The 128,001-nt window shown below is 42.6% G+C and overlaps 8 protein-coding genes across 10 annotated transcripts; 6 read left to right on the top strand and 2 right to left on the bottom strand.

The window, feature by feature from the left end:
- The first annotated feature begins 7,153 nt into the window (after window positions 1-7,153).
- LOC121626098 lies at window positions 7,154-12,832 on the top strand. Its single transcript, XM_041964459.1, has 6 exons — window positions 7,154-7,272; window positions 7,404-7,596; window positions 9,621-9,683; window positions 10,817-10,957; window positions 11,889-11,954; window positions 12,743-12,832. Exons 1-6 carry the CDS (start codon window positions 7,154-7,156, stop codon window positions 12,830-12,832), a joined length of 672 nt encoding a protein of 223 aa, XP_041820393.1.
- Window positions 12,833-20,341: 7,509 nt separating this feature from the next.
- LOC121625985 (interferon gamma 1-like) lies at window positions 20,342-23,915 on the top strand. Its single transcript, XM_041964323.1, has 4 exons — window positions 20,342-20,545; window positions 21,489-21,563; window positions 21,980-22,225; window positions 23,525-23,915. Exons 1-4 carry the CDS (start codon window positions 20,420-20,422, stop codon window positions 23,639-23,641), a joined length of 564 nt encoding a protein of 187 aa, XP_041820257.1. The 5' UTR covers window positions 20,342-20,419; the 3' UTR covers window positions 23,642-23,915.
- Window positions 23,916-31,665: 7,750 nt separating this feature from the next.
- Window positions 31,666-36,510, top strand: LOC121625682 (interferon gamma-like). The gene is made up of 4 exons (XM_041963878.1): window positions 31,666-31,988; window positions 32,632-32,703; window positions 34,386-34,673; window positions 35,493-36,510. The coding sequence occupies exons 1-4, from the start codon at window positions 31,869-31,871 to the stop codon at window positions 35,640-35,642; spliced, it is 630 nt and encodes a 209-aa protein (XP_041819812.1). The 5' UTR covers window positions 31,666-31,868; the 3' UTR covers window positions 35,643-36,510.
- Window positions 36,511-54,864: 18,354 nt separating this feature from the next.
- Window positions 54,865-71,749, bottom strand: dyrk2 (dual-specificity tyrosine-(Y)-phosphorylation regulated kinase 2). Its single transcript, XM_041963903.1, is given in 8 exon segments — window positions 54,865-58,175; window positions 58,759-58,849; window positions 58,957-59,346; window positions 59,818-59,981; window positions 60,142-60,484; window positions 63,624-63,727; window positions 71,631-71,689; window positions 71,691-71,749. Coding segments are annotated over 8 exon segments (1,857 nt in total). The 3' UTR covers window positions 54,865-57,528.
- Window positions 71,750-74,919: 3,170 nt separating this feature from the next.
- LOC121625989 (F-box only protein 15-like) lies at window positions 74,920-82,310 on the top strand. Its single transcript, XM_041964327.1, has 10 exons — window positions 74,920-75,098; window positions 75,222-75,302; window positions 76,192-76,296; window positions 76,968-77,204; window positions 77,850-78,038; window positions 78,117-78,246; window positions 79,075-79,151; window positions 79,840-79,985; window positions 80,642-80,766; window positions 82,044-82,310. The coding sequence occupies exons 1-10, from the start codon at window positions 74,920-74,922 to the stop codon at window positions 82,308-82,310; spliced, it is 1,536 nt and encodes a 511-aa protein (XP_041820261.1).
- Window positions 82,311-83,861: 1,551 nt separating this feature from the next.
- Window positions 83,862-88,207, bottom strand: LOC121625524 (E3 ubiquitin-protein ligase TRIM39-like). Of its 3 annotated transcripts, none has more exons than XM_041963633.1 (5): window positions 87,892-88,207; window positions 87,036-87,750; window positions 86,835-86,899; window positions 86,391-86,676; window positions 83,862-85,118 (listed from the first exon to the last, which is right to left on the bottom strand). In XM_041963633.1, the coding sequence occupies exons 4-5, from the start codon at window positions 86,662-86,664 to the stop codon at window positions 84,034-84,036; spliced, it is 1,359 nt and encodes a 452-aa protein (XP_041819567.1). In that variant the 5' UTR covers window positions 86,665-86,676; window positions 86,835-86,899; window positions 87,036-87,750; window positions 87,892-88,207; the 3' UTR covers window positions 83,862-84,033. The 3 variants fall into 3 exon arrangements, with proteins under 3 accessions (XP_041819567.1, XP_041819568.1, XP_041819569.1); XM_041963634.1 differs by having other exon boundaries at window positions 87,036-87,194; XM_041963635.1 differs by having other exon boundaries at window positions 86,391-86,673; window positions 87,036-88,207.
- Window positions 88,208-89,307: 1,100 nt separating this feature from the next.
- Window positions 89,308-103,229, top strand: LOC121625525 (tetraspanin-8-like). The gene is made up of 9 exons (XM_041963637.1): window positions 89,308-89,439; window positions 89,912-90,040; window positions 98,427-98,489; window positions 98,657-98,776; window positions 99,127-99,201; window positions 99,358-99,453; window positions 100,536-100,643; window positions 100,980-101,063; window positions 102,278-103,229. Exons 2-9 carry the CDS (start codon window positions 89,984-89,986, stop codon window positions 102,347-102,349), a joined length of 675 nt encoding a protein of 224 aa, XP_041819571.1. The 5' UTR covers window positions 89,308-89,439; window positions 89,912-89,983; the 3' UTR covers window positions 102,350-103,229.
- A 4,160-nt stretch (window positions 103,230-107,389) lies between these two features.
- On the top strand, window positions 107,390-114,745 carry LOC121625731 (23 kDa integral membrane protein-like). Its single transcript, XM_041963964.1, has 10 exons — window positions 107,390-107,441; window positions 107,553-107,635; window positions 109,776-109,841; window positions 110,024-110,149; window positions 110,292-110,366; window positions 111,643-111,738; window positions 112,103-112,209; window positions 112,550-112,655; window positions 112,758-112,841; window positions 113,070-114,745. The coding sequence occupies exons 2-10, from the start codon at window positions 107,576-107,578 to the stop codon at window positions 113,190-113,192; spliced, it is 843 nt and encodes a 280-aa protein (XP_041819898.1). The 5' UTR covers window positions 107,390-107,441; window positions 107,553-107,575; the 3' UTR covers window positions 113,193-114,745.
- The last annotated feature ends 13,256 nt before the right edge of the window (window positions 114,746-128,001 follow it).

Below are 128,001 nucleotides of genomic sequence, written 5' to 3'. Positions count from 1 at the left end.
GACAAGGTCCAATCTGCATGATGAGTACTTCAACTTCTGATACTTTAAGTACATTTTACAGATTATATTTACAGACTTTCACACTTTTTACTTTGTAGTTTTAATTACTTTAGTTAAGCATTTAAATACTTCCTCTGCCACTCTTAATCCCGCCTACAATGCCCTGATTGGACGAGGTGATGGTGATGATGCCTCAACTCTCAGCACCAGCCAGCAGGAGAAACCTTAACTTTCACACATCCTTGTGTTCGAGTATGAATTTGATTTTCTACTGAGAGTGTCATCACTAAAAGGATGTGAGTATAATGATGAAAATGTTACTTCAGGTATTGCAGTAAAAGTACTGAGTGCAGTAAAATGTCCCTGTGACTGTTCTCCTGTTCACCTATTCACCTGTTCCTCTGTTCTCTCTGATCTCATCAGATTACTGTGACTCAGTCGTTCATGTCAAAGCAGGATTTTACTGTTGGAGCTGGTTGAGCTTCATTTGAACTAATGATTCTTTTCATTCTGGATCAATCTGCTGATTATTTCCTCCATTAATCGATCGATCGTTCAGTTCGGAAACATTGTGAAAATCGTGAGAAATGTGGTGACGACGAGGCCAAAGTGACGCCTTCACAGTGTTTGTTTAGTCGGACCAACAGTCCAAAGCTCCACATTATTACAAACACATTCAGATCAATCAGATCATTCAGAGGAAAAGCAGCAAATCAAACATCTGAAGCTGAAACATCAAATGATTTTACAGCTGAAACATCATCAGAAGAGTTCATCATTCATTTCCAGAAAAGTGCAGCGTTTCCCCCTGAAGTGGTGCAGCTGAACATCTCTGATGTTCACGAGCTGAAGCTGCAGGTTCGCGTGTGTTGAAGTGCTGATGCTGGAAATAGGACAGCGTGTTTCAAGATGCTCCCAGTGTGCATCTGAACACAGAGAACAAAGTGTGGGTGTTTCCAGGTGAGTCACACTCCACCAGTGTGTTTGGCCCCTTTAGGGTCACTCGGTTAGTGACATCCAAAGACTCAGTGTGACATTTTACCCTGTTAGCCGGGATTAGCATTTATATAACAGTGTAAGAAGCCAAAACATTTGATAATATACATACAATACAATAACAGCTGATAATACTACTACCACTACTACTACTAATAACAATAATGATAAGAAGAAGAAGAAGAAGAACAATGTCTAACTTTTCAAAAGTTTGCTTTATGGTTGAATGAGAGTTAAAACAAGTCAATGCAGCAAATAAAAAGAAACAATCTGAATTAAAACAGATTCGACATGTTGGAAATTAAACGTGTGCCAGAATCAATGCAAAGCCTTTTAAAAAGAGAAGGTCTGACAAAGTTTACATCAAAGCTTTTTTTGTGATTTTTCATAAATTCACAACAACGTAAACTCAAAACTCGTGAGAACAAACTCGACTTCGTCTCCTCCACAGAAACACACATCCTGAAATTCAGCCTCATTCATTTAGAAACAAATCTAGAAATAAACAACGTAAATAAGTCAGATGATAATACCGACGACGTACCAACAGAACCAGAACTGAATCTGGCTGCGATTTATTCTGCACACGACACAAAAAAACACCACAGACCAAACTTTCTGAGGTTTTTGTGCAGTTTTATTGAAAGATTTAGAAGAAAAAAAAAATCATGCTGTTAATTATATATATATATATATATATATATATATATATATATATAAACAAATATATCAAGTAGTCTAATATCTATTGTTGTCGATTGATTTTATCTGATTAGATTAAATCTTATCTGATAAAACACACACACACACACACACACACACGTCATCTGGTTTCCATCATTTTTGGGGACATTACATAGACTTAACCCGAACCTTAACCTAACCCTGACCCTATCCCTGACCTTAACCCAAGTCTTCATTTTAAAATGGAATGATTTACATAATGAGGACCTGCATTTTGTCCCCATAAGGAAGGCGAGTCCCCACAATGTGACGGTGCAAACCTTTTTATTAAACTGGTGCAGGAATCTGCAGAAACCACAAGTAGATGAGACCTACTTACCTACTTTCAGTGGTGTAGGCTTCAGCTCAAAGAGTGTGTATATATATACAATATGAGTGTATCTGTGTGTGTGTGTGTGTGTGTGTGTGTGTTGGGGGGGCACTCAACTACAGTCACACAACACAGCAAATAAAAACTTTTTTATACGTATTTTCACTTGTAAACTAAAATTATAGGATTTTGTTTTTAAATGACACATTTAGAGCTGAAATTATGCAAAAAATCTGGTTGGTGGACAGACAGAAAATGATTGATGATGCTGCTGATGATGCTGAGTTGTTTTTCTTTAGTTAAAAGCAGTTGTTCAATGTGTAGATTTGCTGCCGTTTTCAGTTTCATATCTAATGAATGATATGAAGATGGCGCCGGACGAGTGGCAGCCAATCACAGCAGCTCCGACCGCTTTTCTCTGTTAAAGTGTTTTCTTGCGTGTTTCTCATCTTTTTTCCGTCACTAGTCTCGGTCAGTCGTGCGTTCCTACAGATGTAGAACTGGTGAGACCAGTGATTTAATTTTTACTCTTTTGTGGACTTTTAAAAACGACATCAGGTGACCCCTTCAGCCACGGCGCCATTCTTTACACTCACTTATTTTGTATTTTGTTTTTTGAATTTCTCTATCTCTGTTGCTTTTTCTTTCCAACTGCTATTACCTGCTGCTGTAATACCCAAACTTCCCAGCTGGGGATTAATAAAGTTTATCTTTATCTTTATGGAGATTTTGTTTATTTTGGCCATTTCCGCGACTCAAAGATGCATCATGATCAACAGAGGGGACAGAGGTCACCTTCATGTCCAAATTCAGAAACAGTAGACAGACAGTATGAAATGAAAGACCTTTATCTGCTCCCAAAACCAGACCAGAAGACCCAAAGTGACTCAATGTGGCAGAATCTGAAGAAAAACATTTGGTTCAGACATCTGTGATCATTAGAGGGGAGTCCTGACAGCTCTGGTGATCCTCTCGCTCTTCCTGTAGCGCCACACTGATGAAAAACCTTCAGTTTCACTGTTTGGTCCCCATAAGTAGGCGAGTCCCCACAATGTCAGTAATACACGATACAAACACACACACACACACCTGTCTGTCTGAACACTCGCCAGTCATTCACCTTTCAGTGTGGGGGGCGGGGTCAGCAGGGCTCTACCTGTGTGATGTCACCACAGGGGATTTCCCACACAGGTGACACCAGGAAGAGCAGAAACAACAGCAAACTTCCCGCTGTGTGTGTGTGTGTGTGTGTGATAAGGATCTATATTTAGCTGAGCTCTTTGTGTTGAGCAGACAGCAGCAGGTTGAAATAGATCACATGACGTGCTGCATTCAGGGGGCTTCAAACACCTGAACCACCTGGTCTGAGATGAACCGCCGCCTCAAACGCAGCTTCAAGACACGTGTGAATTTTCCTTTTTCTGCCTAAACTCTCGTTTCTGTGCTGCTGCATTGAAACTGTTTCAGTTTCTGCATGTTTGTTGGTTTTCAGCACAAATATCTGCACATGAATCGTGCTGATGGGACTTTCTGAGCTGTAATAATGTCCACAAATATACCGACACTGGCACAGGAAAAATCTCTTTTCTTAATAATATGTTATCTTTTAGTTTTATATAAATGTATAGAAATAAATAACATTCCTCTGTTCAGGTGAACTGCTTCATATTCACCTGTAAACTCAAACAAATGTAACATGAGCTCCAGTTCACAGCCTGCAGAGGCGTCCCAGTTAAGTTCTGTTCAGCCCAGTATTTAGTCAGCTGAAGAAACATGGCGACGTGCTGAACATCGGACGTGCTAAACATTAGCACGTTAGCATTTTTAACTGCCAACATGTTAGCATTGAACTCAAAGCACCACAGTGCTAAATACAGCCGAAGACACCAACGACACCACCACAGAAGAAGAAAGCCCTCCCCGTGGAACCGTCCTGCTGTGACGTGACCGTGCGTGTTGGTTTGCCGGTTTAAACTTAAACTCTGGACGCAGCCGAGGAAACCAGCGGTCGACCCCGAGAAATCAATTATTCTGTTAAATGTGTCAAACAGTAAATCATTGTTCTCTGAAAACTGCTCTGTGGAAAACAAACCTGCACAGTCACTGTTTCGGAGTCAAAAAGCCACAACCTACTTTTATCTGAACACAGGTGAACACGAAAACCTGCTTACCAAAATTAACTTAACAGACGCCACCAACTCAATTTATCACGAGAGAGAAAATCCTGACAAAGCTGAAACCAGAGAAGCTTCAGTGTTTTTCACTGATTCACTGCTGATGATAATAAGAATAAAAAAAATACTACTACTACTACTACTATTATAAGCAAAAGTCATGCATCCACTATAATAGTTAATAGTACAAAAGTATTAGCATCAAAAGTAGTATTAGTACTGAAAATAAAAGTACTCATTCTGCAGAATGGCCTATTTCAGAATAACGTTTAATTTATATTATTGAATAATGATCTTCTTTATTGTTGCAGCTGCTAAAGGTGGAGAATTTCTCTCTGGATTCATCTGGACCAATAAAGTTTATTAAGTTTATAAAGCTTATTTATTTTCTATTTATTATCTTAAAGGTCCAGTGTGCAGGATTTAGTGGACTCTAGCTGTTAGGTCATAATTGTGATATTACGTTTAAGTCCTCTAAATCCAACACACCGTCCCTTTAACTGATAATTATACATCATGATTTATTTTTAATCATATTTGTATTAATAATCTGCTCAGAAACCAAAGACAGACAGACAGACAGACAGGCAGGCAGGCAGGCAGGCAGACAGCAGACAGACAGACAGGCAGGCAGGCAGGCAGGCAGACAGCAGACAGACAGGCAGGCAGGCAGGCAGACAGGCAGGCAGGCAGGCAGACAGCAGACAGACAGGCAGGCAGGCAGGCAGACAGGCAGGCAGGCAGGCAGGCAGACAGGCAGGCAGGCAGGCAGACAGCAGACAGACAGGCAGGCAGGCAGGCAGACAGGCAGGCAGGCAGACAGCAGACAGACAGGCAGGCAGGCAGGCAGGCAGGCAGGCAGACAGCAGACAGACAGGCAGGCAGGCAGGCAGACAGCAGACAGACAGGCAGGCAGGCAGGCAGACAGGCAGGCAGGCAGGCAGGCAGGCAGACAGGCAGGCAGACAGACAGACAGACAGTAGGTGTACTGAGTTGTGTTGCGGCTGCTTGACCTGGTTACTGTTCTGACTTCCAGGAAATACTGCCAGCACTCTCTCTCTCTCACGCACACACACACACACACACACACACACACACACACACACACACGCAAACACACACACACACACACACAGTAGAAGAATCTATCACCTGAGCTTTTCTTTGTTTCTTTAGCAGCTGCATGTATTCTTCTTCTTCTTCTTCTTCTTCTTCTTCTTCTTCTTTGGTGCCAGCCTGCTGTCAGCTTTAATCTGGGTTGGACAACGACTCAGCTCTTTCTGACATCAAGGTGGAAAACAAATGTGCAGAGTCACCGTTTCCTCGGCTGCATCGTTCGAAGCCGCAACCTAGTTTACTGTGACTGCACATCAACCAAAACAACCAAATGAAGCTGCTAAAACTGACAGGAAGTGACATCCTCGCCACCAGGGTGAGGAGAAAGAGCGAGAGACAATGAGAGAGGAGATGAAGAGGAAGAGGAAGAGAGGAAAGATAAGAAGTCGGAGGGAAGACGATAAGAGTAGAGAGAGGACAAGAAGGAAAAAAGGAAAAGCTCATGAGGAGGAAGTGCAGGTGGAAAAGGTATAAAGAAGAAAGGGGGAAGACAAAAGAGGAGAGAGAGGGAAAAACAGAAAAGAATGGAAGGAATAAAGAGGAGATAAAGAAAGAGGAGGGGAAGGACGCTAGGAAAAGGGGGAAACCAAAGGAAGGAAAGAAAGTAATGGGGAGACAATACAGAAGAAATAGGAGAAAAGATCAAAAGAAAGATGAAAAAGAGGAGAGGAAGAAGGAGAAAGAACAAAAAGAGAAAAAGCCCACAACAAGAGGAGAGAATGAGAAAAGAAAAGAGGAAGAGAAAATAATGGAAGGTAAACACAGGAAGTGAAGAGAGAATGAAAGGAGAAGAGGAGGGAAAGAAAAGAAGAGAACAGACGATAATAGGAGAAAATGAAGAAAACAAGGAGAAAGTACATGAGAGGAAAAGAGGAGAGATGGAGGAAAGATTGCAAAGGAGGTGGGAAGAGGAGGAGGAGAAAGAAGACCAAGAGGAGAGAAAAAAGGAGCAATGACAGGAGAAAATTAGGAAGTTAGGCCAGGAGAAGAGAAAAAGAGGAGGAGAAAATAACAGAGGAAAAAAGGATATCGAGAAAAGAGGGTAGGTGGAACAGAGGAGAGAAAGAAGAGGAGGAGGAACAAAAACAACAAGAGGAAAAAGGGAAAGGATGAGAGGAAGAGAAAAGAAAGGAGGGGAAGTAAAGGAAAAGATGAGAGAAAAATGGAGACGGATAGGAGAGAAAGGAGGAAACTAAGGAGGAAAGGATAAAGAAATGAGGTCAGGAGGAGAGGAGTAAGATAGAAAGGAGGACAAAAAGGCAAAAGAGGAACATGAGAAAATCTGACAAAAGGAGGAATAATAAAAAAGAGGAGGTAAGAAAGTGAAATGAGAAAATGAAGGACATGGGGGAGACAGAGAAGGAGAAAATAAAGGTGGGAAGACATCACAGATAAAGAATGGAGGCTGGGGAAGACAGGGATGAAGAGGAGGGAAGGAAAGGAGAGAAAGAATAGATGACAGTGAAAACAGGAGGAAATTTAAGGAGAAGAAGTGGAGAACATAAAAAAACAAGAAAGCAAAAGAAAGTAGGAGATAGGAGATAAAAGGAGAGACGGCAAGGGAAGGAAGGAGGAAGAATGGGAGGAAAGAAAGCAAAGGCTACAGGTGATGGGAAGGAGAAGGAAATGAGAGGAGAGAAGAGGAGGAGCAAATGAAGAAAAAGAATAAGAAAGAGGGAAAGAGAACAAAAGTGAGTGGAGGAGAAAACTGATGATGAAGAAAAGGACAAGAGTGGAAAGTTGAATAAAGGAGACGAAGAGGAGAAAGGAAGCAAAAACAGAGAAAAGGGGAGAAGGCAAAAGAAGAGGAGACATGAAGAAAGGAGGAAGGATGGACAGAGATCGAAGACTACAGGAGGAGAGGAGGAGGAACGTGGAGAAGAGGAGCCAAAGAGGAGGTGACATCAGCATGGAGACTCCTTGGAAACTTCAGTGAGTCAGCGACATCAGGAAATTTCTGAAACAGGAGAGGAGGAACACAAAGAAGAGGGGGGAGTGCCAACAGAGGGGTGATGGGGGGAGGAGAGGAAGAAAGAGGGGGAGGTATAAAGGCGGCAGAGGAGAGCGAACCTGCTGCACTTCAAGATGTTTCTCCTCCTCGTCAGGACGTCTGCTCTCGCTCTGATGATCACTGTCACCGCCGGGCTCGTTACCACGGCGACGGACGAGCAAGGCCTCACCTGCCGACAGGAGATCCCCACCGAGCTGATCCGAGACCTGTGGAGCCGGACCAGACAACTGATCAACAAACTGCCAGTAAGATCAATAACTGCTGATTAATAGCTCTGATTACCTGTTTGTACGACTGATGATCAACTAAAGATAAAAAAACATCAATTTCAGGTCAATAACTAATGAATAAATAATATCTCATATATCAGTACACAAAATTCTTATTGATTAGTCTATCAATATCTCAGTTAACTACTTTTAAAGTCTTATAAGAAAAAAGTTTTAAAGTTCAAACAATACTTATTAATTAGCCTGTAATCAATATATCAGTTTATCCTCAATGAAGATCAAGTCACGTTTACGGATTTGTCTGATAATCAGTTTACAATCAACCAACAATACAATAATCAATACAATCAATACCACCTATTAATTTATCTGGTTAATAATAACTTCTGTTGATTACCCTAATCAATAAACAGTTTGGTTTGCCACAAATTATTTAAGATAAATATTTTTTATTAATTTGCCTGTCAATCAATATGTCAGTTAACCATTAAATATCAATCAATAATAATTATTACTGATGTCTGCCAATCAGTACTTCAGTTTACAAACTTTACATTTCAGTAACTTCTATTGATCAGTGTTCCGATCAATATTTTTAATTTAGGTTCATAATAACCTCTATTGATTAGGCTGTCAATAAATATTTCTGTTTGATTAATGATCAATAACTTTCACAGATTCATCTGCCAACCACTTTATCTGTTTAAAAACTGCCAGTAGTTACTCTTATTGATTAGTCTGCCAATCAGTGTCAGTTCAATAAATGTCAATAATCAGTCTTATTGATTTGTCTGCTAATCAATATATACATTTTCTATCAATTAAATGTCAGCGATGGCTCTTACCAATTAGTGTGCCATTAGTTTACTATCAATCTAACCCAAAATAATAATACTTATTGATGTAGTTTATTGATGAGTATTCTTGATGAATTATCAGTTAATCAGTTTACTGTAAACTGAAAATAATCAATGACATTATTATTGTTATCACTGGTCATCATTGTTTATTGTTCAGTGTTATTGGTTCATTAAGATTGCTGAACAAAAGGATCAATAAATAATTCTTATATAGTGCCATATCGATCAATGTCATCAGATGTCAAGGTAAAGGTGTAAAACTAATATGAATCAAAAGCTGATTGACAAGCTAATCAATACTAATGTTGATGATTAGTTCATTGAGCATTTTTGCTCTATCGATCAGCGGTGGCTACAGATCAATAACTTTACATTGTTATCAGTTAAACACAGGGATGATAAAAATAATGTGAACACACAACAAAGAACTTTCCGACCAGGATAACTAGCTGAAAGCTCATCAATCAGCAATAATCAAAACCAGAGGATTGGTTCTTTCAAAATAAAAGCTCCTGTCATTATTAAGCGTGTGTTCGTATTGATGAGTAATTTTCTCCGCTGATGTTCGGTGTCAGACAGGAAGTGAAAGTGTGAAAAGTTGCAGTTTTTAAACCAGATCAAAGCTGTTGATCAGATCAAAGACGCTGCCTGAAAACTGTGAGCACAGAGCATGAAGAGACGCCAGCAAACAGCCTTTACACACTGCCACCAGTACTACTAGTTGCAGTATTACTACTGATTTGAGGTACTTTACTTGTGTATTCTCATTTTCTGCTACTTTATACTTCGACTGGGCGGGAAGTATTGTATTTTTTTACTCTTCTAATATGACACTCAGGCTATTCTGCATAATGAGTGCTTTCCTCCGCTTTACTCAGTTGTCATGGAGATGGAGAGCATGTCATTTTAAACATTTGGAGGAACGTAATTTTATTTTATTTTACCACTTTGTAGTATTTGTGCATTTTGTGGATGAAAGTGTATCTTAATTTAAATATTCTTATTCTGCCGCCTCATGTTGCGCTAATGGCTGATTAGCGAGGCGATGGCGAGTGTTAACGAGGCGTGTGTGTAAAGTCATTTTCATTTTGTTTCTTCTAATGAAGCGTGCTTGAAACGTGCTACACATATGAAAGCACTGCCATTAAAATAAAATGAGTTTGATATTTTCGTCTGCAGAAAGAAGATAAATTCTCCAGGCGACTGAGGCTGCTGCCCAAGTTTTGCACCAAATGTCCTGAGGTCAGTTAACCTGTCTGTCTGTCGACCTGTCTGTCACATCAGCCGATGAGCCCATCAAACATGTTGTAGAGCTGTCTTTGCATCTCGAGTGAAAATTGATCACTTTTTGAATGGAATCTGGTGCTGGAGAGCCAAAGTGGAAGTGAATCTTTTACTGAGGTTTCAGCCTGCAGCCATAATGGTGTTCGCTTGGTTTACCTCAACCACAACCACATGTGATCCTTCGCCATCATCGCCAAAACTAAACCTGTACAGAACCACATACTACACCTCTACATCCACCTCTACACACCTTCTGGAACTTCTTCCCACATACAGATCAAACCACGACAGGTATTTAACAAACCTGTCACACCTGTCCAGTCGAGCGAACATTTTGGATTTGAAGAAGGAAGTATTTTAGTTGTTTCAGTCTCACCTGCTGCTGAGCCGGCGTCTGTAGCTCAGTGGGGTTTCTCATATTCGCTCTCTGTCCATATTCTACCACTGTGCTGGAAGGTTCAGATGTTAACACCATGTCATTTTACCAGCAAGTTCATCTTTTATGTATTCAACAAACAACAGTGTACCAGTGGTCAGAATTCACAGATTGTTCCTGAATGTGGTAAAAATGGTTTATCTTGGTTTATCACCTGGTACAGTAGGTGATTACTGCACTGTAATACTTTTCAGCTTTCCTGAAAGACTAAAGAAACAACAACTAGTGGCATCAGGACAGGAGTTACTGCTGGTTGATGCAAAGCATCGAGATTCACTCCCGTCTTATTTCTGAATAAGACATGTATCAGCTCTCCAGAAAAAGGGCCTGCCCACTACAGCGCCTTGAATATTCTGTATGAAACATCTGGTGTTTCATGCTTCAGTTGCCCTATTTCAGCATGGCGTCATGAAGTAAACAGCATGTTGAGTTCTGACATTGTCTCAGCAGCCAAATTACAGCTGTAAGACCGAGGAAGTGTTTGACTGGCTCACGTCCACATAAATCAGCAGTCTACGTTAGCTTAACAGAACATGTGAAGCTGCAGCACTTGATTCTCTCAGTGTCTCCTGCACTGCGGGATGAAACTGATGATTAGTGACAGAATTCATCCTGAGGTGGGCGGGACTGGAGTGCATCTGATCTCTCTTCTCAGCGTGCGATTGGCTGGCTGGAGATGAGGCAAATGATCGATGTGTTCCAGAGGAGTGTGTTCAGTAAAGAGGTTGTCCAGAAGCTCCTCCCCCTCCACTACAACGAACTGCTGTACAGGCTGCAACACACACTGCAACACTGTGTGAGTACAAAACACACACTGCAACACTGTGTGTGTACAAAACACACACCGCAACACACACTGCAACACACACCGCAACACTGTGTGAGTACAAAACACACACTGCAACACACACTGCAACACACACTGCAACACACACCGCAACACTGTGTGAGTACAAAACACACACTGCAACACACACTGCAACACACACCGCAACACACACTGCAACACTGTGTGAGTACAAAACACACACTGCAACACACACTGCAACACACACTGCAACACTGTGTGAGTACAAAACACACACCGCAACACACACTGCAACACACACCGCAACACACACTGCAACACTGTGTGAGTACAAAACACACACTGCAACACACACTGCAGCACTGTGTGAGTACAAAACACACACTGCAACACACACTGCAACACGGTGTGAGTACAAAACACACACAGCAACACACACTGCAACACACACTGCAACACTGTGTGAGTACAAAACACACACTGCAACACACACTGCAACACACACCGCAACACTGTGTGTGTACAAAACACACACAGCAACACACACTGCAACACTGTGTGTGTACAAAACACACACAGCAACACACACTGCAACACTGTGTGTGTACAAAACACACACCGCAACACACACTGCAACACACACTGCAACACTGTGTGAGTACAAAACCCACACTGCAACACACACTGCAACACACACTGCAGCACTGTGTGAGTACAAAACACACACTGCAACACTGTGTGTGTACAAAACACACACTGCAACACACACTGCAACACTGTGTGTGTACAAAACACACACTGCAACACACACTGCAGCACTGTGGGAGTACAAAACACACACCGCAACACACACTGCAACACACACTGCAACACTGTGACTACACACTAACTGAGCTGTTTTTGTGTATTTTGTGTTCAGGTTTCTTCCTCAAAACCTTCAAAATGGTTCAAAATCATCAAAAAACTGGAAAGAAAAATTAAAAAGGTAAATACTTACAGACTGTACAACAACAGCTGTTTATATTACTACTACTGCTGCCACTACAACTGCTGCTACTGTTTATGTTACTTAAACTACTACTGTTCCTACAACTGCTGCTGATGCTTTTTGTGTTGACACCACTATTACTGCTACTTGTACTGTTACTACTATGCCTACCAGTACTACTACTGCTGCCATTACTGCTACTGTGGTTACTGATAATAATTACATTTAATCCAGTGACCGTCACTAATACTGCTGCAGCTGCTACGATTACTACTGCTAATGCTGCTAAGATGTGTGCTTCTTACTTGTACTGCTACTACTGTTACTCTTGCTTCTGCTAGCGTTTCTGTCTGCTGTCGCTACTTTGGTTACTATTACTGGTACTACTACATTTATTGACACTACTACTTCTACTGCTCATACCAAAACAACAACTACTAGTACTCCTACTGCTGCTACTACTTCTAATAATATGACTATACTAGTTATCCCATTACTACCACACTGCATAATACTACTCCTAATACTACTACTCATACTGCAACTACTGGGCCTACTGCTACCACTGCTATGACAACTATTTCCATTTATCTGCTGCTTATAGTAACACTGCTTGGCAACTTAGCAATAAAATATCATAACTCATCCATACATCAGATGTTTTATCCAGTTCTTGATCAAATAATACTTTAATACTTTATTTATGTATTATTATTGATATAGTGACCTGTCACATTATACCTATAAATATATTAAAAATACTGACTGTACCTGCCTGTCTGCAGAGGAGAGACGAAGGAGCACTAAAGGCTGTTGGAGAGTTCACCTTCATCCTCAGGTGGATTGATGAACTGGTACAGCACCACATCCTGTAGATCATCATCATCAACAAGGTCGTCTTCATCATCAGTATTGTCATCATCACCTCTTTCATCATCATCACCATCATTAGAGCTCATTATTTCCAGATTTTATGTTAAAAATCCTTTAAAAAAAGAATGAGTTGAAATTCGATTTTTGCAGCACAAACATTTAATACTTTTATTATTTTGTTCATTTCTGTGAAGGAAAATTAGCATCTTAACAGAATTCTTTCTTAGTTTTCTTCACACCGACTGAGCTCTGACTTCTGAAAAGTTCTGGAAACCTTTATAAAAAGTATTAATTAGTGTTTTGAATGTTTTAAACAATGTAGCTTTATTTACAAAATAAGTTATTTGTCAGAAAATATTTATTGTATTTGAGTACTTGAAACTTTAAAATATTGATTTTCTAATAATATGAAGGAAGATATTTTTATATGAATGATTTCAGTTATATTTATGTAAATTTGTCAGATCTATGAGATTGTTACTGAAATAAACCAGATTTCTATCTTATCACTGTTGACTGATGTTGGTTTAACTGAGAGTTTAGAGTGCTGTCTCCCTCTGTTGGCCAAGGTTCAGTACTACAACACGTGAATATTCATACTGTATGCGAGTGCTGGATCTCCTCATTTCTTAACAGAGAGAGGAAAGAAAGGAAATAAAGGGAACAGTGAGGAAAGGAAAGAAAGGAAATGAAGGGAACAGAGAGGAAAGGAAATGAATGGGAAGAAAAGAAAGGAAAGAAAGGAAAGAGAGGAAAGAAAAGAAAAGAGCAGAGGAAAATTAAAGCAGACTGACAGGAACAAATAAAGCAGGCCAGAAATACAGAAGAGAAAAGAAAGGAGAAGGTGATAAGTGGAAAGAAAAGAAAAAGACATTTTATAAGTGTAGAGGAGACGAAATGGCAGGAAATGAAAATTAGAGGAGAGGCGAAGGCAAAGAAACGAAAGGAGAGAAAAGGAAACAAGGAAATCGGCAATGTGGAAACAGAGAGTTGAGGAAAGGAAAGAAGGACGAAAGGAAACATCTCGTCTCTTGAACTGAGGGATTTGGAGTTTGAGGTGTCAGAGTTTGAGTTAATGGAAGGATTAAAGGAACAGTTCAGCCAAAAGCAGAACTGAGTCACGCTAACCCGTTCCCTCACCTGTCAGTGGAAACTCCCGCCGATACCCATAACGAGATCCCCGCCCCCGTGGCTCCGCCCCCACGCGCTGACACAACACTGAACTGAACGCATCACCTCCGTGCTGAGTCAGCCCCACGGCAGAGTTCATGTCCAGGCTTAGAAAAATCGTAAAGCGACGAAAACGATCACCTTTTTAGCCGCTTTTGGGTCCTAGCTTTCGCTTTGCAGTTCAGTTCCTGTCTGGTTCAGTCTGAGCTGGTTTCATCAAACAAGCTCTGATAAAGCTAAAGTACCTGCACCAAACAGCAGACGGACACGCTCAGAGGCTACCTGGTGAACATGGAGTATTTAGCTACGAAAGAGCCGGATGTTCCCCTCAGAAGTTGGTATTGACCAAAAACAGAGTTAGAAGAGAGAGAATATGGGACTTAACTGACATCAGGTGACACAGACACGACTCCAACGGCTGATCATGTTTCTCTGGAACTGCTGGATGTGGAAATTTAGGTTTAGATGAGAAGATGGCTCATAGTTTCATCTCTAAGTTTCAGGTTTAGCCTAGCTCAGGCGGCTAGCCTTGCAGTTTGCAGTCCAATGAAGCAAAGTCTGTCTGGTTTACACTGTATCTCGTTAGTGTTTGTTAAAAAGGGGGCAAACAAAAGATTTTTTTTGTCAAGTTTGGTCCATAAAGGATCTGCCCTGGTACATGCTGTTTCTGGGACTCTTGATGGATCGCTGTCATCCAGGGGTCATGTGACAGATGACGGCTAACCAGCTAGCTGGCAAAAAAAATGTTCCGTTTTGTAGCAACACTTTCACCTCAGGAGTCTGATAGTATAGCTCAGGCCTCCATTCGGTCCTGGTCTGGCGGTGTTTTGAGGTCTGGACTCAGCATACGCCAAAGAAACTAAGATTCAAAGCAACTGGCACCAGTTCGCTACCAGACCGGTCACCAGTTCATGCAAGACTCTGTTCGTTTAGTTGACAGCAGAGTTAGGACTAAGGTTAATCCACGATTATGACTTTAATAAACCTTTAGAGAAGCTATGTGAAGTCACTGCGCCCAGCAGTTGTTCAAGCAGCAGTTAGCTTCAACACTAACTGCTGCTTAAACCACAATGTCTCTGCAGGTTCAAATGTGTATACTTCTTTACACACCTGTCCAGAATCATCCAGAGGACCAGGCGGCGGCGTGTCACCTCAACATGCTCAGAGGTCATGGGTCAGTGAGGCTGATGAGGTCATCCAATCAGTGAAGTGTGTTTGTAGGAAATTCAACCCACCACCACACAGGAGAGGATGTGGCATGTGTGTGTGTGTGTGTGTGTGTGTGTGTGTGTGGTGTTTATATTGACGGTTTGCCCGCAGGGAAAAAAAATGTCTGTCTTAGACTTCCAGGAAACACACAGACTGTTTTAAATGTTGGAGACGAGCAGTTAATTCCAGTTAATTAACATTTACCTAGAAAGTCAAGAACCAGTGTGTGTGTGTGTGTGTGTGTGTGTGTGTGTGTGTGTGTGTGTGTGTGTGTGTCAGACTGACAGGAATTATACTTCTGGTGTACTAAAGGAAAAAGAAACTACTGGAGCATTTTAGTTTTTCTTCATAAAATATTTTTTGCATCAACATCACAGGTTTTTAATTCATGCTATGAACACAGTTTTTGACTTTGTCTAAAGATATTTCACATCTTCTTCTACATTAACGTGAATATCTCAGCCCTGAACCCGGCACAATATGAACTGAGCTGCTTGTGTGATTGAAGGATTTAGTAAATGGTTTGTTGAAGTATTTTGGTTTATTAATTTTTACAGAACATCTGTTGGAAATCTGCCGTTTGAAGCCTGAACTTTGATTACAGAAAGGCCAGACTCAGCAGACCTCTCTGTCTTGGTTTTTGGTTTGTGACTCTGTCACTATGGTTTGGATTTTTCAGAAATGCTGTCCAGCGATAGTCTGAGTGCGACACATCTGCTACCAAACAATGTTTAAATCACATTGTTGTACCAATACACTCATATCAGCAATATGTCACTGGGCACAGTAAGTAATGTACGTATACTGCAGATTTTACACCTGTTCTATGGCGGCGCTCACGTTAACCCCATGTATAAATCTGCTGTTGTCGTGTTCTTTGCAACATGAACCTCAGGGGTGTAATGTGATCTGAGATCATGGAGGAACACAATCATTCCACTTCACAGGAAGCTTAAAAAACACCAAAACTTTTTATTTCAAACTGTGAGCAATATCCCCGTTAGCACCAAAATCTTTGAATGAGGTGTCAATGAAGTGTTCCAGCTGCAGGTTCACAGACCTGAACCTTCAGTCCGGGCTCACGATGCTGAACCACTTTCTGTAGCTGGCGGTGTCCTTATGTCCAGAACTAAGATAGTTAGCTAGCTGTTTGCAACCTCGCTCACTGACACGACACACATGACAGCAACCCCTCATGACCACGTTAGGACCCACAGATCGCCACATGTTCCAGCGGTACAACGGTGCTCCGTTGATTTGCCTGTCAGTCAGAGAGTCTGAGGGGAAATCACACAAAGCTGAAGCTACGTTAAAAACCTGAAAGATTCGGGGCTTCTGGGTAAACATTCGGGGCTGGAGCCCAAGAAGCTTCACTGGGGTGATTTTAAGGGGTGTAATAAAACCTTTTTAAAAATATACAGTAGGCCAATATCTCAGCATTTCACCATTACTGAGAACAAAACTAACTGAAATTGTTATTTTCAAAGTTTAGATTATTATTTAAGATGTAAACTTGAAACAAACCTCACAAGAAACTGGGAAGACCTGAATTCAAACGACATTCAGAGACCTGCCTCATCCTGCATTAGAAAAGTACACAGTTAAAACCACCAAGAGCTAAATGCTAGCGGAACAAAGGCTGAGCGTCCAGGAGGAGAACACGGGAAGGCTTCTGACAAGCCCGGAGGCACGAGGTTTCTGGACTCAAGAATGCAGACCCACACAACAGCGAGGTTTTCAAAATAAGAATAAATTTATTAACAGAAGTCGCTCAGGATGTAATACAAACTAAATTTGGCAAGTTAATCAAAGTACAACAAAAAGCGCTAAGGATAATGAAGACTGGTGAATAACTAACTATGGCTCAAAAGGCTGGGAGGAAGCAACAAACAAAAGGCGCAAGGCAAAACTAAGCACTATGGCTGGATAACAAAGTTCAAACAAAAGATATAACTCTCTACTTATGACAAGACTTAAAAGGTAATCAGGAGACAAGGATCATGAAAGCTAGACAGCAAGGCAGCACAAGACATGGCACGAGACAAACTGGCACAGGACAAAGGGAGATGCGGACTATATATACACGAGGTAACAATGAACAGGTGGAGACAATTAGGGTGGGGTAGACAATCAGACAGGCGGGAAACACACCGGGAAGTCAAGGGCCTGAAACGAGAGGAGAGTTAGGTTTCACAATAAAACAGGAAGTGCAAGACAAGACATGACGCTCGTGAACAAAACACATTAACACATCTGACGAGACATGACAGCTTCACTGCATGTAAGATTGTTAAAATAAATAATAAAATACAGACAGAAATGAAGAAAAAGTTCCTTAAACTGTCAGCAAAACTAATTACTGATGAATATTCACAGGAAATAATCGGCTCAAAATTCACTCATTCTGTTCACTGTTTGGGTTAATTGTAAAGTTTATTAGTGGGTCTGTGATGTATTGTTATGCTTTGAATATAATGTAAAATATCCATAAATTATATCAGTCAGGGGTCGTCAGGCTAAAAACTGAAAGTTGTAAGGATGCCAAATGGTGCTGGGATCCCAAATTCTCTTAACTAACAGACTGCCTGGGTGAAGTCTCACTCTGCCCACCTCAGATTATTAAAGATGAGTAATAATTAGAAATCCAACATGTTTACATTTTTACCTCACTGAAAATAAAACCGCGATTATATCATGTCTATTTTTTTGAACCAGTCTTTTTCACCAGGAACATCTGTTGGGCCAAATTGAACGTTATGGCGGCCCAACTTTGTGGAGCCCTGCTCTAAAGGTTAAGTGGGTGTTGCTAATGGGTGAGTGGATGGACACTTAAAATGAGGTTTAGCTATGAGCAGACGCAGGACTGCTCGCCCTCGTGGCACAAACTGTACAATGCAACAGCAAAGCTGCAGCTTTTCGAACTGACTTCTTGGTACGTTGGTGAAGACGCGTCTTGCAATTCAGGGAAATGTGAAACCAGAAACAGAAACACGGGCGACCTCCATTGTAGTCTTCCTGTTGTTGCCATGGTCACTCAGTAACAGTGGTGAGCTTGGAAAGTTCAAGAACTGTCAGCCGAAGGTTGCAGCAAACTTCAATGCATGGTATCTGTGCGTGAACTGTGTGCAGCTGTATTACACAGAAACATATCGATAATAAAATATAACTCATATTGAGTTTGATTTGGATTAAAGGCCAAATTAATCTTATCGAGGAATCCCTAGAAATGATTTGTCGACAGAGGGTTACGGCGTTTCCCTGGGCACCAGCAGTGATGATTCAGGTTTCGCTGTACGCATTGTGGTGGCATTTTCCACCAGCGCCGATGATGCAGGGACGGTTCTCCTTCCTGCTGCAGTGACACTGTGGCATCTCTGCCCACAATGATGACTGCATGTCTTCCAGCTGTGCTGGGCCTGCCACATTTCTACACCGGATGGCCAAAAGTATGTGGACGCACTAATGTTACACCTGTATGTGCAAGCTGAATGAATAATTCTGACACCGCGTTCATTACTGTGCTGCTCTAACAGCTCATGTTGAAGCTGCTGCAGGGATTCACTCCCATTCAGACTGAGGTCAGGGCTCTGTGCAGGCCTGTCAAGCTCTGTGTGGAGCTGGGTTTGTGAGAAAGCCCCGTCCTCAAACTGTTGCACTGTTCACTGCACTTTTTGGCTTGTGAAATGCGACTTACTTGCAGCCTCGTCACAGGTTGCACAGACTTTTACTGTGCAGTTCAACCGAAAATGTCATTTTACTCCTGCGATTGTGTTGCTTGAATGTTAATGAAGAGGTCACACCTTCCAGTATCCCGCAAGAGCAAAGTAAAACACACAATCTACAAACAGAAACAACTGGCACGGCGATGTGAAACAGATTAAACAAATTATTTGTTTTCTCTTGAGGTTCCATGTATTGATCGATGAAGCCGTCGAAATAGCAGTGCTACAATTTTAATTAACAGAAGAGAGCCATTCAAGCAAAGTCAGTCCCAGTTTCATCTTTGTGCATCCACTACAAAGTCCAAGACAAGCTAGCCAGTGTTTAGCCCAGCTTAGCACAAAGCCTGGAAGCAGGGGGGAAGCAACTGTTAGCTTAGCTGCATCAAAACAGGAAAAAACATCAACAAGTCCATATCAGGCTGATTGACTTAGTGCTGACACGTCGCTGGGGCTTTTAATGCCTCTGCTAATGCAACATGTAAAGATCAGAGTGAAAGTCAGCAGCGGCCTCCTTGACCTTTTCACTACTTCCTCAGGCCGCGCTGTGTCTTTCCCTTCGTGCTGCATTTGTTATGCAGAGATGACTGTCGGAATAACGTCTTCGTTTGATGTTGCGACACGCTTTACTCAACATGAACGGTCGATATTTTAGTTATTTCTGATGAATTTCTGCTTCAGACGGTGTGAGGAGGTTTCTGCAGCTTAACGAGGCTTAAAAAAAGCCACAGCTGGTCCAGCTACAGCGTTCGAATGGTGCACACACATTAATACATGTGTGATAACAAAGCTATAACATCATACATAATAATAATGACAGTAATAATGCAGGAACCATTGTGGTGCATAATGAGCTTGTTTGATTGTTGAATACATGGTGCTGATAAAGCAGACACCCTATACATGCAAACATTACATGCACGAGAGCTTGCAAACAGCTTACATGAGGCTTTTTGCACTTTTGGAACCACTATCACACACACACACACACACACACACACATCAGTGACGTTACTGGCAGGACTGGTTAACCTTGGGTTTGCTTGATGTGCAACGCTACACACACAGGTTTCAACGTAAATTTTCATGAACTGGTCTTCCTCCAGTTAAACCACTCTGACCAGGGGGTGTCCTCACTCTGTGCATGTGTATGTGTTCAGAGGATGGAAGTGAATGGAAACCTGGCCAGGGAGTCTCCTGTGTGTGCGTCTTTAGCAGCAGCAGAGTGACTTTTAGAGGAAAACTGTTGTCGATGCTGCTGTTTCTGGTGCTGCTGCTGAAAGCCCACAGACCACAGAGATGCACAACCACACGCTCATATAGACACACAATGAGGCAGACACACACACAGGTACACACAGCCATATATATAGACCCACAGGTCAGCACAGAGCATCAGTGATTAGACAACACACCACTCTCTCAGCCTTTCTCCGAGGTGCAGTCTTTTTACGCTACAGCCTAAGGTAGTTTATACTGAAGTGGTCCAATATGTCTTCGTTCCGTGGTTCAGTGTGTCTACTGGTCTTACTGGGAGCTGTGTTTGCATCTGGGAGTCCTGCTCAGTTCATCCCTGACCAACTGAAACAAACCCACAAGTCCATCGCAGATGTGCTGGTGAGTAACGCTGTGGCGTCCCACAGGGTTCAATTTCAGATCCTCTGCTTTTATTTGCAGTTTAGCCTCTGCTTGTGTTTAACAGCTAAATGAGTGAGGAAGCTGTATTTCAGGATTACACAGGAGCTGAAATCTGAGTTCAGAGGAACGGATGTTTACACTGATGAAGAGGTGATTAAAGTACGATGATGTCTGCATTACTTACTGAAAGGCCTCTACGATCTTTCAAATGACAGACTGGATTAAAATCAGACAGTGATGCATGTTTTCATTGTCATAGCTACAGTTACATCATAACATCATTAGCTGAGTGAAACAAATCTACTTGATCATAGTAGATCACAGCTTCATATGTTTTCATCTAGTGATTGCAGGAAAGCAGGGCTGGTTACTGTATGTCATGTTCATTTGAAGTATCACAAGAAAACAGCAAATCATACCAATAATTACAAACTGTGGCCTCCTCATTCGTCCTTACTCTGATATTTAATCCTGTAATAACTCGACAAACACTTCCATGTTTAAGTCAAAGCTCTTATCTGATGATATTAGTCTCATGTGAGTGAATCAGTATTATTTTCTCACTTGTATTTTCTGTTTTTTTCCGATACAGTGAAAGTGACTCTTCACTCTCATTAACATTTCCAACACTGTGAACTCAGCTTGTTTTAGCATGTTTCTGGCAGAAGTTCCACCTTTTTACAGACAAACGAAGGTTTTCTTGTTTGAGAAGATATTAGAAGTTTTACAAGTTTTCCTGCTGCAGTGTGACCTGCTGTAGTTTTCTTGCTATAAAAGTGAAAATGGGGAGAACTTTGAGAAGTAGAGCTGCGATCTGCTTTGTTCTGGCTCTTTTAAAGATACTGACACTCATTTCTAGGAAATGTAACTAGAGAATAACTGGACTCATCTCAGCCTGTTGGTGTGTTTTTGTGTGTTTAAGGAGTTGACGCGGTCGGACATCGTCGTTAATCCTCTCTTCAGCTCCGTCATCAGGAGCATCAACACCTCACTCCAGGTACACAAATCTCAAATGAAAAAATATCTAGTAACACCAAGATGTCAAATAAAGTCGCAACAAAGCCATAAAATGGACCCAGAAGTCAGCCTTGGTCTCACTGTCAAACGTTCAGTTGTCAAAATATGGTGTTAATTCATAATGTCAGTTTGTCCTGATCAGTTATCAATATATGTACATATTGATATTATTTCTGCAAAATCAGTTGAGAAACTGTTTATTAATAAAAATAATGAAGCAGGAATAGAAATACCTGAAAAATCTACGTTGTCTCATCACAATGACACAAAAACACAACATGATGATAGTTAAGTGGGTTTAAAAGCTGCTGGTTCAGAATCAGGCTGAACCAGCTCAGTCCTGACGTCGTGAACCCTGCGCACTGACTCCCAGGCACTCCCTCCTCTCCTCCACAGAGAAAAGAAGCACAGCTCATGAATGTCACTCTGGACGTCTACATGCAAATCTTCTCCAGCATCCTGCAGCAGCACCACGACAACACCGGGACCCCGACTCTCCTGAGCCACCTGACCGAGGCCGAGAGGTCTAAGGTGGAGTCGGCTCTGAAGTTCTTCCAGCAGAAGATCAAGGTGCTGAAGAGACGCCTGAGCCAACAGGCCAATGACAGAGAGGACGTCATCAGCGAGCTGAACAAAATACAGGTGAGTGACGTCTGTCTGTCTGTCTGACTGTAGCTGTCTGTCTGTCTGTCTGTCTGTCTGTCTGTCTGTCTGTCTGTCTGTCTGTCTCACTGTCTGACTGTCTGTCTGTCTGTCTGACTGACTGTCTGTCTGTAGCTGACTGTCTGTCTGTCTGTCTGTCTGTCTGACTGACTGTAGCTGACTGTCTGTCTGTCTGTCTGTCTGACTGTCTGTCTGACTGTCTGTCTGTCTGACTGACTGTCTGTAGCTGACTGTCTGACTGTCTGTCTGTCTGACTGTCTGTCTGACTGTCTGTCTGTCTGACTGACTGTCTGTAGCTGACTGTCTGACTGTCTGTCTGTCTGTCTGTCTGACTGTAGCTGACTGTCTGTCTGTCTGTCTGACTGTAGCTGACTGTCTGTCTGACTGTCTGTCTGTCTGTCTGACTGTAGCTGACTGTCTGTCTGACTGTCTGTCTTTAGCTGACTGTCTGTCTGACTGTCTGTCTGTCTGTCTGACTGTAGCTGACTGTCTGTCTGTCTGTCTGTCTGTCTGACTGTAGCTGACTGTCTGTCTGTCTGTCTGTCTGACTGTCTGTCTGACTGTCTGTCTGTCTGTCTTTAGCTGTCTGTCTGACTGTCTGACTGACTGTCTCACTGTCTTTCAGACTGTCTGTCTGTAGCTGACTGACTGTCTCTCTGTCTGTCTGTCTTTAGCTGACTGTCTGACTGTCTGTCTGTCTGTCTGACTGTAGCTGACTGTCTGTCTGTCAGACTGTCTGTCTGTCAGACTGTCTGTCTGTCTGTCACTCTGTTTTTAAAGCCAGATTCATTGGAAACTTGTCCTCGCTGTGTTCTCAGCAGCTGCAGCTCTGATTGGAGCAGCCAGCTGTGACTCTGACTAACGACTGATTTGATCGATCAATAAATCAAACTGATTGATCTGCTTCTGATCAGAGTTCAGCCTCTTTCGGTCTGACTGATCAGAGCTCAGCTTTTGTTTCTGTTGTCTTTTCTGAAGAAGTGGAAGCTCTTGCACAAACTTTGTTTTCCCCTCTTGAGTAGGTGTGGTGTTAAAGTCTGTGTTTCCATTACATTTGCTCCTTTTTCTCAGACATGTCAGAGTTTGAGCAGCGTAGGAAGTAAAGAAGTAAATCTCTGAGTCAGTGTTCAGTCAATGGTCTACAGATCAGAGGCTAAAGCACAGGGATCAGGCTTGTGTTAAACCCCCATCCAGAGACTGCCCCCTCTGGTCTCTGGTCTCTGGTTCTGGGGTTCTGAAGGTGCTGTGAATGACTTGACCTCGCTCTCTCTCTCTCAGGTGGACGACCCCGAGGCTCAGAGGAAAGCTCTGGCTCAGTTCCTGGAGATCTACCAGGAGGCTTCTGTGATTTGCAGCCGCATGTGGAGACCCGCCCACTCCTCCTCTGCTGAGTGACGCCGTGACCAAACCGTTCACTTATCTTCGTTTTCAAGCAGCTTCTTTGCTCGTAGTTTCTGTTTTTATTTGTAACTGAGTTAAGTTTTGTGAGGTTTCCATGGCGACATCTTCCATGTTCAGACACACTTTGACAGCTCCACGTATTTATTTAGTTATTTAAAAGGTCACTTTAGGTCATTTCTCAATCCAGTCACTTAACTGAGTTATATTTATTTTTCTGGTAATTTAATGTATTTTATTTATGGTTAATTTAATTTAATTTATCTTTGTGTTGGGTTTTAAAACTTCTTGTTGATTTGAATAAAAACATAAATCAGCACCTTTAAGTTGCTTCTGTTTTTTAAACAGAAGAATATTAGAGTAACCGCTGCCAGCTTTCACTGCTGAACAGGATTTCCATGAAGGTCGTCACGTTTTCACACCAAATCAGGTTTCGTGTCGTTTACTGGTTTCGATTCTAAAATAGTAACAGATATGAAAATGTTAATGATGTCGGTGAACTGAGAAAGATGCAGTCGAACTAAACTGAAATGAAAGAAAACAAGAGACACGTGTGAAATGTTGCCGGGAGAGAGAGAGACTCTACATCAGAATTATACACAATGTGGCCAAAAGTATATGGACAGGTGAACATCCCATAGTTAAAACCACGAGAGCATTTCAGTGAGTCAGCTCACATGGAATTTATTATTAAGTTATTCAGAATATGAAGAGTGTTGGTGTTTGGTGTCTGGGCTCTGACCTCATCACCCCCCCATAACGACTCCTGTTATGTGGAAGAACACACGTCCCACTTCAACTTGTAACACTCCCACACTTCTAACTTCAAAATGCAGCAGAAAGTAACCTAAGTAACCAATCAAACGGAGCCCAGTAAAAGGTACAATATTTGCCTCTGAGATGAGGATTAGAAGTACAAAGTAGTAAAGAATGGAAAAACTCAAGAAAAGAACTACAGTACTGCCAAAATTGTACTACCCTTGAGTAAATGTACATTTTCACACCCCTATCAATGGAGTGTGAATCCTTCTTCTCAGACTGCGTTATTTGAATATTTGAATATTGAATGGAGGAGTTGGAAATATGCAGTATTTCAACAGCAAAGGTTTTGAAAAATAATCCAAACTTTGCCGGCCCTCATATTCACCCCCCCAAATCACTGGTCTAAAATACGACTGTAACCCAGAACAAAAGCACACAAGGTTTCATACATGTGAAGTGTCTGCAACATATCAAACAGATGAATAAAGGTAGAAGACAGGTGATGAAGGCTAGAGACGGAACGATGGAAAGAAGGAACGATGGAAAGAAAGAAAGAAAGAAAGAAAGAAAGAAAGAAAGAAAAAACAAAGAAAGGAAGAAAAAACGAAAGAAAGGAAGACAAAACGAAAGAAAGAAAGAATGACAGAAGGAAAGACAGAAAAAAGAAAGAAAGACAGAAGGAAAGAAAGATGAAAAGAAAGAAGGAAAGATGGAATGACAGAAAGAAAGAAAGAGAAAGAAAAAATAAACGAACGACAGAAAAAGACGTGTGTGTGGTGGAATTACTGCGTGTCATTCCTCTGACATCACTCTGACATCACCGTGTTCTCCGGCTCCTGCACCAATCGTACGGCGGGGCTTCCCCTCCCCTCGTGATGTAATGAAACAGTGCAGGAAAACGCTCACAGGACGGATCAGTGGTTACAGCTCTGGTTTTGAGTAATGAGTCAGTGCCCCCCCCACCCCCACCCCACCCCACCCCCCCCCGACCTGCTCGTTAACCAACCTCGTTAATTCATCAATTAATTCTCTTCAGATTAATGTTCTCACTCTGACTACATATTTCATATTTATTATTCATTCATCATTATTCTCTATAATTAAAACCTTTGGAATCTAAAGTAATACAATATAATTTAATCAAATCTATTTGAATGAAGTGACTCATGTTTTTTTATGATTTTTGGATTTCTTTTATAAAACGTGTCCCAATATAAAAACTGGAAAACAATTTGCCATCTTTTGTTTCCAGTTTTCCCCTTTTAATTGTCCTCATGTAGCTTTACGGTTGAGATATGACGACACAAACAGGACTGCAGGGCAGCTCGTTTCAGAGGAACGATGAAATCAGCCCCGTGGAGACGACTGTGCTGTTGCTGTTATTGGGATCAATAAAGTATTTTGTATAGTTGTATTATATTGTCTTTTATTATGTTGCATATTGACCCGGAGAATACGAACCGATTCTTCCAAACCTCACTCTGTCCACACCGATGATTCAGTTTTTCTAAACTTTGGAGCTACCTGGACCTTTTCCTCCAGCTTGCGTCACCTGTGAGTGTGAAAAGTCCCGTCTTCTGATTCGCTGAGGGGAAACCCCTCCACACATCACACATGACACCTGTGGTTTAAGATACAGTTCAGATCTATTCAGTACAGTCCAGGTAAAGAAGAGTGTCACAAGTCTTCATCAAAACTGAATGTTTTTAAGGTGCCTCTAAGATTAAAGTTCACTTCTGAGGCTGCTGATCACCAGAGATAGAAAGGAACTACATTCATTATTCAAGTACTATACTTGCATACTTGTACTTCACTAAAGCATTCTGTTTTCATGCAACTTTATACTTCTACTCCACAACATTTCAGAGAGAAATATTTCTGTTTCACTGCTTTTATCTGACAGCTTTATTTACTAGTGGAAGCCCTGTGGAAACCTCCCTGTGTGGTTCCAGTTCCAGCCATCAGCCATCACTGGATGTGTATCACAGGGGAACGAACTGGAACACAGGGAAGTCATCACCAACTATGTCAACTGGTGTGGACTGAACCACCTTCACATCAACGCCAGCAAGACCAAAGAGATGGTGGTAGACTTCCATAGGAGTGTGTCACAGATTATACCAGTGAGCATCCTGGGTTTGGACTTTGAGAGCGTGGGGGAGTATAAAGACCTGAGTGTTCACCTCAACAATAAACTGGACTGGTCCACCAACACAGATGCCCTGTCCAAAGTCATCTCCATCTGCTGAGAAGACTGAGGTCCTTTGGAGTATGTAGGACACTGTTAAAAACATTTTATGACTCTGTGGTTACAGCTGCAGTCTTTTACGCAGTGGTCTGCTGGGGCTGTGGAAGCTCTGAGAGGGACAGGAAGGGACTCACTAAACTGGTCAGGAGAGCTGGCTCTGTCCTGGACTGCCCTCTGGAAGGGTGGGGGACGCATTTCACATAATATTGAACATAATATTGTTCTGTTCATAAGTTAGTGAAACAACTACACACTGATCGGTCGTCTGCCTCCCTGACGGATATCTGCTGTGACTCTCTTTTTTGGCCCCCCGCTGTGCTGGACCAGCTGGAGGAGGATCCACTTTGGAGACCCGTGGACAGACTGTGGACTCTCTTTTGAAGGCCGACCCCCCGGAGTATCTTTTAGCAATATTATTTCTACTGTGACACATATTTATCTACTGCGCAATAGAGCAAACACTGTACTTACACAAACCATGTACAATTTTTCAATATTTCTCAATAATTCTCATTGACAATATATTTTTATAGTGTTTTGTATAAAATGTACATATAGAGTCAACTTCTTATTTTGAATTTTGTATTTTCCATTGCCTTGTTATTGCTATTTCTCAGAGACTTAGTGGAACTTCAGCAGAAATTCAGAGGAAGATCATTAAAGTTCAGACTGATATTTGAACTGAAACGGCTGTGAATTCCTCCAAACAGACAAACTTACACCTGTGAAACCTCTTCCTGTGTGTGTGTGTGTGTGTGTGTGTGTGTGTGTGTGTGTGTGTATGGGTAGGGGATGCCCATGTGCTGTATACACACCTGAATGTCAACACCAAAAGCTACCTGTCTGCTTCCTGTTTGTCTTTCTGTTTCCTGCATTTCTTTGGCTCCTTCATGCTGAGTTCAGCACTAAATTCAGCTTCCATTTCAAGCCGAACCACGACATGCAGCATAAGGAGGTCAAAGGTCAGAAAACAGTGGCTCCTTCAGCAACTAGCCAGTCCGAGAAAAATCTAAGGAGTCACAGGATCATTAAAGAAAGAAAAAAACATTTATGTTACACAACATAATGTTTCATTTGTTGCTTTTTCATCGAAAATCCAGAACAACTCATCAGGCCTGTATGTGTGCCTCAAACCATAACTGTAACAATAGATACTACTGATATTTTATTTTGTAGTTTGGGTGGACTGAGCCTTTAAGCTGTGTGTTCCATATGGCGACTGTCACATCAGAAACTTGCACAGTGAAATTTACATGCGCTTCTTTGGGAAATTGACGATGGGTGACTGCTAGCCATGCTAATGAACAGATAGCCAGCTGGGAAAACGCTGGTGCTGCTCAGTCACAATAGCTCGTTCTTTGTCTTTGTACAGTGTCATGATTTCAGCTTGTGTTTTGTTCCTAGGATTGTGTATAGTTAAATTCAGAAAAATAGTTAAAAGAAGAAAATAGAAACTTTTCAAGCTAGCTAGCTTACTTGCTAACTGAAAGCGGGTAAGCTCATTAGCTAGCTCATTCCTACGTCTTTTTGTTAGGTCAAAGGTTTGCGCTGAGGGGCCTTGTAATTGGTCAGTGAAGTTAAAGTTGATGCACAAAAATTTGACGTTGAGTAAATTCACGATTGCAGGACTTTCTTATGCAGGTGTGACCATCAGCACACCTCAACCATGCTGAAGTTGTGATGTGTGAATATTGCTGGAATAATATGATGACAGTGAATGTTTAAAAATGTCAAATGGCCAATAAAACATTCCCTTAACGTCGAATGAGCTTTGTCCAGGTGACTTTTCCATGAAGCTCCTGAGCATCACTACAGCTTCCTCTCATTTACAATAAAACATTTTCTCTGAAGGACCGGCCCTCCTCTGGTTTCACTTACCTTTTTGTTTCCCTTGATGCAGCAATTGCAGCAGGTTTTTTCCCACCTGCACTGATATTTACAGTGTATGGTCCAGGAGGTGTGTGTTTATGAATAAATAGGTGTGTGCAGTTGACAAGAAAAGCCTCATATTTTGTCTGTTTCCTCTAAGCTAAATGAGGGACCGCTCACTCTGTGCATTACTCACTAGAAACACTTCACACCCAGCCAGGGTGGCTGCTTCATCACTTCCTGTCCTTGTTTGGCCTGTCAGTCTCTGCTATGCTATTTGTACATGACATCATATAATACGATGTTATCTACAATATTGCAGGTTTTAGCATCTTATCTTGTTAAATGCACTTTATTTTTGTCTGAACACATAGCCACATCAGATATGCTCATACACTGTCATCTGCATCAATCAAATAAGCTATGCTCTTACGAATGGATTACTGGTCATCAACACTGTTCACTAAAAAATGGTATGGTTGCACCGTTATTTCAAACAACCAACAGCTACGTTTATCCAAGCTAACTTCTAGTTAACTATTACAACTGTTTATTACGTTTAACTTCAACTTAACTTCAGCTATTCTTCCATCATTTTCAGGAAATTCTAGCTAGTTATTTCATAGCTTCGGCTAACTTTTAGCTAGCTATTTCAACTGCCCATTCATTACTTATAGCAAACTTTTTCCATTAACTATTTCAACTGTTTTTTCACCACTTTAAGCTAACTGTAAACCTTTGTCCATATCTTGTGGCTAGTTTATGTGTTCATCCGAACTTACTCATTACTTTTATTTCAACCGCTTATCTACTTTTAGCTAATAATTACTTTTGGCTAACTATTTCAGCTTCTGACTTATGAACTAGTTTGTGCACACTCAATTGCAACACATGGCGTTAATGTGTTACAGCTGACCCTGATAGGCATCTTACAGGTTATTGTAAATTAAGTGACTCCATTGTTATCCTATTTGGCTGTTTAGGTGCTCGCTATGGTAGGTAGGCCGACCCATGCATGCAAATCACTGTGCCATATCTTTATCGCGCTCTACTGAGCACAGCTTTCAGGTGATGCAGAGCTGGCAACAATGATGAAAGTCACCAGGCAACCAAAGTCACCTCGGCTTAGCTGACTAACCACAGTAACCAATATTGTTTTTATTATGAACACATGTGATTAGCACACCCGTAACCAAGTTTGTGGCCCACTTCTGGGCCCACTTCTTGACCTTTACTCTACAGAGTTTCTTGTTAAACCCCTGCAGTTTACATCACAGTTTTCTGACAGCTGCCATTCTGGTGTACAGAGAATAAGCCCCTCTTGGTCCAGCTAGCATGTAGATGTGTTAAAGTATAAGTCTGGTGATACTCTTATTTTTTTTTACTGTTTGCATCCCATGAACAATCTCAACTGAGACACACCGAATCCCACAAACACTGCCCTGATGTGTATTCTGTGTATTAATCCACCACTGAAAATAGTCCCCATCACCATTGTCTCCTGTTTAACCTTTGATAAAAACTACAGTGAGCAACTGATTTAGGAAATTACTGAACTTGTTAAAAGAAAAATGGTAATGAGATTTATGTATGGAGTTGGAACCAATAGGCTTCGGGCTGAGAGCCACAAGGAAGTCAGACAGTATTGAGAGACGGACCAACACACTCTTGGTTTTAGTCTTTTAGTGGGACTTGACCGGTACGTTCCCATGGCAGCATGACTGAAGGGACCAGCCACCGCAGCGTTCGTCAAACGTGCTGTGTTTTCATATAAAGTGGACTGAAAAAACAAAAGATGCATCCAAAACAATTCCCACATTCACTCCAATCACAACTGACCACTTACGCTGTAAGCATTTTGTTGAAGTACTTTTGAATATTTACTTTTTATTCCATGATCATCTTTAATGCTTAGTTAAAAAAAACAAAACAATTGTCTTCAATTTAAAGAGTTATAGTCAGTGGCACTTCCATAATTAAGGCAAAAGGAACAAATATTCATATACAGGCCTAATTTTAGTAACTGCAGATACCTCATTATTTTCCAGGTAATTTACACGCATACACATCTCCTGCTTTCCTACATAGCATGATAACTTTTTATAAAACACTGAATCGCCTTGGTAAAGGTGCAGCTGTGACGTGACTTTCTCGGAGCTCAGGAAGTGTTTGCATGCTTTGTCTTTTTTTAAATCCCTCGCTCATGAAGATATCTGTAATTTCACGTTTTGTGACACTTTGGGGTTTGTCTCTTTTTCCTGTGATCCGTCTCAGCTCTAGCTTTTGCCTTCCCATTTTTTCTCCACGCTGCTCGGCCGCTCACACTCCAGGCACTGACTGAACGCTGTGTTGATGTGGATGTGGACCAATCACGTCTACAGTTCTGTGTTGTTTCCTCTTTGATTTGTTCGATTTATTTAACATTTTCAACCCCGGCTTGACTAATAGGTCTGCATTACATTAATGGCCTTTGTAGTTTATTTAGCCCCAATCCCTCAGAAATACTCTCTACAGCACCAATTGTGTATCAATCCGCCACTGAAAATAGTTCCCTACATATGCAGTATTTCCTCCTGTTTGTTTGATAAAAAGTACAGCGACCAGCTGTTTTAGAAAATTACTGAACCTTCTTAAAAAATGAGCCAAAGATTTACATATTCGGTAGGAACCAATGTGCTGATGTGTACATACGCTTCAGTGCAAACCAGCACCGTCAACTTTAGAGTTCCGAATAACGCCACCGATACGGCAGATTACGCAGGATTTGTAATGGTTTCCATTCCATTCTGATGCAGGCTGCAGCCTAACCGTGCTTTTCAATGACTTCGAACCTCGATACACCGAGTTGCATGCAGTACAAGCCTTTATCAGAGACCACTCCCAGTGTAGGACCAGTAAAACCATTACGCACATTAAAACCATTGGGTCATTTGCATTTATTCAGTGAGTTTTTAGTAGCATTTGTTTGGCATGCACGAGTGGGAGACCCCTCACCCACTTCTATGAAGTTTGGTGATTTAAAGGAAACTGCACAACCACATTTTCACACTTAGATCATCGCTGCATCACACTCTCTCTCTCCCCTGTGTGTGTCTATGCCTCTCTGCCCCTTTGCCTCGCTCTCTCGCTGTGTTATAAATAAAAGCTTTCATGACAAGTCAAACAGTTTGAGCCAACTTCAGGGCAGAAGACACACATCTGTCAGACAGACAATCAGGCCGTCAGACAGGTCTTTGTCCTCTGCATCGCTCCTACAGACACCGAAGGAACAGTCACACCGGGCCGGGACAGGCTTGGGAATCGAACCAGCGACCAACCGGCAGGCGCATAACAAGTAGTGATACGATGGCTGTCACGGCGAGGGCAGTGGTCTTTCTGTCTCTCTGGTTGGCTGTGTGTCAGGTCAGAGGCTCCCACGTCCCTCTGAAGATGAACAGAACCATCCAGAACCTCCTGCAGCACTATGTGAGTATCGCCAGTACTGCGAGTATGACGACTGTTGGTGCTACTGATGCTGTCGTGAGTTGTACTTGCACTACTACAGGCATAGTTCTGGTACAAGCCCTGCATTTCCTTGTTATTCTTTCTCACACTGATGCTCTCACCACACACACACACACACACACACACACGCTGTGCAGTCACTATGTGTAGTTCAAAGGACTATTCTGGTATTTTATTCATGTTTTTAGTCCATTAACAACAAGTATTGTCCATCATAATCAGCATTACTATTAACAGCCTTATCTCAGTCACCTTTATGTAAATTATTTTATGGTCACGTGGTAATGCAGTGTGTGAGTGCACGGATACTGTCCTGATGGTGCATTCAAGGGCACTCTGACTTCTGAGGTTTAAGAGGTACTCGAACCTCAGATGTCCAGGGACGCACTTATGTTAAAGCCTAGGAAAACTATAAATGCAGTCTAAGAAATGACCAAAGTCTTTTCAAAATGTGTTTGATTATTATGTGTCTTTTGTTGATTATCTGATAACAGAGCTCATCAACAATCATTGATGAGCTCTATTTTAGTGCATCGATTAAATGCTTTGCAACAGACGGCTCTGAAATCTGTAATGATAATGTTTCATCGTCTTTTTTTTGCAGAGGATTGCACCTAAGGACAGATTTAATGGGAAGCCTGTCTTCTCCAGAGAGCCACTGGCTGGAAAAATGGAGGTAAATAATAGCTTCTATACATCTACAAAGGGGAGCATGAAGTCTCTGTGGTTAGTGTCTGCTGCTGTTATTAACATGATTGACGCGTTCACTGCCTTTAACCTCACACACTCTTATCAATTAATATTACACTATTAGCATAACAGATAGTGGATATGGGTCATAGAACGTGGCAGTAAAGTTTCCGTTGGGATCTGTGGATGTTTGCCCTGAACTAAATCTCTCAGGCGCACCGTTGTCTCAGGATCCAAACTCCAAACATGCTCGCAACCATAAACTTAAAGGAATAGTTCAACATATTTACCCACACTGGCACCAAACCTGGCAACCTCAGTGTGATGACACACATTCACTGCTCTGATATTGTTCATCAAAACATGCTCATTTTGAGGCTGTTTCTCCCTGCATCCAGTCATCATGCTAAGCTAGGCCTCTTGACTCCAATGACTTCATGACTTAGTGCAAAGTCACGATATTGCTCTTGATTTTTCGCACCTCATCAGCTCTCATTGTGCATTAAGGTGATTCAGGATGCTTTCATTTCTATTCGAGAGTTTCAGTGTGCAGTAAGTTTCGCAGTGAGGGAGTGTTAGCATACTTCAAAGCTTTAAGCTGCTCTCCATGTTCTCCTGTTGATGTTTAGCTGACATTCACTGAGTCAGCAGTGCGTGTTCTCCTCAGGTTTCTGTCCCTCGCGCTGCAGTCTGACTCTGTCGACAGTTTCTTTATTGCACTGGAGTTTGTGTCGAGGTTTTTGTGGTTATCCTGCTGTTGCTCTGCACTGTGCAACCTTTGTGCAACTTTTCTCAAGCTCCAAATCAAACTTTCACTCTTCACCAACAACTATGTAAAGCCACTTCATGGTTGGTTTCGCCAAACCAGCAGACGAAGATTCTTTACATGTTACAGTCTGCAGCGCTAACATGTCGTATTTAGCGTCGACTTAAAGGCCACCCATCCCACATAACACCCTGGGCTTTCCCATTTTGTTTTTCCCTCCGTGCAACAACGCAGGTGTTCCACCAGCTTTGAATTTGTTCCAGTCTAATGTCCTCATACGACTCATCTGAGGTGAAACACTGTTTTAAGCAACAATTAACCTGTGAAGCAAAAATCTCACATGTGCATTTCGCCTCCATTTACTGCAGACTGAAGAGACTCTCCAAAGACTTTACTCGTCGTTAAACTTCTCTGTTTAAACCCTCTGAAAAAAACGACTTGGAAGGTGAACCAGGGTCATCGGGTTCATCGAGTCTCTCACAAATACAGTTTTACAGAATTTAACATCAGACTTTTAGCATGTTTAGACCTTTAACCAGCACAGGTCGGACATTTAGTCAGTCTTAGAATTGTGTCTTCACTGATTAATAAAATGTGAGACGTTGTTGACATGTGAGCTCTTTGGGTCCAAATCAGTTTCAAACCTGTGAGTAATGTTGGACTCTGACATTAGTTTTTACCTGTCAATGAGTGAAATTCCCCTTTAAGACCTACTCTATGCTTAATTTATCTCCTGTGTGGGAAACCACAAAGTTTTTCCACTGTGTAACGCTGGTACACACTTGCCAATGAGAGGAGATGTGTACTTTCAAATGTTTCACAATCAGATTGAGTTGCTGCTTTTCTTAAACCAGCTAAACCAGAAACATTAATTGTATTGACCTCATCTGTTTCTCTCTCAGGCTAAGAAGGTGTTTATGGGTGGCGTTTTGGACAAGTACGAAAAGCTGATTGACCAGATGTTGAAGCAGCTGCCCACCCAGAGTCCCCAGACCGCCAGGAGCAATGAGGATCCGGCCTCTGCGGTCATCCCCACTGCCGGCACCGCCGGTGGAGCTAAGACGGGAGCTGGTGGAAATGTCAGGAGGGGGCTGGAGGACATCCTGGATATGGTCCAGAAGCTGAGGAAACGCTATTACCAGGAGCAGGAGAAGCTTCTGCAGGGACTGCAGTCTCTCAACGACATCCAGGTAGAGAGACATAGACTCACACTGAGAGAGTCTGACTGTTGGCCTCCTGACCTGAGTAGAATAATACTATACGAGGCTTGAGGAGGGCCTTATGTGGGCTTAAAGTAAGGCTTATCAAGGTCTCTGTAGCAGCTTTGTGTTGGGTTTAAGCTTTTGGAAAGGTTGTTGGAGGTTTACAGATTTCTAAGAAGGTTTAAATCAGGGTTTCAGGACATGTAGGCCTTAAAAGTAGGGCTCTCAGAAGGTTTACGTAGGGCTTCAGTAAGGCTGAATGAAAAGCTTATCAAAGGTTCATGTAGGACTTCTGGGGGGGCTATGTAGTGCTTAACCAAAGGCTTATTAAAGCTTTGTATTGGGCCTATGGCCATGTTATGCAGAGCTTAAAGTAAGAGGTTAAAGGTTTAAGAGGTTTATGTAGGACATTATAGAGGACTTAAAGTAAAGCCTGTGGAAGAATTTTATAGGGCATACAGAGGGCTTATGTGGGGCTTGAAGTAAATCCCTTGAGGGTTAATTCAGGGGTGTACGGAGGGTTTAAAATAAGACTTACAGAAGGTTTATGTATGGTTTTATGTGGGGCTTATGACTGTGTGTGGGGCTTAAAGTAAAGCTATTAAATGGTTGTTGTATGGGGTAGCTCCATCAGCTTTACTTTCAGTCTTTCATAAATCTACATAAACCCTCCATTAGCCGTATTTGGAAGCTTCACTAAAGGTTTCATGTGATATGCTGTCGTGGGAACCGTGTTGTTGCTGTATCGCAAACAAATTCCAACATTTGACTGGAACACATGAACGTCAATTTCTCTCCCTCCTCTAGATTGATAACTTTGTCATCCAGAGCAAAGCATTGTGGGAGCTGCCGTGGCTCTACGAGGAGGCGAGCTTACTGTCCGAAAACACTGAGATGCAGCGGAGGCAACGGCGGCGGCGGCAAGCACGGAGGGTCAAAACTCACCTGAGAGCCTGAAACGCGAACAGGCACAACAAAGACGGCAACAGTGACGGCAACGGAACTAAAACGTAATAACGTTAAAGCACAGACGCGGGAATGATGACGAGGTCTGAAACAGTTAAAATAACATGAGAAATATTACACAACCAAAAAATTTACACCAGTGTGCCAATTTTTTACTTATTTCTGTTTTTAGAGGTTATTAAAGAGATGATTTCATAGATATTTATTACAATGATTGTGAACCAGCAGCCTAAGCCTAAGAAATCTCATAATTTTGTAAAATTTTAAGATATTTTTAAGAAAGTTTGGTGTTCGATACTTGAAAGCAGTGTGGCGGTTTGATCCTATGAAATATTCACTTTATCCATCACCGTATTTATCACCTGGAAATACTTGATTTTTTCCTGTTTAGAAACTACTTATGATTTAATGCTCAGAAAATCAGGCAGATAGAATAATAACATTTTAAGCTTTGTGATTGGATGCCTCTCCAGCAACCCCCCCACCAACCCCCCCACTCTACTGCGTAAAAGAACTGATGATGATGATGATGATGATGATGTTTACAGTAGAAAGTACATCATAGTTTTATGCTGACGTACTTAAATGTACTACAGGTACTCTGAACATTCTGGTACAGCACTGGAGTACTTCACTGCAGCACAGCTACTCTGCAGCTGTAGTAGAAGTACGATACTCTTCAGGGATTTTTGTATTTTCTTAACGTAATTAATGTTGTAATTTTCTATATTTATTTTATATTTAAAGTGTCTATTTAATGGTTAATCACACTGCTGTGACTGATTGTTGATTATTTATTGTGTATTTATTGATTGGCACATGCAGACAAATGCAGCTGAATAAAACTGGATCAACTTCATTTTCTGATTCTTGCCATGATTTTTTGATTTTATGGATGATAAGATAAACTTTGTTATTGATTTGATGTGGCTATTAAGGTTTAGCTCTGAGTCCATGATAGCACCAAGATTTCTTTTATTTTTGTTTTTTTACGACAGAGAGTCTTTTTTCTTGCAGCAAAGACAGTTTTTTCAGTTTTATCTGTATTTGGCAGAAGGAAGTTCGGACTCAACCGCGCAGTGATTTGACAAAACTCTCTCATCTCAAGGCACTTTGATGACATCTTATGGTTGAAGTCAGAATTGATAAGAGGTCAGGAAATGTCATAAAAGGCCTGTAAAGTGTGGGAATTTGAACATCTATATATCCGTGACAATGGGCCAAAACGGACATGAAAAAAGCTCCATAACAGCTGCCTGGACCGTCAGTTGAGATTATTTTGTCAACTGTTATGTACAAAGCCAAGAATCAACCTTGAAACTCCATCATTAAGTTTTCACAGGACTGTAGTCAGTTGGATACACTTTTAGGTACAATTGGGTGTCATCTGCATAAAAACGTAGACGAGGCCCAGTGATTGAGCCTTGAGCAACAGATGCCATTTTGGTCTGCTTGGATGTCAAATGAGACAAAATAGCTCATTTGATAAACACATGCATATGTTCCACTTACTGCAAACCTTCAGAAGCTTTCAGCATCACCTTATATCTATTATATCGCAGTGTTGGTGGAGCTAATTTGAACTATTTTATATACAGCTAACTAGTTCAGTCCAATGACGGGGTTGGGCCCCTCTAAACTTTTCTGATTATTGCACAATATTAGATAATTTCACCTCTGTGGGCTTCAGACGTCCTCATACCTAAACAACTGAATAGGTTGAGTGTCAATGACTTCCAAAAAGGCATATTAGACCTGACCCGCCAACAGAAGAAGAAGAAGAAGGATGAAGGTGAGAGGGATGGAATACCTGCACAAAAGCCTGAAGGTTTGTGTTTACTGGAGGAGGCTTATCTTACTTAATGAACAGCAACGTTGGTTGAAGTCTTGCTTTTTGAAAAATATGTAACAGAAGACTTTCTTATACACCTGACTTCCTCCTTAGCTTCCATCATAATTACCACAGCCGCTAACTAACAATAGCTCAACAGTAATCTGAATGAAACCATGTGGGAAGATTAGAGTGGAAACGTCTCTTTGATGGAACTCTAACAACTTGTAGACATCTGAAATGTGACAAGGAGGCAGTTTTAAGCAGTTTGTAACAGGCCACAAAGCAAAACGACTGGAAACCACTGATTTATTGTGTGTGTTTTATGTACAATATCAATCTGCAAAGTAACTAGTAACTATAGCCGTCAAACAAGTACCTCACAACTGTGCTTAAACACAAAACTTAATTAATTGACTTAATAACTATTATAATAAAAATTAATAATTAACTTAATAAATGTGGCAGGAAATGATATGTACTGTTAAGAAAAGTAATGATTATATTAATTATTATTATTATTAAATTATTAGTAATGAAATTAATTAGAACATATTAATAGTTAGGTTATAGGGGTAGGATTAGATATTATATATATATTATACTTCTTCCTACTCCCTTTCGCTCATGTAAACTATGTTGCTTATAAGATGTGACTGTTTTCTGGATTATTTTTTGTTTTTGTTTTTGTTTTTTGTTTTTTTTAATGTGCACTTATTTCCTTATGATTCCTTATGATCATTATTAGTTATATAGGTACTATGTATATATTGCTATGTATGTATGCATGTATACATGTATGCTTTTATTTTTATTTTTATTGTTGTTTACGTGATCGAAATAAAGTTATACTGCTACTAATTGGACATGGTGTTCTTCAGTATTGTTGAAAGGTCATAAAAATTAGAACATTTATTATTCTTAATTATGATAAAAGATAAATGAATACATGAATCCATGCTGACTGTGGTGACAGAAACAGTGGACAGGCCCTGTTGTTTGACGGTTTTATGCAACACAGCCGCGATCTTGTATTTACTTGATATTCACACTTCAAACACGAGAACAACATACTGAACAAAACTCAGACTAGCTGTTCCTCTGAAGACCATAATCCTCTGCAGACACGCCGGTGGGTCGGGGTATGCCTGCAGCCACAAGAACTCAGACCCCTTCTGCCTCCGACACACAGCCACGACGTCACTTCCTGTGACATCACTTCTGGTAAATGGAAGGTAGCCCTCTTTTACTGTAACTGCAGCCCTTACCCACAATGCACCCTGAATGCTCTGTGTATTTGTGAGGTTGTGATTTCTAAGAACCGGAGCTGTGCTTCCCCACAGCGCTGGAGAGCAGAGCTGTGTGTTTGTGTGTGGTCAATAAACAGCCTCAAAACTGTTAAACTCATTATACAAGATAGATAGATAGATATACTTTATTTATCCCAAGCTGGGAAATTGCAGAAATTACAAGACACACAAACTGACAGATGAATAATTTTCAACCATTTCTTTAAAGGAACTTTTGTTTTGTTACATTTGTGATGGCGACAGTCAGTTAAAAATTAGACCCAGCATTCACAGAGCGAGTAAACAAAAATATTTCCATTTTATTTTTTCATCAGGTTTCTAGCTAACTGAACTCAGTCTGTTTTGTTGTTCTTGAACTTGAACTAGGTCTGGTGTTATTCTATATTATTCATATTGTTAATGAATCCCATGAAAAGACTCAAATTAACAACATGCTACTGTCTGACTTCCTGTCTGTGGCTCTCAGCTTCAAGCCCATTGGTTTCTACTGAAGACATAAATCTTTAAAGGAAGCAAATAAATAGTTTCATGTTTAAAAGGTTCAATATTTTCCTCAAACAGCTGCTCACTGTAGTTTTTATCGGACAAACTGGAGGAAATAGAGCGTCTGTTGGGACTATTTTCAGCGGCGGATGAATCCACATTTGGTGCTGTAGTGAGTGTTTGTGGCAGCAGGACGGTGTGTGTGTGTTCATGGTGATGAAGGAACATGTGTGAGGCTCACTGATGTTGAATCTTTGAATGATGAATGATGATCTTTGATTTGATTTGTTGACAAGATGAAAAATATAGACTATGGCCAGTCTTTAAGAGCCAACTTGATGAATAAGTAACAGGCTGGGGGGGAAAATGAGGTGGCTGGCATTTACAAATGAGATACTGGCTGTCAGTCCAAACTGCTGCTGTCATCTGGAGGGTGGAGGGGGCACAGAGGGGGCGGACTTCAGCAGGACAGCGATGGAAACCATGAAGACATTGAGAGAGACACCGAGAGTCAACTTTTACCCCCCGCCTCTGTCTGTGGTCGCTCTCTGAGTGTGCATTTATGTGTGTGGGTTTCAGTGTTAGTCAGCATCTTGCAGATGCTATTGCAGGAGAAAGGAAGTTAGTTTTTGCATGTCTATAAATGACACACAACACTCTGCACTGCTGCTGCTGCTGCTGCAAAACAGCAACTGCCTCACATCAGTTTCTTCAGGTTTATGTTTCATCCTCACACTGCCTGCTGAAAGAGCCATTCCTGTGCTCCCAGGGTTGGGGTTTGGGGTTTGACCTGAGCGCAGCAGAGGGATTATTGTGTTTTAACTGAATATTGTTCAGGAGAACATAAAACCCTTTGAACTATGATCCTGTCAAAAAGTTTGAATTTTAGAGGCTACAACTTCGCTAGCGACTCTGCTAGGCTGTGCTTTGGCATAGTGACAGTTTAAGCATTTGTGCTAATGTCAGCACGCTAACATGCGCACGTGACATTGCTAACATGCTCATGTTTAGCAGGTATAATTCTCACCATAATCACCATCTTAGTTTAGCATTGTTAGCATGCTAACATTTACCGATTAGCACTAAACACAAAGTGATGAAATGAATCATCTCTGGGTACCATGAATGCATCTGCATCGAATGTTGTGGCAATCCGTCCAATAGTTGAAGAGATATTTCAGCCTGCATCCACAGAGCTTCGCCTCCATCGTGGCTAAAAATCATCAACTCCCATAGCAAACTGCATGCAGAGGAGCTTTCATCAGAAAGACCCACAGACGGACGCCTCAGATCACAACCACTGACTGTCTATCAGCTATCACACACAAACAGCTGTGCTACTATATACTGTATATTCTGCATATGAGACATGGAAAACACCCTCTGATCTGTGTTTTCCCCTCTACTATACTGTAGACAGTATATGGTGCATGGAACCGTCGGTCTATATGAATTTTACTAAGTATGGAATCATTAATGAAGCGATCGACAATGTTCAGAACTGTCAGTTTTGGTCACGTTTTAGTTTTATTGAAAAGGAACAAGGAGGCAGAAAAAAAAACCACAGAATGAGAATTAATCTGACTGAATCACGACAGCTTCACTTCAGCAAGTGTTTCTGTTTTATGCTTCATATCAGCGGCAGGAAACACTCGTCCGCCTCACACACAGATCACATCTAACCACTGAAAGGAGGTTAAACGATGAAGAGGAGATAAATGCTTTAGAAATTTCTCGGGAAAGGAAAGAGGTAGTTGAGCCTGATGTGTCTGTCGTCTGTCTGTGACTGTCTTTGACCTCTTCAGAGCCAGCCACTGAGGACAGAGGAAGCGGAATCAATCAGACAAATGATTTATAATCTCATTCATAAACTCAGTCTGCTTTAAAGGGAAATGAGGACTAAGGCGTGAGAAGGTCAAAGACATCCACCACATGCAGCAGGTCCAAACACAGGCAGCAGATCGCAGGTCCAGAGTCAGGAACAGGTGGCTGGACTGCGAGGATGCAGCACCTGATCACATGACAAAGGGCTGGCGACCTGGTTAGATCCACCCACAGACTGATGACTTAATGAGAGGCAGGTGTGTCAGCAGGTGTTGGTGCTTTAGGAATGTCAACAGGTGAGCAGGATTGGTGGGAAAGCTTGATCCGGTGGACAAGTGGATAATGGCAGGTGTGGAAAGTTCCTGTATGGTGGGTCGGGGGGGAGGGGGGAGGTGCAAACTCACCAAAGTAAAAGCATCTAAGTGAGCCGACGTGATGATAAGATTTCAACCAAATTAATAGCCTTAACCTATTTATCTGCAAAACTTCAGATCATGAAACTAAGATTATCTGCTGGGTTGAATAAGACAACAGTTGATGAGCAAACATTAAAACACTGTGTGTTAGAAATGAACCGGCCTTTTATTGAGCTCATGTGTGGATGAAAAGGTGATTCGTGCATATGATGAGATGCTGTTTGTCCCTCAGTGTGTCATAGTTTCAAAGGTAAAGTGAATGTGCTGACTGTAATAGAAAAACTCATGTCATGAAACACACACACATACAAACACACACACGCACACATGCACGCACACGCACGCACACACACACACACACACACACACACGCACACACACACACGCACACACACACACACACACACACACACACACGCACACACACACACACACAGCTCATTAACATATCTGACAGATATGCTCTGTGGCATTTCCATGAAGTTATGTGTTAGTTCCTGTTGCAAAGGAAGCTTTGAGTTCATAGCAACCACACACACACACACACAAACACACACACACACAGACTCTATATTTATATACAATATTAACATACAAGATAATTAATGCATGTTTAAAAACTGAAAAAACTACTTTATTAATATTGATGGATTATATTTCTATTAAATTTATTCTTTCTTTCAGATAAGTAACAGACACTCAGAAGCTAATCACAAATCAACATTTTTTATATGTTAAGTTTTCACTTTGTTCAGCTTCGTTGCCTAAATAAATCAAGTTTATCTCTCAGCTGAAACAGTTTCACTGATGCAAAGGAAAATTGAATGAACGTGGATGAGCTTCAAGCCTTACTGTAAGTATAGCTGTCTGCTTTTAATTTGAAAAGCCTGCACAGGAAGAGTCGTGTGCAGAATCAACTTGCTCAAAAAACAGCTGCTGTCAGTCACTGTGCTAAGGAAGATAAAATAAGATTAACTTTATTAGTCCCCAGCTGGGAAAATTTGGTGTTACAGGAGCATCAACAAAAATAGTAAATAGCTAAAGGCTAACAATGACTGTTGCTGTTGTTGTGCTTTAATCTGATTGGATAGCAGAGAAGCAACTGTGTTACTCTGCTCTGGGTTGAAGATTTTCTAATTTTGAGCATTCAGGATGTTTAGCTAATAAAATAGAAGAAGCATCCAATCAGCATCCACCGCAGTGTGAAGCCTGAGCTGCAGTTCTGCTAATGGCCACCAGATGTTGCTCCAGGACACTCTGACTGTATTGAAGTAAATGGGAAACGCCTAAAATGTTCAACTCTCAGCGGTTATAAAAACGATGCGCTGAGAACATGCTAAAGCTTAGAAAGAGGAATTTTTAGGAAGTGACTGTTTTGATTGACAGGAGCTTCAGCCTTTTTAATTGCAGTTTGCTGTTGTCACGGTAACTTCATATCTTGATTTTCTGGCTCGAGTTACTGACAAAGACGGCGGCGAGTGGCATCAAAACCTCCCTTGTCACAGACGGTAGGAGCATCAGGTGGATCAGAGAACAAGAAAGCAGCGTCTTCATGTTGTCGGAGTGTGAGGACTCAGTGCTGCACCTGCAGGGTCCACAGTGTGGCGTCAGGGACGTGTCTGAACACCAGAAACCTGACCCACAGAGTCGAGTTTCTGCTTAAAACACTCGTCAGAGAGGTCACACAATGATGAGAATGACTGTTCAGCATGGCGGGAAACTCATTTCCAGCAAGACATTCAGTCTCTGCTGACATCTAGTGGACAAAGGGTGCAACTGCAACCAAACACAGAGGCTGAATCCCCAGGTGTATTGGCAGACTACTACTACTACTACTACTTACATTAATTTTGTCCTTTTCAATCCACAATTGCTGTCAGAAAGCTTTACATTATGAACACATATTCCATCCTCACCGTACAGCTCTTTTAATTTTGAATCAGATATTTTATTGAAGACTTATCCTGGTTTTATATTTAAATACTATAAAATACATGTAATATATATATATATATATTCTTTTCTCTAACTTTGTCCATTGTGACAGTATTACACCACGACACCAAGGCAAAGTCCTTGCATGTGAAAATCTACTTGGAAATAAACCTAACAGTGAGTTCTGGTCCCCACTGAGGGCCTCGCTGGGTGTAATGATGCCTGTCGCTCGTTAGGTGGCAGCAGAGCATCCAGATAAACTGAATTTCTGCTCTGAGGTGTTTCGAGTTCAGATGCTGAATTTTACTTTACTTAAGCAGCCATTAGGCATCATCTTCTACATTATCTGATGATTATTATTATAACAACACTTTTACTGATGTAGCTGTTTGAGGAGGAGCTAATTTTGGTTTCTGTCACTATTTGGTAGTTTAACCTTAAACAACATATAAGTTTAACAAACAACACGTTTTCTGTGTATAATTCTAATCTTAAAAGAAACTAAAGGTACTAAAAAGTACAATATTTGCAAATTGAAATGCTGGTGAGTGTTAATTGGCTGAAAGTGGAAATACTATTAAATTGGAACTACACCAAAATTGTCCTGAAGTACAGTCACTGCGTAAATCTACTTCATTGTATAAAAAAGTACATTTAGTCAAGAACAGTACTTAAGCAAGGTTTTGAGATACTTTTATTTTATGCTAAACTTCTTCTGAACTAGATTTAACTACTGCTTCAGAATTAATTAGCACATAACACGTAATGATTTAACCCTCACAGGGGCCATTTTTCTGCATTCTGAGTACTTTTAATGTCTCTGCTGCCGTCTGTAGTGCAATGAAACACACGTCACTCCGACAGATATTACTGTCTATGTATAGTCCAGGAGGGGAGACCAGGGATCTGCTACAGACAGGTGACAGCCTGAACAGGCCTCAGTCCTCTCAGCGCTTACGTGTCCGACGTAAGTATTAATACTCGCTGCTGGTTCTTAATTCTGTGTGTTCATTCAATAAAATTCAGGCTAAGCGGCGACTGACGGACAGATTGGACAGAGTGTGTGTGAGGCAGTTGTATGATGAAGAGAGATGCTGGAAATAAACTGACCTCTGGCCTGACAAATCTGACACCATCTGAACACACACACACACACACACACACACACACACACACACAGAGTTTTCCATTTGTCCTGAACTCAGAGACCCTCGCAGCAGATCTGTGTGCGCCTGCTGGAGTCTATATTCAATTATACAGAGAGAGAGAGGCAGGTAGAGAGACAGTTTCCATGACTGGGTCTATATTTAGGCTTCAAATTGTCTGCAGAAGGTGAAACATTTGACTCCGACCCGCAAAGAATCAGCTCTGATCTTACAAACCGGCTCAGACTGACTCAACCTGAGCTGGACCTGATTGAGGTGTGGCTGAAAGGCTCTAACATGAGTTAGAGTAGTTACTGAGAGTTCATTCACAGGAAAGCTGGACGCAGCTGTGTGTTGTTATGTTAGCAGCTACAGTAAGTTTAGACTGCAGTGGTGGAGGAAGTAGAAATACTGCAGCGTAAAAATACTTCTTGAAGTATTAGCATCAAAATATACTGAAAAACAACGTTTAGACTAAAAGTAATGTGTCTGTGTCGTCACTAGAGGGGGGGTGTTTTGGTGTATTGATCTGTAGAGACGTTTCTCTCTGCTGGATTTTCTTATTTTACTGTGTTGAGGACATTTCTGGGCAGCCAATAGCAGCGCAGGTGAGGTCAGGACTGTATAAAAAGTGTCCGAGAGGAAGCTGGTGCAGCACAGTGTCCTTTCAGGACCTTTCAGCTACTTCATGTACTGCTGCTGAGCTTAATCTAAAATAATATCTGAGAATGTAATATTTGTCTTCAATAGTTGCAGTGCTGCCTGCACGGTAAGAGTGTAGTCGGGGGGGTTGAGGTGGGTAAGAGATGGGTGGTGAAGGAAGTCCAGTATAATGAGATTAAGGTGGATTAAGGATTGGGTTTATATTGGGTTTAGAGGGATTTGAGAATGGTTTTAACATGTTTAGAACGGGAACAGAATGGTTTTGGAATGGGTTGACAAGGATAATGGGTAGTTTAACAGTAAGAAAGCGGTTTAGACTGGTTTAGAATGTTTGTAGAAGGTTGAACCTGGATTTTAAAGGGGATGTGGGGTCTTTGGGTCTCAGGGGAGATTCAGACAGGTGGGTCTGATCAGGTGTGGATGCTGAACATGTTTAGTATCAGTGAATGAATGAATGTGTGCGCATGACACCAGGTGTGAATGAACACTTCTATCATTAGAAGGTAAAAATACAAAGAGCCATAGTTTGATCAAAACATCACCATGGCAACGTAAACAGCAGCTGCCGGTTGCTTCGGCAACACCCGACTGTGGAGCCAACATGGCCGTCAATGACGAGTGTGACACCTGCTGCTAATTCATCTCTGCTCTCATCAGCCGACTCTACCTCGCTCTCTCTCTCTCTCTCTCTCTCTCCTTTCGGTTCATTATCTGGGTCTGTAGGTCAGAGCCCCCCCCCCACCTGCTCAGGTGACAGCCCAATGCATGCTGGGTACAGTCATCTCCCTGTCATTGAGAAAGGATCTGTCATCCACTCGACTGTCTGTCTGCTGACCTTCTTCACGGGGGCTCCCTTCTCCCACAGTCTGGACTTCCAGGTTTTCAGTAAGCGAGACACAACATGGAAATATGGAAATATGGCAGCGTTGGGGTTATTAGATGGTGCATTTTAATCACTTTTATGCAGCTATGGCAGCTTTGGGTGTTTGTGCTTTGCTGGATGTAAAATTATTTCACATGTAGAACCACAAATTTGACTTTAGGCATACAATTAAAAATGGCAGGTCATGTGACATAGATTTGTTTATAAGGAGACATTTATTTATTTAGAAATGATTAAGAATCCTCCCATATCCGAACCTAAAGGAGAACCCATTTACTAAATATTCACAAATATAAGAAACGACTCCAAAAACACTCAAACAATCAAAAATGTTTAAGTTAATCAGCAGTTAATCTAATAATCGATTAATTGTTCACGCCATTTTTTTCACAAACGTTTAAAGGTACACCTGTGTCTCAGACCCGGCCCGCCTCAGTCTGATCTACAAAAACACTTCAAACACTGTGTGAATTCCTGTAAATGTCCTGTAGCAGCTTGAGTAGCTGCACCATTATGAAGAGCACCAGCAGCCTGTGTTGTGAGTGAAGGTGGTTTGACATTTGTACAGTAAGTGGATATTAATTTGGACCCATAATCCCTTGCAGCAAGTCACACTCTATCAGGTTACCAACGTGTGTGTGTGTGTGTGTGTGTGTGTGTGGCCGTCATGATCTCCTGCTGAGCTCTGAGCTACATACAGTTTTAAATAGACACACACACACACACACGCACACACACACACACACACACACACACACACACACACACACACTCACGCAGTTGTTTCCAGGAGTTGAATCTCATTTGTTTGACATCAGAGATGCAGCAGAAGGCGTCACACAGTGAAACCTCCGGCCTCCGTCCTGGACGCAGACCAAACCGATGAGGATCCAGATGAACCTCCGTCACTGTTCAGCAGCTCAGAGAGGTTAACGGACTCAGCAGCAACATCGATGCTGTGTGATGAAGGTTTCAGGTTTGTCTGACTCGTCCAGAGAGAAATGACACTGATGTGTATGAAAACAGCATCACTTTGGTTTTAAAGCCTTCAGCCATCGAGCTTCTCTCTTCTGGAACCATCTTCCAGTCTCGGTCCTTTAGACAGACTGTCCACGTTTAGGAGTCGCCTGAAAACTTTCCTGTTTGATAAAACCGTTGGGGCTGGCTCAGGCTTGCCTCGGACCAGCCTCTCGTTATGCTGCTGTAGGCTGCGACCACTGTGGGACTTCCCAAGATGCACTGAGCTCCCATATCCTCCCGTCTCTCTGTACACATTCATGTCTTACTGATTTGTCCTCTTCTGCGGGGTCTTGCAGGTCCTGATGACTCGCACCAGGATTGTGGACCATGGTTGCGACTGCTGGCCCCTCTCACTCTCTCTTTCTTGGTTTTGCTTCATGAGTTTTTATATAACTCACTCATTTATCTTAAAGTTATGGATCATGATGGGCATGGCCACTTTGAGTGACGGCTAGCCGCTCGGTTTCATCAACCAGGCTTCATTTGGCCCCCCTCACCTCCACCCACGCTCCACCTCTTTGCCCATTTTTGCCCAGGATTTGCTGGGGTTCGGTGGAGTCAGGCACTGGAGTGCCGTCCAGGTTTATCCAGTCTGTGGAAATAACGCTGGGTAGCTTCTGAAGGTAGTAAGATCAGCCCGACATGCTAACCTTTGCAGCTAACATCACACACTGTTAAATCCCGTCCTTACACTTTTGCTCTTATGTTTTTGGTTCCGAAATGCTAAAAGAAATAAAATACCCTCCAAACTCTTTGAATGCTGATTATTAGGGACACGGGGCAACGTACCAACCCAAAGCCTGCAGTGTTTAGTTAAAGCTGTTAAGCTATGATTGGCCGCTTCTTTCTAGCATTACCGAATGTTCAAAATATTCAGAATTATTCCAAGATAATTTTGAAATATCTTGGAATAGTCTTAGAGAGTCAAGGAAACCCAGATATGTCAGGATAACTCAGTTTCAAACATGTGAGACAGACATTTAGAAACAGGACGACAGTTATTAGAATAACATTAAAAAATAAAATGTGGACTTTTGTTGGCTTTGAATTTATTTGAACGGTGACGTCTCTGCTGTCTTCTGTATTAATATATAACCGTGACGCAGCTACAGTGTGGAGCTGCTGCACCTGACTCACACAAACACAAGCTGACTCACCTGTACCGCTCCGTCTGCCGTTCTGGCTCTCTCGCACTCTGATTGGCTGACCTGGCAGAGTGGGTGGAGCTGGGTTTGCAATGCCGAGTTTATTTTGGAGACTAATCCGATCACTTCTCCTCCACCTCCTTTAAAAACAACTTTGGACTCGAGCAGAGAAACGTCTGTCACTGCTGATGCTCTGAAACTCACCTGTGGACTGAAGGTTAAAAGATACCAAATATTTCACAGTCAATACAAATGACGTGCAACACATTTAGAATATTTCCATCTTCCATATTTTAAATCCAACATAATAAAAGAGCTCTTACCTTTTGACACCTGCTGAAAAACTGCTGATAAAGACCATGAGCTGTGATCGAAGCTGCCACATCCTGACTTTTAATCACTAGTGTGGTTTAGAAGCTCTGGATCCTACATTTCCCATAATTCAACTCCATAGCATGTTTCGATAGACCCTTACAACCCTCTAAAAACCCACATCTTTAAAAACTCCACACCTGCAGTTCACAATTATTATTGTGAATCATCATCATTATTATTATTAGAGTTATTAGATCAGGTTTTAGAAAACTTCTGCTGCTGACTAGTATTAAACATGATGAGTAAACTAGGGTTCAGGCAGTGAGGTGGGCCATTAAATTAATAAAAAATGTAAAATTGGCTCTTAGGTCTTTCTCTGAATGACCAGTTGGACTGCTGCATTATGGGTAGAATCTTCCAACCACCTGCCTTTGAGCCAGGCAGCAGCTGCTCCTGCAGAGCTCCTCTGAGCAGTTAGCAGGTTAGCTTCTTGCTAGCTTCTATAATTAGCAGCCGTGTCCTTCCTGCTAATCTCCTTGCTGCCTAATATGGAACACAGCTGCTCCAATCACATGGCTGCGCCTCGTTACCATGGCGAATTAATTGTCTTGTCAGTGACAGGAGAGAAAATGTGTGTGTGTGTGTGAGAGAGAGACAGCAGATGTGAGTGACAAACTGTGTGTGTGTGTGTGTGTGTGTGTGTGTATGTGTGTGTTCAGAATTAGAAAATCAAATCAACCATATTTGCAAAGAAACCATAAAATGTGTTTTGTTGGAGATCAACAGAGACAACTGGTCAATTAATTGATCAGTTGATCATCTGAAAATGAATCTGTGGATATTTTGATCTGTGATTAAAGTGTTTGAATCACTTTAAAACATCACAGATTGTTGAATATTGTTCACACGATTGTAGAAGATGAAAACTTGGATGTTTTTTCACCGACACAAAACCAGTCTGGTGAAGACAATAATCCACAGTTGCAGCCCTAGTTTAACTAAACCCAGATGGTTATCAGGATTAAAAGAAAAAGCCTTTTGTACAATACACACCCATCACAGACTGTCACACCGCCGAGGCAGCTGGGATGTGTCAACATGATGAGTGAATGTGATAAATTCATGTTTTTCTCGATAGTTTACAGCAGCTGGTCTCAGTGTGTTAACCTGCAGGTCTGCAGCCGATGTGTAGCATCGCACAGAACACCAGCTGCTCTGGGTGTTCTGACCCTGAAGAGTCCACAGCAGTGGTTCTGGTCTGCTGGGCCTTGGACCAGAACTGCTCCATGGAACATTTTCTGCAAGACTGTGAGGAAACCACATGATTTAGCCCAAACACAATGACAATGCTAACATGCTGAGTTTAGCAGGTAATGTTTACCACGTCAGCTGAGGATGATGATGGGATGTCATCAGTTTAGCAGGTTGTTAAATAAATCATCCTGAGGGGGACATGAAGGTCTGAACCAAATTTAATGTCAAACCATCCAATAGATAAGACATTTCAATCGAAACCATAAGTTCAACCTCACGGTGGCGCTAGAGGAAAAGTCGGAGGATCTCACGATGGTCTGTTTCAGTTTTTGTGCTAATCCATCAAGTCGATGTTGAGATATTTAACTGTGGATCAAAGCGGTGAAAAAACGACCAACATTGAGAGCCAAGTGTGGTTAAAAATGAGCTTCAGTCTTTGTAAATAACGATTATTTTTACTGATGTCACTTTTACAGCCTGTGTGTGCGGTAGATTCAGGACGCTCTCATCTAAAACCGTGCTGTTGACATTGCCCTGCTATTGCTGGTTGTCATGGCAACATGCCTTGCTGTTTCCTGGCACCTCCTCACAGAGCTGTGATGTCACATCCTCCTCCTTGATGTTTATTAGCACCTGTGGGCCTACGTTGTCGTGGTAACCGCGGTCTCAGGAACCTTCTGTGTGTGTAGATGTTTGATGTAATTGGATGTGTTTCACCTGGGATGGAAGAGGAAGAGGAGCATCTGCCCTCAATGAGTTTGTGTGAATTCAATTTACTAGTTTCTAATATTTTAGCAAATAACCACTTATATTATGCAAAATGACAATTCACTTATTTTCATACTGTATTAACCTCAGATCTACCTCATTATTATAAGGAAAGTATCTTCTAATTTAAAGGTACCACATTTTGATTGTTAGCATAAGGAAGGAAACATTAGCTAGCAAGCTAAACACACATTTTTGCACACAAACACTTAAGACGTTATGTTTTGTCCATTTTTATAATCTGGTAAGAAACAGTTTGTAGATTTTAGAAGTAGCTTGAATGACAAACTTGAACTATAGTAAAGTCAGTTAGCCACTACAAGCTAACATGTAAACATTAGCTACAGCTCCCCTAATTGAAATTATTTGAAGATATAACTGACGTGACGTTATGTATTTATTTTACACACTGATTGTCTGAAAGAACAATACAAAAACGTGAACAATAAAACTGTTTTATTAATAATAATAATAATTTTTTCCACCACAATAAAATTTAACAAAGGCTCACTAGAAAAAGTGTCGACTTCTGTGTTCTGTACAGTAGATACAGTACATTGTAAAACTGGCCGTGGCGTGGCACAGCAGCGCATTCAAAAACGTATTATTCAAACATTTTTCCACATTATTTACAGATAAAATCCACAATAAAACCCAGCTGGCAAACGTCACAGAAATACAGCGCAGCTTCACGCTAACAGCAGCTAACCTCTGGCGGCAGAGACCCCCTGATAGAAGCTAACTGGCTGACGAGCTAGTAGGCTAACTGGCCAGCATGTTAACAAGCTAGCAGGCTAGTTACGCTACAGCTGCTTTCACACGGCAGAAAAAAATGGTGTTTTTTTCCGAATGCTACCATGAGGTCCGTTAAACCAGAACTTCATGTTCCTGTGGGACTGCAGCCTGCTAACAAGCTGGTTAAGAAACAATAACAAAACACTCACATGTTCTCCTTCCCTCCTTACTGTCTGACAGGCAGCTGCCGCTTCTCCTCTGATTGCCCCTTTACTCACTTACTTTTTACTTTCTGTCCTACTTTCTACCTACCTGTCTGCGTCTGTTTGAGCAGCTAGCTCTCAGCTAGCTTTGCAAAGGAATGCACTTTGGTAGATTCAACCAAATGCCCTGGGTGTTAGTCACGACAATGACAACAGTAATAATCATAATAATAATCATAACTGAGCAGTCTGAGGTACCAACATGAAAAAAAGAACGCTTTAAAACCACATTTATGCTAATGCTAACAGCTTGCATGAGCACCTCGGTGAGGAGCTCAATGCAACTGTAGCTAGCAGGTACGAACTTGCTAGGTGCTACTAGCAGTCAGTTAGCAGTAGGCTAGTGTTAGCTTCACTGTAGAGAAAACATCAGTGCAGCAGCTAGCGACTGGACGCTAGCAGTCGATTGGCTAGTGTTAGCTTAGCCCTGTCGTCAGCAGGCATCGCCAGTCCTATCCTGAGGCGACAAGTGGCGACAGTTGGCTGATATGTGTCTGTACATTGTGCAGCCATGTTATACAACCCCCCCCACCCCAACAAACACACACGCACATGTACGCACACACACGCACGCACGCACACACACTTTTAGATGTCAGAGTTTATCAGTTTAAAGCTACAATCTGTGGTTGGTGCGTTGGCCTGTTCTGCTGGCTCAGTAAACATACGGAAGCCCATTTCTACCAGAAACAGATGAAATATTGTGACTGACAAGAACAAAACAAAATGATGAGACACTGAGTAAATATTCTGACTGAGTGTGTAAATGAAATACCAAACCACTGTCTTCACTTTAACTCAATACATTTTAAACAAGTTTCAAATGTACGTGATGAGATAGCGATAGTTGTGGCTTCTCAAACGTCAAAACTACACAAAATTGCAAGAGTCAGAATTTTAAACTTTGTTCTGTTTTGATTCAATAAGTCAATTTTCTTTCCCTGGCCGGAATGAGCTTCCATCCAACAGTCTGTTCAGCAGCTGCGATAATCAAGTACCGTCCAGCTAATGAGACAACTGAAAGCCAGCTGTTATTCTTGTGCTTCTATTTCACGGTTTCAAACTTTTTTGCATACAGACTGGATCCAGATCTAAAGTGGATTAGCCAGTTCATACCTTGGTCACTTGTCTCCTCATATTCCATCAACAGAAACAAAGTGTTGGCACAGTTTTCACCAACCTTCAGATGAACATGAATCAACCTTTGGACTATTTCTCAACTGTTTTGTTTTTTCGTTCATGTTTAGATTCCTGCTGTTTTAAACAGAACCGGTGTGAATACAGTTTCTATACATTTTTTTTGCGCAATTAATTATGTAGGATGCTAATGAGCTTCATCTGAGCCTAGGGGGTATCTGAAGAACCATCAGCCAATTTAAAGAAAAAACCAAACAAACAGCTTTCTTAGTTTCTCCACACAGCTACACGCCATCACTCCACGGTCACACTCTTCTAACGGGGGTGGGAGATGGAGGTCAGTGCTCACGGGGTTAACATGGTGTCTTTGGGCTTTGCTGAAACAAACCAGAAGCCAATCAGCACGCAGACTTTGGATGCTAAAACTCAACTCTATGACATCATTGTGAGTTGCACCAAATATACTGAATGATTTTTTGTGTTTTTGTGAAATATGTTAGATTGTTGCCATGACATCGCCACTGTAAATGTGTGTGTGTGTCGCGTGGCCGTGGCATGGCGATGAGATACTGAAGGCACAAAGTTACGACTCTCAGCACTCGTCTCGCTAAAAAAATTAAAAAAACACAATCAACCAACCAATCAAATCTTTAGAAAACAAACAACAAAACATTAGAGAGGACCACCCTCACACACACTTCCTCCTCCTCCTTCAGTTACTTCCTGTCCAGGTCCAGGAGGGGGCGGGGCTTCCCCTGAGATGGGCGGAGCAGGTAGTGTCTGTGTGGTTTACACCATCAGTTCCTTCTGTGCATCGCGCCATTGTCATCCACTTCTTCATGTGCTACATGACATCACGGTTGCTAGGCCGACGGGACACACAACCTCCACTTCATCCTCCTCCTCCTCCTCCTCTTCATCCTCACCCCAGTATGACTGGACAAACTGCAGAGTGCGTTCAGATACAGCTGTGTGTGTGCGTGTGTGTAGATATGTACTGTGTGTGTTTGTGTGAGGGAACAAGCTTTAAGAAAACCTCTCGTAACGTCGACATTACACACACACACACACAAAAGCTACATACAACACACACACACATTCAAGTATACGGCGTGAACTGCACATCATAGTAAATATGTAGATTAGATTAATAAATATTAATTAAATTGTACTAAATAAATAAGAAGCATCTTCAAACACCCCCCTCCCCGTCCATATTGATTGATCCATTTACCAATACTGACCTTTGATCACTACATTAGCAGTCGGTCTGACCAATCAGAGTTCCTGCTTGTCTACACATTATTGTATCTGCTTGTTTTCGTGTTCTTGATCGGTTTATTTCAATCATCGTATCTTTTGAATCTCCTGCTCTAATGCTGTTTGCTGCTTCACTCTGGACTCTTCTCAACACTCAGTTTGTGCATGAATCAGTGCTGCCTGACAGCATCGGGCCCAGTCACACCAGGAAGTGTGATTCCTTCATGTGATACTGAGATAACAGGCGGCGGCAGAAGCGAGCGATAAAGCAGAGAACACCGTGTCACAGGAGGCTGGAGCCTTTCCCAGCATGCATTGAGAGAAGCAGGCTACCACAACTACAGTACATGCACACAAGAACACATGAAGGATATACCAATAATCTTTTTTTATATCTTTTAAAACCTGTTCTTTCATCTGAGCAATAAAATCCTCGATCACAGAACGTGCAACTTTCGGTCTGCATCATCTTTTAAAACATATTTTCATCTGAGATCTTACTCTGATTTTATTAATCAGCTCTTTATTTTATCTTATATCACTGGAATTGGTTTATTCTAGTTTTGAAAAGTCCTCTATAAATACACAGTAGATTTTTGGATCATACTCATGCTATCAGCATATGATGTGATACAATATGTTTTCTGGAAAATCTAATACAACCCTGACTGTAAAGGTCTGGACTCTGTGTAAAACCTAAATAAAACCAGAATAACTAATTTCTAAACAAACTGTGTTTCCTGACCACAGTTTCCTGAAGTGTTCCTGAGTCCAGGTATTAATCTCCTTTATCCAATCACGTGTTCATCAAGTGGTGAACCTCGCTCCATCCTCGCTGTGAACCACTGAGCCTTTCCAGGATCACCAAATTCAGAATAAGCATATATTTACAAAAAAATCAATGCAGTTGATGAGGCCAAATATTAAATATATTGTCTTTGTACTCTGTTAAATTGTTAAGAATTAGCAAATGATGACATAGATGTTATACACAGAGTCTCATCTTTTTTTTAATTTAAAGTTATAATGAAGTTTTTATGGATATGATAACCAGGCTGTGTTTTTGGTTAATCCAGTAAATTTAACATCTGACAAATCGCAGTTCTGTCATTGATGTAAAAATCCCAAACTGCAACACATCTGTCCTGCTCGCTGACTTATAATCTCTGACAGATTGATTATATTTTCTAACAGTACACTGTAATTGTGATGATACTTTCTGTCTGAATTCTTTGTCATATCCACATCCATGTATAAATGATCAATAGATTTGATTTCTCCAGTAATAATCTATTCTCTAATCCACTGCTGCTATCATGGACTCTCACTGTGTAAACATGATGACTGCAGAGTTGCCCCCACTGACTGACATCATCTCGATGCATCTAACTAATATAATAAAAGCAGTGGATGGAAACGTGCATTAATTTACAGTTTTGTGGAAATTCCGATAAAATTTGCGCTACAGTTGGATGGAACGCTGCTATTGAGCCACGACAACGACCTGCTATGCATCTCATATCAACGTGTAAGCTCACCTGCATCGCAGCTGACTGCAGGTGTTTACACCTGACCACACACTGATGTGACTGGAGCCCTTCTAATGATATAAGTAATTATGATTTGCGTCTTAGTGAATCTGTTTAGTGTCTAAATTCTTTCAGAAATGTTGATTACTTTGAAAGAAACCCTGACTCAGTCACATGCTAACATCATGTTAGTTTCAGGCAGTAAAATATGCTGATCACAAAGCTTTTGTCCTAAATCCAGAACCATTTCTGCTCTGAATCTCCTCCCTTTATTAGAGCCAAGACTACATGAAGCTGGCACAGAAATGTAAACCCCACCACACACCCCATCACAAATCTTAGTAGCAAGCTAAAAATGAATTTGACTTTATCATTTATGATTTAAAATGGTCCTCAACAATCAGAAGCAGTCTGTCAGTGACACAGACGACCAGCATGTTATTGTATTATCGCAGCAATAGTTTATCCTACGTTAGCTTCCAGCGAGGCTGTAACGGCTTTTTGATTTTGTTTTTGCCTTAAAGACTGCGCTTTATTGCAAGTTTCAACAAAATTTAATTTAATGCTAGTCTACTGTTTCATACAACCGCCACAGCCTAATTTTCTACTTTCAAATAGGAAAGACTTTGGTTCCTAACAATCCCATTTTCTAACATTAGAGCCCTTTGATTTCAACATGATTTAAAATTGTCCATAAAACTGCCTTTACTCTACCTTCATAGCCCCTTCAGCCATTTTGTGTCCTTAATATTCAGATTTATTTCATTAAAATAAATTAAATAGGGCACAAAATGATGAAAGTTAACACAAACACTTATTTTCTAGGCTTTTTTCCATTTAACTCTCTTTTTGCTAACCTCCAAATGTAAAACACTTTAAAACTCTAAATCTGTGCTTCATAAGGCTGGGCAGTGGAGAGCTAACAGGCTATGGCTAAAAAGGCTAAGGCTAGCCACCAGACTGCCAAAAAAGGCAAACAGTGAGCCAGCTACAGCTAGCTGACTGATTTAAGTTTGCTAGGCTAACTGCTAGCCAGTTAATAGGTAAATAAGTAGCAAAGTGACAGCTAAACACAAACAAATGGCTGTCTAACAACTAACCAGCTGACAGGCACAAAGCTAGCATGGTAACCTAGACTAGCTGGACACCGTGAAACAACAGGTAGCTAAGAAAGCTAGCCAGCTAACAGACAGGTGGTTCAGTTCGAGTTGCCGGGATTTGGTTTTGACTAATTGTTCATTTAAGTCAAAATGATGTCAAATGCTCACAAATATTCCCCAAACTGAAACGCAACACAAAAGGAGTTATTTCATGATGAATTGAAACAAAGATTAGCAAGGTAATCTTTGCTTTTTTGCAGCTGTTACCTTAGCATTATAAGGATATATCTGACTTCTTTTTCACCTGTAGATATAACCTTGTAAGACTAAGGTCATGAAAAGTTGCTTTTGGCGTCTAATCGATTCATCGACTATCAGCTCAGCTAAATAGTTCCCGTGCTATAAACATAAAAAAAGCCTTGTTCCCTGCGTTAGCACCATGTTTTTGTGTTTGTGTGTTTGGAGCTACAGAGTGGTGTGTTCTGATTGTCTGAGCAGCCCCACAATTTTAAACATGTGTGGTCACTTCTTGTCTTGCTGCTCACAACGTAAAAAAACTAGCGTCTTCGGAGAGGACTGAGAATTTGAGTCTGAACGCACCCCAATTTATCAACAAAGTTTGCTTCAGCTCAGCTTACATCCCAGCCTGGCCATTCTGCACATTTTAACACCCCAACGCTGAGTTTCCATGACTGTGTTTGTCCTGAATGCACTCCAACAACGCTGTGAAAGCCAGCATCAAAAACCCAAACGCTCTTCAAAACTGGACAAACCAGTTTTATTCGGCTCCAGCTGGTTGCCCCCGGATGCCCGAGAACACAGCTTACAACTCCCACCACAGCGAGCGGGGTGCATTCACTCTCAGCTGACCAGCTTGGGCAGAACCGTCCTAGGCTGGATGTTTCCGTTGGCATCAGTGATTGCTGCCAAGTTAGTCCTTGTTTTAGAGGAGGAGGACGTGGTGGTTGAGGAGGTGGTGGCGAGCTTGGAGATTGAGGTGATGCCGCCGTCGGTGGTGGTGGTGCCCCGTTTGGAGGAGGTCTTTTCCCCCGTGGTGGTTCCTGCTGGTGGCTTGGGAAGTCGCCTCCTCAGCCACGGGTGGCGGAGCGCCTGGCTGGGCGTCATCCTGAGAGCCGGGTCCCACTCCAAACACTGTTTGAGGAAGTCTAGGAACAGTGGGTCATCGCAGCCTTTCAGCGCTGCGCTCCAGTCCTTGCTGCCCGGCGGGCCGCGTACCTTCCCTCGTCGCGAGCGACCGCCATTCAGCACAGTGGTGCCGTCAGGCAGTGTGGTGACAGTGCAGTACCGCGGGTAACCTTTGGACGACACAAAGTTCTTGGCTCTCTTGGAGGCGTCGAGGAGCTTCTGGCTGGGCATGCCCAGCAGTTCAATGATGCAGGCCAGCTGGTCGGCTTCGTCTTCACCAGGCAAAAGCGGGTAACCGGTCAGCAGCTCAGCCAGGATGCAGCCCAGAGACCACATGTCGATAGGCATCCCATACCTGGAGCCTAGAGAGGGCAAAGATTGACCAGTCAAAACCAGGACTCAACCATCAAAATGTATCTCACAGAGAGCAGGACGTTGCTGCAGATAGATAGTCTATCACATACAACATTTAGTTTTCTGTCAAAGTCACTGTGATTACATTTATCCAAGACTTGAGAGTTGGCTGCTGCTAAATGTTTCATTTACAAGCTCTGTTGTCAGAAAACTTAACACAGCAGACAGAAAATAAAGGATCATAATACATTTGTTGGTTTTAAAAATCGTGTCCTACCTGAGTTGTATCAAATTAACTATTTTTGTTAAGGCAATGTGGAGATGAAAATATATTGTTGGACTATCAGGCTGCTTTGAAGGTTGAGAGACTTGACACTATTAACGTTTATGAATGCAGATACTCAATTCAATGGAAAAATAAGGTGCTCTCGAATGAATTACCAGGTGCCGATAACAAAAAACTGATTGAAACATAAAGCTGAGTAAACGCTGGCTCTGCAGGAGTGCGAATTTGATTTTCATGGCTGAAATGAACTGAAACTTTGCGTCCAACCATGGCTGCTTTCAGGTTTCCACGTCAGGTCATCTTACCTAAAATGACCTCTGGTGCTCGGTAGAACCTGGACTGGATGTAGGTGTAAACTCTCTGATGTTCATAACAGCTAGAACCAAAATCTATGACCTGGAGAGACACAGACAGAAAGAAGGAAGACATTTAGTGGCATAGATTTTAGGTGCTTGCTACTTCAAAGCACCTGATGTTGTGATCAGGGTTAAGTTTAGGGTTACCTTGATGCCGCTGCGTCCCTGCTGCTTGAGCAAAATGTTCTCGGGCTTGAGGTCGCAGTGGATGATGCGGTTCTTGTGCAGCGAGTCCAGACACTGCAGGATGGAGTGGGCGAACTTCCTGACCAGCGGGAGGCTGAAGCCCTGGAACTTGTTCTTCTTGATAAGCTCGTACAGGTTCATGCTGAGCAGCTCGAAGGTCATGCAGATGTGGTTTCGAAAGGTGAAGTTCTCCAGCATATGGATGACGTTCATGCTCGAGTCCTTGTCCTGCTTCCTCAGGTGCTCCAGGATGCGGATCTCCTCCGCCGCCTGCCGGTGGAAGCGCTTCTCGTTGCGGACCATCTTCAGAGCCACGTGGGTCTGAGACTTGTGGTCAAAGGCCTTCACAACCTGCAGGGGGAGGAGAAACACAATGCTCTCATTCAACTAACATCTTGATACCACCTCCACCTTCAGAAGCAGTGTGTGTTGCCTGCCTGAGTTTGCTGACTTGCTCAGATTTGTTGATTCTTGGGTTGTACCCAGACTGTGACACAGCAGTGTCCGGTGTAATCAACTGTTACATCTATTTGACCAGATGGTACTTGCTGTGATCAGATGATAGTGTATAAAACAATTATTGTCAACAGCAGGAGTAAAAGAATAAAGAAGAGTATTATGAAATATTTTCAGTGTTTGTGGACTAACAATACCACTTTTCTCTTTTAAAACGCAAAAGTAAAAGATCCATATGCAGTAAAAACACTGTAAAAGTAGCATTAGTAGTGATAGTAGCATTAGCATTAGCAGTAGAAACAGTTAGCAGAGGATAGGAGGCAGTAGAGGATCAAATGTCTCCAGCAGTGCTACTACTGGTCATACCTGTCCAAAGCTGCCTTTGCCAATGACCTTCAGGACTTCATAGCGGTAGGAGATGTGGTCGTGCGGAACGTGGATGTAGGATCCCTGATCATCGTCGTAGCCGCCGTTGTTGGCTCCGCCCATGACCCCTGACCTCTTCTTGGCATTTGGACCAACAAAATACACTGAGGAGAAATGAGTGTGTGATCATTCATCATTCTCATTCTGTTTCATCGTTATTTTGGGTCATTTGGGTCATCTGATGGAATTTACGTCAACAACTACATCATCGGCATCAACCGATGAAAACGTGCATCTTTCGTGGTGCAGTTTAAACCCTCTCACCGTCAGGGTAGCTGAACACCTCGTGGTGTTCGAACGACGACATTTTGGACACAAACTGCTTCATGGCCTGCTCCGGGGACATGGAGGTGGGCTTTGGCTTGCTGTCTGTCGACTTGTTGGAGGCAGCGCTGCCCTGCCGGCAGTGGTGGGCGGGCTCTGAGGCCGAGGTCTGGCGGTCTGGCAGCGGCAGCCCCGGCCGGGTGGAGCTGAGAGGAGCCAGGCCGTTGGGCTGGGAGGTAAGCACTGGACGCTTGTTGGTGTTCTCCTCGTACAGCTGTGTGACGTGGACCTGCGACTGCGACGATAGCTGGACGGTGTCCGACATGGTGGCTTTAGAGCCTCCCTGAGGGGAAACACAGCGAGACGTCATCACTATTTCTATTAATTGGTTTTTCAATGAAACATTTGGTTTATTACAGTGATTTTCATACTTTGAGGTACACACAGCTCGTGTTGAGGTACCATTAAGGTACCATTAACGCCCAATATGCCTCCTCTGAGTGATAACTCAGTCAAATTTAAACACTTTATCATGGCGATGGACATTATCTCTGATGTCGCTAATAAACAGTAAATCCAAAAATTCATAAGCTTGCCTGAAAATCATTGTGTTGTTTTTTTTAAGATGCCTGTACATCCATGGGCACAGTGCTAACAGGAGCTGCTAACAGCTAATTCAGTCTACTTTGAATGAAAACAAACATTCATTTCCAAGTTCTTGAGCACCACAAATAAGATTTTTGCTCTCCCTTGTATGAAGCCTGGTGATATCGGGATAAAACTCTGGATAATTAGTAATCTGTTCCTCAAACGAACTCAAAACAGTCCAATTACCCAACTGTGACTGATTGACTAACAGAGACACAGCTGTTTCTCTCTGTCTCTCATTCTGTTGCTTTGTCTCTCGCTCGGTGAATCACTCCCTGTTGCCGTGGAGACCAGCACACCTGGGTCCTTTCAGATAACAGAGGTGAGCTCTCTCGCACACACACACACATATACACACATTGTTATTTGTGTAAGACAGCATGTCTTTGAACTGAGCTACTGAGCTGGAGTGTGTGTGTGTGTGTGTGTGTGTGTGTGTGTGTGCGCTTGTAGTCTGGCCAGTAAGGGAACTGCGGTATAAAAACAAGGAAGTGAATCAAGAGAGGAAACCGAAACAATAACAAACTTGTTGAGTGCTGTCAGTAGTTACAGTGACAGAGTGCTTGGCTATGTTGACTCCTCCCTCACCTGACGACACCTTGACAGGCAAGCACGCATGCTCAACAATACAATATGATTTTGTCTTGCTGTGCGCAAATACCTGGGGCTGCAACTTAGGATTCAGTTTTAGGATTCATTCGTCTTCAAATAGCTCAATTTGCTCAACAGTTCAAACTGAAAATATTCAGTTTACTGTAATAGAAAACAGAGGAAAGCAGGAAACCCTCAAATTTGAGCTTTTTTTTTGGAAAATGGCTTAAAAAATTAATTTATTATCAAAATTGTTAGTGATAAATTTTCTCTTGATTTACTGATTAGTTTATTTCAGCTTCAAAAATCAAACCTAATCCATTATTGATGTGAGGCGCCTCATACTTCAGGTTCCTCGTGTAGTAAAATTGTAAACACAAAAGCACTAAATGAACCTTCAATCCCAGAATGAATCAATGACAGGAAGTAGTTGGAATAACATAAACAAGACATGAGAAACCATGAGTGCAGGGCTTCCTGCTGCATTTACAGAGAAGGCCCTGTTTGGACTGCCAGCTCACACCAGGATCCAAACCACATTTGGAGGTGGTCTGAAACATGACTGCAATCAGATTTCTACAGATTCTTCTGAGTCCACAGTACAGTTCTGCACTGCGGCTGTTTGGCGGGGGGGGGCGACGGATCGCCATTTTCCGTGTTGGAAAGCTGCGTCACCAGCGTCCGAAGTTACTGATGCCTGCATTGTTACCACAGCAACCCCCGCAGAGAGGCTGGTGACGTCTGGACACACAAATCCGATCTGATCACTAGCAAATCACACAATTATTAGCTAATCTTAAACATTGGACATGAGAAACAAATCTGATCAAAGTCTAATAGTACGACTGCTATCAAGATACAGCAAGATAGTTATTATCAAAGGTTGTAAATCTGATCAGCCCAATAAATAGTTGCCTAACTCGGTGACACAGACGCTTGAAAGCTAATATAATAATTAATAAAAGCTTCCAATATAATATATTACAGGAACCCCTGCTAATGCTAATGTCATCACTCTGAAGGTAATGGAGTAAAAAATGCTGCATCAGCTCCTTTGTACCATTAGTTCTGTGTGTGTGTGTGTGTGTGTGTGTGTGTGTGTGTGTGTGTGTGTGTGTGTGTGTCATTCACACCAGCCTATAAACCAATCAGCTGTTTAAAGCATCCTGGAGCTGAGAGCTATTATTAGTCTGGCGGCTACAGCTGAGTGTTTCAGAGAACTGCTGCTCAGGCTCATTGCTAACTGCAGCTCGCTAATTAAAATACAACCTTCTAAAGCCAGCACGACTCTGATCCAGCAGCGGGTCGGTGTCAGGACCGCACGGCGTCACATTTTAAGATAAGATCAACTTTATTAATGCTCAGGGTTGTCAATAAATTGTGTAATTGTTGATTCAATCTCTGGCTCCCTTTGATCACATGCTCAACTTAAGATAAATGCTCCAGATGTACGTATGCAGAGAAAAAAACACCAGATGTATTTAATATAAGAGCAACACAATGTTCCTTTATAGCACATGAGGCTGTCTTCTCAGCTGCCAAAGCAACCATATTTGGGTGTATCTTATATTATAATAGTGATCAGTTTACTGATGCTTTTCAGCTCATCCCAGTCGGGGTTAGATTAGCCATGTTTGGACTGAACAGAGACGGACATGTAAGTCCAGGCGTGTGCAGATGAATCACGCTGCAAAAATGACTTTAATTAACGAGCAGTTTTGCTTTGTAAAGTTCAGCTGCTTTCAGTTCTGCTGCAGCTCGCCCCCTGAAAACATGACAGTGTTCAGCTTTGCTTTCTGCGCTGCAGACATGTTGCAGCGACGCATCGAGCCCAGTGCATCACTAACAACCTTTTCCATAGTGCTAACTTTATGTTACCTGAGCTTCAGGTGATCGTTCTTTCATTGTAACCCAAGTATGTGGAATATAAATGAATATAAAATATGTTTAACCTTCTCCCCCTCATTCATATTAAACTGCTCAAGGCGAGAACTTCACAAGAAATACAGCTAGACGAGGTTTTTGGTTTAGATCAGTCGTTGGTTAAAGAAAAAGCAACCAGGTCTGCAGATTTGACTCAATCTGCTCATACAGCAACTTGTTTCTTCGTTCTTTTACAGACCAAAGTTCACGCTACGTCACCCTCCTGTTAAATGTGATGAATTGGGGGTTATAAAGGCAGCAACAACATGCAGTAAATTAAATTTAACACAGTGGAAAGTGAGCTGTGAGTGTGCTGGTACCGTCAGGGGGTTGTGGTTGTTGTTGCGAAGCCGCGGCAGGGCGACAGGCGACGTCGTCTGAGAGCCACCGTGACCGGGAGAGTAGACCGGCTCGCCCACTTTGCCTGAAGATACAAAAGAGAGAGACAGAGGTTTAGGTTCATCCCCTTTCTTGTTCAGATGGGAAGATGGATATCAGCTTCATTTCTATAAATTCACAGTGAGGATGAATCCAGAGTTTAGCGTAGCTTAGCACAAAGACTGGAAGCAAAGGGAAAGTGCTAGCCTAGCTCCATCAAAAAGTGAACAAATCCTCCTTCAAACATCCCAGAGTGAGTCTGATTTACATGATGCTTCTCGCAGGTATAGAGAGAGAAATGTAAGAAGAAGACGTTGTGGTTTTAGCAGCAGTTAGCTTTCTTGTCCTCGTTGTGGGCTTGCCAGGTTTGGGCTCTGACTAAGCAGTGATGTTACGCTGGAAGCTGACTACATGCCAAAGTATCAACCTTTCAGCGTACAAGATGTGCCTCCCTTCAACATACCAAAGATCACATGGTATGACCACGACAAAAAGAGCTCGTTATGTAACACACATATCAGGAACATGTTTGTTAACCTCCTGAAATATTCAAAAGTGGTCAGAATGGTCCAGCCCCTGCGGGTTATATGAGTGTGAGCGAAGCCGGTCGGGGTTAGATTCGCTATGTTTAGACTACATACATACATGCACAGACAAACGCATATAGAGGCCGACAGACAGAGACATGTTCTTTACTGCCTTCCATATATAACAGTTTTTTTAAAGATGTGCAAGCACATGAACTGATCCTACGCTCCACCTCCTTCTCTAAATGCACCATCACAGCTCATCATGAACTCGGACAACCTCCGTCATGCTTCTGCTGCCAACTGCCGTCATTTATGCTTTATGCCACAAACTATTCAAAAAAGATGCGCCTGGACGTGGACGTAAAAGAAGATCACGATATTTCTGTGATGATGATCGCCTCACATGATATGACAAAATACAGTAACAATAACTGCTGACTGCCACCGTTTGACTTCCCTTACTTCCTCAGCAAGTTGGAGTATGGCCATAATCACTATATTATTACTTTTATCATGTTAAAAATTAGACAGGTATCACTGTGATGTCATCCTATGGATGGCACAGGCCCACCTGGAGGGTATCTGGCAGGTACATGGATTCTGATCATGTGTCGGATGATGAAGTGACTGTACGAGCTTTGACCAGTTTAGATTAAGCTAGGCTAAACTGTTTGAGCTAAGATAAACAAACCGCACTGATCAAACAGGTACACCTACATAATGTTATCTTTACAGTGCTTATCTTTACAGCCAGTCAGAGATGTGTTCACTCATCTATATTCTTATTACTGAGCTGGTAGTTAGTGATGGTGTTTTATTGGAATTATATAGAAATGGGTTTCTAATAATCCCACCTCCCCCTCTGAAAAACTGCCAAAAACTCCTTTTTTTAACAGTCGAAACACTTCTGAAACACTTCTCAATACTATATGCCCCAGTTCAATAACTCTGCCAACTACAACCTTGGTCTGTCAGTGTTTAATCAAACTGAATGTTAATATCTTTGTAAAGGCAGAAGTGATGTCACAGCTGTTGTATTGGACTGGATTATGTCGGTGCAGGTGTACCTAATAAAGCGGCCAGTGATTGTACATCTGAACTGAAATGAAACCAGAGGCTGCCTCCATTTAAAAACTGTATGCTGGTATGGTATGCTCTGGATGATGGCCAGCCTCAAACAGCCTTGGACCCGAATGACCCAGGCCGAAGTCATCCAGTCTGGTCTGGAGGCTGCGGGTCCTGCAGGTTGACTCAGTCTAAGGAGGATGAAGGTTTTAATATAGCCTGATAATCCCCAATACATTGCCTATCTCACTCTCTCCCTGTCTCTCTCTCTCTGCAGCTTCACCTACTACTTTGACAGCAACATGACAACAGCATCAGCCCAGCAGGGTCAAAGGTCAAGAGTCACAGCAGACCACTATTTTAACAGGTTGGAGGGTGAAGATCGATAGGTGCTGTACTTTGACCGACTTTCCTTCCATCGTGTCGTACATTTTTCAGAACGCCTTCCAGCACAGCGACAGTTTTACAGACGTCGGCCTCAGAGCAGCAGCTGTTACAGTCTGGTCAGTCACTAACCTAGTTAGGACCACTTCCTCTCTCCTCAGTAATCAGCAACACACACAATAACAGTCAGAGGAGGCTGTGATTGTCCCAGTATCCCAGCATGCTCCAGTTAACAAAATGTTTAAACCCAGTGTCTCCATGTTTTCTCTCCATACATGTCAAATACGTCTGATATCTGCTGCAACTAATCATCTGTTGACTGATTATTGTCAATCAGGGCTGTACAGAAGGTCACTCTGAGGTTTTTAAATGAATCCTGAGTGGCTGAAGGTTCCTCGATGAATGATTTGGTCTGAAAATGCTTCCAAACTGTCGACGGATGACGTCTACATGAAGCGCCGACCGCCAAGTGAGTGCAGATTCATGAGATGATCTCTTTGTTTGTAATCAGTTTAATAATGCACCATTACACTGCTACAACCTAAACAGATCTATTATTACTGTGGTTATATGAACGTAATTCATTGTGCTGTCTGAATGCTGCTGTGCACCTTCCTTTGTGCCTCCACCACAGTCAAAATCTATAACACCAGTGCAGCCGGATCTTTACCTGCAACTGTGCAGAACTACCAGGTTTTTAAATGATGCTTTACTTATTTGTATATACTTTATATATTTCTGACACCAAAACCATGAATGTGCACAAACATAAATCCTTCTGTTTATGTTCATTCTCTCCATGTCAATAAAGTCTCTGTGAATCTGAATTTGGGAATATTCAGACATGATGTGACAGAGTCTACAGCTGTCTGGTCATGGAAGGAATAAACAGATAGGAGAGCGCAGGCATGAATGAATGAGCGGGAACGGCCTCTGAGCTGCAGACCCTCACAGGCCACCGTCCGGCTCTCGTCAGCTTCCTGCGCCGCTGCAGGTTAAAGCAGGCAGATGGTCTCTGCTGCTGCTCTCTGCCTCTAATCTGAACGCTCACTGTAATCCTGCTAATGAGGACGAGTCAGAGACACAAATCACACAGATCCACACTGCAGACTGCCCACACGCTGTGAAACGACCACATGACAAAGAACACGCAAACAATACAGCTCCTGATGTGGAACATCGCCGTGATACTCCTGATTCTGAAGTGCAGACGCAGCACAAACATGCCGCCTGCAGTAAAACAATGCAGCCTCTCATGTATCTGCTCTGTAATCCTGCTAATGACTGAGGCTGGGACAAACAATCAATATATTCTGGGAGTTATCAATACAAAAGCACTTCAATCTGTTCTGCTGCAGTGACCAATCAGAGGATTTTTCTTACGTTCTTGCACAAACAGTTCATTGATTAACTGATTAGACACTATTGCTGATTTAAATAACAATTTTGATAACCGACTAACTATTTAAGTAATTTATCAGGCAAATATGCCGAATATTCTCCGCTTCCAGCTTCTCAAGTGAAAGCATTTACTGGTTTTCTCTGTTTAATATTGTTTTAAATTGATTATTTTTGGGCTTTGGACCAAACAAACAATATGAGGACGTCACCCTGGGGTCTGGAAATCTTTGACTATCGTCAAACATTCAATATTCAATTGATAGTTTCTGTCATTTATTAAACAAAAAAAAAACATTTTCTGCTTCAAGCTTCTTAAATGTAAAGATTAGCTGTTTTATATTTAAGTGAAAACCTTTGCATTTTTCACTATTTTCAGGCACTTGACAGATTAAAACATACATATAATATAGATATATAACAAATAGCTATATCTATATAGATCTATAATATATATATATATAGATCTATAACACATAGAACACTTTAGAAACAGCTGTATTAACTGTAAAAACATCATTCAACGCGGCTACATTTTCCCTTTCAGCTGACACTTCAGGTAAGGAAAGCCCAAGTTTGCCATTTTGGTGTATATGGAATTGACTTGACCGAGCGACAGTCAAACTGCACATACACAGCAGACACAAGCAATATCCTCCATCACCGTACGTCTAATTTCACATCTCAGTATCACCATCGTTGATATTATAAATAGAAATCACGTCATTGTGAAAAAAAAACCTACATTTGTGACAAAGCAGTCGTGTTTATTGGTTTTGAACGTTGCTCACTGTTAAAGAAATTAATAGTGTGATATTAAAGGGACAAGAACTTTGTGTGTCTTGACAGATATTAACAAATAAATAAAATCTAAGTTGTATGGGCTGAATATTTACTTTTTTAAAAAATAATTTTATTTTATTTGTATTTTCATTATTATCACAGTTGTTGATAATAATAATTTGGTATCTTATTGATATCTTCACCTTCAGGCTGTGTTCAAACAGTCTGTGGAGTTTCCCACCGGCCTCTCCAGCTCTACTGCGAATGAAGACACGGTTCTCTGCCTGTGCAGTACACGCTGATAATTACAGGGATCTAAACCGGAGAGGTATTCCTTGCTGCGAGTCCGACAGATGCATGCTAACAGAGTGGAAAAGCAGCGTGCTGAGTGTGAACCTGACACCTAGCTGGAGATGCCAGAGCGCCGGCGAGCACGCTCGGTATGCTGCTCGACAGGACGAGTGGGAAAACCTGCGGCAACGTGACCGCACACATGCAGCACTGCGAGAGTCAGAAACTCAGAGGTGCTGAGGAAGAAACTGCACTGCAAAGCTCACGACAGGACCTGGAAACTACAACAGAAAAATGCCCTTCATCATTTCAACCTGCCGACGACCCTTTTTTTAAATTTCTGTCCCTCACTGGCCCCCTGCAGATGAATCCCTGGAGTTTTTTAGGGTCCCATTAGGATATGATCTACTGGTTTGAACAGCATTTTGAGTTTGTAGTGTGCTCTCACTGTAACAACAACCACATTAAGTATAATTAGAAGTCTAAAAGCCAATATTAGCTCACTGTACAGGACTCAGTATGCTTCAGACGACGTTTCATTAACGTATTTGACGCTAATTATTTATCGATCATCAGCTCCACATATGAGCAAGAAAGGGTCAATTTGCATCACAATAGACAAGGCCTTTACTGATGTGTCTTACAAACGTGACTCTATCTCTGGTGAGTCTGACAGCATTTGAAATTTTCCGACACAGACAATCCAACAATTCATGCAGCCAGTGTCCCGACGTACAGACGTGAGAAAGCAAGCAAGACCTGAGCTTAAACCAAGTGCAACGTCACGACTGTCCAACAGTATGATTCAATACATCGAGACTACATACGTGTTAACTAGTTAATCTGAGACACGCTGACAAGTTAAAACACATGTGGCTGGAGCTGGTGGTGAATGCAGGACTGAGCTGTGTTCCTACTGCTCAACTGAAATGGAAGAGTTGCACACAGCTACTAATTAATGCTCCTTGTAAAAAGAATTTTACTTCATATTCGTGAAGCTTTCAAACTTGAAATTAGCTACACGGCCCACTTTGATTGACATTTGTTGGCTGTGATTAGTTGGCAGCTTGCTCCTGGCTGAAAATGACGGCAAAACAACCTTCAGCACTACAAACATGGGGCTTAGAGCCAACATGGAGGTGTAATTTTTATCATTTTATCATCATAGAGAGGATGAAAATTACCCCTGATATTACCTTGATACTGGCATAGACTTGAATAACAATTTGATTAATACATGTAACAATCAGACTGATAAGGAACATATCATCATGAAGCCAATCCTGGCTAAATAAAAGCCACTAGACAAGCTAAACTGCAGCATCACAGGCAGCTAACAGTGGGCTTGTGGTGGCCACATGGCTGATTGAGAACCTGTGATAGTAGCCTGTGTTTACATCAAAACAGCTACATTAGTCTCCAAAACTACATAAAGATTTACATTTCATCCCAGGGTAGCAACGGGCCAGCAGCAGCCCTACAGCTGCCTGCGATAGGAGGTCGCAAAGCACACACTAAATGACAACAAACACTGTCTGCATGCTAATAGTGTTTAAGTGAAGTCCAGATTGATGACGAACATTTCAGTTGCTCACACATTAATAAGATTCATTATGGGAAGCACGTCGAAAACACTGGTGTCTGAAATACTGCAGTAATACTTGACTCAAAGAATGGCGCAGCCACCAGTGGCAGCACTGAGTGCGCTGCTGCTGAGAGGCTGCAGGGTCGTCTTCGGTTTAACACGCTTCATACTGACTTCAGGAGAAGACAGCTCTCTGTGCCAGAATAACGCATGTTTTTATTTACTTTACCTGACAGAGCTTTTATCCACCTTAAAACCTGCTAAGTCAGGACGTCAATGTGGCCAAGCAGTTTAAGACTAATACCAGGTTGCTTTAAAGGCTGCCAAGAGCTCAGCGTGTCCACTGGGTTTGTTCGTATGTTCAAAATGATTTCTGTGTGAGATGTAATAACGCCTCAGCGACTGAAATCCTGAAAGATGGCCGTCCAGGATCCTGCTACAAAGCAGGATGGTGCTGGATCAGCACCAGTCTATTCGTAACCAAGAAAACTACCTAATGGCGAGAAAGAGTAGCTTGGTTTTTAATTTTCTTCGTCATTTCAGTCTATGATACTTCCTGTTATTACACATTATGGTCTGACTGATGAGGCTGTCAATATTTAAACTTCTCTGATGACATACAAACTGCTGTTTGCTTTTTAAACACAGAAGATTAATGAACATTTTTGATAAACGTACCTTAAAATCAGTTATTACAGAACTGAACCCTGGTGTGTCCTGATACACAGTCGAAAGATAAACTATGCAACGGAGACACTTCCTCAATTATTTCAAAACACATCTTTGGCATTTCTGTGCAATTTACGATACCGCTTAGCTAAAACAGCTAAATGATAATGACAAAGCTAATGCTAAACAACAACTGTCTGTAACCACATAAACATTATGTATTTACAATTAAATCTTGGTAAGTCACCATAACCTTATATGAATCCCCAACACCATGCTAGAAACCTCAAGAGAGCAAAATAAATGTCTTGTAATGGTTTAAATAACGGCATTAGAAGTTTATACAGCTGTGAAATGACTCCCAACAGTTTCAAGCTAGCACTTAGCCTGCTACAGCGTGAATATTAACGTATAATAATAGCTCCAACAGTCCAGGATAGCATTAGCATGTATCTGTCAAGCTAATTCAATGAGACAAGACGTTTTATTGTTGTGTATTTTAGAGCTGACAGCAACAAAAGGAACAAAACAACAACAACAACAACAAAAATATATCCACGATACAGACCTAAAGACACCAACGAGAAACTAGCTGACCTCTGACTGAACTGAAGCCATATTTCTGTCTGCCGAGCTGGAGGCCAAAAATTACCCAGCAACGGAAAACACACACACACACACACACACACACACACACACACACTAAACACCACCAAATGCCATATCTAAGATTACACAGTCAAACCCAAAAGACACGGAGACATGTCTTCCAGTGTCCAACGCAGGCCGCCGTGCTGCTCGACCGCGACATGAGACATAAACACACCTTGAAAGCTGTTTGTGCTGCTGCTGCTGTCACTTCTCATCTGCTGCTGGCCAGCTAACGCTAGCTAAAAATAAACCCCTCAGACAGCGGGGGGAGATGTCCGGAGCTGCCTTCAGTTTGCTGCCTTTGTATCCGCGTTGTTTCTGCAGTCGGGCTGCAGCTCCTCCGCCTCCGGTTTATGAGATTACAGGTAATTTAATGAGCGGAGAAAGAAAGACGAGCCTCGGTCTGTTTCTATTCCTGTCTGTTAGCTAGCAGAGTTACCCTTCCCTCACTGTTTTCGTCCCTTTCTGACTCATTACGTTCTAATTTACACCGGATCAAAGAGACGCAATCAGCGCCGGGGGACCAGCGGTGTCTCCCCGCTACACTGGCCGGGCTCAGGCGCCCGGAGACCGGCTACAGAGGCTGTGCTCACCCGTCGGGAGGACCGAGGTTCCGGGCTTCTTGGTTAACATGGCGGCCGCTCCTCTCCTCTGGACACAGACGGACAGGACGCCTCCTCTTCCTCCATCTGCAGCTCCTCCTCTTCCTCATCCCAACTCCTCCTCTCCCCCCCCCTCTTTTTTAATCCCTCTCCTGACTAACTCTTTCAGGCGACAAGAAAACTCTTCTTGGTCCGTTAATTTATTGTTTTCAGCCTCCTCCTCTTCCTCCTCACACCCACTCACTCAGTTTTATCTTCAAAAAGACATTTTTAAAATGTAAGCTCCATAAATTCTTCAAATATATTTAAACCAGTAATAAAAAATATTATTAGTAGCCTATGTTATATTATATTGCAGTAAATTGTATATACTTCATACTCTTTACAAACTAATAACTTTATATAAGGTGTATATTTTGAATATAAGTAATGCTTGAAATTTCTATATATTTTTTTCTTATATTTGGGGATACACACACATGTGCACGTATTAGCTACTACATATAAGTATATCTGTATATGTATATTTATATTATAGTACACAGTACATCATTGTACCTGGCTGTTATAATACTTCCTCAGTAGGACCCATTAACAAACATTAAACATTTATTTTGTTTTATTTCCATTTTGAAGTGTTCCTTATCTGTTTCGAACCCCTGCAGTCTGATTATTGTGCTGCTGCCTCATGTGAATATCCTCCAGAAGGATCAACAGTGTCATCAAAACAATAAGTAGTGATATTAAGTCCAGGTTACAAAATGCTAAAAAATCAAATGAAAATGAATCAAAATGCTGATGTAAACTGCAGGAATTGTTTTTTTTGTTTTGTTTTGTTTTGTTTTTTGTCATTTGACATCATCTGACATATGTTCAGAGCTTAAAGTTGTTCTGGTGAACTTATTGGCAAACAGCTGTCTATTCAAACACGCAAGAGCAATTTGATTCTTCCATTACAGATGTGTTTGTGTCACTTGATGACTGTCAGTCCATTATTCTCCCTCTTTTAGCTCGGCTTTTGGTCTCCTCCACCTCCTGAGGGAAATATCTGCCTCTTCAGCCGCTAAATGCTGCACTGTGCTCCCCAGCTCATCTCTAACTGTGTCTGTCTGCTGTTTGCTGCTCAGCAGGTTGTGAACTGTGGCTTTATTGGAGCTTGAGGAAACAGCTGCTTGCTGCTGCTGGAAACACTGAGACTGAACCAGACAGGAAATGAGCCATAAAACCAAAACTAGGAGCTAAAAGAAGCTAAAAAAGCTCTGTAGAGCAGAAGGGACCTGCAGAGTTGGTGGTATATCTCTGTGTGTGTCACAATGGGGGACCCCTTTTACATTACACACTGTCATTTGATCCATTGTTACTATAAAATATTGATTAGTGCAGCTTTAAAGGAAGGTTTAACATACAGAATGAAACCAACAGTACTGTAGACTGTTTGCAGCACTTTTACAGTTCATTGTTGACTTTGGGAAAAAGCAGTTTGACAAAAAAAGAGATTCTTCAAGCATTTTCCACAGCTTTCAACCTGAACTTTGTTTTTTTGTTTCACCCTGTGTTACCAATCAGACTAAATAATGGTCAAACCAGCGATACTCACCACCTGTGTCGGCAGAAGCTTAAACCACAGACGATGACTTTTCTCGTTTGGAGAAAAAATAAGTGCAAGTGAGTCCCAGAAACCAGAAAATGATGCTGAAGGTGTAGCAGAGCAGGCTGGTGTTCTTCATCTCTGCCCCGTCCAGGAGTCTCCATATGAGGACATCATCACTCACAGCGTGTGCGATTGTTTATTTGGCTGCTTGGAGACCAACAACTTGTTTACATCAGACACTCAGACGGCTTTCTCAGTTTTGCTTCTGGGCAGCGTCGTGTTGACAATAAAGTTTGTTTAGTCAGTGTGTGTGTGTGAGTGTGTGTGGTCTCAGGTTTCATAGCTTTTGCTTAAATTACAGAGCGACCTACGTAAGACTCACACACACACACACACACACACACGCACACACACTCATTTGGAGGTAACAAGCTCAGCAGAAATGAGCAGCAATCATCACCATGCCAGCTTTCTTTGTTTTTCAGGTAAAACAACAACAAGAAGGTTTACTGAGTCATCTGGATAACTTCCTTGTGGATCTTTACCATCAGTTCATGTCCCAGACTTGAGATGGTTCTGGATTGTACTTAAGTTACCCAGATAGCCATGGATGGATCCTCAAAATGGGCCAGCCAGGCAGAAAGACCTAATAAAAGTCTGTTTGAAGTGAACTGGGCTCAGTCTGTCCTGACCAAGTATTCTCCTGAAATGAGTTAAGAAGCCTAAATGTGTTTTACAGCTTTTCATTAAGAAAATCCAGTAATGTGTTGTGAATATCTGTGTCATCTCCACTGTGAACAAAACACAAGCAGTTCAGGTGCAGTTTCAGTCGTTAGCAGCACTTTGGAGTCGTGGTTATTCTGCAAAAACACTGCTGAAGAAGACTCCAAACAACAGCGAGCTACACGGCTCAGAGGACTGAGGGTTGGTGTGTCGGGCTCTGCTGCCAGATAATCTGTCCATGCAGATAACAGCAACTGCACACCCACTTCTTGGAATGGCTAGAGTACTTTAATGTCCTGCAGGAGCAATTCTGCACTGAGAGTGTAGTCAATAAATAATAAATACAAAAAGTGCAGCAATGAAAACAACATTACATTTTTTCAGTATATTTTATTGAAAGAGAGTTAAACACATAAACAACAAAAACAGCAATAAATAAGTACACAGGTTAGTGTCAATGGCACTTGTGTCATTGTTAAAAACATCCAGAGAAAGTGGTGAAAGGCTGAAAATTTAACATGGGACCATCATATGCACAGCTGGTAACAGGCCAAATGACAGGAATAAATTACTCATACAGCTGTTAATGCCACCTTTTGGGAACTAAAACCTCTACCTTAATCTGTGCAAACATCCTCTGACTGATCAGCCATTTAGCAATCAATAAACCACTCTGTAAAACACGAATAAAGACGTTAAAAATATTCTTAATCACCAGACTCAACCTGAGAACAAATGCAGAATAACAGGGATTAAACAACAAATGATGACTAAACAAGCAATGAATGTTAATTTAATTGGCAAATTAAAGACATTTCAGAATAAAATAACCCAGTGTCATTCAGAGAAAACCTGACTGCCATCTAGCGGTGTGACTGCGCTATTGCACAATGAGGTTTTTATTGTGAAAAAATACCGGAAGTCGTGTCCTGGCGCTGACTGACGGCATTTTCAACAAACTCCGCGATGGCGGCGGGGCGAGGGGAGTTTTTTCGGAGTTTCTTGGCGGGCTTGGAGAAGAAACCCGGTCAGCCGGCGCCAGGAGTAGGACAGCTGGGTCGTGGCAGAGGCTCGCCGGGTGAAGGACAGACGGGCGGAAGGAGGAGGAAGGCGGCTCTGAGCTCTGTTAGCGGGAATGACCTCAGGTGATGGGGCGGATAGCGCCATGTAGCCTACCGTTAGCTATATGCTTCATATGTAAGGCGTTATTTACATTTATTTGAAGGATTTAATTTTACCATGACATGTTAATTTTTATTTGCATCCAGCTGCCCAGAGCCAAGAACTGAGAGAAGGAAGGATTTTCTCAAAATAAATAATTCTTCATCCCAGGAAAACTTTATGGAGAGGTGAGTTAGCTAATCACTATAGCTAGCATTTCAGCCCTCACTGTGAGTTTCAGGTTTGAGCTTTATTTTTCTTTAAAAAACGTTTAGCTAATAGGACGGGCACTTATTATTAGTTATTCCTCTTATAATGATAATGTTACCCAAAACAAAACAAAACTTTAATCAGTATGTTTTTGATTTGACTAAAACATTCAATCAATTGATTTGAATGTGTAAATGTTTATTGATAATTCACACACTCACCGTTTCAGGTGGTTTGCTAACTGATCACAGTTTCAGCCAAAATGTAAGCATTTTCACGTTTGCTTGTGTGACAGTAAACTGGTCCAGGGAATTTTTCATCATTTTCTGACATTTTGCAGACTGAATTCTTGATCAATCAATCAATAAGATGATTGGCAGACTAATACACAAGGAAGCGGTAACATTAAGAGTTAGATGTGAAAATAGTCTGTCTCCGCACGCTGCTTTTTCCTGCTGTATATTAGTAATACATTTGATCTGCTGAGTGACCTAACTCTATGTATTATTAGCTTGCTAGCTATCCTGCTAATGCTAGGTACCTGAATGCTTTAAGTAGCTAAAGTGTGATGGTTTCCATAGCAAATACTTTACCTTTGTACCTTCGTATGAAGATAATTTTTATAGGTCAATTAAATGTCTTAAATCACAGGTCTATTCTCTGTAAAATAAATGCGTCATGTTCAGTGATGCTGTTCTTCATCCTCTCCTCGCCGCCTCCAGCATCTTCTTTGAACCAACTAAAATATATCAGCTGTTTTAGCACGAGCTTCAGCCGTCACCTGCAGGGGCTGTTGATCGACCACAGCTGGAATAAAAACCATTAATGTCAGCCCTTTGTTGTAATGTCTTGTTACTTTTTCTTCAGGCTGCCGTCTGAGATCCTGATCAAGATTTTGTCGTTCCTGGACGCCTCCTCGCTGTTCTGCATCAGCCACGTCAGCAAGCTCTTCCACAAGCTTGCCAACGATGAGTAAGTCTGACAGAGTCGACGCAGTTCCCCATTTAGTCCAAGGATTTTAAATAAAACCCGTGCCGCACATGTCAGACACTGAATCTTGTAGATAGACAAATGTTAGCAATGCTTATATTTCTGCAGGTAGGTCAGGTGGCATGATGTTACCTTTTTATCTCATTAAATGAAGATACTGATGTAGACAGTCTGTAGCAGTTAGCTTTGCAGGTTAAGTCAAACAGTATTTGTCACTTATAGGGCTGCCAATGAATATACTAAGCTAACCACACTTTTCCAGACTTTGGTAGAGTTTTCAGACCATGTTTGATACCTGCTCTATTTTTTAGTAAATAAATTAAAAAAATTAAAAAACTGTTAACATTTTTAGGGAATGTTTGTAACATTTGGAGCATATGATGCTGGACAGGTGGATTGTGTATTTATGAATGATTTTGCAATGAGATGCATATGGAAGTTCGCTTGGAACTTTATTGCTTCTAAAGTAAATCTGTATATTTTGCAGTACTTTATCAGATCAGGATATTACTGAAATATTGCATGTACAGAATATAGTAATTAAAGTAATCTTGTGTTGAATAAAGTTTTAAAAATGGACAGATGGACTTTATTAGACAGTTAGTAGTACTTCTCTGCAGCCAGCATCTAGCTGTGACCTTCTTTCGATGCAGTGTCACATGGTACGAGATTTACATGTCAGAGTTTGGGAGACAAACGTGGAAGCCGAAGTTGGCGGATGATACGGCGCCGAGGGTCGACCCGGTGGAGGTGGAGGATCAGTCGAGGGGCCACTGGAAGAGGCTGTACCTCAGGACCATGGTTGGACAACAAATGAGCAGGTGGAAGAGAGAGCTGAGAGAAATCAGCCCTCACACTGGGCTGCCCAGGCAGACAGAGTGGGTCCTCAGGTACGAGAGGTAGTCCGGTTCTGCCATTTATCTTTAAAACGTGAGATTTAATCAGGCACTAGAAAGCAGCCGTCCGACCGTTTGGTATCTTCCAGATCCTTAAATTGTCTTTGCCCATCTGTGTGGTCATTCGGCGCCCAGCGCAGATCACATGGTGCACAGGTGGATCATTGAAGCAACTTGTCGGCACTTTGGTGGAAAATGATCTCAGACTTTGAGCTGAGAATCGATGTCTCAGAACTGTGTCTGTTTCCTCTGTGTGATTTTCACCTCCAGATATCTCAGATTGCATCATTTGAATTGTATGAAGCTAAAAGAGTTATAATAAGAGTCCAATACTTTAAGATTAGAGAAAAGTCTGTAAAGTGAAAACAATTAATTTTGTCCGATTTGTCTTGTGACCCTTCAGATTCTGCCAAACTGGCTGCTGTGGAAAACAAAACAAGCCTTGCTTAGTTGGTGATTAATTGGTTGTTGTTTTTTAAAACAAAATGTTATAAAGGGTTTCCAAGTAAAGGAACTTGTCTGAAAGTGTCTTTTTAAGGCTGTGAATCAAAAGTTTGTGTTTTAAAAAGTTGAAACCCTGGAAAAACCTACATGTCAGTCACTGTGGTTATTTCAGGCTTGTGTTGTGTTTTTTCCCAGGAACCTGAATGTGAGCTGGGAGCTGACGGTGTGTAACTGTCGGGGACGGGAGAACACGCTGGAGCAGAGCCGAGTCTACTTCTTCGAGTCCTCCGTGATCGTCCGCTGGAGCGGAGGCAGGTTCCCCAAATACCATCATATCCGCTACGTCCAGCTGCACGGAGTCCGGAAGTACCCCAACGTCAGGAAGTAAGACGCACTTCTTTACGACGCCTCATCCCTTCCTCCGCCGCACCTTCACCACTCATTCCTCTTCCTCTTCCTCAGGCCTGACTGGCGCTCTCTGATTTTAAATCTGGACATTAAGAGACATCGTGGTCGGTTAATCGGCAAAGACAGACTGATCAAACTGATGCATCTGGTGCCCGGCTTCACCGTCGGCATCTGGAGGGTAAGCGTTCGACAGAGAAACCAAACGTTGTTTTTTAATGGCTCACTGATATATTCCAGATGTGTTTCTCCTGTTTTAAAAAACTCATCCTGATAGTCTGGTATCAGGAGGTCCAGCTCCTCCAGGGAGGTCCTCTATAGGTTTGATGTCCTCTCCCCCATAATTCTCTAGGCAGATGTAGAATATGTACAGTGTGTAATGTTGGTGGCTTCATTTAGTTCAGATCCAGCTGTCTCGTACGTAAATATACTTTATAGCTTAACTCAGACATGATAAGAAAATACCCACAATCCTTGTGTGATATTTGGGGAGGTGGAAAGTGTTTTCGGTTCTGTCACAGGATGCGTCACTGATGCATTTACGTGTTTTTTCCCATTGACGCGTATTTGATGACCATCGTGAGCGTTAGCTCAGCCAAAGAGGGGATGTTTTCAGTTCAGTTTTTTCTTGGTTTGTGTGCCTGTCAGCAGGATTATAGAAAATTGTCTTTGTAGTTACTTGTAAATCAAGATTGAAGGTTCAGCCTTATTTCTGTTCTACAGTACAGAGTCGAACAAAGAAATGTGGAAATAAAACAATAAGATCGACACTAAAATAGAACAAAGTTGTGCTAAAGTAAGACAGAAAAAGGAAGCTGTGAAGTTATGTAAACTATAAACACACATACACCCAAAAAAGATGAGCAGTATCTGTAATGTCCACGCTCTCTTTGCACTCTGCACGCCTTCATTATTGTTTTCTTGTTTATGTATCTTTGCTCAGCTTTGTTGTCTTCTTCTTAGTAACTGTATGTCTTCACACTTCCTGTGTGTGTGTGTGTGTGTGTAGGGTCAGCAAAATGTTGCCTTCATCATGGTCAGCCTGCACTTTCACAGGTTGGTGGAGAGGAGTCTGCTGGGATCTCCAGTCAGGTAAGTCCACCTGCCATAAACTGCTGCTTTAACTCTCAGACTGACAAACATCTGTCACATCTGACACGTATCTGAGCGTGAACTGAGTCAGGTTACTGGCTCCATCCAGCACGTTGTGTAAAGTCCTGTCAGTCGTTCAGTTGGGTCAGAGTGGTAAGGTGGGAGCTCCCTCTGCTGGTCATTTCACATCACTGCAGCTTCAGTACATACACAGCTGATTATTTCCATAAACTGATATCTGCACATGACTGTTGAATCTGCAGACAAGGGACAACATTTTAGTAGCTGAAGTGTTCTGGTTTCTGTTTGCAGTCTAAGTAGTATTGACCAATCATGTTTGAGCAGGCTTTGGTCACAAGCAGGTAAACAGTCCACATGGAGCGCAGTGAGGCGTAATGTATTGGCTGGAAGGCATGTCAGATTCCACCTGCTGTCAGCTGACAACAATTTAACTTTTTATCTGCATTTTTTATCAGTTCAGTCTCAAATCGCTTTTAAAACATTTGAGTAAATAAACGAATTCGATCAGTGATCTCCAAATTTAGGAGCCGCATCTCGTGATTGTCTGTTCAGTTTAAGAGAAATTTCATCCTTTAGGTTGAAGCCAGTTTTTATGATTTTAGCCCTGATTTTCCCGTCGTGCACAGCTTTCAGAGATAGAAACCGTCAGGTTTGTCCCTTCCTGCAGCCCGTACTCTGAGCCGGTGCACCTTCCGCCTGTGGATAACTTGGACCCTGAGTTTGGTCTGCACGGCTACACTCTGCACTTTGTCCTGCACAACACCAGCACTGAGATCATGTCAGGACACTTCTGCCAGCTCTCCTGTCGCAGAGGTAATCTGATTACATAATGCAATCTGATTAACAGATCACATGATCTAATCTGATCAAAAGGTAAACTGAGTTTTTTAATCTGAATAGCAGGCCAATTGATTACTTAATTTAATCGCACTAAAAGGTAATCTGATCACTATCTAATCTGATTAACACACAGTCTGATGAGGTAATCTTACCTGATTCAGATGTGATTTTATTACTTAATCTAATTAACAGTCAAACTAATAGCTTCTAATCTTTATTAGTTTTTAAGAACTTGTCTGATTACCGAATGAAATCTGAGTAACTGTTAATCTGACTGCTCTCACACTCACAGCCTCACGCTATTAATGAATATTAATTCAGAATTCATTAATTTAAAATCACACTTATTTTCACTGAATTTACATTGAATACAGGACAATAATTAATAGAAGTCCTTTCAGATCTGATATGAATAAATGATGAAAGAGAAATCCAGAAGTGAAGTTTTCTGATTCACTGTTATTTTTATAGAATTCTCTTTGTTCTGAGTTAAACCTGGAAATCTCGCTTTTCTCAGAATTCTGGCTTTAATCTCAGATTCTTCATTTGATGAAAGAATAAGTGTGCCTGTCCTGACACAGTGAGCTGTCCTGGTACATACCTGAAGTTTGTTGTGTGGCTGTGATCAGTTCAGATCCAGTGTGGACTGTTGGAGTTCAGGGTCATCAGCAGGACCGACTTGTCCCAGCACAGATCGCTGTCTGGAAACATCACGCTGCCCTGGCAGAGCGAGACACTGGAGGGCTCAGTGGAGGTACATCTGTCCAAAACAGCAAGACTGTCCAAGAATACACACATGTGACCGTCCGCAGCAGCGTGTTGGAGTGTGTTCTGACCAATCGCTGCCCTTTACCTAAAAACAGTAATCCACTGCAGAGCTACTGTGATCAGCTGGGTCAGATAAAATCAACCCAAAGCAACTTTCTTACTGTCCCATGAAGTTCAAGGCACTTGGTTTTCCCTGAACTTGTTTGCTTAATTAGTGGCATGAGGTAACGCAAGAGCCACTCGCCTCTATAGCTCAAAGAGCAAATAGCTCAAAGAGCTATAGAAGGCGAGTGGCTCGAGCATTGTGTGTGACACATACGCAGTCACACACAACGTAGGATACATACACACAGACACAGTCACACACAAATACAGTTATATACACAGACAGCCTCATATACATAGACAGGCACAACGGCGTTAGCTCTATTAGCGCCGTTAGCTCTGCTAGCGCTATCAGAAATGTTAGCACCGTTAGCTCTGTTAGCGTTAGTGATGTTAGTGATGTTAGCTCTATTAGCGCTGTTAGCTGTTAGCTCCATTCGTGTTAGCTCTGTTAGCTCCGTTAGCATTAGCTCCATTAGCTCTGTTAGCGCCATTAGCATTAGCACCATTAGCTCTGTTAGTAAAAGGAAACTTTGGATGATAATCGAGATGGTTCATTTCCATTAAATTCATTCATGTTTATTGATTCAGTTAATAAGACCAGCAGCCCCCTCGTGCCACTGTCAAAATTTCAGCGGCGCCGGAATTGTCTAGTTAACACATGTTGACACGTCTTTTTACAGTGGGTTATATGCTGGACTGCTTCTCAGTTTATTCATTTAGCCTCCAGGGGCCTTGTCACTAGACGACAGACCTCTTTAATAATAAATGTTGTACTATTCCTTTAAAACAGTTTCAACTTTGACATGCTTCCTTCACAAATTCAGAAAATTAATCTCAAATTAAGTCTCAAATAAAATCCTGCATCTCTCTTTAATTATTCTGAAGTCCCCTAAACAATGGCTGAATATTCCAGCTGCTCACATGTACCAAGCTACACGAAAGCTAAAAGCGAAGCTAATTAGAGAACATTAAAGTGAGTTGAACTCAAGGATATAATAAAAATGTGAGCACTTGTGATAATCCAACCAGTGAATCACACTGCGGTCGTAACAACTCAGTAGAGTCAGAAATGTGTTTGGGCTCAGCCTTTGAGGAAAAAGGGTCACGTCCCTTTTTCTTTTCCCGCTCTGACGGTTTCTTTCTCACGCTGCGTAGAACTGCTGCATCATAACGCTGACTCTGCTGGACGAGTTCCACAAACCCTTCTGGTGCGTCAGCTCGCCCGTTTGCACCCAAAAGACGAAGAATGCGCCGTCCGGCGACTACAGCGGCGAATGTTTTCTGATGCAGCACCGGAGCTCGGAGGGGAAGGTGCAGATGAACCTGGTCTGGTTGAAGGAGCAGAAGCAGTTTTTCCTCGTCAGCCTCACCGTCTACGTTCCTGTTTACAAAGTCAACAGGCATTTCAGCACAGAGTACTGAAGCCGAGCTGGACCGCTCAGACTTTTGGTTTAGGACTTTCTTCAGTTCTGATGCAGTTTTTTCAGTGTTGGATCATTCGTTAACAGCTTTTTATACTTTGGTTTATACGTTTGTGTTACAAAAGCAAGTCTGATTCTGTAAGAATGAACAAGAGAATGTTTTAGAAGCTCATGCTGTTGAAGCATCGTGTTAATTTAAACAGTTTGGACCGTTTCCAGTAGAACGATCCAAACATAACTTTCATTTTAGAAGAAAAAAAGTATTTTTTTGTGTGTGTTTTATTCATAATACAGGCTGGGCGTCATGTTTTGTTTCAGTTACACTTGTAGAATAAAGAGCACAAATGTAACATGGAAATGTATCAGTGACAAGAACAAAAACACTAAACACTAAGTTAAAGTATAATTTGAATTTCAGTATTTAGCAAGCTTTTAGTTTCAGTCACAAACACGTGGCAGAATTTACTGATAAACGTCTCAAAGTTTCTGTAAAAGTCAAACATTTCTTTTATTCACAATGAAAACATTCAGTCTTTTTTCAGAAACATTCTCAGCTGTGACAGAAGAATCAGTCCAGTTTTGATGATGGTGATTTTCTGTGTGACTTCGTTGAATCAGGTATCAGTAAAACACTCAGCTGTTCCTGTTGGTGTTGGTGTGTGTGAACTATATTCACCTGAGGAGCAGAGGAGGGGATTGGTCGCGTTGTGGCCGGTGCCCAGCCGATATGCAAAAGTTTCATTAGATAACAAATCACCCTCAGAGGTATGACACATTCTAATCGACCTTCTGAATCTGGGCTGATGTGCTGTGTAGAGGAAGTGGTGTCGGGTTCTGGGTTTGGCCCATAGAGAGATCTATAATAGCACAGTGTAGTCCCCTCAACGTTCAGGTGCCCATTAGGTGTGGATGGAGTAGACAAAGCAGTGTGTCCCCAAGGTGTTTGATGGTCACTGCTTTCAGTTTCATGTGAGTTTAAAGGATAACTTTCGTTTTTTACAACCTGGACCTTATTTGTAGCATTAAATACGACCATTTACTCACCCAGACAACTTTGGTGGCATTTGGAGTCGTTTTGAAGAAATTAGCCCCAGAGGAGCGGCGCGTATATCCGTATAATGCGAGTACTCAGGGCATCCATGCACAGCCTCTATATAACGCATAATCTTCGGCGAAACTCGTTCATATTCCAATATTTAGTTATGATATACTGGTGCTATTCCCCTCTGAGCCGGTGGTGGCATGTTATCAACATCCGGCGTCTCTAGGCAACTACCTCTGACGTGGATGATGTCATAACCGAACGCCGGCGCTGCGAGCAGCCAGCCACAACACGGCTAACTCTGCGGCTCAGAGGGGAATAGCACCAGCATATCATAACAAAATATTGGAATATGAACGAGTTTCGCCGCAGATTATGCGTTATATGGAGGCTGCGCATGGATGCCCCGAGTACTCGCATTATACGGATATACGCGCCGCTCCTCTAGGGCTAATTTCTTCAAAACGATTCCAAATGCCACCAAAGTTGTCTGGGTGAGTCAATGGTCGTATTCAATGTTAGAAATAAGGTCCAGGTTGTAAAAAACGAAAGTTTTCCTTTAAGTAAATGAGAGATTTCCTCTGATCCCAGCGGCTGATGTCTCTCCTCTCCTGCATCAATCACTAACATCTCAACTGCAGATCGCTTTAATTTGTTCTTGTTGTGGAGGCGCCTGTGAAGTCTAATCGATGTAACTGACAGGAGAGATGATCAGAGGGGCGGAGTTTTTACCGTCATGGCGACAGCTGGGACTGAAGAACGGGTAAAGTTTCTCGGTGAAGGAGCAGTCAGTGAAACAGTGGATGAGCTCTGCAGAATCGACGTCATGAAAGGAGACCGAACCCTTCTCATAATCCACGAACACGCCCACCCTCTGCGGCTGATATTTTACATTGAGATTCACAGCGGATGCTTTGTACTTAGCTCCTTTCCTTAAACATATAGTCCAGTATCCGCTCTGAGGGCTCGCTTCGATAGATCCCTTTCTGTCGATCGACTCTTTGACGACTCCTAAATCCCAGGATGTCTTCCCTTTCACCTGAACCTCGTAGTAAAATCTCCCTGAAGAAAAACTCTGCTTTCCCAGGACGTTGCTGGCAGTATTAAATCTCTTTGGGTTGTCTGGGAGGTTTTGTTTTACGTCGCTGCAGTGAACTTGTTTCCCATCGTCGGACAAGATGAGGAAGGGGTTTGCTGTATCAGGATCCAGGGTCACGTCCTGTGCATACTCCTGGACCCTGATCAGCTTGGCCTTAGCGATCAACTTCTTCTTCTCTGTGCTGAGTTTTTCCTCCAGCTGATTCACAGCGGTCTGCAGACTTTCCCCATAAGATGGAACTTTGACTTCCGTCCGGGTCTTGGTGGTTAGCTTAGCATTCAGGGAGGAGAAGCTGTTGAGGAAGTTGTGGTGGTCTTCAGTGCCGGTGAGCTGCTCCATCTCCTTGCCTCTCTTTTCCAGTTCAGAGATTTCCTGCTCCAGCTCTTGGATGACTTCATCAGCCTTTTTCTGTGCGGTTTTCCGCTTCTCATGAAGAGCTTCGATGAGATTGGCCAGAATTCTCTCGACAGACTTCAGCAAAACACCGAAGACCTTCTCACTGTTTGCGATGTGTCTGTCTGCAGATCTGCCGCTGAGCTCCGCTGAGCGTTTCACTTCCCCGATCTTCGTCTGTCTCTCCTGGATCATCAGCTTCATTTTGGCCCGCAGCTCTACCGTCTCTCTTTTGTGATCACATTTGAGAGGAACGGCGTCGCGGTTCTTGAGGTCTACAAGTCAGAACACAAAAACATCTGGTCAGCCTTATAGAACAACTTGTCATGTTTACTGAGTCAATTGTTCACTTGCGTAAATTACTGTTCTAATTGGGGACAAGTGATTCCGTGTTTTTGGCCCCAGTATTGATGCAAGTTATTGAATATTGGGTATATGCTCATACCAAGTCCAATCAGATACTTATATTTACCTAAATGCTGATTGAATATGTATCTAACATCAAAATAACAGCTGTAACCTACTAAATTTGGACCAACATATTTTTTGTGAGCTACCTAACCCAAGTACCGAAGGTCCCGGTTCAAAACGAGTGTGCTCGTTAGCTTCAGTTTCTGATATGAATGAAAGTTTAGCTGAAGACACCTGAAGAATGATGTGAGGCGTCTTTTCTCACCCTGACCTATCAGCTCTCAGTCCACTCGCGACTGTGCAGTGGTGTTAGAGTGGAATGATGAATGAGTCCGGCTGCTAACCTGAATTAGCAACAGCTGATACGACCTGTCAGATGCTGCTGAGTGTTTTATTCGCTGCTCTTTGCTCTCATGACAGACGGGACGGATTTTCATGTGTTTCGCTGACTTTTGTGTCTGAACTCAGAATCACTTGCATCAAAACAGTAATGTTCAGTAAAGAAAGCTGTGGCCTCCCAGAGTCACCCCCCCTAGTGCCAGTTCACACTGCTCCTACACAATCCAAACAGCACTGCCACGTTCAACTGACCCAGGCCTGTTTAGAAGATGCTCCAGGTAGTGGCCAGTACTGATGCTACCATTTAGCTAATGCTAATGCTAACCGCTAAGAAGAACAGAAGAAGACAACACGGTTCCGATGCTACCATTTAGCTAATGCTAAATGCTAACCGCTACCTGCTAAGAGGAACAGAAGAATATAATAAAGCTAGATTCACCTATACTATTAATTTTAACTGCTAGATGCCAATGCTAACTGCTAAGATACTATCATACTACCACCGCTTTAGCTATTGTTCGCTGCTACAATGCTACCACAGGCCTAGATGCCACATGTAACTGCCCATTGCCGCACTACCATCATCTACCCCTGCCTCTCACCAACTGCACCAATAAAAGTGGGGTGGGAATACAAACCCTGGTTCGGATAGGGGAAAATATGCTGATCCTTAGGATTGAACATCTGTCATTTTACTTTATTATGTTAGTGCTACACACAGTATAAACCATGATGAGTATATTAATTTATGTGAAACTTCTGTCAGGTATTCCTGTTTTTATCTTCACCCAGCTTACCTTTTGGTCCTGAGCTTTTCAAATGCTGCACCAGATCATTCCGGCTGATCTTTTCTAAAACCGCCAAGGCCACCTCCAGAGCTCCAGGACCCTGATACTTCTGTACCATCAGGTCCACTGTGTCCCGCCTTTCTGCCTTTTCCAACCGAGCCACTTGGATGCCTGAAGAACCTTCCAGGACGTCATCCTGCTTCAAGAACCACTTGAAGCTCTCAAACTCGTCCTCTTTTAAGTTCTGCAGGGTGTTCCAGAGCTCCTCTGTGAGTTTCGCCATTATGGCTGCCTGCTAAAAATAATAAAAAAAAAATCAGACTGAAGGACGTGAACTGGACAGATTTCACACATTAAAACAGTTGTGATGAAACGAGAGTAGAAAAAAGACACGCTAGGTCTTACACTGCTTTGCTACAATGAATATGACAACAGTTCATTCATCAGACTCACCTGTTAGGCTTGTACAGGTGTTAGTGTCTGCCTGCAGCTAATCCTCACGCCTTCACCTCCCCCACCTAAAAAAAACACAGTATGACCAGGTTGCTTGTGTACTACATGCTAACAGAGAAATTAAAGAATATGGATGGAAGTATTGTTGTGGAGGAGACAGCTGACTGTACAAAAGCAGATGTAGTGATGACTTAAATATACCTGAACTTGTCAGTGTTGTGGTCCAAAAAACAGGGTAGTGGGCCGACAGTGCAGACGTAAGCAGAGCAGGTTGAAACAAGAAGACCAGGATAAACTATGGCCGAGGCAAGCTTACAGTTTGGCGACTTCATTGCAGTAAAAACAGGCAAATCCGGTTGACTGTGGACATGTTGACAGAACTGCGTCAGCAGCAGGTGGAGATCACTGGCACCCCCCCAATGATATCGTCATGCTGATGAGCTGGCATATAGCAAAGGGAGAGTGGCTGCTCTATATCTGTATAAGCTGGGTCTTAAAGGATTGGTTCAGTGTTTCGTTGAAACATGTTTTTCTTGTTGTCGTTCCTCTTTCGGGATGTGAGTTACCTTTGGACCTGTACAGATCACCAATCAGAGGTTTTTTGGCTAAAACAGGCAATTATCAGCTGAGTCTGCATCTCCCTTTGGCTTTATAGAGCTCTGTTTAACTGCCCAGACACAACTCACTGCTCTCAAAGCTTTGCTTTCTTAGGTGGACTATAGTCTGGACTATAACATCAAGCGATCTGGACCACCTGGAACAACATGTGGACGAGTAGCTTCCACAGGCTTTGCATCATGAAGGAAGACAAAACGGACGACACAACGAAGAGCAAAGCCAAATCTGCGCCAAACCCCAAAACCCTGGATTCCCTCAGCGACCCTGGAACACCATCCACATCTCCACCACCACCATGCTGCTCACAGCAAAGCGACAGACTAGCTTCTATTGAAAACACATTGAAGTGACTACACAAAGCCTGTAATTCCGTCAGGACCAGACAGACTCACAGGAGAAGACCACAACAGTCCGTTATCACTGTTACCACCCAGCTCACCTCCGTCATCACAGAAAACAAAGCCATGAAAGAGTGTCCTGGACTTTCTTATTCACCAGCATTCACAAACAGGATTGAGGTTAAGATCACATTCCAGTGGGCATGCCACCCGCGACTGAAGAACGCCAACAACCGACCACGGCTGATCATTGCGAAATTTAGTTCTACACAAAGAGCTAGTTCAACAACAAGGGGGGCAACTTAAAGGAACAGACGACGACCAGCGTCCAGGGGAGATCCTACGGAGGCACAAAGAACTGGTATCAATCCAAAAACAGCCGATGAAGGAAGGGAAGGATTAGATGTAGATGTACCCCCCGGCTCTTCTGGACCCACACCCCCCGTCAGCTGAAAATCAAGCAGTTCCCCACCTCTTCTCCCTCTCTGCTTCCCCCATCTGCCACGAACACACAAACACACTCCACGCCTCCCCCCGTGACTTGTATCCCCCACCCCGTGTCCCCCCACTCAGCCACACAAACACTGATGAAGTATTCTGTCTGTAGCCCCCCCTCTCCCTCTTAAAGATGTATCTGTTATTATGCCCAACAGAGATAATCATGCGTACCACGTTATAAACTCACTGCAGCCTAAAGTTTGTGTTGATCCAGCACCCTCTTTGGATGCTGCTTGTACTTTCGTATCTATACTTGTTTGTATTTTTGCCCGTCAAGTCAAGTCAGTTTGTATTTCTACAGCCCAGTTTCACAAATCACAAAGGTGCGTCAAGGTGCTTAATAACACCCTGATTTAAACACACAATATGTGACATTTCTGCTGTTGACTACACCCACGTTATCTATTTTGGTAGCAGAAATTACATTCTGTGTGATTAAAGTTGCTTCTGATGACTCACAAACTTGCAGATGCTCTCACCTTTTCACACCTGTATGATCTCCTTAAACCTTATATCCCGTCGAAACTGCAAACGGGTCAAACGCCACTCTGATAATCACCAGCTGGACACGCAGGAAGTAGGTTTAATGTCGGTGATTCATCAAGTAGTTGGACTCTTATTTTAATGTGAGTGTTGCATCACTGACAACAGGTTGGTGGAAATGTGGAGATTTACTGGTGTTAAATGTGATGTTGGGTAGAAACACTGAACATTGTCCTCATGTAGCCTTGTGTCTTATCTCTGGTGTACTGCAGTTAGCCGATGGCTAACTGGTGGTAAGAAGGAAAACTTGTGTAAAAAGGAGGGAAGTGTAGTTGAAGTGTTTGCTGCTTGTGTTGTAGTTCTCACAGCCGCCACTAGATGGTAATAGAGTGATGTGTCACTGATTGTGCCTTTGTGTTGATGTGTTGTTTGACTACTTCAGCTTCACTGCAGATTAAAAGATAATGCTCCCAATCCCGAGTCTGTGATAATGTTAATCTGATCGCGGTGTATTGATCGGCATTTTCAAAGATCTTCGAGTCTGCGATCAATTGATTTCCTCTCCAAACACAAATTTTCGGGAAATTGCAGCATTTGACTCATTTCAGATAAACTTGCTGATGAAACGCCTTCCTGTGATTTTGTGGTCACGTCTCCCGGTTTTTCAGGTACGTTCTCATTATTTTATTCTGTGAAAGTGGTTGTTGCCAAATAGGATTAACGAAAATGATCCATGGCAGGAAATGACACCTGAGGGAATGTAATTGGATCGTGGGTAAAGTCTAAGTGTTGTACTTTACTGACCTGCCTCAAAAGCTAAAGTCAATTTAGAGCTGTTTGAGTACAACCTGCTAATATGCTGAGTGGATCATGTGTTTAGTGTGATTTACCGTGTACATGTACAGCGATATATTTTGCAGTTGCTAGAGGGAAAGTCATACTTCGTCTAGGTACCATCAATGTCTGTAGTCATTTTTGCACCGATCCATCCAGTGGACGAGGAGCAGGTTTAGGAAAGAAAAGGAGGATGCAGGGGAGGGAAGCCAACAGGGACGCACCCTCAGCCAGAGGAAACAGGTAGAACAGGCTGGTCTGTTTCACTAGCCTGAGGGAGTGTCCATATCTGCCTCCATTCTGCAGGAAGGTTGAGTCTGTCGAGGGCAGCGAGTCGAGATTGAGAAGCCGCGGAGGAGGAACGACTAAAGAAAAGCCATGGCTGTGAATAAATGCGTCAAATACCTTCTCTTCTTCTTCAACCTTCTTTTCTGGGTGAGTCTGGAAAACAGGACGTAGTAATTTAAGATCTTTGTACATCAGGTCAAACTTCTTAACGCTTACAGGTGATGCACTGGACCAGTGTTAATACTGCAGAGAAGTGTTTCATGTGCCATGTTTAAATCACGTTGCTGTTAATTCTGTCCGTGGCAGCTTTATCTGGTTTGTCCCTCACATTGTTTGAATGGTGCCTCAGTTGTGATGCAGCTCATGTGTTGCACTGCTGTTCAGTTCATGTGTGTCTTATACTGATCTTACAAGCTGTGATGCAGCTTTTAATTTAAGAAGTTATTATTATTTACTCTATTTTGTACCTTTTTTCATTTTTTTCCACCTGTTTTCTGTTCTGGGTTTTTGTTTAACTTTAAACAAGCGTTTTTATTTCAGTCTTTTATATTTGAACTGTTTTCTTCAAGCAGGAGTTTCTTCATTTAATTTATTTCCATCAGTTTCTGTGCGGCAGCTTGTTGTGTTTTCTGGTTTCTCTGTCGGCCTCTCGCTTCCATTTGTTGCTTCAGTCAACCGGTTGGTCAGTGGTGCAGAACAGGTTGCGTCGGCTCTTTATCATCTCGCCGCCTCTCCTTCCTCAAACAAACGCCGGCTCGGTTTCAGGGCGTGGCTCCACCGCTCGGCCTCCATCATCTGCAGCCTCACATCCCTCCGCTCCTCGACCGAACGCTGCTCAGTCAGAGTTTGATTTGGCCCATCTTGCTTCATTCTCTGCTGGGAGTTTCCCATTTTAATAATAATCCCCAGCTCCACTCAGTCATTTAGGCTGTTGCTCAACACAAACCTGGTGGTACTTGTTGAAGGTTTGTTTGTGTAACAGTGCTGTAATGCACACATCATCATTATCAGATCTGCCACCACAAAGGTGGAGTTGTGAAATGCTTATCAAAGGAGGCGTGGTGGTCTAATCGGCTGTTAGCGATGAAGACCAACAACCACGAGATTAGCACCCAGACAGAAAAGAGTTGTGGGACGTTGTATTATTTCCAGTTTTGGTGGATGTAGTCCAGCAGTTTCCACTTACTTTAAGTATTTGTGCTAAGCTAGGCTAAGTATGCTTCAAAAGAAGTGCCTGTCAGATCATCTGAAGGCCTGTCGCTGCAAATTAAACTGCATGTTTTGGCAAAATGTTCAGTTGTAGAAGCTTAATGACGTAACGAGCAGGTCAAAGTTGGCTTCTTTCTTTAGCTCGCTCTCTTTTTTATTTTTCACACAGTCGTTTTAAATGTGAAGAACCAAATACAAGACTAACTTTAATTTTTTTTGCTGAGTTAAAGTGTTTAATTTGGAGTGAATCCCCAGAACCAGCCAACATCTGTGTCTCAGGTTTACAGTGAAAAAATGAAAGCTTGCTGAATCAGGTCCATCTTCTGGACTGAAACGTTAATGAATTAACACTAGAAACAGCAATCATACAACACTCAGTTCTCATGATAACAACTTGCAAATAGCAAATAAAGGTTTGCAGCTCTGTGTCCGTTTGTGTGGACAGATCCTTAGAATATTCTGAGCACGTGGCTCTGAGCACAAACACAATCACGCTGAACATCCTGAACTTATTTCTGTGTTGGACACACAGAGATCCATCTTCTTATTAGACTCTGAATGAGATGCAACCTTTTCCTCTGATTATCTTACCTCTGAGTTTGAATAAATAACACAGTCTTTCACCGATAACGTTTATTTAACAAGTAGCATGTAGTACCGCAGTTTTGTGGCTACAGTCTTACCTGGTTCGTTACGGGTGGAGGCTAATAGCTAGTTCCTGCCTTTCTGAGTCAGGTTGCTTCATGGTTGCGTCATCATTAAAGTGACCGACCTCAAGAGCATCATGGGAAATGTAGGCACACGCGGCGCTTACATGGACACATCTGACAGTTCTGAGCAGACAGAGAAATAGTTGAGAGATGAAAGACGGGTTCAGACTACGAACTGCAAATTCCTCTAATTACGTTTCACTCGTTCCCTCCGGAGACTGTCGTCCTCAGACTCCGCCCACAGCGTTTGCATTGATTACACAACAGTGACAGAGCTGCTTTGTCGGAACTAAACTGAGCTAATGAAATGTGGAAACAGGATTTTGTGAGCACGCGGTACCCGCTCTGTCTCTCTGCTGCAGTGAGTTGTTATTGTAGTGTCTCAGTCGCGGCTCTTCCTCACTGGTTTCCGGTCTTACAGCACGAGAAGACGAGGAAGCTGTCGAAGCGGCTCTTAACACAGACATGTCATTCATCACTGTAGTTACCACGTATGGACGCGCCTGCAGCTCTTTCTCAGAGGCTGAAATGTTCTCAGTTTAGAGGAATATTTGGAGACGTACATGATCAAATGAACAGATTTCTCATCACTGTCGGTTACTCGGTGAAGGATTCTTTGTTTAGTTAAAATGCTAATAAAACACTGTAAAGATACTCTGTTACAAGTAAAGCCCCCGGGACTGCGAATAATGATTCTTTTCATTCTGGATCAGTCTGTTGATTATTTCCTCCATTAATCGATCAATTGGTTTGGAAACATTGTGAAAACAGTGAGAAATGTGGTGACGATGAGGCCAAAGTGACGCCTTCACAGTGTTTGTTTAGTCCAAAGCTCCACATTATTACAAACACATTCAGATCATTCAGATCATTCAGAGGAAAAGCAGCAAATCAAACATCAAATGATTTTACAGCTGAAACATCATCAGAAGAGCTCATCATTCTTTTTCTGTCAGTCGTCTAATTGATTAATTGGCTAATCGTTTCAGCTGTATTTACATAACCTGCTGGGTATTTTAATTAATAACAAAACACGTGTTTAAGCAGCCAAAGATGTCAGACGAGTGTGATGGAGTAAAAAGTGGGATAAGTCAGACTCGAGTAAAGCTTTTATCACCGTCCGCCAGCTTCCAGGCTTCCAAACATTCTCCAAACTGTGATGACTTCCTGCATCGCATCCTTCCTGTTTTTCAAACATGTCAGAAATAATGTAAGCAAATCAAAGTGAGCTCCTTTCGCTCGGGGTCGTGTTTAACAGAAACCTGCTGCTGTTTGACCGCCAGGTTATTTCAGTCCTTCTCTCATATTCCCAGAAATGATGACAAATCGATGTTAACCTGATTCTGACCACTCAGTGGACACGGCATGATGTGTTTACATGATGATGATGATGATGGTGGTGGGGGTGGGGGAGGCTTCCTATTCACTGTAGTTTGTTGTAACTTGTGGCTGTACTCCAGTTGCTAAGTGATGCTGAACCATGTGTGGAAAAGAATGTATTAATTTTGTTGTTTGAAATCTGTTTCTGTCCTCTGATGTCGGTCTCTGCATGTCGCACAGCGAGCTGCGTAGTGTCAGTGATGAGCTGTAGCTCTCTGAACACTCATCTTGTCAAACAGCGGTGCTTTTACGGCCTGCGACGGAGGAGAAATAACCAATCCTGCGCAGCTCTGTGTCTGTATATTAATGCCTTTTAGCGGCGCAGAGTGCTCATGCACTCCATGAATAATAGAGGCTGCATTCAGGAAGGATTCCTGCAGAGCAAATAGATGCAAACAGAAAGAAAACACTCCAGCCCAGTGACTAAATACATGCTAACTGACTAATACTGAGTGTGTTAGCACAGGAGCACAGCGCCGACGTCTGCTCATGTTGTCATTGTTGGATTTTACACATTTTAAAAGAACTGGATATTTGATTTGAAGACTTTTCAGCATCGACATGAAAGTAAAAATATGTGATGTTGTATTGTCATGATAAGAATCCAGTGAAAGTTGATAACGGACGAGGCCTCAGAACTGAAACATTTTCATAAGCAGTAAGGATTTAACAATAAATACCAGCTGCAGGGGTCGTTCTTCAACATCAGTACTTTTACTTTTCCTATTAACATTTGAAAACAGGACTTTTATGTGTAATGAAGTGTTATTATATTGTGGTATTATACTTCTTCTTGCACCGCTGCTGTGATGTCACACCACGCCTCCTGAAGATCCGACCAACACGAGACGAACAAGTCGGAGAGCTCGGAGGTTCAGGAGGTTCAGATCATCCTGTTTAACCATCAGCTGCTCATTCCGCCTCTGAGAAAAGCAAAGTTTCCAGAACGGCGGCCGTGTTTTTCCGGTTTGAGAACCAGTCCAACCACTGTGTGTTCTAGTCGGGTTCACGTTCACGTGTTCTAAGTAAAGGAGTGAGCTGTCAATCATCCGTTCTACAGAGAACGAGGAATTGTGTCTGTCTGCATTTAACACCTGTTGAGGCAGGTAGACCTCAGTAAGGGCGCAGACCCTGTGGACTGGAGGCTCAGTGGACTCAGGACTGTGCACACCTGTGTGTGTGTGTCTGTTGTGTAACGGGCTGCCTTGTCTGCTCGCTGGCCTGATGGATTCACAGTGAAACCCGCAGCTCAGGTTGTGTCTCAGTCACACAGTGACTCATTACTACCGTGTTGCTCGCTGCCTGTGAGTCACCGCTGAGGAATGAACCGCGCCGTCTCCACGTTACCCGACAGAACGCCGCAGTCGACCTCGTAATTATTCTTTTCACAATGTTTGTTAGTTGTTGCCCAAGAAGGAGAAATTGTTGTGGTGGAGAGCAGCGATCAGCAGTCTACAGGAACCCAGCAGGGACAAAAAGCCTCAGGGAATCTCTGTCCCTGATTATGAACCGTTGAAGTGATTAACTGTAATCATTATAATACAACTGACCTTTAATGCTTATGGACCATAATCCTGATGGAATCCTTTTTAACTATAATCCTGATCAGATATAATCTTGACCCTAACGGCAACCTAATCCTGATCAACTGTGATCATTTTCAAGTGTAATCAGGTTTTAATCCTGATTATCTGATATAAACTAATCCTGCATGACTGCAATGGTGATCAACGGTAATTCAGGTCAGATGTAATTCAGATCAAATTTAATCTCAAATAACTGTAATCCTAATAATCTATAATCCTAATCAGATCTAATCCTGATGAACTACAATCCTGATCAAGTATAAATCAGATGTAATCCTGATGAGTTGTGATCCTGGTTTGAGATCATTTCCTCTGACCGGAGGTGTGTTTGTTTTTCACACCTGCTGAGGCCTCAGGTGGCTCCAGCGTGTTGCTCTGCAGGTGCGTTGACTCACTGACGCAGGTTTGAATCTCCCGTTGCTGAAAGTTAAAATACGTCTTCTTCAGCGCAGCACTCGGCCGGCTGAGAGAGATCCTGTTGATGGAGGATAAATAGGATCCAGAGACCTCTCGTAATCGCTCCCTCTGTTTTACTCTAGAGCTCTGTTTGTATCTTTTGGCTCTTTTATGTCCCGCCATCGTCCTTGTCATGTCCTCTTCCGCAGAGACGTGTTAATGAGTGAACTGCGATCTTTGTGCTGCATCAGATGGCGGATCTGGTTTTTCTGCCTGTATGTTGGTGGATGATCCCAGTCGGTCTCGTCGTTTTGGCCCCACATTCAGAGTTTCCGTCTGTTATCGGTGATAACAAAGATCCACAAACTCAGTAAAAAGCTTTTCATTCAATGTTTGTGTGGTTCTTTCTTTCACTCCAGCGTGACTCAGTTGTTTCCGTTGGCAACCACCTTCAGAGATAAACAGGTTGGCTGTTTTTTTTTTCCACTGATGAAACAGGTGAAACTGTAGAAAAGCAGGAAATCTCTCCCCTGCTTTAAAATGCACATATCCAGTCACCATTTGTCCCCATTGCTTTTCCACGACTTTGTTACCGGACGCCACTTGTCGATGGATGACTGACAGCTCAAGCTAACGTGACACATGACATGAAGTAAATGGCAGCTAGAGGAAACAGGGAAAAGGTGAAAGAAGTGTATAGACAAAGCAGCTGAGGACATAGAGGAAGAAGAAAGAGGAAAAAGCAGAGTAAGAGGTCTGTTGTGAAACCACCAAACAGCTGAAGCGGTCTGTTTTTCTCGTCTTTGAAGGCTTTGCTGTGTGAGGGCAGACGTGTCAACCACAAACACAGTGCGAGCACGCTGATGGAGGCTTTTTCCTCGGGCGGCGTTCGCACCAGCAGGCTGTTGGTCTTTGTGTTTGTTGTTCAAACAATCCAGACTTCAGTGCTGTAGTCCTACTAACACCTGAAGGTGGGCTAACCCTGACCGGAGGCTGTAGCTTCAACTGAACACGTCAGTGTGAAGCAGGGCTGAAACCGTCTGGTACACGTTAGTCGTGTGTTTCAGTGGACACCCAACCCAGGGCTGGTCGAGATGCAGTGTGAAGGGCTCAGGTTAGCCCGGGGTTAACAATGTGTGTGTGTGTGTGTGTGTGTTTGTGTGTGTGTGTGTGTGTGTGTGTGTGTGTGAAAAGGGGCTGAGTTAGCCCGGGGCTAAGATTAGCCTAAAGACATGCAGTGAGACAAGCTGAATTTTACCTGAATAGTTAATTTAATTTAATTTCACCAGATTAAAACTTGTCAAAAATGGATGATTCACATGACGTTCATGGTGGCCAGAGGATGAATCCCACCGATTCTGGTGGTCCCGTGTTCTCCTGTAGCGCCACCAGCAGGTCCAGATTTGTGCTTTACTTTGTTATACTTTTGATTTAATCGTGTGTTTAGTACTTCGCTTTAGTTTAAGCTGATTTTACGGAACATTTGAACCTGCAGCAACTGATTGGCCATTTGGGGGCAGCAGAGACAAGCTGTGAGCTCTGTTTTTGGTCTCCTCCAGCTCATTAGCAGCTAAATGCTTCACTCTGTTCCCCAGCTGGTCTGTGTGCTGTTTGCTGCCCAGCTTTTGAGAGAGCCGAGAGTGAACCAGAACAGTGAGGTTGAGTCCAGGCAGATAAACAACGAGCTGAAACTCTCTGAAGCTCGACAAAGACGAGACGACCAAAAAGTGGTATAATTAGTGTAACGTCACCGGTGAAGTCAGTGTTTGTGGACTGAGATTTCGGCTGTCATGGTGTAGGTGTAACATCCTGAAGAATGAACTTCAACACTCTGATGATGCTTTTAACCAATCAGCGACTGCGGTGGCACTGGTTCCACTGGTCAGGTTTGTGCTTCTGTAGGTGTGACTCAGATTTATTTATCTGCCTTCCTGAATAAGACTATGAAGTATAAATAGGTGGAGGGTGTGGTGGCATTACGTGTGTGTGTGTGTGTGTGTGTGTGTGTGTGTGTGTGTGTGTGTTTGTGTGTGTGTGTGTGGTCCGAGGTCATGTCCTTCTCCTGTTTGTCACGTCTGTTTCCGTTCATTCAGGAGAGTAAATGATCCGTCGAAAAAAAAAATCACAGAAGTTGAAAATACTGACGTCAAATTAAAAAAACTAATTAGTGTGTGTGTGTGTGTGTGCGTGCATGTATGCATGTATTTGGCTTTAGTAGCCGATGTTGTAACCCCCGTCATGTTGTTCAGAGCTTTATTAACATCATGAAGTGAATTAATACATTTAAATAAGGTAAAATTTAATGAAAAAAAGAAGTAAAGTTAATGAGACGTAATAAACTGTGAAGTTGTGAAGTTGAAGAGAAGAAGAAGAAATAAATTCTATTTGAAACTCATTCCACACAACCAAAACATACTTAATGTAATGTTTAGTACAAATAATGATTTAGATTTTAATTAAAATTCATACAGAATGAACTAAAAACATGTCTGTGCACATGGAGACAGAAACCCAGCTTTTATTTTCACACGATAAATAAACTTTCCCGTCAGCTCAGGCTGGGAAACGTTTCTCTGTTTGTTCATGTGTGTCCAGTTCATCAGCATCATCTGATTTGTCTCCATGGAAACACGCCGGCGTGTGCTCTGACCGGTCTGTTTTTCGGCTCTGTTTTCTTTGCCGTGTGCCAGCAGTTCTGACGATGAAATATTGATGGCGGATAATTACTCGGCTACAGCACAGGAGCGAGTTTGCGTCGGCTAATTGTACGAGTGCTCAATAATGCATGTCTCTCATCTGGTGGACCGGAGTCTCTGAGGTCCTGAGGATCAGCTGCTGCTCTTTGGTCCAGTTGTTCATGACAAACACCCGACAAACTTCTTACTGTTCACACGTTCGCCCAGCACATATCAGCGGACTGTTCAGGCGTCTACAGATTTCTGTCCATGTAGTTTATTTTATTCCATTCTGAACGTAGAACGTAGAAATAAAATGTTCTTTCTGTGCAGCTCAAGTTTTCTTGAGCTGTAGAAAGTGTCTTTTTGTCCTGAGGGTGGCGCTAGAGGAAAGTTTTTTTTTTTTAACAGATCTACTCGGTGAATTTCATGACATCCTGCCTGTTTGATTCGCAGATATCGTGTGTGTGGTTGTGGAGTTTTAGTTGCTGCAGGTTTTCTCCACCAGATGTCGCCAGATTGTCACCAGTAGAATCAAGTGATGCTCGTTCTGAAGTTTCACCTCTCTCTCCTACAGATTAGTGGTTGCATCATCCTCGGTGTCTCCATCTACCTGAAAGTCAGCAAGGATGGAAACCTGGTGAGACTCACAGTGCACCGACAGGACTGACGCAGCTTCTTCAACACCCACACCAACGCAGATCAACATGACACTGACTCGAGCCAATCACACAGTCCAGATGTTGTTGTTTTTGTTGTCACCAGTGTAAATGACTGATTTCCTGTCTGCCACCTCCTCCTCTTCAGATCACTAATGAATCTCTTCCCGGCATCGACCTGATGATCGCCATCGGAGTGATCATCATGGTGCTCGGCTTCCTGGGCTGCTGTGGAGCCATCAAAGAGAACCGCTGCATGCTGCTGCTGGTGGGAATCACATCATCCTTTCTACAGCATCTGTTTCCTGGCTTCACTCATTTTTATTTTGTAGAAAAAATATTATTTTTCTGTATTTTTTGGAGAATGACACTCTGCAAATGAGCCGTTATTGAAAAAATCTTGTTCCCTGAGTTGAGCCTTCCAGGCAGCTCCACCTGCCAGACCCCCTGCAGCAGGCGCTGAAGTACTGAGCTTAACAAATCACGTAGATAATGTTGTGATGATGAATGAGGTAAAAAAGGCAGCTGTTGATGCTGTGTGCACACAGAGAAGACTTTGGGAAACATAATTCTCATCTTGACATAATTACAAAATCTTTTCCCTCTCTCCTCCCTCAGTTCTTCATCAGCCTCCTCTTAATCTTCATCCTCCTGGTGGCAGCGGGCATCGTGGGAGCCGTGAGCGAGAATAAGGTAAAACAGGAAGTGACGCCGCCCTCACATCACCTGCAGTGTCATCGGTTTGTTGGGAGGATCACAGTTTATAATGTTTATGTTGTGTGCGTGTGTGTGTGTGTGTGTGTGTGTGTGTGTGTGTGCTTGTGTGTGTGTGTGTGTGTGTGTGTGCAGGTGAAGGACTGGATCAAGGAGCGTCTGGAAAAGTTGACCCCTCTGTCAAAACAACCCGACGATGTGAAGGCCGACCTGGAGAAACTGCAGAAGGAGGTAATACACGCGCACACACACACACACACACACACACACACACACACACACACACACACACACATTCACTCCATTAACAACACTTTCCACAAATCATAGTTTGTTGTTCGTTATATTTCAGCTCAGTATTGTGCTGAAAATTAGTAATTGGTAATAATTACTAATTATTTTTCTCAAAACTAATTTTGTTACTTTACTAATTATTGCCTCTAAAAGTTATCAGTTACTAGGGAAGGTAACTGTTATTTAAGTCTCTTATTAAAGCACAGGTAGCTGCGCCCATTGTGACAGGAGTTATTAATACCCTCGACCACCAGAGGGCAGCAACGACCAGCGTTCCTACCTGTCCGCTGTCATGTGTCGGTTAGACAGCAGGATGTACGTGTTAACTTTGTTACAGAAGTGAATAAATAATTCAACTTTCTTCAGTTTATATTGGAAACATTACAATCAGTATGATGAAAAGCAACTGTCTGGCGCCACCATGAGGTCAGGTGACGTTAGATATAAATGGAACATCGTGTAACAGGCTGTTTGTCTGCTGTCCACTATTTTCAGATGAGATAAAAGTATTAAGTAGCAAACCCATTGACATTTCAATCAATATAAAAAAAGTAATTAATTACATCGATCTACAGGTCAAAAAAACAAATATTGAGCACAGTGACGTGAATTTCTAAATTTGTTATTTGAGGACACAAATCGGCAATTTGTGAGAAAGATTTGTCACAGATTTACCTGCACACACACCTGCATACCTGAAGTACAGGGGTTAAATACTAATGAAAGTACCGCCTATAAAACGTTAGCACTCTGTATACTTGTCAACATTAGTACTGATTTATCTGTGATCAGCTTATATCTGCTGAAGTATTGATCTACTCATCCATCAGTCAGGCTGTAGTTACCATGGAGACCCACTAGACACACAAGCATCAGACTTTCTCTCACACGCACTCTGTAACAATGTAAATCCATGACCTTGATAAAGTCTGCTGCCAGTCAGCCGGAGCTGGTTTCTCAGCTGTAATCAGGATCTGAATTACTGAGCAGTGTGTTGGTGTGTGTTGTTTTCTTTGCAGCTGAAGTGTTGTGGTCTTGTGAACGGACCATCAGACTGGGAGAAGCTTCCCGACTCCTGCCGCTGCAATGGCACCGAACCAGAATGCAAGTCCTCCGTCTACACCACGGTGAGGCCCGAGCTTCAGTGTGTGACTGCAGTCTCGCTCGAGTCACCGCTAACGAGTCAGTCAGTGTTTAGGTTGATGTCCATCCTCCCAGGCAGCCGGCGGGGTTATCGACCTGCGGAGACTTGAGACTTTCTACAGAGATGAAACATCACTTAACATTTGAATCTTTAAAAGTGTAAATACGATGAGTCTAAAATATAATTTGAAGTAATTTAAAATTGCAAATAGTTTATTAGTCAGAACAACTGTGGAAAATATCAGTTGTTGAAGATTAATCAGTATAAAACTGATGAGCAGTGTGATTACGTATGCTGATGTCATGGTCTCGTCCTGTAGCCCTGCTCCACCCAAATCATCCGTCTGATGGAGAAAAACATGGAGGTGGTGCTGGGTATCGCCTTTGCCATCGCAATCCTGCTGGTCAGTACACACACACACACACACACACACACACACACACACACACACAATGAGAAACAATAACAATAATGCATATTTCCTGTTTACTAAAGCCACACCCACGGCTCTTTACTGCCACCAAAAATCTACCAATTGAATTATTTACAGTAAAGATAGTTGAGATAATTTCTCATACTAAACTAAAAAAAACCCAAAACAATGATCTTACCTTGAGTTGGACCCAGCATTAATATAAAGAAGTTCTACACACAATTTTATTAAGTAATTAACATGACTACATATTTCAAAACCTCATAGCATCTACGCCAGCCAGAGAGCCACTGAAATGATACACATTAAAATAAAAATGCATACATTATAACTATATTTATGCAGGTTACAGCACATTGAATGAACATGCAAAAAGATGCAAGATAATGTGCTTCACTGAAGATCAAAAAATAAGCTACATTAAAAGCAAAGCAGAGAAGATTTTCAGTAGACGACCAAAAGACATTAAAAAGATATAAAGTAACTAAATTTATGAGTGAGATAAAATAAAATAAACCTATGTGCAACTTAGAAACCAAGAACGGACTTGCTACAGAAAAAGAAAAGGGGGGCCAGGACGGAACCTTGTTGCACACCATAAGACATATTTACTCTGTCTGAACAGAATTCACCAACAAAGACAAACTAAGTCTACTTCTGGTCTAGAACTGTACCAGCTCACACTCTTAGCCTGTCCATAATGAGATCATTATCACCTTTATCAAATGCAGCACTGAGGTCAGTTTACTGTATAATCTCAAATAAAAGCTGGGTCTCGAATAATGGCCAGGCAAAGAAAACAAGGCTGGATAAACTCTTAGTGACTGTAATACAACTCGATTCCTGTTCCATCATATGTAATAAAGTAAAAAATATGGAATTGTGTCATTTTCTGTAACACAGGGATGGGAGTAGCCACATCTGAAGTACCGTATGGGAATTGTTCCTGCAAATGTTTCACAGTAAAAGTTTAGGAAATGTTGAGTTCTGTCAGTTAAATGTAGGAGGGCCTTTTATTTTCAGTGGTTACAGGAAGTGTGGAGTCACAGCATAATGCTGCAACAATAAAATGATAAGGAAGCTTCATACTAAAAGAAGATCAGGTACTATAAATGATATTTTTAATGTATGGCGGCTCTTTCTTTAGTGTCTCCTTATCTGATGTGTGTCGTCTCCCTCTGCAGATTTTCGGCATGGTCTTCGCCATGATTCTCTACTGTCAGATCGGCAGAAAGGACGCCGCCACCACCGCCTGAACGGTCCAACAGCCAATCAGCAGTGCCCAAATGACACATGTAACATGCTCCGTGTATCCTCAGCGCTTCTGTGACTTAACCTGTGCTTTTATTGTGAATTGGTTGAATTTATTTCTGGCTTGAAGGCACAGAAGGAATAAGTGGAACAAGAAGATGTCTCAGAATATCAGAATGTTCCTTTAACTTTACGAAACATGTGATAGCTGCCATTCTAGCAAACACTCGTGTCACAAGAGGCTGTTTAACAAGTAACACAATGACATTAGTGGATGTTTCTGTTCACACTGTGGCCTCAAGGAACAAAATTTAGGAAAAGGAAAAATCACTTTGTGTTTGTCTGGGGCTTATTCAGTGTGGAGGACTATTACTGTTAAAAATCAATAAATATGATGTAAGGTATAAAAAAAATTCTCCTTCAATTAATAAATTACGCGTCAGTGATTTCTTTAAATTCTTAAAAAATGTTACTCACATACTCTTTTTAACTTCCCCGTTTTCTGTTTTAATGTTACGTGGAATAAATTAGATTAATTACTATAATGAACTACTGAATCATAGTTTTAGATCATCTGTGAGAGCTGTATTTCTGCTGCGCCTGTTTTTTGGCAGGAATGAGCCTCCGTAGTTCATGTCCAAACGTATTCTGTCTGTCACGATGTCTGCTGCCATTTTTGGAAAATATTACCAAGTAATCCTCAGGAAGTTGACAGACTAACATACCTCCATAAAGCTTTCAGGAAATTGAAGACATAAATGCGAACAGTGTTGCCATTATAAGACAATACGCCTTGAACTGACACTGCTGACCACGTTGTTATATTATCTTTAACTTCTGATTGTTTTCATTTAAAAAGTGCAGAAGTGGTTTAATCTTGTGGAGCAAAACGTGATTTCTCTTCTTGTTTCTTTGCACTCTTTTCTGTTTTTTTTTTGTTTTTTGTACCGGCACTGGTTGAAAACTGTGCGGATGTTTTTATTCTTGTGTAATTTCGTCACCAAACTGATTTCAGTTTGAAACATCAAGTGTCAGACTGTATGAGATTGTCTTTGCTCTTTTGTAGTCCGCTCCCATCACAGAAGTAGAAACGAGAACAGATTAAAACAAAAACTATCGTAATTATCTCATAGTTATGATCGAAGTACTTATAAATTCTGAGATACTGCATTAGCTAATTTTGGTTTTAGTCGTGCAAAAGAAGTTGAATTTTCTGTCAGGAGGGGGCTTCCATATTCATCAGATAACAAATTAAAAAAAGTAAATAATAAAAGAATTGAACCGCCTCAGCTCCTCCCACCTGATTGATCTGCACTCTCTGATCAAGTCTAACAGGAAGTCTTGACCCCCGTTCTGAACCTGATGTATCACCGTTCCAGCTGTGTAAATACAATAAAAGATGATGGGAAGCTCTGCCTGCTGCTGTCTGGCTCTCTGTGTCGCAGGTGATCTGTTGAGTTTCTGATGAGTTCGGGGACTCTGTTTCCTTCCTCCTCCAGATCACCATTCAGCTTCACAGGATCTCGTCACGAAGCTCAAAAGGTACACTTACGAGTTTTCAGACTGAACAACAGCCTGCAGCATCAAAAGGTGGAAGGGGTCAAAGGTCATCGACAAGGAGCCGGTGGACACTCGCAACTGATGCCAAAACATCACCCCCACCTTTGATCAGAGACGGCCACCTGTTACGTGACAAACAGGGAAACCTGAGCCGGAGTCACAAACTCTGATCCCCAGAAGCCCCCCTCACTGAGCCCACAGACAACAGAACAAACCTCGTCCGAGCTTTCGTGTATTTTGAAGACCTGCATGTTGAAGAATGACGCTAATGGAGGACCCGGTGCATTGAAAGGTGACACAAGCGCCCCAGTGTGATGAGGTGTTAGCGAGGGGGTGTTGATCTGATGGACGATTACGCCGCACACGGCGGGGGCTGATGGATGAAAATGTTCCAGTTGACTTCATCACATGTTAGTGTGGGGAGCAGCTGAAGAGCCCCGGTGTTTATCATCGTTAGCACCGTTAGACGATCGTCAGGATATTTATACCTTCGAGTCTGCTGAGAAACGAGCAGAGAGCAGGAACGCTGTTTATGACTGTCGCTCACACACACACACACACACACACACACAGTCCATCCCCTTCAGTTATTTTTAGTCTAAAGTCAACACTGAGCTTCGTTAATGACTGCTGAATTCCTTCCTGCTCTACTTTATTTCATCATATCAGCAGGCTCCACCGGCGTCGCATTTTACTTTACACATGACAAAAACATTTTTAGCTTTTTTTGTGTTTTATTCCTTTTTATTTTTGTGTTATTTGATTTTATTTGCCTCTGGCCTGAAATATTTTTATCCCGGTTCAACCATAAAAATAAAAAGTAAAGACAATATAACAAGAAGAACTAAAATAGCTCATAAAATCAATAATGAAGAGTTTGAGTTATCAACAAATAAATAGCACTAAAAGTATATTTTTCTAGTTTGACAAGAAAAATCTTAACTCAAGGGTCACTTACTAGTTTTATCAACCAGTTTGCTTGTTGAGACGGCCAAGGTGTAAAGTTCACATTAAACTGAGCAGAAGAGGACACAGAGGCAGCGATATGTGGTTGAAAGACCCAGAAAAAGCTCGTAAGTTGACATTAACGAACCATCTTCACTGAGAATATTTACATTTCTTTTAATGTTTCAAAGCCATAAAAACAAACATATTTCTCCAGTCAGGATTCTGTCACACAGGCTTCCTCAGCTGATGGAGTCAATTCTGGTATTATTTAATGTCATTTTAACTTAAATATCTTTCATATATTAAATCGCACTTCCATCATTTTTAAACATTTGTTTTTTTATGTGTGAATGTCAGACTTCCTGCTGCGAACCTGCCGTTCTTTGCAGATGATGCGATCCTTCATCGATCTGTGACGTCGTGCATGTTTGAGGTCATTACACTCTGCTGACTCGCTTCAAACACTTTTTATGACGCATCGGTTGGTGCATTTCAAGCTGCAGTGATTTTCTGAACTGGGATGTTTGTTGTTCGCTCCTCGTTTCTGATGAAGACAGTTCTGTTGGATCAAATCAACGTTTTTGGACGTCACCATCGCACAACAAAAACTCATTCATCATCATTCATACATACATGGTGCCGGTTAGCAACAGCAAAGTAAAATGTCATCTTCTCGCCTCCGTCCACGTCTTGTTTATGCTCTTACGTTCTTTTAAACGGTGTAGGGTTCCACTGTCGTTGCTGTTTTAACATCTGTGCTTCGTGACTTGCTGCTTTGGTTTTGGTTTGCAGAGCTGCAGCACAGGCTGCCGTTCACAGTCGTGCTCAGATGGAAGCCGTCCAAATAAAACAACAGTGTGCATTGTTTGCCTCCAGATGATCGTTGTCTGATTTGACACCCTTATCAGCAGGATCCACAGGCTGTGTAAACATGGACGTGGTCTCCATGACTTCACTCACTGGTTTATGAAGAGCTAAGTGAAGCTCGGTGACTCCAGCTGTCTCCATCTTGGCAGCGCTTGACTCCATCAGAGCTGAGTCAGCTGAATGAAGCCTGGTTGCTGAAACCCAGCGGCTAATATAATAGTAATTATACGTACCTTTAAGCCTTATTTTAATCTAAATGAGTGAGTTAGATAAAAATTCACCACTGTACAGCATCATGAATGGAAAAATCAGCTATAGAGAGCAACCAGCCTGTAAACATGTTTATTTTTGCTGTTAGATTTTTTAATATGGGGGTCTATGGGGAAGCCAGAAACAAGTGGTGGTTGTTGAGCCAACCATCCACCTTAAAATCCTCCCTCAGTGGACTTTGTGTCTCTATCATCATCATCGTCATCATTCTGTGTTCCTGATTGACATGATTACTTCAGCCACCAGATGGCGCTGTCACTTGCAAGTAGAGCAGTCTACTTGTTGGACTCTGATCTTGACTGTCTTGACTGGTTTATGTCTCCAGTGAAGCAGAAAGAACGTCCTGACCTTCGTCCACGGTCGTTAGCTTTGGGTACAAGTGGCCAAACTGAGCTGGTCTCACAGGGACAGGGTTTGGATCTGGGACACCAGGAGGGAGCAGAACCGCTCCTGCTCACTGAGAGGGGTCGGTGGAGCTGGTTTGGGCGTGCGATCGGAGGCTTTCGGAGCACAACAGGAAAAGCTGGAGGAAGTATTTGGGGAGAAAGGCGTCTGCTGTGTGTTGTTGAGTCTGCTGCTGTTTCAATAAACAGATTATTTTATTAAAGATGTTCAAACACTTCCTGCACTTGTTGCTTGTTTTCCATCCTTCTTTTATCAAACTTCCTCTTTCTTTTAGCTTCATCCCTCTTCTTCTTTTCTCCTTATCTCCTCATTTGTTTCTTCCCCTTCGCTGCTCTTCTCTCATTACCTCTCCTTGTGTCCTCTTTTCTCATCTCCACTTGTTTCTTCTTCTTGTTTGCTCCTCTCCTTGTTTCCTTCGTTCTTCTTCTCTCCTTGTTTCCTCTCCTCTTGATTGCTCCTCTCCTCTCTGTTTCCTCTCCTTGTTTCCTTCATTCTTCTTCTCTCCTTGTTTCCTCTCCTCTTGTTTGCTCCTCTTCTCTCTATTCCCTCTCCTTGTTTCCTTCGTTCTTCTTCTCTCCTTGTTTCCTCTCCTCTTGTTTGCTCCTCTCCTCTCTATTCCCTCTCCTTGTTTCCTTCGTTCTTCTTCTCTCCTTGTTTCCTCTCCTCTTGTTTGCTCCTCTCCTCTCTATTTCCTCTCCTTGTTTCCTTCGTTCTTCCTCTCTTCTTGTTTCCTCTCCTCTTGTATGCTCCTCTCCTCTCTATTTCCTCTCCTTGTTTCCTCTCCTCTTGTTTCCTTGTCTCCTCTTCTTTCCTCTCCTTGTTTCCTCTCCTTGTTTCCTCTCCTATTGTTTCCTCCTTCCCTCTCCTCTCCTTTCCTTGCTTTCTCCTCTCCTCTCCTTCTTACCTCTCCACTCTTGTTTCCTCTCCTTGTTTTCTCGTCTCTTCTCTCCTTTCTTGTTATTTCTCATAGTTTCCTCTCCTCTCTCCTCTCCAGCTGATCTTCCAAACTTGGTCATGTTCTTCGTTCTGCAGCCAAACACTCCTGAGGTTTAAACAACATCCATCTCACACACACTCACACACACACACACACACACACACACACACACACACACACACACAGGGTCGGCTCTGGTCTTTACTCTGTTTCTATTTTAGCTCGACTCTCTCAGACAGCAGTCATGGCTCGCTGCAGGAGCTACTTGCGAGGACTCGCCATCTGTGTCACTGTGCTGCTACTGGTAAGCTAACCGCTAACTGCTCACAGCTAACGGCTAACAACATGTTTGTGCTTGGTTAGGGTGGATGTGATGAAGAGCAGCTGGAATCAGCAGGGAGATTTATCAGATCATAAAATTATTTCTTAAAACGTGTATTTTATTTTAAGTTCAGCTTTTGTTTAGCTTTAGTCTGAGCTTTCTTTTAATTTATATGTGTTTATATGTGATGATTTATCTGCTGGATGTAAAAATTGTAAATATAAATTAAATCTGATTGATGAGGACATTCTTTAAGTATAAATTAACTGTGTTTTAAAGCCTTTTTTATAAATAATTTATACATCGATTAAATGACAGTTTAATTACTACACACTGACTTTCTAAATTCACAGTTCAGTCTTGAACTTTGAATCAGCAGCTTTAATTGTCTTTCTTACGATTCAGGTCGTAGCTTATGTGGAACTTTAAATCATATCACATGTCACATGTTATGAAACGTACAATTCTACAATTTCCATTTTTTCTGAAAACTTTAAAGCCTGCTTGTCCATGTTGGTGCAGAGTTCATTTATTCTTTATAAATTAATTTGTTATAATTATGCAATTCTAATTATTGTAATTAACTATTTAAAAGAGTGTATTTTGTCTGGTAGCAGATTTCAGTCTGTCTGATGTTTGAGTAACAGAATAAGGTTTGTAGTTTAAATATTTCATCAAATGATGAAATGTGATGCATCATTACAGATTAAACAACCCACAGCATGAAAATCAGCCGCAACATTAAAAATGTTCTCACTTGCTCTGATTTCAACAGATATACCAAAAAACTACAAACTGTTTCTGATTTATTTTTCAGTAAAATGTCAAATAAAATGGTCTTAATGCAAGAAGAAAATTATCTTCAACCCACACAGTAATCTGTCTTTCAGGCACATCATAGTGTTCACTGAGGGAACTGTTTTTTTTTTTTACTGGTTTGTCTTTCTGGACGATGGTTCCTCACATCAGTAGTCAATGATTTCTGAAAAATGTTACTCTATGCTGATGACACACTGCTGTCTGTGTCCTCTGATGACACACTGATGCTCTTTTACAAGAACTTTTGATGTTAGCGTAGAACGTGATGAAAACTTACCTTTTTAGCTTGTAATGTAATAAAATGTTTAAGGCCATTATTATTATTTTTTTTAAATACTGTTGTATTTAAAGTATTTATTGCCTTCAGTCTGTCTTTTTTTTGTCTTTTATGTCCATTATTTTATGATTTCTCTTTTACATTACCCTCCAGTTGTTTTACTGTTTATATTTGTGCTGTCTGATTATTAGCTTGTGATTCACCTGTATAGCACTTACCTGTATGAAAGGAGCTACACAAGTTTAAATAATTGGTATCAGTGTCGACACACTTCAGCCAATGAGCAACAAAAATATGTGAAGGAAACGTTTAAGAACAACATCACCGTTACATAGAGACCACTGACTTGTTTGTTTTGCATAAATTCTTTTTTCAACAAAAATCATTGTATATTATATAAGTGTTTATGTAAGAAAAATAATATAACGCTCGAAATTCTGTGTTTACTTGTGTAGTTAGTGGTTAATCGTTGTTTAGGTTTCTTGTTGGTTTCCTCTTCTTGTTTTCTTCATGCCTTTCTTCCCCTCCCACTGTTTCCTCTTTGCTTCCCTTGTTTCCTTCACTAGAAAAGAACTCAGAACTCAGATCTTAGTCATGCAAACACACTGAAAACACACTTCACACGCTTCATGTCCATAATGGATCTGTGTTTGTTTCTTTGCCGTTTGTTTTGCAGATATCGTGTTGTATGATTTTCCTGACGCCATAAAATCGTAATCGCATCAGTCGCTGCAAAACAGCTTCAGTTAAAGCTTTACTGCAAGAAGATGTTTCAGCGTGAGAATATTTTGTAAAACTGGAAACAGAAACATTTTAAAGTGACCGAGAGACAGATGACGTCTGTTATTCAGAGTCGTCCGAGTTCCCGGCTGATGGGAGTCTGACGAGCGTCTCTCTGGGGGAACAGTTTCAGAGGAATGTTCCTGCAGTTAAAGACTTCCTCCTTCTGTGAAACCCAACAAACTCGCAGCCACGGCAGTTTAATCCAGCTTTTCTTTTTCGTTTCCATTCGTTATCTCTCTGCAGGTGTCTGGTGTGGTGATGATGGGCGTCGGATTTGCCTCCATCGACGGCAACACGCCGGTTGCTGAGGTAACTGTGTTTGTCTGTTTAACCCCACAACAACTCGCATTTAAGTTCCCATCCCATCCGAAGCCACTCCCCCAGAACACCTGCACACCTGATGACGAGGAGACTGGTTCTTTTAATACTTTTTGTACCCGGATTCAGATGAATTTAGCGGCCATCTCTGTCTGTGTCTGTCTCTCTCCCAGTTGTTTGACCAGTTGTCCAGTAGTGATGGTTTACTGGTCCTGCAGGTGTTTGGTCCGGTCACAGTGATTTTGTCTGTTCTGGGCATCTGTGCTGCAACGCTGGACCTCAAACCTCTGCTGCTGGTGGTGAGACACACACACACACACACACACACACACACACACACACACACAAACAGTTTTTTTTTGTCCCCACAACGTGGGTTAGACATGTAGTGACACACACGCACGTGCAGGGGCGGAGCTAACGTTTGATTTCCTCCTTCAGTTTTCTGCTCTGATTTTCGTGGAGTTTGTGGCTCTGATGGTTGTTGCCTCACCGCTGGTTCAGGTCCAAGCTCAGGTAACTTCCTGTCTGTGTCTCTGTCACCTTTAATACTCTATAATCCACTCTGAGCTGCCACTGCTGCCCCCTGGAGGCTGAGGTGATCATCACAGCTTCACACTGTGAGTGTTTTCAGCTGCTGCAGTCCTCACGACGCCAGAACTTCAAGAGCTGTCGTCTAAATCTGAGTGTGGTATACATAATTTCAAGGACATAAAGGGAGCTCCATGTTGATTATATCAACACAATTACGTGCTTTTAACGAATGTTTAACTTTATTTTGTTCATCAGAGATTTATATCTAAACTACGAGAGCGCACGCAGCACAGTGAAGATGGAGGTGAAGGTAGCATCAACAGTGACTGTCTGTGCAGAGCCTCAGTCATCCAGGTCATGATTATCCGAGCAGGGCTGAGTGTTTAGGGCAGCTGGACTCGGTTGAAGATACTTGAAAACATTCCCCTCTCGTCTGCGGGGCTTCTTCAGGTCTGACTGGGGTGAAAAGAGGGCATTAGTTCATCTCCTATCGTGCGTAATTTCGGTGGGTCATAAGATATCAGGTATGCAATTAATCTGCAGATGCTCCAGTATTTACTCACGTAGCAACAGAGTGATCCGACTCTGCTGTTTTGTCTTTTCACTTCCTGTCTGCACAGGAAGTGGGACTGTGTCACATTGCGTAGTTTGGCTGTGATCACCTCACGTCTGCAGTTTTATCAGAGCTGGAAGAACGTGAGAGACCGTCTGACTGCCGCAGCAGAAAAACACTCAGCGTATTTTTAGTTCAGTTCTCCCACACAGCCTCTGGGATCAGCTGGTCATGTGACTGTTAGGATCGTCACGGTGACGGCTCAGAATGTGTTCGATACAGTATTTCTTCATCCAAGTTTCTCATGATATTGACCTTTTATAGAAGTACTTATATTAACAATAACATCAACAATTAATGAGTTAATTGGGTCAAAAATGTGTTTTAATTCATGTTTCCAGACCAACCAAATAATTTGAATAACTCACCATATAAACAGCAACTACAACACAAAGTATGCTAGTTAAGTTAGCTGTAAGCTAGTCAACACTGTAGGCAGCTTTGCTAACTTTAATCTGATACCTGTGGTGGACGTGGAGCTCTCAGGCCTGATTAACCACAAGGACGTGTGTTCCTGACTTTAATCAGAGGTTCAGATCAGGACCAGCAGAACTGAGAGGAAGTTAAGAGACCAAACAGGAAATGCAATGAATGAAAAAATGGGCTGGCCTCAAACGTGTTCTCTCCATCTCTGCTGTCGTGCAGATGGACGGCGCGGTGGACGAGGTGTTCCTGAACGTAACTCCCCTCCACAGAGCAGAGCGCTACATCCAGAGCGAACTGAACAAACTGCAGACCTCCGTAAGAGACGTGCACACAGACAGGAAACGAAACAATTCAATAAGATGTGATCAAACACACACGGGTCTGTTTGCTGCTGCTGTTAGCGTAGCCTGTTAGCTCTCTCAGATATTCATAGAATCTTTCACTATGTTCTGAAACGCTTGACACAGGCTATCTCCTGAAAACTATGAACCAAATGCACTTCATCCACTACGATCCGGAAAGTTGCACAAAGTTACATAACGTGGAAGTTACATAATGATTGTTTCACTGTGCTAAAACCAGGTTTCAGTCTGAAGTCCAGTTTCAGAGATCTGATAATTTACTTTCATGCATCTAAACCGTCTCAGATCCTCCTGAATGCAGTTTGTCTGTTTCTCAGAACTCCTGTTGTGGTTTGAGGAGTTTTGAGGACTGGGAGAATCAACTTCCTGCGTCCTGTTTCTGCACGCCGCCCGCTCCTCCTCCTGCCTCCGACCTGCAGCCGAGGTCAGACCGCAACACGTGAAAAACCAAAAACTTTCTGGATTTCTTTGAGGTTTAGGTTACTCAAACATTTATAAATGTGGGCTTTCCTCAGTGATTTTACAGTCTGCACACATTTAGACGACATGCAGAGTCAGAGAGTTTCAAGAAAACTTTCTGGTGAATTTAGGGATTTGTAGCGTTTTTGAGTCACTTGAAGAGTTTTTGAGCCTGTAGACCAGTTTCTTGAGCCGAGTAAGGAACGCAGTGGAAACAGCTGAACTGTGTTGTTGTGTTTTTGTGGCTCTGCTTGCGGTTGCGCTCCAGAAATGCTGCTTCAGTTTTGTTCTCGTTGGTCTCACAGCTCTCAGTCTGGGAACTCCAGCTCCGACGGACCCTGTGTGATGGTGGGCAGCGACCTTTACCCCCCCACCTCACAGCTCACGGATAAATTATGGGTTCATTCAAAGGTAGCTACTCGGACACACAGCCCCGCCTCCCAGAGAAGGTGTTTTAATTTAATTTCATCATGAGTTTTAAACCTGTTGAATGTTGACCTTTGACCTGTGCAGCCCTGCGGTCCCATCCTGAAGAGCTACCTGAGCTTCCCCATCAAGCTCAGGATCGGAATCATCTCTGCCTTCGCCACCATCACGGTAAACTAACACACCTGAAACGAACTGAACCGGTTTGAGTTGACTTGATCATTTTGCATCATCTTAATTTGCAGATTTTATGTTGATTAAAATACTAAAATATTAAATCGATGGTGGACAAAAGTAATAAAAACAACTCATGGAAACAGACTGAAGCGATCAATGCAGCATCATACTGTGTGTGTGTGTGTGTGTGTGTGTGTGTGTGTGTGTGTGTGTGTGTTGCAGATGGCGGCCATTGCTCTGTGTCTGGCGCTCGGCCTGGAGAAATACTGGAGGACGCCGCCAGTAGAAACGACAGTCGATGACTTCAACAGAGTGAAATATCAGCCTAAGCCCTCCCTGACCTGACCTCTGACCCCTGACCTCATCACTTCACGCCGCTTCGTCATTCACTCTTTGAGGAATCTTTGTTCCAAACAGCGTTTTTATATTCTACAGAAACGGCGACTTGGACTGGTGCTGCTTTGTGTGATCGCAGGACGCCTTTAAAGACGCTTTCAACAACATCGTGTTAAAGAAGAAAGGGCATCGCCAGAAGTGCGCTCTGTCTCTCATCATAGTGGTCTCACAGTCTCAGTTAGACAGGAACCATGTGGGGCCCCTGCAGGGGGGTTTTCAGCTGGATGTCATTTCAAAAGGGTCTTCCTCGTACGGAGCCAGAATGGCGGTGTGAAGAAGAGCTTTGACTGCTTCTGTCTCTGCTTCTGACCAGATGTTTGAAAACTGTATCCAGTCCTGATGCTGATGTGGTGTTTTGTGGAGGGTCGAGTCCAGCAGCTTCCTAAAGACTCCTCTCAGAGTCCCCAACGCCGACACTCAGCTCAGGACTGAAGCAGGAGGAGGGGCTGCTGGTCCTGATAAATAAACTTTGTGTTATCAGTGATGTTCGTGTGGTCTTTAGTTGTAGTTCCCCCTGCAGCCACCAGATGTCAGTAATGATATAAATTAGCAGCCTGCAGCAGGTCAGCGAGTTGTTTTTGGTTAAATCAGGTCAAATTCCTCCGTTTAAGCCGGTTTCCTCACAGCTTCACTTCACTTAAAGCTTCCCTGATAAAAGTTTTGAGAATAAATGATACGACAGATTACTGGAACATGAAAGAAACAAATGTCATTTCTGTCGAGATAAGTTCACGGTCTGTTAAATAGCAGACCCACAAACACCAGCTCCCACACACACAACGACTTGATTGCCAAACTCTGTTACTCATATGAGAAACACTGTAAGTGCACCTACAAAGAATGTGGCGGTCTGATGCTGCTGGTAAACACGGCTCATGAACAGGCTCGGTTTTTCAGACCAGAGGCCTCCTCCGTTAGTCTGTTTAAAATAAGTCCAGATTCTGGTTCCAGCCACACAGCGTGGTCTGCAGGGTCCTGTTTAAATGGTTCCAGCAGTTTGATCTACTGGTTCCAGGAGCACATCCTACAGGTATGAGCAGTCTGTACAGGTTCAAACAGGTGTCCCCGTGAATCAGAGTTTATATTTCTATATTATCAGAAGGAGCAGCGGCAGAAGAAAAGCTTTAACTGAGGTAAAAGTACTGAACAAAAAGTATGTCTGCAAATGCACTTAAAAGTACTCATCCTGCAGTAAGATAAAATAAAAACTGCATTAAACATCCCAACCTGGGGGTCGGGCCCCTCCGAAGGGTCGCCAGATGATTCAGATCTTTGGGATTCGGACAGTAACCTGACATGAAATGTGACTGAAGACCCCCAACAGGCCACAGCTCTTCAGACGGGACCGAGAAACATGGAACCTTTTCGTCTTTGACAGGACGTCATGTTTTATAAGCTCATCATGTGTCGTTGTATTTAAAACGCAAAGTGACGACGAACGCCGAGCCTCAAATAAATGCATCGTGTGGAAGTTCAGTCTTTTTCTTCTTCTGTGTCTCCTGTCCGTCCATCTCTGTCTCTGTGTGATTGTCCGAGTGGACACAGGTGTGCTGAAGGCGGAGCAGAGCGTCACCAGGTGCGTCTCGTCAAAGACTCTGCTCCAGATCTGCTGGCAGTCAGTGCTGGCCGGTGCCTCGGCCCACGTCTCTCCGGTTTCTGGGTCGTCCGCCACCCAGTTCCTCCAGAGGGGTTCGGTATTGCTGCCAGCCTCGTGCCCAGACCTTGGAAAGATCCTGTCTCATCCAGCTTTACCAGCAGTCCCGCCCATGTCTTCTGGTGGCCTTCCAGACCTGCTCCGCCTTCCGTCCAGGCCCGAGGTCGCCCTGAGGTTTCCTGCACTGTTCACCGCTCAGGCTGACAGAATCCGCTGCGGACCTGCCGGCCTCATGTTTCCATCCAGTTTGCCCGACAACACATTACCTGAAATCTCTCACCTGTCTGTCTGTGTCTGCACCTGGTTTCACCTGTAAGAGGAGTAGAAGCACAAAGCAGGAGAGAATAGAAATACAAGTCAAGTACAAATACCTTAAAATTGTGCTTAAGTAAATGTACTTTTTGTGATGATGCCTACACAGTGTTGTAGCAGCAGGGCTGTAACTGTGCCAGAAATCATTGTGTTATTCAGGAAACAGGCGGCAGGTTATTCATCTTTCATCTTTATGGGACAATGCACGTTTCTGACTGCAGATTTCCACGTTGCCATAGCAGCAGCGCGACGATGAAGAAAAAGATCGACGTGTTTTAGTCCTTCTGTTTCTGTTTGTCTCTTTGTTTAGGACACATTCAGTTTTCACAGGATTTCCTCTGAGATGGAGCTGATGACCGTTAACTTTTTCCATCTTCACCCTCAAACTGCTCAGAAACACAGAGTCTCATTAGATATTCATCGTCTGGATCTTGGAAGTATTCGTTCAGATGGTTAAATTCTGTCCGTTCTGTCAGACGACTGTTTAATGATCAAACTGTTGATGCAGTTACACATTAAAAGCACTGGTCTCTTCTTTTTCTTTGCTAATGTGTGCTCAGAAACTAGCCAACTTCCTAACTTAATTAATAAAAGCTAATAGTAAGTTGGTATTGGATGCTAATTTGCTTGATGAGACATGCTAACTATTATGCATTTCTAATAAGTCTTCATAATCAAATCATAAACTATATACGTAAATTTGGCTAAGGAGATACTAAAAAAGCTAACTTTGCTTTGTAAGGTTTGCAAAAGGAGGCTAACAGTAAACTGAACTGTCTCTTGAATAAAACAGCAAGTAGCTAATTAATGCTAGCATTACTAATTAACAAAGCTCCCAATGAATTGCTAAAAGTAATAAATTGCTAGCAATTACAAATTCAGCTAGCAGGTTGCTAACAAATGCTAATTTTTCTAATGGCTAAATGTTTCTAGACATGGCTAATATACTCAAGAAAATTGATAATTTAAGACAGCAAATTGCTGTCTTAATTTGAGATGCTAATTTGAGAAAGCAAGTTGCTAGCAAATGCTAACTTTGCTAACAAAGCAAATAAATGAATATTAGTAAATTTAGTTTGTTATAATTTATTATTTCTATTATTAGTAAATAAATGCTAATTTGGTGAGAGGAAGTTGCCCCAAAAAATAAAAGTTTTGCAAATTAAGTTCATAAAAGAAAGCTGATGTGAGCTCTTCCCGAAACATTGAAGTGGCTTCTTCTTAATAACAGTGCGAGTGTGCAAAGGCTCATGGGTAATGTAGTATTTGGAAATGAAAAACATAACCTCATACTGTCACTGAGTTATCCAGGAGACTTCTCTGATGTTGAGTTTATCATTAAAAGGGAAACTGGAAATTAAACCGAAAAGCCCCCCCCCAAAAAAAAACTGTACATGCATCTCATTTAAATGAGATTATCAGGGGTTATATAACAGGATGGGACGACTCGTCCAGGCCTCCATGCCCTGCTCACATCATATTTCCAGGATTCCAGGCCTTGGGTGGACGTTATGTTTCAGGGTGGGATTTCCTGCTCTGGTTCACTTCTGGGTTTTGCAACACCAGCAGATGCTAGCATCCTGTTTCAGGCCGTTGCTTTCAAAATATGCCCCTCTCACCATTCAGGGCTTTTCCAACAGGAAACGTTGCCTCGGGCGCCACCCAGGCACCACCTTGGCTTTCTATAATCTGCCCACCGGATGGGAATGAGTCATCCACCATCTCTCTCTGATTGCTTTCTCATTACTGGATGTTTACAGTGTGTCTGTGCATGTCCAGCTGCGGCTCAGCTGAAGCTGTTGTTCTGGGAACAGCCGCCACAGTCCACCGCAGTCCACCGCAGTCCTGCAGCCGCAGGAGACCTGTTGGACGGACTCTCTGTCGTGTGTAAATGTTCATTAATCATTTAAAGCAATAATGGATTTGTGAAATCTTTGTAGGAAGGAAGATATTCACGTATGAGCGAGTGAGATGACTGACGAGCCGTGAGAGGCCGCAGCTTCATGATCGAGGATCACTTTCAGTCTCGCTGATGTATAATATGAGCTCGTACCTGTGTTCAGGTGTGCTAGCTGCCTCCTCACTGTGACACCTCCTCAGGACTGTGGAAGAAAGAAGGAAAAAGAAGAAAAGAGGGAAAGAGCCACAAACAGGCGGAGGAAGAAGAAAACACCACAAAATAAAACCAGAAGAAAAGAAAGGCGGGTCGAAACAGCAAAACCAGAGACCTGCTGTCAGAGGGGGCTGTCAGACCCTGCAGGGGTGCAGACCTGGACTGAGCAGCAGGGGGGGTTCAGAGACACCTGTTGGAGGCGCCGCTCTAAAGCTCTGCAGCAACACGTCCGACCAAACGAAGAAGCAGACGGAAACACTGCAGTTTTGAAATGTTGGGGAGGGGGAGGGGGAGGGGGGCTGTCGTGATTCAGGTCTGACTCCAGTTCCCGGGTCCAGCTGCTGGGTGCAGGTGTGGCTTCATTTTGAACAGAGAAGTGACAGTTTCATCATCTCACACTCTCACTTCCCCCTCCCTGAGATGAAGGGCGGATCATCATCATCTGTTTACACGCTGCGTGGCCAAAAGTGTGTGGACGCCTGAACATGTTTGACATTCAACAGCGTCTGCTCTGCTGGTTTTAGATCTGTGGTGGATCAACTGCTCAGATCGTACACAACAATGCAAAATACTCCATTACAAGTAAATTCCAAGTACAGAAGTATTATCAGCAAAATGTACTTGAAGTAACAAAAGTAAAAGTACTTTCTCTGACTCATTATTAGTTTGTGAATACTGAAGCTTCACTGTGTGAGCGGCGTTTTACTGTTGGAGCTGCTGCATAAGAAGAAAGAAGAAAAGCAGAGTTGTGATACTCAAACCTGTAGAAGACGGCAAAGAAAGAAACTTCGCGCCTTCGTAGAGAGATGATAACTTTGGCCTCATGTGCTGCCGTTTCCTCCTCCTGCTCCTCCAGGAGAAACAGGCGGAGCAGCTTTAAAAATAAGCGCTGTGTGTGGATCTACTGTGTCGACGTGAAGAGCGAAAAGCAGCTGATCGTTCCGTAAAGACGCTTTTCAAGAAACAGCCTGAACTTGAGTCGTGCTGCGCTGTGATTGGCTCACAGTTCGGAGCGTCGTATCAGAGTTTGGAAGACGCTTTTGCAGCGTTTCCTGTTAGGCACATCGATGTGGTGGACTCCTCCTGAAGGATGATCCTCTCCAAGTCCAGATCATCCACCGGGTGACGTCTGACACCTGCTCTCAGAGGAGAAGAAGATGTCAGCCGTGTTTCAATCAGCGTACGATGTGGATCTGCCTTCTCACGGGCAGATTTAAGATCCACCATGACAGGCGACCACTTATCCTCCTGCCTGAGACTTGCCCCCAGCTGCCGCAGCCCTGATTATGAGAAACTAGCATCCTCCTCTCGATGCCAAAGACCCCATTAAGGTAATGGCTCCCTTCCCTGAAATGGAAAACATGTGTCTGCTGAGCAACAGTAGCTTCATGCAGCTCTTCATGGGAGAGCGGCTGGGACTCGAGGCCGGTACATCTTCTGGTTCTGAAGCGAATCTGAATCTGGATCTGCAGGTTTCATTCCGGAGGAAATCATCGTCGTCCCCCCTGAAGTCGCTCTGCGAAGCATCCAGGACATTTTCCGCCCCTCTCGAATGTACATGACTCTGGTTTGTTTCACATTTGTTCACATTAAGTAAAGTTAAAGCAGCTGCACATGATGACAGGAAGTTAATTATCTTAGCTGAGACACTTCATTAACTTGCATGATTTATTCAAAATGACGCCCTGTGCGACGTGTAGCTAGCCGTGTCTCACAGTGCAATCTCAGGGAGGCGGTTTGGATTGATGACCACAAACGTCGCGTTTCTCGTAAAGAGGAATCCACACTCACACAGCGTCCACAGGCCTTCAGTCAGCGGCAGGTCACCGAGATCTCACACGTCGTGTTTGGAGCGGTTGTTTCGAAACCCAGAGCGTTTCCATCCAGTTTAAACTGCTGTCAAGCGTATCTGTATCCGGATACGTTACCTGGATCAGGAAGCAGCTGTGGACTCATCGGGATCAGACCACTTCTGGAGGTGGTCTGGCTCACGCTCTGATTGGATCCTGCATCGCTGCTTTCCAAACTGAGATCTGATCACAGTGCGGTGGAGTCCAGACCAGGAGAACGTGTTCTTTATCTTTATCTTTTTCTCTAAAAGACTTTTATTCCGCAGCAGTTCTTAGTGATAAAATGACTTTTTTTGAATATAAAGGAATAAATACTTTCAGCTTATTTAAAGAGCGAGAAGATCAAAATGAGAAAATATTTTAGTTTTGGACGTTTTGGACAGATTTTCTTGTGTTTTTGTTTCCATCTTTCAGGTAAAACCGCCGACGTGGCCTTTCTGCTCTCACAGTCATATCTGATCCCGTCTACGTGACACTTCAACAGCTATAAGACGTGAACAACAGATGAAGCAGTGCAGCGTTAAACTGCAGCCACATACGATCCGACGAGTCCTGTCCTGTCCTCTGCAGCACGTGACGAGCGCATTCAGCCGTCGGGATTAAAGCGGGACAAAGAGGGTCTCACACGCGAGTTATAATTAAGATGAATTTAAAGAGGAGACAATCAAACCAAAAGGCTGGAACCTGCGGGGACGGAGAGGCGGGCTTCCGGGATGCACAGAGCAGAGCACGTTTCCCGACACGTGTGGCCTTTCCGTCGTCTTAAACATGGGCGGATGCTGCTGCTCGACCTTTAAGAGGAATTCAAAGAAATCCAATCTGCTTCAACTGCTCGTCTCTACACGCCGAACGCAGCCTGCACCATCTCTTAACCCACCAATCAGATAATCACATCCTGCTCAACGCTAGCATGCTGCTGCTCCATCGTGTACGTTTGTGATGTCTTTAGAAATCTCACTTCTTACTGTTAATGAAAAGTTGCGATTCAGTGACAAACCGGGTTCACGTGGTCACCGGCAGCGTTCCTGCTCTGATGAAATGAAAGTTAAAACTGTAACAGTGAGAATGAAACCTAACTGCTGCTTTGCTGTTTGGGTGATGGGATGTTTTTTCATGCACACCCAGTCTGGAGGTTCATGGCGTCATCCTCACAGACCTGACACAGACCAGGACTGGTCTCTGAGGACGTGCACTCACATTCTCACAGAGGGGAAAACCTGAATCAGGGGTAAGAGAGAATAAAAGAGCCTCCAGCTGTCGCCCCAGCACGTCTATGCAGAGACTCTTTGCCCCCTTTCATCTGTTGGAACTTGTCTGGTGTCTTGTCACCACGCAGACTTTCTGTAAATCTCAATCTCACCGTCAAACCTGTTTCCAGATTCAACCGTCTCTTCCTGCGGGGACGCTTTCGTTTTTCGGCGAAATGGCAACGAAAACAGTGTCAAAGTGAAACCTAAATGCCGTTTTGGTGGATCATCCTGGACAATGATGGGATTTTTTTCCTGCACAGTCGTCTGCCTCGAGATTCAGCTCTCACTTAAGCGATTAGTTGAGAGTTTACGTTTGTGAACACAGGTATCACCGGTCAGACAGCGCGGCGTCGTCCACGAAACTGTGGGAAAAAAACCCAGAACAGCACAAAGACCAGGACCAGGCTCCGAAAACACACGTTCACCAGTGGCAGAAATTCAGATGAGCTTTAAAACACGTTTATTCATCAACTCAGGAGCATCTCAAAGTTAGATCACAACAGTCTGAGCAGGACAGTTGGTACACATGAGTCTCACATGTGGAAACTCATTATTAAAGTCTAAGTGACAACATTAGCTTTCCTGTTGTCCTGAGTCAGTAAATAGACGGAGCCCACACAGAAAGTCACACAGCATTAACACACAAAGAAGCCAAAACATAAAAAAATCTGCTTTGATGCTGAAATGAACCAAAAAAAACAAAAACAAAAAAACCCCAAAACATGAGTACAGCTCAAAATCTCATTGGCTGGTCCAAACATCTGTGGGAATCATAACTTTAATTTCATTTCGTTACACCTGGTATGAAAGTAGGCTCAGGATCAGGATCTGGATCTGGATCTTACCTTTGTGTGTACACCTGGTGTTTTCAATGTGTTCTCATTATCCTCATGAGTGATTTGAGGTGGTGGCAAATCAGCCCCAGACTACCTTAAAAAATCACAGATTTATGTGTTGTCGAGTTCGGGGGAAGCTTTCTAAACTTTATCAAACACGACAAATTCCTAATTATCTGTCCCCTCTTGTAGATTCGGCAAATGTATTATATGAAGTTATGTCTTTCTTTGTATGAAAAATATTGTGCTAAATATTGCTATGATCCTGGCTGGCTAGTGTGCTAGCCGTTAGCTCCCCAGCTAGCCCCTAATGGTCACTGCAGCAGTGAATTCTGATGTGCCGTATCAGCGCCGTGTTCCCCGTGTGATTGTGACAAACTATCGATTGTTTTAAGGTTCAAGGTTTTCCTCTCCTGTCTGCTCAGGTATACTACAGCTGATTACGGAACGCGGTGCACCTGACCTGGAACTGAGGGGTCGGCACCAAGGCCTGGTGTGGGACTGCTGGTCTGGCTGCCTCTTAGCTGTTAGCTTTGTTAGCTTGTTGTGGTTGTTAGACTTTACGTTAATAAACCTCATGGATTTGATGGTTTTGAGGGTCTTTAAAGTCTTTTTCGTGGTCGGGTTGGGTCAGTGCAGTGTTGGGACGTCACAGTCTGTACTGTGTTTAGCAGCAGCCTCTAGCTGCTAGTGTTGTTCCAGCTAACACGTGCTAAGGAAGAGGAAGCTGGTGGCTAACTGAACCACCGCTATCAAGTTAAGATTATAGGGGTAGGATTAGATAAATTTATACTTCTTCCTACTCCCTTTCGCTCATGTAAACTACGTTGCTTACGAGATTTTATTGTTTTCTTGTGTGTTGTTTTTTTTCTTTTTAATGTGCACTTATTTCCTTATGATTCCTTATGATTATTATTATTTATATAGGTACTGTGTATGTATAGGTATGTATGTATGCATGTATACATGTGTGCTTTTATTTTTATTTTTTTTGTACATTGTTGTTTACGTGATCGAAATAAAGTTATAAGTTAAGCTAACTGATGACATTTTGTAGCAGCTGAGGAGCTGGCTAGCTGAAGAGAAGCTGGTAGTGACAAATGTGTTTAAAATAGTGTCCAATGTCCAACAAAGTTCACATGTTATGAAAATAACGGATTTAGTCTTATTTGATTTCACAAATCGTCGGTTCCTGTATATTTTATATTTTCTACAACTGATTCCTGTGATTTATATTTCATAATGCGTTATTAACCGCTTTGGGGTTCCATACATTTGACCTTGTTGTTTGACTGCAGAGTATATACAGCTGCAGGTCACATCGTTGATGATGTTGATTTAGAAAGTGGGGCAGAGGAAGCTGGTGGCTAACTGAACCGCCGCTATCAAACATGAAATGACTGGCTGCAGCTGTGTTTGCTCTGCTCTCACTGTGTGACAGGTGCTTTCCATTTGATGAACACGCCTCCTCGCTGCCCTCCATCTGCATCTGCTTCCCTGCGCATACAGACACCCTGAGGGCATGTGGGCATGTGCATGCTGTTAGCGCACGAGACAACTAGCAAGCAGTGCTGAACAGAAAATCATGACACCAAACCGTCTGACTTTGAGAAATGCAGCATCGTTAGCTCGTGAATGAACATCACTTCAACGACGCACGTCAGGGTAAAGGTGTGTGGCGTGAATTGAAATGAATCACATGATGGTGACTCTTCCTTTAACGTGGAGTAATTTGCAGCTTTAAAGAGAAACACCTGTCGTCTCACAACTGAAATACTGAACACAGATCAGTCTCCAGCATCGCAGAATGTGAACAGAAATGACACCAATACATCAGCGGATGATCATAAATAAATTAAAATTACCTACCAGGACATGAGGCTTTCAGACAGGCCAGTATTGTACAACTAATCTAATTTTCCTAAATGAGCCGATGCCCTTTGAATGGCACATAAAAGAAAACGGCCTTTAGTGGAGCAAACATTGCCTCGTGTTTTTTGATGTCAGGGTGTAGAGGGTTGGTTTCAGAAATAAGGAGAACTCAATTAACAATTAAATAATTCAAGAAAGAAAACCTTAAACACGCAGCAGTGAGTAGTGCATTTCATGCTTCGTTTCCGCTGACAAACATGTGATACATTATGATATATTAATGTTTGAGCAATGAGCTTTACTGCTTTAATGCAGGAAAGGTGGAGGCGCTGCTTGTAGCCCTGCACCGTGTCTTCTCAGGCTGCACAGAAGGCCCCATCAACCTCCATCAGTGAGGCTGGGCAGACCGTATGTAGCCTGTAAGACGAAACCCAGGGCACGAAACCTCCGGTGCTCACTCAGCACCACTTACTGCTGCTTGTTAAATGTGTGGTTGACGTCATGGCAACAAGTGAAGCAACATTTCATCGTCTCTTTGCAATCGTTCAGACTCCTCACTGAAAACGCTTTGCTTCATAGAAGAAGTGAAGTTAAAGCTGCGATTGGTGCTGATTCCTGTCTGTCCAGGTCGTTCACCCAATCGACCGCTCTTCTTTACTGTCCCATGAGATCAGCTGACCGATCAATAAACACATTACAACCGGAGTGTTACTGCCATGCAAAGAGCTCACAAACCTGTGGTTCCTCTCTCCTCATTTCCTCTGACGCTCGTTTTAAGGAACTGAATCTCACTTCAGTCACGGTCGGAGGGTGGAAGAGTGAAGGATGGAGGGAAGTGCAACTAGGGACCACACCCAACAACGAGCTAGAAAGTGAAGCTACTTCTGCTACATGGTGTCCAATAAAAAGAGAAACCACTCATCAAAAATTAGCTTTAATCTGGCAAGAATTTCCCCGTTTGATGGAAACACTTCAGGCAGGTTCCGTCGATGAGGCGGAAACTGAAGCTGGACACCGAAACGGACACAGAAAACCAGAACAAACAAAAACGCACAAAAATCAAATCATCATTGTAACATGAGGCAAACGTCCTGAGAACGCGGCCTCATGTCAGTTCTGTGTTGAAAACTTATTTTTAAACATTAAGAGGAAATGTTTAAGTAACCTTCCTGGAACGTTCAGCTCGCCTTCGTCAATTGTCAAAAACTGTTTTAACATCTAGGGCTGTGGTCCCCAACCCCCAGGTTGCGGACCAGTCCATGGATCAATGGACCACACAAGAAATTATTAATTATTTCCATTTTATTTATTACCTGAGTCTGAACGATCTTTTATTTTGAAAAGTCTTTTATTTTGAAAAATGACCGGATTCTCTCTGTTACATCTCGGTCACTTGAGCGCTCAAATTTAAGCCACAAGCTAGCAGAATGAGTAAAAAACAGACGTCTTTGGAAAGTTTCTTTGCGAAGGGGAAAAGGCCCAGTGAAGAGGCCGAAGAAGAACGATGACTTTCAGAAAAAAGGAAGCTTTTTACAGACGATGCCAGGAGTCCTACTGGAAATATGGTGATTCCCACACCCCGAGCCCGCTCTGCATCATATGTGCTACCGGCTCTGAAAAAACGTCTTCTCCACTGGAGACCAAGCACCATGGATTAAAAGACAATGTTGTTGGAGAAATGTTAGGAGGAAGCTGCTAATAAAGCTGCATACGAGTAAACAGTGGATTTACGTTTATGATAATATTTACAATATAAACATCTATGTTCACCGCCCCCCCGCGGTAAAATTGTCCACGGCGTTGACCGGTCCGCGGTGATAAAAGGTCATGGACCAGTGATTCAGGGAATGTTAAGTGACAACTTTCCCACAACCAAAAATGAATGTTTGCTAGCTGGGTGACAGTTTGTTACACAGAACCATCTGGAAGGCGTCCATGGGAAAAGACACTTAAAGTATTTAAGTCTGACTGCCACCGTCTATCAAATGCTAACTTCAACCAATCAGATCAATCAACCGTATGATGGCGGAGGGCAAAACTCCCTCTAAAGTCAGTTGGGGGGCTTCGGTGTCATTCTTTGCTCTTCTTTCAATAAAGAAATACTCTCGATACAGCAGCATCTATGCTAACCTCTGCTAAAGGTTAGCACAGAGAACACTGTTGTTTTTAAATGAACAGCTGTGTTGTCGTCACACCTAAAGGACACCTGTAGCTGCCAGCAGTCCCTCATTGGACGCTGGTCCGAAACACCTGCGGTTCAGCCACAAGCACGTAGCCTGGCATGATGCGTTCAGTGTCCATCAGTCTTTCTGAACAAATCAAACACGCTAAACTGCAGGTTATCTTCAGTTTTCACCTCCACAGCAGTGGATCCTATCAGAACGTAAAACCTTTGTGATTTTAACACGACACAGTCTAAAACCTCCCGTGAAAATGCACAAACTGTGCAGCACCTGTGATAAAAGTCAGACAAGCTGTGGGTGATCTGTAAATGGTCAGTGCCGACAGCTCCAGAACTGCTCAGCCAGCTGGTTTGATCTTTGCATTTCATGAGAGAGGACGTTTGTGGGAACATTCGATGTAATATGAAGAGTGACAGGAGCGTGACACTCGAAGCGGTCCTTTTTTTTCCCGTCTCACAAACCACATCTCCCCACTCCACTAATGACACTGTCCCATTTCGCTGATTGAGCATGCTAATGATGAAATCAAGCGCCGGCTCTGAGCGAGTGGACGCAGATGAAGATGTAAAGCAGCGGAGCAGCAGCGGCAGCACTGGACTCAGCTAATGAGATTGTAGCTATCAGTCATCTGCAGGTCAGGCTGAGAGAGGATGTAACACGATTACAGAGCCTGCCACCAACTCCCCTCAAATACAATAAAACAAACCATACTCAGAGTCAGGCTGCATGCTCACAATGATTAATCTCCGTGCTCTGCAAGATTCACGTAAAACTGGAAATCGGGTATCGTACGCAACGGAAGCAGGAATAAGAAAAGAGCATTTAGAGAGTGGACTATGTGGAGAGCTGATGGATGGTTCGTGCAGGCTGGAATATCTCAGCAGGGCGCGGCGGCTCTGTGTGTGTGCATGCAGACAACATCCGACGTGCACTCATGTATTAAAGTGAAGCTCAGGAGCCATTTCAATCTTTATAACCTCCCTCGAGGGCCATCCTGAATTATTGAACGCATATATCACACTAACCTCTGTGGGGGCTGGAACTGCTTCTCTGTGGCGAGGCGTCTGGTAGGCGTCTGGTGATGATGATGATGATGCTACCTGCAGCTGCTTTTCCAGGTTTGGCTCAGTCGGTCTGCCCTCAGCAGCAGCTGATTGGTTGCAGGTTGTCAGAAAAATCACCTGCAGGAGTTTTCAGGTGTCAGAGCAGCTTCTGGTCCTGCAGAGAAGGAACACGCTCAGTGTTTCCTCTTTAGCTTTAATTTAAATTCACATGATTTCACATGTGACAGCTGCTCGAGGTTCAGCTCTGAGAGGTTAACGTCCGCCATGAAGGTCAGACCACACACTTCAGCTTCACATCAGGTGTTCCTTCATCTCTGGGAATGATTCGAGACAAACTGACACTGTCGGACAGTTTGACTTTGTCCGGTGTTAAAGCAGCAACAAGGCTCCTTCACCAGTTCTCCTTCTGAAGGAGGTTTCAGCCTCTTAGCGGTTAGCTCGCGCAGCACAAACCTGCCTGCAGAACATCACCTCTGTCAGAATGTGGTCTGGGGAAGCTGCTTGTTGAGCATCAAACTCCAGAGAATGAACCTGATCGAAGCATGTTTGTCCCGTCGGCCATGTTCGCAGCTGGAATGAGATTCGCTGTGTGATGCAGTAACGTGATGTCAACAACACGTGCTGCGTTCAGGGACCAGTCAGGAGGATGTGTTACGCCACTATGTTGTTATTTGTGTTTGTGCTTTATCTCTGAAAAAGATAATTCCTATTCAGAGGTTTTTTGTATTTATGGATCGCCTCATGAGGCGAGTCAAACGGGCTCAGAGGCCGGAGGCTCGCCCCCCCCGGGCGCAGATTAAACACCTGACATTCAAAGTGCAGCACTTTATCCATAGTTCAACGTGAAACCTCACAGGACAAACAAAACGATCCCTGTGATTGAACAAGTTCAAATCTGCAACAAGCTCAGCTGCTGCTGACAAAACTGCTGAAGTGAAAAGAAAAAGTCTTGAACAAACAAACTTAACATGTGCCAAACGTACTTTTGGTCTTTTCATGACCAGACTTGCCTGCCGCACCTGTGGGATCATTGTGGCCATTCACCACTTTAATTTCCATTAAACACAAAACTCTCAAAGTCTGCGAGTCCTGTTTTATCAGAGGGGACTTGTTGTTGTCTGGGACTCATAGAGTGTCAAATATAAGAAGAGCAGCTCAGGAGCTGATGACTTTTAGGTGAATTCACTTCTATGGACATGCTGAAGTTCCCTGGTCTGGTTCCGTCAGCAAAACATGACCTGGATCATCCAGGACCACCTCCATAAAACTGTCACACTCACACCTCTTTTACATTTCTAATCATCAGTGAAACTGTGGAGCCGCAGGCAACACACCGACCAGGCTCGTTAAGGAAACGAGAGATTTGAGGGATGGTCTGCTGGATGTGGCCTTTCCGTGGGATTTGCTAACATTGTCTTCATTTAGTCGTGCCAACAGCAGGAAAAACATCCATATAATATGAGCAGAGTCTGTTTTTAGCTCTCCACGGTCAAATGCCCTTAAAAATACAGAGCTAAAGTTCACTGTGCTGACACAGCAGGGCAGCCCGCCGGGGGTCATGGGAATTTCCACAACAAACAGAGCAGAACGGTGACAAACCGAGATGAATCGTGGAAAACTGTTT

Source organism: Chelmon rostratus, chromosome 22, assembly GCF_017976325.1.
Source record: "Chelmon rostratus isolate fCheRos1 chromosome 22, fCheRos1.pri, whole genome shotgun sequence".
Classification (NCBI taxonomy): domain Eukaryota; kingdom Metazoa; phylum Chordata; class Actinopteri; order Chaetodontiformes; family Chaetodontidae; genus Chelmon; species Chelmon rostratus.
Note: the sequence above shows the minus strand (reverse complement) of the source record. Positions and strands in the feature narration are given on the sequence as shown.

What these genes read in the sequence shown, in the direction of transcription:
- LOC121626098 (XM_041964459.1), top strand. Translation starts at nt 7,154, where the DNA reads ATGAAGAAAGGAGGAAGGATGGACAGAGATCGAAGACTACAGGAGGAG. An exon ending in TTTGCACCAAATGTCCTGAG is followed by an intron (nt 9,684 to 10,816) that starts GTCAGTTAACCT and finishes CTCTCTTCTCAG; the next exon opens with CGTGCGATTGGCTGGCTGGA. An exon ending in TGGAAAGAAAAATTAAAAAG is followed by an intron (nt 11,955 to 12,742) that starts GTAAATACTTAC and finishes GCCTGTCTGCAG; the next exon opens with AGGAGAGACGAAGGAGCACT.
- LOC121625985 (XM_041964323.1), top strand. Translation starts at nt 20,420, where the DNA reads ATGTCTTCGTTCCGTGGTTCAGTGTGTCTACTGGTCTTACTGGGAGCT. An exon ending in AGTCCATCGCAGATGTGCTG is followed by an intron (nt 20,546 to 21,488) that starts GTGAGTAACGCT and finishes TGTGTGTTTAAG; the next exon opens with GAGTTGACGCGGTCGGACAT. An exon ending in GCATCAACACCTCACTCCAG is followed by an intron (nt 21,564 to 21,979) that starts GTACACAAATCT and finishes TCTCCTCCACAG; the next exon opens with AGAAAAGAAGCACAGCTCAT.
- LOC121625682 (XM_041963878.1), top strand. Translation starts at nt 31,869, where the DNA reads ATGGCTGTCACGGCGAGGGCAGTGGTCTTTCTGTCTCTCTGGTTGGCT. An exon ending in AGAACCTCCTGCAGCACTAT is followed by an intron (nt 31,989 to 32,631) that starts GTGAGTATCGCC and finishes TTTTTTTTGCAG; the next exon opens with AGGATTGCACCTAAGGACAG. An exon ending in CACTGGCTGGAAAAATGGAG is followed by an intron (nt 32,704 to 34,385) that starts GTAAATAATAGC and finishes TTTCTCTCTCAG; the next exon opens with GCTAAGAAGGTGTTTATGGG.
- LOC121625989 (XM_041964327.1), top strand. Translation starts at nt 74,920, where the DNA reads ATGGCGGCGGGGCGAGGGGAGTTTTTTCGGAGTTTCTTGGCGGGCTTG. An exon ending in CAGGAAAACTTTATGGAGAG is followed by an intron (nt 75,303 to 76,191) that starts GTGAGTTAGCTA and finishes CTTTTTCTTCAG; the next exon opens with GCTGCCGTCTGAGATCCTGA. An exon ending in CACTGGAGGGCTCAGTGGAG is followed by an intron (nt 80,767 to 82,043) that starts GTACATCTGTCC and finishes CACGCTGCGTAG; the next exon opens with AACTGCTGCATCATAACGCT.
- LOC121625524 (XM_041963635.1), bottom strand. Translation starts at nt 86,664, where the DNA reads ATGGCGAAACTCACAGAGGAGCTCTGGAACACCCTGCAGAACTTAAAA. An exon ending in GAAAAGCTCAGGACCAAAAG is followed by an intron (nt 85,119 to 86,390) that starts GTAAGCTGGGTG and finishes TCTGACTTGTAG; the next exon opens with ACCTCAAGAACCGCGACGCC.
- LOC121625525 (XM_041963637.1), top strand. Translation starts at nt 89,984, where the DNA reads ATGGCTGTGAATAAATGCGTCAAATACCTTCTCTTCTTCTTCAACCTT. An exon ending in TCAGCAAGGATGGAAACCTG is followed by an intron (nt 98,490 to 98,656) that starts GTGAGACTCACA and finishes CCTCCTCTTCAG; the next exon opens with ATCACTAATGAATCTCTTCC. An exon ending in GAGCCGTGAGCGAGAATAAG is followed by an intron (nt 99,202 to 99,357) that starts GTAAAACAGGAA and finishes GTGTGTGTGCAG; the next exon opens with GTGAAGGACTGGATCAAGGA.
- LOC121625731 (XM_041963964.1), top strand. Translation starts at nt 107,576, where the DNA reads ATGGCTCGCTGCAGGAGCTACTTGCGAGGACTCGCCATCTGTGTCACT. An exon ending in GTGTCACTGTGCTGCTACTG is followed by an intron (nt 107,636 to 109,775) that starts GTAAGCTAACCG and finishes ATCTCTCTGCAG; the next exon opens with GTGTCTGGTGTGGTGATGAT. An exon ending in AATTATGGGTTCATTCAAAG is followed by an intron (nt 112,656 to 112,757) that starts GTAGCTACTCGG and finishes TGACCTGTGCAG; the next exon opens with CCCTGCGGTCCCATCCTGAA.